The sequence below is a fragment of the Callionymus lyra genome, chromosome 11 (genome assembly GCF_982586985.1).
Source record: "Callionymus lyra chromosome 11, fCalLyr1.hap1.1, whole genome shotgun sequence".
Lineage (NCBI taxonomy): Eukaryota > Metazoa > Chordata > Actinopteri > Syngnathiformes > Callionymidae > Callionymus > Callionymus lyra.
Genome location: NC_141828.1, coordinates 23,891,168 through 24,035,346, shown reverse-complemented (window position 1 = coordinate 24,035,346; position 144,179 = coordinate 23,891,168). Strand labels below are relative to the sequence as shown.

The window sequence follows — 144,179 nt, the reverse complement described above, 5'->3', positions numbered from 1 at the left end:
ATGTTTTCAATGTAATAAATTTGTTAAGTATTTTGTAAAATATATTCCATAAATTTGCTTCAGAAATAATTTGTTTCAAGATTTTGTAAATTATTTTAAAGATTTTGTAACTTTGTTGTAAATTAGGTTCAAGATTTCGCAAGTTTGTTTTGAAAGATTTTCGGTTGTTTGTTGTTTTAAGGTTAGAAAATGTGTTTCAATTGTTTGTTGATTATTCATTCATTTGTATCTATTTAGTAGTTTTGTTATTTGGTTCCAATGGCTTACACATTTGTTTAAAGATGTTTTACATTTGTTTCAAAGTCTTCACATTTGTTTTATTAGTTTGAAATTGATTTATATTGTTGGTGAATGAGTTTCAACAATTTATAAAATTTGCTTCAGTTTTTACATTTATTCAAATAGTTTGTAAATAATTGTAAAGGTTCTTAAATTAGTTTCAATGTTTAAAAAAAAAATTGTTGTGATTATTATGTGTTTTGATAGTTTAATATTTTGTTCCTTTATTTTGTTTAAATATTTTAAACCATTTCTTTCAAGATTTTGCAAATTTGTTTTAAGACTTTGTTTGTAAACCATAAATTCAATAATTTTTCTTTAGTTTCCATAGCGTATAAATCCTTTCAAGACTTTTGTTTGTTTGTAAGCCTGGAGCTTGTGACACTGTGAATGTGAACAACCTTCAACAAACAGTTCCATGTCCCAACAGTGTTTTCATCTCTGAATATTGCTCTGACAAAACCGTCATTTAAGGAACGCCAGCGACATTTTCTTGTTAGAGCGCAACTGATTTTTCCGCGATATTTTCATCTCTTGCTTGTAATAAATCTCATTTGTTCGTGGACGCCAGAGGCTGTAGAGCTTCTGCTGCTGCATAAACATTCTTTCTTTTGCATTAGTGTTGACATTAGAAAGAGCGGCGGTGATTTAGAGCCTGTGATTAGCTGATGAATGGGAAGCACAGTCGCAGAACTAAAGCCCCTCCAGCCAATTGAGGAAAAGTCAAGATAATCACACGTGCTTAGCTATTTAATATCAATTCGCTGGATATGAGTTTCCTCATCCGGAAAAACAAACAGAAATGATGAATCGAGGGAAGAATAACCATTAAAGGCATTAGACGTGGGAATTTTCTGAATAATTCAAGTTTTTTTTTTCAATCGACACATTTTCCAGGTGTTTCTCTGTGGCTTCTATCACAGCGCCACATGTTAGCTCATCTGTAGTATTCCTGACGTGAGCATCTTCAATATCTCAACAGCGTGGAAACAGATGCAGCCTGAATAACCACTCTGGTGAGTAATGTCATGTCTAGCTACTTTAAAGGGACAGAAAGAAGATAATCGTATGCTTTAAGTGAGAAAAAAACTAAAACAAACCATCAACCTGCTGTAGAACCCGTAGTATGGAATTAAATGTGTGCCATTATCAGACTTTAAATATTATTTTTTATCACTGGATTTTCACAGCATCAGAAACATCACATTTGAAGCACTGTACCTTTCTGTCTATTTATTTCCCAATTCAATGTGTAAAAACAAATGTAAAACAAATATTCAGTGTTAACAATTACATTTTTTAATTCTATGTAAAAAAAACAAAACATCATCATGTGTATCCAGAAAGTTTTTACACTGAATTTCTTACACCTAATTTATTTACGTAGATTTATTTTCGCATTAATTTTTTTCATTTAATTATTTACAATGAATATTTGTATACGTTGAACCTTTTAAACAATAAATGTTAAACTCAATGTATTAATGCATTGGAATAATATAAGACAAAATATAAGAAATATATATATAGAAAGCAAACAAATAACTGTGCATTAAATATGGTGATTTTTCAAATCCAGTCTGATGTTGATGCTGTAAAAATTCAGTGGTCAAAATTCGATTGCACACACTTTTGTCGATATCAAGGTTTAAAACAATGCTCATTATAAAGTAAGAAAACCAAGAAAAAAGCCTATAAGTCTATATTCACACATAGATTTAACTCTGAAGCAATCGATGTGGACATGCTTTTTAAATAAACAAAACTTATAAAAGATAAATGTTAAAGAATTGTACATTGGTCTGTTGAATATTATAGCTTGGTGACCTCCTTAACTTAGTGTGATTGTTTTGTATCTCGGTTGTGGTTGAAATCAAAGGTTTGCTGGCTGTTGACAAAGGTTTTTGTCATCGTGTAAACCTGTCAAAGGTGTGACCATTCACCACTCGTTGTAGTGTTGGTAGTACTGGATTCATATAATGAGATAAACTATTTAAACTGCACAAAATAACTGTATAAGTAGGTAAGTAAGTAAGTGAATGACACACTTTTATGACTTCTATCCCTCCAATCAGAACAAACGAAATTTTAAAACAATCCAAAAACTTTAATCTCTTAAATATATCAAACAAAATGTCTCGTTCATTCAATATGTTTTAAGGGTATCTGAATAAATTTGCTGCATTCTATTGCTGATTTTCTGATGGTTAAACCTCAGTGTGTAGTTCAATTCCCAGTCAGGGTGATCGATAACTTCTCTGTTAATGAGGTCACTGACTGACCAGTGTGTTTATTTGCAGGGCAAGTCATCAGGCAAAGTTCAAACAGACTAAAGTCTCAATTCAATGAGTCTGTGTCCTTCTTGACTTTCTCTCAAGAGTGGCAGGCATGAGTAGAATTATCAGAGCATACTTGACAACGTACTCGACACATTCTGCTTCTGCCCTTCTATCACTGTCATCCTCAACGTCAAGGTTATATTTCCACACGACCTTCCTTTCGTACCAAATCTCTATCTCATCTTAAGTTTGTAGATAAGTTACACGATCTAAAAATGTATATTTTCAAACTATCCGTAACAGGAAGTATGCGCCTGCTTGTGATATTGTCTTTTCTTTCTTGGAGGGTTTAAAGGGTCAACTAATGTGTTGATTTAAGTGTGTCTTAAATAGAAAAAAAACTCTCTTTTCATTAGAAAATTAGCTTTATCCTCTCCCACTGAAAATACTTTGTTTACTATAACCACACCCACTCTGCTGTGATTGGTCAAACATTTAAATGTCACCCTGTGTCATCAATCCCAGGAGTCTTCACCTCCAAGGGAATCGTTGGATAAACAAAGCAGGTGTGATTACAGCTGGCTGGAGGAGGAGTGAAGCCATTATTACGTCATAATGGACTCCGCTCTCGTAACCTCTTGATCGCCCAGGTTTCAGACGGGGGAGAACTTTTTTTATTATAATAATTTCAACACATGGTCATGATGAGAGAATTACTGCATCTGAGAGGAAGACTTTAACATATGAAAAATGTGAGTGAGTCAGGAAAGTTCAAGTTTTTATTATCTCTGTTTGTCCTCCTTCATCAAACACTTCTATCAAATTCCTTTTTTCAACATCAGTTTTATTGTTATTGGATTTGTAATGCTTGAAATCAATAATCGTGTCTTATCTTAAACACATGAACAGCGTTTTGTCAATCCTGTTAATCCTCTATTATTTTGAGCCATCCATCTGAAAGGACACATAAAAAGACTTGGCAGTCCAGATTTGACTCTCAGTTCTTGAGTTTGACACGTATGTCATAAAAGCTGATAACCTCACAAGAACACAGAAAAATTACCTTCCAAGAACAAAAGTGTTTCAATTATCCTACAAGGACGACTTCAACGCAATGGTCTACTTAACCACAAGTCACTGCGGAATGTAAGATTACCTGACGATTGAAGGTGTCATATGTTTTAATTAGCACGCAACAGGAGAATAAGAATATATGTTTTAATTAGCATCGTCTCCAGAGGCCCTTAAGGCCTCAGGGTTTCAACGTCCACTGATAATCAAACCTGCAGAAACGAGACTAATTGTTTTCACATGGCATACCTCGAGTGGCGCGACTGCCACTTTTTATTTCTCAAGTTGCAGCGCAGCGGTAAGCACTTGTTGACCCACTTACTTGACCTCAGTTAAATCTGATGTCGATTAAAAAAATCAAGTTATTTGAACTCGATCCCCATGTCTGGTGTTTACAATTTCTAACAACAGTAGCACCAGGCCGTAGAGTAAAATATATTTAAATATGAAATAATTACATATCTGTTGTATCAATTATTATTGTCTTAACGTTTATTTTATCCTTGTGGTTCACCTTGACCCAAAGACAACACAAGAGATACCACAAACACATTTGTTCACAAGCCTTCGGGTCACCTTGACCCCCAGATAACACGATGTTTAAGACAATAATAATTGATAAAACCAAAAAAAGAGTCATATTAGCATGTGACACCTGACATGTTCAGTTAAGTTTACACAGGGCTCTTGAAGACTCTGCGTTATGGTGAAACTGGTATTCATGCACTAAAACGTTTTTGCAGTTTGGTCATTTTGATTGATGTTTTATTTTATAGGCAAGTCTGTGCAAACAATGCTAACATTAAACCAGTCCCTGGTGCAAAAAAGGTTGGGGTAATTTTTTTGCTGGGCAGATTGCGGGGGCTGTTGGGACCTGTTGTAGAACTCAGGATGCTAATATTAGCATTGATATAGCATAAATAACAATCATTTTGGCCGACGTCTGATGGGAGGTCAAGTCTCAAAACGAATGGCAGGTAAGGTAGGAACATTGACACAGTTTACTTAAAATATAAAATATACATTTTTATAGATTACTGGGAAAGTGAGCCACTTTTCTATGCCAGAAGAGTGTGTTGTCTGTCGTCCACAGTAACAACAAATCAATGAATAACCAACCCATGGAGATTGAAAATACAAAACAAATGGATAATGAAAGAGACAGAGGAGTAGAAGCGTGAAAAAAAGAAAACTAATAATGGAAAGATAGAAGAGAAAACATCGAGAAAGGACAAGACTCGGTTCTATTAGGAAAAGCAAATATTCCTCCTGATTGGATTCCTGTCTGCTCGGCTTGTCTGGGTTTGTCTATATTTGAGATTAGTGTTCACAAAAAAAGAAAAGGTTGGGTCACTTTCAGAAAAAAAAAAAAGATTTGTTTTTTCCTTCATTCCTGAGAAGTCATTACCTTGGAAAGGCATCTTATAGTACAATAAGCTATTTGAGGTTGCTCTGATGGATGTCATTTACAGAATGCAAAAGTAATTTAAATATTGTACTTTTTATCGAGTTCATTCAGTGTTTGATCCACAACGACTCACCTAGAATCCTGGCTCTCACGATTGATGTGGCCCACAGCTGTGCAGCGACTGATGCACCTGATCTTAACCCGTCATGTGGACAAGACACACCTGCTCTGGGAATCACTTTCTTTCAAGAACTGTCTGAAGATGTCAGGGACAAGAGCGTTGTTCTGCTAGAAACCAGAATGGGCAACAATACCATCAGCAAAAAGGACAATAAGCATTTGTTATCCTGTGGTTTGAAGGTCTGTGTGAGGTCTTGTGGAGTGACTTGTTTGTCTCAACTTGCTGTTTTCAGGGATTAAGAAAAGAAAAGTTAGAATGACCCTGAGAACCTCATTCCCGCAGTCTGGCATGGAGGTAAAATCATTGTGTTTTGAAGCCCTTTTTTTCTGAACCTTTAGAGCAAATGAACAGAAAATCAAATCTTGGATAAAAAACAGCCTTAAGTTGGCAGTAAAGTAATTACTAATGAAACTGAAAAAAAAAGTTTTTAGAACCAGTCCGAAACATAAGAACAACATAATGGAAATTAATTGGGGGTGGGGGGTGATGGCAGAATCCAGCGATACGTTGATACGAAATATCTAGAAAATTGTAGAAATACATATATAATTGTAGTATTGTTGAGTACTTGGATCTGTTGTTGCAGAATTTACAGACCACATGACTCTTGATAAAGTTGTAACTGCTTTTATTTGTTTTGAAACCAAAATATGTCAGAAAATCAGCTGCTGTCGTCTACTGTATCCTCTCGTCCTCAGTCATCGCCAGAATCTCGTAGGAGTTCATTGTTACTATAGCTATGGAGGACGTAATGAATGCTCCCATCTAGCTCCAGGAAGTTTAATTTCAACACAAAAATTAACAAACAAAGTGAATATTTGCATTTGTAATTGTAAATAATAATAATAATAATAATAATAGATAGATAATAACAAATATGATAAAAATTAAATCTGATTTGAAGGCAAACGATACAGTTCTGTAATTGTAATATATAAGTATATCGATTATTTCCCACACCCCTAAAAAAACAGGTAAAGCTCATACAATACTTAAGCAGGGGCAACAATATATTGTGATACTGCAGCAAGAAACAAGGATAGTTTAGTATTGTTGAGTACTTGACTCTGTAGTTGTAGTATTTACAGACCACATGACGTCCAAGCATCAGATTTCAAAGCCGCTAGTCGACTTTATCCTCTCGTCCTCAGTCGTCGCCGGAATCTTGCGGGATTGCCTAATGAATGCCTCCATCTAAAAGCTGCAAGTTTAATTACAACACAAAACACTCATTGTTGTAGAAAAATAGATCTATTTTACCCACTTTTCAAATATAAACCATAAAATAAGTATGCTAAATATAAAATATGATTTAAAAGAAGCTAATAAATTATAAACATAATAATAAATAAAGTACTGTTGAATATCAATACATTATCCTGGAAGAAAAAAAGTTGAGGTATCAATATGTATCAATATCTTGTTAAAGTCCTGGAAATAATAATAAAAGACTACAGATCCAGATATTTTATCCTTTGCTATTACGAGTTTAGATAAATCGGTTTACAAGCAAATGGCTAAAGCTAATGTAAACGAATGGTTTAATGTTCGACAGTATTTTGAGAATGATTTCCGCAGCAGCATCCTTCACGACCTCATATCAGGAGCCAATTTGCATCGTAAAATAAAAGGCCGCCACGAACACCGCCGTGGTTATCGTGTCTTTTAGAGCGTTTTGTGTAAAAGGTCGAGTGGGATGATTTATTGTGATTCTTTCCCTTCAGCTCGAGCGCGGCTCACATTAAGTATCGGAAAAACAATATTACAGGGAAATAACAGTTTAAATTTGTTGTGACAAGAGACTTCATTATCAATGTCACAAGCTCATAAAGGTGCTGTTACACCGTGAAGCAATTGAATCCCCCCAAAAAATGTAGGAGCCAATAAGCGTTTTTAAAAAGCCTGATATGAGTGTAATTCCCGGATTGTTTGGGTGAAAGATACTGACTAAATAATTCATGTTTGACCCTCACTCAGTGGAGAGGTTGTCTCTCCGTGGCCATATGTTTTATTCTAATTAGCTGGATGGAAATCGGGTTGAGATCAGTTCCCAGAGAAAGTTGGATGTTATATCAGAAGAGCGAAAGGAAGTAATCAGAGAGTGGAAGCTGTTGTTTTGCCTGGAAGGTTCTTAATCTTTTACCAGTGTTTTGTCATTTTCCTGAGTTGTACCAAATTCCTCTGCATTACTTCCATGGTTGTCCGTTTTAACTTAGTCTGTACGCTGGGTTTTTATACAATATTCATGCCCAGACAACGTCTCTCATGAATATAAAAACAGCCGCTTCATTGGATGTATTCAACTTTATCCAACTGTGTGCAGATTAGCATAGATTCATCACCAGGGAAAAAAAGTTTCTTGACTTATATTTGTATATCATTTCATTTTAAAAAATTGTGCAAAAACTTTCCACTTTACTGCAATGTCATCCAATGTACAATATCATCGGCCAGATTTCACTAATTGCAAAAAGCAGCGGACCTTTCAGAACATTTTTGGTCGAGAGATGAAGCTTGATGAAGCATTGTCATATTTTTTATATACAAATGATTTGAAGTTTTATTAGTGGTGTTGTTGAGGCTTCATGAAACAGTTGATGATGTGTTATGATACAGTGTCTTCATTTTGAAAGACCACTAGATGTCAGTCTTAGTTCTATAAACTTGGGCTCTGATTTACTAATTCAATTAAACCAGCATTTTCAAAATTCTTTAAAGAAAAAAGGAACTGTATCATGATGCCTCATCAGCTTTTTCATGAAGCATTGTGAACCCATCACTAGTCATAGAAAAAGTATATATTTAGGTCTCGACTTATATTAGGGAATTTATTTTGACTCCTAAAGAAGAAAGTACTTTCTAAAAATGGGTTGATAGGCCCTGATGAAACTGTTGAAGAGGTATCATGATACAGTGACTACAACTGTTTCATGAGGCCTCATCAACCCATCACTATTTTCTAATTAATATATTTTTTAATGTTATAGGTAAAAGAGAAGAGAGTGCCATCTAGTGGGCCCTGACAATAATAACGATGCTTCATGAAGCTTCATCATGATGTCACACAGAGTGGGTGTGATCTTAAAATATTAAAGTACCTCCAACAAGGATGTTATGTGACTATTGGCATTCGTGGTATTTCTAGAAAATATTGATCATGGGACAAATTGTTGTCATCATCATCGTTATTATAGTTGTTGTCATTATTGTTTATTATGTGTCATTTTACATGCAATGCAAAAATCAACATTCCTATTATTTAAATGTCTGTTAAATATGAAGAAAAAAAATAAAACCAAACAAAACAAGAAAATTTGATTTAAAAAAATGTATGTAAATATTTTACATATATCAATGAGCAGAAAACATACATTTCAATTTAAAGGGAGAGTACTTTGTATTTACAAAGCTGGGTATAGTTGTTTTACACAAAAACTAAATGATTGATGAAGAAAAACATACATAAAAAAGGAGGTTTTATATACAGTATATTGTAAGTGCATATGAATTATTGCAATTGTAATGAAAATCCAAATATGATAATACAACGTAATATGTTCTTCTTTCTCCTTATATCATAACAAAAAAAGGTTTATTGTTTTTTCAGTTCGTCAATGCAGTCGTTGTTGGCGTTTTCCTTTATTCCGTCTTGTTTAGTGACACACAATCGTAGCCAAATAACCTCATTTCAACGCTACGATGAATCCGTTGTTTTCAGAAGCTTGAGTTTGGGCTGATGAATGAAGTGGCCAGTCAGGTTATGCTAATTGATGTCTCCTTCTTTCTCTTCCTTCCTCTTTTCTCCAAAGTTCAATTACACTCATCCACTGCCATCCATCACCGGAATGAAGCGGCCGTGGGGCTAAATTAAACGTGCCAATTTCAATTAGCCCATCAGAGGCGGCTGGGGGACGGAGGTGACTGCGCTGGAAATTGGTTAGCAGAGTTCGAGGGTTTGCTGCAGAGGTGTTTTTGTTATTCCTCCAAGTTTCCTCCCACTCACTCGTCAGACCAACTATTTATGAATCTGTTGTTCGAATAAGCATATGCTGATATATTTATCTATATGATATATTTTAGGGTTTTGATATATATATTTTTTAATATTTATCTTAAATTGTGTTTTTGTTGTTGTAGGTATTTTGAAAATAACTATTTATGTACTCTTTGGCATTTTTAGCTGGGTAGATAGATAGATGATGGAGGGATGGATAAAAAGATAGATAGATTTTACATATGGTCTACATTCAAACTTTTGATTGAATATTTATCTGTTTTCTTTTGGCAAAGGTTTCGATGTGATCCATCGAGTTATCTGGACATTAAAGTTGTTTAAATTATAAATAAATAACAGTTTTCATCTTCAAATTCTTCATACAATCTGATGAAGTAAAACAGTATAAAAAAATAAATAAAAAAAATTGCCATCAACTATCAATGTACCAAATGGGTTAAACATGCTGTCCCCTGAATATTAATTTTTAATTTTAATTTTTGGCATGAGTGAACATGTTTGCAAAAACTAATAAACAAAAACAATATATATATATACTCTGGCCAGGGGTTCTGGATACACGTCAAATTGAACATTATACATTTTAATATCCAGATAACTGATCTCCAAAATGCGAATCTGTCATCTGAGATATTTCTTTCCCCCCCGCATTGTATTTGTCTTTAAAGCTTCAGATTCTATGTTTAGTCACTTCTCAAATAAAGAGGTAAACGACCCTCCTCCCCCCTTTCTTTCTCTCAACCAACCTGGTTAAAGAGTGTCCCGCTCCCTCCTGCAGCTGATACTTTACGCAGAAGTGATTTCAAACTTTTAAACGGTTTCTGTGTGACTTGTATATCCTCTAATTGTTATTCATAGCTCTGTCAGGAGAGGAGGAACAAGGGGGAGGAGGTGGGAGGAGGGGCGGGGGACATTTCGAGGATGGACGATGGGGGAGAGAGAATGGAAAAGAAGAGTGAAATGAAGGGCAGGTGGAGGAGGAAATGATATTTGGGTGGGGATGATGACTAGTTTCCTGCCGTTCGAAATGTGACAAAATAGTTTTTACAGATTAACTGCTTGGACTTCACTTTCTTTTTGAGTTTAGAATCATTATTTTCCTCCACAGATGAACAAATGCAACAAATTCTCTGACCAAAAATCTGTTCTCAAGATGCTGATGAATAATTAGAGAAACAGGGTATTATAACATTTATGGCAGGAAGGATTTTAAAAAAAAGATTTAAAACAATAATAAATAATAAAATCATTTTTATAAAACATGACCATATATATGTCAAAAAACATAGCTCATATGAAATTGTGTCCCTGAGCAAATAAATTAAACCTGATGATGAGTCTGTGCACTGCGTCACAGCCTACTCCTATCACTGTGTGTGAATGTGTAAATTGCTGTGAATCATTTTGTATGAAAATCGTTTTTTCAATTTATTTCAGGTAATCGGTAAAAATAGGCATGTTGGTCAGTATAAAATAAACTTTGATTAAATAAATTAAAAAATAACATGGATTCTGAAATTAAAAAAACAACAACTTCTAACGTCTAGATCACCTTCAAACCTCCAGGAACAAACCAATAAAGCTCAGAGTTTGAATGAAAATCTCATCAAACAAAGTAATCAGTGCATCTTATCGGCGAATAATCTTTCTTTTATGATAAACTGTTGATTCGGGACTTAAGATCTTTGCAGGAAAATAACTAAGCAGCGCAAATTAAAATCCTGCTTATCCTTTCCCACCTTCCTATTATCCTTAAACACTCTTTCTTATTTAACGCTGCATCTTGAGAGAGATTACTGATCGTTCTTCCAGAAGTTTGATCAATGTTAACTTCAAGATCAGAACTACTGAAGATTTTAGCCTTTATCATATTTCAAAAGAGGATAGTTTCTCAAAACCCGCACCGTCAGCTCTCAACTTCTTCCCCCTCAATGTGATTTGTCTCATTAGTTTGGTAGCATCCAAAGGCTGGTCCCATGTTCCTCTACTGATGAATAAATCCTTAATTTATTGAAGCGTTTTCTCCGACAAATCAATTAGCTGTGCGTTAAGTGACTGAACTCGGCGCCTGAAGCGTCAATTATAAACCTCAGTTTAACCTGTTGGAGTCTGAACACCCCCAGACAATTCCAGGAGATCCTAAGAGGGGACACAAGGGGAGGTTTGAATTGTGTCAATCAAGGGCCACAATTAGACTTTAAAAGCGAGTGGATGGTTCATTTTGACTCTCGATGTCTGTGTATAAAGGATTCCTGAAATTGTCAATTGTCATTTCAAAATCAATAAATAGCCAATTTCTGTATGTATTTCCATCGAGTTGCTCTTTATCTTAAAGTAAAAGTAGGTGTGGACTTATGGCAAGTTTTATTTTTCTTTTTTTCTTCTAGAACATCTTTTATCAGTCAAAGTCATGGGTGGAACAATATGTATATTTACCAGGAATTTTGAGTCTGATTTTGATATTGTCTTCTCATTCTTTGACGCTCAAATTATCTTAATTATCTAAGCTTTTTCACTAACACTATGGAAACAAACTTGTGTTTCAGGACTTATGTCCAAACATGCTGGATTCGACTGCATCCTCTCATCCTCAGTTTTTTCTGAGATATCATTGGATTTCATTGTTCAATGGCGGAGGACGTAATGAATGCTATCTGCCATCTAGTTTCATTGCAACACAAAATTAACAAACACCATGAATATATAAGAAAAACATCAATAATATTTAAAATAATTATTTTATTTTTTCATTTAGTGATTTAAAATTCCTGGAACTCAATAAAATATTTAAAACCTTCCTGGGCCCAGATGGTACTCGAAATAACCACTCACAGAAAAAAAAAGGTTTTTTTTGTGTCACTTTTTGCCCATAAAATACATTGAAATTGATTTAAAAGACAGACTGAGATACACATAATTAAGATAAGCTGAGGTTTAAAATGTATCAATGTCAACAATTAAACTGTTATTTCTTAAGATAACGAAACTGCTGTCAAAGGAAAAGAATTTGATGGAAGATGGATAGTTGTGCCATAGTTGAAAAGAAACTTAGGACACACAATTCCTTAAGACAATTACGACTATTTTCTATTTCATTCATTTAGGGTCAGCAACCAAAATCTCTTTCTTGAAAGAAAATTTCAGGCGAGTATCTCGACGTATCCTCACATAAATATGACACAATAGCATGACAAGTCGTAAGTATTCAGTGAACGATTTCCTCAGGAGAGATCACCGCTTCCGGTGAGCCTTTGATCGGCTGCTTGAAACGTGAGCTCCTGCAATAATTGCCAAAAACAGTCGTTTTAACGACTACTTGTCCGGATATTATGCTCATATCACTTAAGATATGTCTCAAGCATCTCGGATCTATGATCGTGATGCTCTTTTCAACATCAGAGAGTCGATGGAGGACTTCACTCGCGACCGTTACCAACGTCCGGTGAACGTGTTTCCGGCTCCGCTTCTCATCGACTCGGACTCTGTGGAATATCGTTTGATCTCTCGAGTACCGGGCGATTTCCACAAGGGATCGAGTCGGGCTGGAGTACAGGTCAGGATGAGACGTGCAGTTGCGATCGCTCGGAACAACTCTGACGTCATCGAACGTCATCGGTGTTTGATCGACATCCCTCTCACTGTGTGTGACGACACATCAGCGCTGCCGTCTGTCCAGACCTCAACGAAAGGTGGTAAGATTTTTTCATTTCCTCTCTTTAATTCGACTTTTACAACCGAGTTGAACGTCAGTGACAGCTGGTACCCACGTGACCGCTGTTCGCTTCAAAAGATCCCGCTCTGCGCGCCTGTCAGTGACGCGGCGTCGTCAGTGACGTCATCGGTGCTGAATGTGGGACTTCTTAATGTTCGCTCCATTACTAATAAATCCTTTATTCTTAATGATCTTTTCACAAGAGTTAATTTGGATTTATTATGTCTTTCTGAGACTTGGCAGAGAGAGGAAGAGTTTATTCATCTGAACGAACTCTGTCCAGTAGGGAGCGCTGTCCTGGGGAAGCCTCGCCTCTCTGGTCGTGGAGGAGGTCTTGCTACTGTTTTTAGGGAGAGTTGTTCTTGCAAAGTGATTCAGACACAGGAATTCACTTCTTTTGAGTCTCAGATGATCTTGGTTGGTTCTACAAGACCTTTCTATTGTGTGTCAATCTACCGTCTGCCTGGTCCTGCGGCGATGTTCTTGAAAGACTTTAGTGACTTCTTATCTTCCATTATTCAGATGGAATCTGTTCTTATTCTTGGAGACTTTAATCTTCATGTTGATGACGTCACATCTTGTTCTGCTAAAGAACTTTTAACTTTAACTGAAGCCTTTAATTTTGAGCAACATGTTTCTGAACCCACTCATCAAAAAGGCCACATTTTAGACTTAGTTTTTACTCTTGGCCTGAACATTTCTAATGTATCTGTACATGATGTCCATCTGAGTGATCATTCTCTTGTCTTGTTCAACCTGGACTTCATCCCTGAACCTAAGCCTTTGAAAGTTAGGTCTCAGAGGCGTGTCATCTCAGCCGATACTGCAGACAGTTTTTCTGCTATGTTTGACCGTCTTTCCTTTGATGACTGTCCAGATGTGGACAGTTTGATTCACTGTTTTACTGATCATTGTGTTGAAATACTGGATCAAGTGGCACCTGTTAAATCGAACTTGAAAATTCAGAAAAAACGGTGCCCTTGGACAAATGAAGATCTCCTGAGTCTGAGGAGACTTTGTCGAAAGACTGAGCGTCTCTGGAAGTCTACTAAACTTGAGGTGCACAGACTTCACCTCAGGGATCTGTTGACTTCTTACAATGAGATGGTAGAAACTGCTAGATCTGATTACATCAGAAAACTGGTAGCAGCAAATAGGAAAAACCCCAAAGTTTTGTTTGACACGATTAATTCTCTTGTGTCTCCTGCTCCTCAAATCACGCCGGTCTTCTGTGAAGCTGACAGCAATGCATTGTTGAGATTTTTCATTGACAAAATTAAATTGATCAAAGAGAAAATCTCTCCCCCTTTGTTTGGAACCCCTACTGTCTCTGAGCCCATCTCCTCCTCTTGGTCCTCCTTCACTGCTGTATCTTTGGGTGATATTTCAGCACTAGTGAACAAGATGAAACCATCCTCTTGCTCAGATGACGTCCTTCCTTGTAGGCTTTTTATCAAAGTATTTGATGTAATTGGCCCCTGGGTTACCAATATGGTGAACCTCTCCCTTTCCACAGGGGTTTTTCCCAATGCATTTAAACATGCCATTGTGGAGCCTCTGCTCAAAAAACCAGGCTTAGACCCAACTGACGTCAGTAATTTCAGGCCTATTTCTAAGCTCCCTTTCTTGTCCAAGATCTTGGAGAAGGTGGTGTCCGAGCAGCTGTCTTTGTTCTTGGATCAGAGCGACATCCATGAGAAGTTTCAGTCTGGCTTCCGTAAACATCACTCTACGGAGACAGCTTTACTGAAAGTGTCCAGTGACATCATGATGTCGGCTGACTCTGGTAAATTCACTGTTCTGGTTCTCTTGGATCTGTCGTCAGCCTTTGACACAGTTGATCACCAGATCCTGCTGAGAAGACTAAGGGATGAAGTGGGACTGTCTGGGTCTGTGTTAGAATGGTTCTCATCTTACCTTTCTGGGCGCAGTTTTAGTGTATCTGCCAATCAAATGAGGTCTGAATCGGCAGATCTGTTGTGTGGAGTCCCTCAAGGTTCTGTTCTGGGTCCTTTATTGTTTTTGCTGTACTTGATTCCCCTTGGTAAAATCATTCAGAGATTTCCAGATGTTTCTTATCACATTTTTGCTGATGACATCCAGCTCTACTGCTCTTTTGACCCAACTGAGCCCCAAAGGCTGAACAGCTTAGTCAATTGTTTGCTAGAAATCAAACAATGGCTGAGTGAAAACACTTTACAGCTTAATGTGGACAAAACTGAAACTCTGGTGATTGCTCCTGATGATACGATTCCAGGGTTGAGTCAGTACTTGGGTGACTTGGGTCAGTCTGTCAAACTGAGCCTGAGAAACCTGGGTGTTGTATTTGATAAAGACATGTCTCTTGTTCAACACTGTAGAAAACTGACCAGAAACTGTTTCCTTCAACTGAGAAAAATCTCTAAACTTAGGAAAATGCTGTCACAACATGATCTGGAGCTTGTAATCCATGCGTTTGTTTCTTCTCGTCTGGACTATTGTAACAGTTTGTTTTCATGTCTTAACAAGAAGGAGCTGTCTCGCCTGCAGTTGATTCAGAACTCTGCAGCGAGAATTCTGACCCGCTCTAGTAGAAGAACTCACATTTCTCCGGTCCTTAAAACTCTTCACTGGCTTCCAGTTTCTTTCAGGATCAACTTTAAAATTCTGGTTCTTACTTTCAGAGCTATTCATGGTCAGGCTCCTCCTTACATCACTGATCTGATCCAGCCTTACACCCCAGCTCGGGCTCTGAGGTCTGTGGATCAGAATCTACTTATGGTTCCACGCACACGGCTCAGGACCAGAGGAGAGAAATCTTTTCAGGCTGTTGCTCCTAAGCTTTGGAACAATCTTCCTCTCTCTTTGCGCTTGATGGAGTCTACTGACTCCTTTAAGAAACATCTTAAGACGTTTCTATTTGTGCAGGCTTTTCCTTGAATTTCTCGAACTCCTGTGTTGTTCTCGGTGTTGTCTTGATCTTTGAAGTATGTACTGTTTTGAGTATTGTTTTGATTGTTAAAGCGCTTTGTGACCCTGGTCTCGAAAAGCGCTATATAAATATATATTACTTACTTACTTACTTACAATTCCTTAAGACAATTACGACTATTTTCTATTTCATTCATTTAGGGTCAGCAACCAAAATCTCTTTCTTGAAAGAAAATTTCAGGCGAGTATCTCGACGTATCCTCACATAAATATGACACAATAGCATGACAAGTCGTAAGTATTCAGTGAACGATTTCCTCAGGAGAGATGACCAAGGATGGACACTTGAGTAACACCGTGTGCTTCTTTAATCATTCTGGAAAAAAAGTGTCAGGAACTTTAACCCCAATGTTCTCTAGTTTAATATTTCACCTTTATTTTATATTTGAGTAGAACTTCCTAATATGTGCCCAGGTGTGTGAAGGCCACACACTAAACTACACAATCAGATGGTTCAACACCCACAGATCTCCAGACTGTGTTCATTTAGCCCAAACATTGCGGCAGCTCAAAACAGAAGCCAAGTGTTGCGATAAATACAAACAAAAACCCATGAAATAAAACAAACAGATCCAGAATGAGAGCGCCATCCTGTGTAGATCAGCGCCAGTATTTCTTTGTTTCTGTGCGAGCGCATGGCTGGCTCGCCCGATTCTTTAATCTGTTTAGGGCCTAATTGTGAGTAATGGCGCTTTTGGCTGATTTGACTCACAGCACAGCCAGAAACCCCTCCGTGCCCACGCCGCATATCCAAGCCATCTGTGAGCCACACCGTGGCACACACACCACGACAACTGGCGCACACATGCGACCACACACACACACGTGTGTCAATGAATGAACAGCTACACACACATCAGCCGTCATCTTTTGATCGTTGGCTAACCAGCAAAGAGGATTCATAACACACCAAATTAGCTTTAGATTCGCAATGAAAGATCAGTTCATTAAAAATGCATTAAATATGAGTTGGTTCAGTGAACGCTAAATGAACGTGGGGGGGTCGGGGGGGCTTATATTAGGCTGTCTGTCCCAGTCACGTGTTCATCATTCTTTCCCATATAAAACTCTATTTAATACATAAAAAAGGCAGTTAACGAAGCACAAGAATACATTTTAACACTGTCTTTGTTGGTTATATTGTCACTTCCTGTCTGCTCTTATTTTCCTGCATCACTTCCTGTGGTTTGGTTTTTCTGGCAACTTCTGGCTTCAAAGGTGTTTCCAATTAAATGAAGACACACCTGCAGCAAATCTTCATGAAGCTGAAACTGAACTCTGGATAAGAAGCCAAATTGTATGGATTAAAAAACACGTTAATTAAGTCTTTTTTTTCTCTCTCTTTTTTATGTTCTGTCTTTGTTGAGGAGCTTTACTTTTTAAGTGCTTGTGCATTGAACCTAAAACTATCTTTTTTGCTTAACTCCACCTAATGTTTTTTTTTAGATAGATAGATAGATAGATAGATAGATAGATAGATAGATAGATAGATACAACTTTATCGATCCCTCCGAAGGTCTCCTTCAGGAAATTGGAAATTTCCAGCCAGCACACAGAATTGGAAAATCTTGTATCAGACTTTCTTTTCAACTCGTGATAGATTTTTGCAGCTAATAGGGTAAAAAAGTTGACAATTAAAGTGTATTTCCTTTATATTTTCCAAATGAAAGTAACATTGAAACCCTTCATTTCAGTAAATACCAGTTTCATACACAGCACATTTTGCTTTTAAGTTATGTTATCTCACTGTAGGGCAAGAAAGTAATTATTTTAACATTGGTTTTAAGATTGGTCGATACTCAAAACCCAGGTATAGGGACCATAAAAGTCATAACGGGGCATACCTATACATGCATAGATTAAATTACCTCCCTTTTCCCCAACAAAAATATTATTGAGAAAAAAGAAAAGGTAATTTCAATAGAATTTTTTTTTTTTTCAACAGAAGCTGTAGTCGCACACATGCCTATAGATGCACAACAAAGGAGACCTAAAACAAAGGGTGAATAATACAAAATAAAAAAAGGTAAAATGATAGAAATTTGAATATTTCCACCCAAGGATGACAAAGCTCAACCACTTTTGAACGGATCACCAACAACTTTATTTTATTAATAAATTGTCAATCAAGCAATGTTTGCAAGCTTCTAAAATAATAATTAAGGATAATATGGTTTGCAATTTATTTGAAAAACAGGTAGTTTTCGTACCTTGTAATGTATACTTTCTTTTGAATTTTATAAAAAATGTTACTTGTCCATTTATCTTTAAGGTATATTTATCGACTGTTATCCATCGTCCTTGTAAGCTTGTTTGCTATACTATAAAATGGATAAAAAAACTTATATTTTTGGATCCAAAAAAGTGCATGTAAATCACTTGCTTCCACAAACCTGCAGCTCATGTCATGTATATTCGTTTAAAGCGATGAACAGAATATGAACCACAGAACTGACAGAAAATGAATATCACTGGAACTGATGAAGTCGTGTTTGACCTCAATGTTTTTACATGCGAGCACCCAAAGATTAAACCTGCGGACATCGATCTATAAGACGTGATAGAACCTCTTAGCTTTCCATTTTTCACTCGATGACGGCAATCAACTACAAGCCCTGTATGTTTGATGGATGAAAGCAGAGCCAGACGCCCGAGCAGAAGGATAGATGGATGAAAGTGGATCTGCCTTAGAGCAGGGTGCTGGCAACCTTTCTACTTCAAGGCTAATCTGAGTTTGTAACACAAATGAGCCAAAAACTACATCATTCATTTGTACAAATCATTTTTTGATTGATTTTAAGCTGGTTTGTTACAAACAAAGAAAAACTTAACATAACTCAAAGTCATGACTGCCAAGATCACAGAGAGGCTTTCTTTAGGAAGTGATGAGCTGATGAAGTTTCACGAAGCGTCATATTTTATATCTCAGTTCATGGCAATCAAGTGATGTAAAGTTGCAATAGAATAGATGTTTAAAGTAGTGATTGGTTGATGAGGCCCCAGGAAACAGATGGTCAGGTCAGGTATCATGATAAAGTGTCTTCATTCTGGAACGCCTCTTGGAAGGCCATCTATTTCAAAATGAAGACAATGTATCATGATTTTGATGTTTTGAGAGGCAAATTGTAACGAATGCCTTTGGTTGATATGGATTAAAATAAACAAAGACGACGCAGACGTGTGTCAAAATATCACAGGGTCGCTATTTATTAAAGAAATAATCTCCATTAAAGGAGCACAACTCCCAAAAGAAAAGTCACTCGATTTGAGGGCTTGAACAAATAAAACATGTTAAGATGCTCATGACGGTGCCTCTAAACTAGTGAATCAGAGGTACATACCGACTAGTGGTCGTGCATGACATGTCATGACAATGAAAAAAAAAGACCCTTGCGATTGTTATAAAATGCTCGAGCACTAGCAAACATATCATAAACGTCTTCTTTTCTACACTCACAGTCTAACAGTCTCGACCAACTGGGGTTGTGTATTGACAATGATCTGGCAATATAAAGCGTATAATGATACAGGGGCAACTATACGATATATATTTTCATGATCAAGGATATATTATGAGTATTGTCGAGTACTTGACTCTGGTGTTGCAGAATTTACAGACCACATGACTCTTGACAAAGTCGTAACTGCTTTCATTTGTTTTGGAAACTAAAATAGTTCCAAACTTCAGCTTTTAAAAGCTGCTGGAGTCAACTGCATCCTCTTGTCCTCAGTCATTGCCGGGATGACTGGTGCGTTCTTGCGGCCGGGGATTTAATTGCAACACAAAAACGAAGGACGCCGTCAATGTTTGCATCTTAATTTTAATCAAAAATTAATTTTATTTTACACATACAAAAACTCCATACTGTGATAAATAAAGTTCAAATGGACACTGAATCCACCGTTATAAAAACAAGAAGGATCCAGTAGATCCAAGATTAATTTTTTTTAACGATGGAATTCATCCATACAGTATAAAGACACTTCAGTAGCAATTGTAGTTAAGAAAAACCCTCTCACGGCCAAACTAAATCAAGCCTACTAACTGAAGTCTGGCAAACTCCTCAAACACAATTTCCATTTGACTAATGAACTTAGTGATTAGTTCATTTTCCATGTGAGCAGTTGAGCGCCATTTGTTTGTGTTTTCGCGGTGCATTCAAGGACATCCAGCTGATACACAAACTTGCAGATCGTGGCAAACTGAAAGAGTAACCACGTTACGAACGGAATGCCTGGCTGGTTAATTAACTTAGTGTTGTCTGTTTATGGTGCACCCAAGGACATCCATCCGGCTTTTACACACACTCACACACACACACACTTCTGCTCTCGGGGGCGATGGAGAGAATATTTCCTTGTTTACTCAAGTGCCACTTTGTGATTAAAAACTAATCAGGCCTCCGCCACACTGGGATCCTCCACCACACACTGGTGAGGAGTCGGCCTGAAATAGAAAACGCGAGATCAAGCTCTTTGAAAAGTACACGCTTATCTAAAGAGTCGAACACAAATGACCCTTGTGATCCACCTTTCACGATGACACTTGGTTGTTTACCCTGTTTGTTATCAGATTCGATAAATCCAGTTTTATGAGTATTCTCCAGACACAGTTCCCTGGAGGAATGTTTTTAATTTTGGTCTCGCTTTAATTAATATGTACCACTTTAATTTCCTCATTTACAAATCATATATGCTTGGTATCATTTTTTAATAAGTCTAAGAAATTACTTTGGGCCCAAAATCTCTTAGCATCTCGCAATCTAATTTCTTTTCAGGGGCTTGTTTTGTAATTAAGAAATGGTTATTGATGTGTTAACTATACACCATGAAAGGTAAATGGCTTTTTTTTGGATGGTATAAAAACGGTTTGTGGTCGATCTGGGTGTTTTTATAGCCAAACATTTCAGCTATTAGCTTTCAGCATCTGCGCTAACTTGTCTTTGGGGTGCCACCTCGAGCCGAGGATTCTACACGTTTGTTTAGTGGTTGGAGGATTGATGAACTAGTTTATTTATTACTTAGTAGTGTTGTTTTTGGAAGCCTGTTTTAATATTTGTTTTTTTTTTACTGTTTAGCTTTTATTTCAAGTTTTAATCACATCCACACTTTTGTATTGTTCTTTCAGGTTCCAGTCAACGACATTTTAGATTAGTTTAGTCAAAGAAACTTTTTAACTTATTAGTTATATCGCATAACAGTACACAACAATTTCACATAAGCAACCATTTCACAAGCCATTATCTGTGAAGAGTTCCACCAATTTACAAATTTGCTTTGGTAGAGTTGTACAATCTTAAAAAAAAAAAAAAAAAATACAATTAAACTATTTACACAGTGCAGGTTAGGAATTGCAAGTGTACATTGTCATAGACTTGGTAATAACATGAATCCATTTCAAACCTTGTAGCAATATAATTTATATATAAACCTCAAGATCACTATTTGTCGTAAGCAAATGATATAAAAGAAACATTTATCCCTCATTTTGAAGAATGGATTTCCTTGTATTCATAGCCCACATTGTTTTTTTGTGTTGTTAATTTGTTAGTTGAGTTTAATTCAGTAAACATTTGCTTTTCTTCTAATTTGATTTCCATCCCACGCTTCCTACACTATTGAACCTGTCCCACTCGTCAGTTAATGAGATTCGGTGAAAGTTTGTTGTTTCAAATGTGTGACAAATTGTTTTTGACGTCGATATTAAGTTACTATTAAATACAAGTAGGGTTTATTGTGGTCTTTCCACTTACGAGCCAATTAAATAATATTGTTTTTAACTTATTTTATATTTGCATTTAAGCAAGAATAATACAAACATATTTTTTTCTGTGATGTCAATATTTTTTGATCACGACTTTCAGACAATGCTTTATAGGAATTCAACATAGCCTTTTAACCATCTCTTCAGCAGTCATAACGCCACTGCAGATTAGATCATATTTCATTGTAGTAACAGACTGGTGTGTGCGACAACAATAACAAAAACAGGTTAACAAAGTGGCTCGTCGAGAATGGATGCTAGAGACGACATCTATCATGAATCCCTGCAGAACAGCTTTCCCCCAGATTCTGTCAGCAATCTCTGTTTAAAAGAATACGTTGATGGGAAAATGTGGACAATTACCCACATCTGACTATTCCACTCCGGCTGTCGTCAAGATGTTAGAGATGAGTTAGAGATGGAGTCGTTTTTCATCATGTTAGAAAAGGAATTGATGAAGAAGCAGAGGCATAACTCCAGTTATAATTGGTGTCTAAATATACATTGGAATAAATACAACTATTTTTGATACTTTGGCTTGTTATGATTTCATTTTCCGGTACCGCATTCTGTCTTATACTGCTGTTTTGTACTTTAATCTTAGGCAACTTAAAGTGACAAATAACAGATTATGAAAACACAAGAAAGGTCTTGAGGATATACATTCAACAAACTACAAATGTATTTGTTTTGGTGGTCCGTACTTATTAGCATTAGCACGTGCCATTGCTTATTCAAATAAACCAACTAAAATCCAAATGTGCCAGAGAATACATTTATGGGTTTTAAAAACCTGGTTTGTGACTTGTTTTTGAAACGTAAAGTGGAATAATTTTCACAATAACACAGTTTTCAATTGGTTATTTTACTCTAAGGATATTCATCTTCCCACATCTTCACTGATATGAGCTTTGAAAATGTATACATTACACTGTGTTATGAAAAAAAAGGAGTTTGTTCTTTGAATCTACATACTTTGTAGCTCTTACTCTGATGTTTGGATTGTGTACAGTCTCATTTATCTCCGTCCCTGCTGCATCTTAAACCTCCTCACCTTGGCTCATCTCGCCGTCCCTGAAGCCCTCTTTAAACCTCCAGCTCCACACATCCAAGTCTTTGTGTCCTTCTCTGTTCCTCTGATTGATTTCTCCTGGATTTACCTCTGTCTTTGTTCCCAGGAGACCAAACAAAAGGTTCAAATTGATGCAAAAGTGGACTTTCACTCATCTACTTTTCACAAGTGAAGGTTAGCGCAGGTTTCTTTGTTTAGCTCTTGTTGTCCAACCTTAAACATTTCAATGTGACATTTTCATTTTTATTTCGAGTCTGTGTGACTGTTAACAATATCATAATACAAATATTTAAATTGCATTAACAAGTCATTCTGACACAGGAAGACAAGAAAATTACATTTTTGTGACGTTTCTTTATCGCGTTTTCTTGGCCATCAAAAGCCTGCCTCTACTGGTCAACCATGGAACTGAGACTTTGGATGACGTGATTTCATTTACACAAGGGGTCAAATCACTAGTTTTCAATTTCTGGAGTTACAATGGAAAATGGAAAATCCAACTAATGATGACACAACAGTACTATTTTAGTACTACTACTCCTGATTTAAGTGTGTCTTAAATAGATGTTGGATCTCTATTGTACTCATCAGTGTGTGTTTGTTTGTATATCTTTTTAAAATCTCTTTGTTTTTCTGGAGATTAAATCTTGTTTACTATAACCCGAAACACTCTGTTGTGATCAGTCAAACTTGGAGGTTTGTCACTGGACGTCATGAATCCCGGAAGTTTCCACCCCAAATGGAATCGTTGCATAAACAAAGCGGGGTGTGATTACAGCTGTCTGAGGGAGGAGTGAAGTCATTGCTATATAATAATGGATTCTGCTCTCGTAACCTCTCATTTGCCCAGATTTCAGACGGGCGGGAACTTTATAAAGTAATAAGTTTAAAACATGATCGTGATGAAGGACTTACTGCATCTTGGAGAGGAAGTCTTCAACATTTGAAACATGTGAGTCAAGAGAGTGTTAACATTAGTTATAAATAATAATAATCTCTATTTATATAGCGCCTTTCTAGACCAGGGTCACAAAGCGCTTTGACAGCCATTCACACATACTGATGGGAGTAGGCTGCACCACATGGCGCCGAATCTGCCATCAGGAGCAATCAGGGTAAAGTGTCTTGCTCAGGGACAATGACACAAGCTTGTCTGGAGCTGGGATTGAACCTGCAACCTTTTGGACTGCAGGCAACCACTCTACCATCTGAGCTATGACACCCTTTAAGTTGCCTTTTAAGACTTTATAAAACATCCATCCATAAATCAATAAAACAAATCTCATGTGGTTGTGGTGCCAAAATGTGTTATTATCCATGATCCTAATGTTTTTTTCTTCTTTCTATTTCTCTTTATTTGTATTTACCTTTTTGCTTTAGCTTCCAGTGGAAGTTTGTTAGATGTTTGTTTGCGTCTCACTTTCTTCAAGACTTTTCTCACAATAATGAACACACTCGTACCTGAGGTGTTGTGTGTACATTTTTTCCTCTCTTTTACTTTCCGACTGTGCTGGAAATTGAGCTGCAGGAGATCAAGTCGTCTCAAAGTTCAGTGGAGTTATTCATCCTCTGCACACGTGCTTAATAACTCTGTCTTGTCTTTTTCTTAGGTATCGACACACTGGCATAAATTCCTTTATTCCCTTCCTCTCATAATTAGTCTGTTTTATGTCATTAGTCTTTGTCTCAGAGCAGAGCCTGACCTTTCCAAGTGTGGCCACCTGAGGAGAGGGGAAATTACTTCTGTGTTTGTATATCCCTATATGACATTTCTGCTTTATTGGGGTGATTATATGCTGTGATGGTGTCATTTCAGAAGCTGATAAAAGTCTGCTTGCTTGGTAGCCTGAAGTTAAAATGATTGATCAGTAGAAGTTGTTTTTTGTGCTTGTCCTGCATCTTTAATGCAATCCAACACAACATTTCCATTTGTGTATCCTACAACTCTGGCTTTTATAGGTTGTGCTCAGGACAAAATAAAAATGTTTCTTTAGCCTAACCTTTGGTATTTTCGGGTTTTCCTTCTCCTGATAGATGAAGGATCAAACCAGCCTGAGGCCAAAAACTCAGGTTATGATCAAGATTGTGTCTATATATTGCGGCATTCATCTTTCTCTCCAAATCCAAAGCCATCTTCTATTTCTTTCTTCTCGTCAAGATACTGCGGCCATAGTCTAGTGAAGTGGGTTGCCTTGTTTCCCCTTAACATTAGTGAGATATACGCAAGAGTTCAATACCTTAAAACAGAAGTATAATTAGATAGACTGTATCAATCCCTCTGGAGCTCTCCTTTGGGAAATTTGATATTTCTAGTTTAGTCGGTCTGGGAATGGTCCAGATTATGGATGGGTCCCAATACTCAATACTGGCACTGGTTTTAACATTAGCAGACCGAAAAGCAGGATCACTTTCCCTGTTTTTTTCTCAAATAAAAACATATACAATGTATTATTACAGTTTTCTAACAACGTAGCAAGCCAGAAATAAGTTCAATCTTGTTTAGTGTTGCTTAAGATGGAACTGATGAAAACCCAACTCTCCTGACTCACTCACATGCTTGAAATGTTGAATCTTCCTCTCCAAGATGCAGTAAGTCCTTCATCATGATCATGTTCTGAACTTATTACTTTATAAAGTTCTCCAACATCTGAAATCTGGACTAACAAGAGGTTATGAGAGCGGGTTCACTACTGCTCCAGGCAGCTGTAATCATGCCAGCTTTGTCCCTTGGAGGTGGAGACTTCCTGGATTGGTGACGCAGTGACAAACCTTAATGTTTGACCAATCACAGCAGAGTGGGTTTGGTTATGGTAAACACGATTTAATCTCCAGAACAACAAAGCATTTTCAGAGGGCGAGGCTAAATATCATTATCTAATTTAAATATTTCAATGAAAAGAGAGTTTTGTACAAATAGACACATACTGATGAGTATAATAGAGGTCCAAGATACATTTAAGACACACTTAAATGAACACGTTAGTTGCCCTTAAAGCATCTCAGTCACAGAATGTGAGAGTCTTTTACTTTTGAAGGAATGTTGCCCAAAATTATACTGACAGAACTCAACCTATAATTTAAAACGGAAAGTTTAAGATGCAATGAATCAATACTTTTTCAATTTAGACTTCATCCCAGGAAATAAAGATTTGAATGAGAGAAATCTATAGTTGAAACATCATATTTTAGCTATGAAGCGTATAAGTCATTGTCAACGTAGGCACCAAACTGTTTAATAGCAGTTGGTCATGGCGGCAGCTGCACTTATAACCATCATGGCTGAGGTACTTTTAAAGCTCACAGTTAGGGAAAATAGACAAAACAATAGCTTTTCTCTCATTTTCTAAGCAAAAGTGCCTCTGAATCACAGCAGCGGTTCACAATGCAATTACACTGTTCTAACATCGGGGGGAGCCATGAACTAATATGTTCAATCTTGGGTAGTGTTGATTAAAATCAATGTATCAAGCCCCCATCGAGTGATTCATCACGGGTAACACAGACATGACAATCACACTTAAAGCAATAGTATTTTATAAAAAGAGCATTTATTTAAAAGTTTGTATGTTTTTGTTTTTTTTTCGCTTCTGAGATTGAAGCACATAATAAAGCAACAGTACAATGTAAAGAAAATATAAGTGTGATGCTGAAACATTTTTTTAAATCTTTGTTACATGTTTTTTTTTTTCCTTTTTCTTCGTAACACTGGAATAACCTGTATGTATACTAAAATAAGAACTTTTAAAATTGTACAAATTGGTACCATAAATCTTGACAGAGAATAAAAACGAGGCGTTTAATTCACTGCGACAAACACATTTCTCTGGACCAGGGAGAGTACAATGAAACGCCAAATTATAATGTAGAAAAAAAGGAAGCAGATACAAAAGGAAAAATAACAAAACTGTGAATTAACTTTGGAGCTTTTTTTATGGTAATCTAGTAACGATACATTTCCAGACAACCATAAATCATCCACAAATAGTTAAAACCATTTAATTTCTGTGTAGCAGGAAACAAAAAGCTGGAATAATAATGATAATAGTGATTAAAAAACAACAACAATAATATTAATAATAATATAATAACAATAAAAAAAAAAGATTCAACAAAAAGCCATAGGCAAAAAAGGGACATTCTGTTGTATCAGAAAACACGACTTAATGTTACTTTCCAAAATGTATGAAACGCAACACATGTTGATACAACAGATGTGGCGACCAACATCGCTGGTGTTGGAAAATAACACAAGTCATCTTTTCTTTTTCTTAGTTTTCCGCGTTGGCCGGAACATTTATCCGATTTTGCGAGTGCGCAAAAAAGTTGAGTTATTTAACCATGGAGATGTTTTCTTCCCACAAGATACAAAAACAAAAGGAATAAAAGAGAATGCACTGCGTTGCAAGAGTGTCCGTAAGTTCGTAAGTTTAAGGCGAAAATTCGAGCTCAGGTCTTTTTTTTAATCCTTTTTTTTTTAAACTCATCGTGACTGATTAGTGGATTCCAAATCAGGAAGTGATCATTCATTGGTGGACCCGGTTTGGAAAGAGATCGTCCATGGAAGGAAGGGAAACATTGGCTTGTGAAGAATGTTTTTTTTTTTTTTAATCTTCTTGAGTCGAACACAGTCTCATCCACAGTTTCCAAGTCTTTGAGGGCCGATGCTTTTTTTCTCTTTTTTTTTACTGGAGTAGAAAAGGAGGAGAGTAGCGATTTCACAAATGTCCACAGCCCCCCTTTGGGTGCATTTGTTGGGGGAAGCTACTGAAGCTAGCGGTCTTCTGCCGTTACATTGTTCAATGTTGCCCCTGGAGTTGTTTGTTTATTATAAGGCCACCATACTGTGAAGAGGCTTCTTCAAAGTATCAACAACCCAGAGTCTCATCACGAAGACCGAACCTTGGTACCTGCTGGATCCTCCACACAGTACAATTCTGTTTTACTCAATGCTTGACCATCAGAACGTCTTTCTTTTCCGCTTTCTTTGTATCATTGAACACTGGATTTTAATCTTCTTCGGAAATTGGAGCAATTATAATAAATGAAATGATTTGAGGATGTGCAAGACTCATTCATCCTACTTTAGAAACTTTGGGAATCAGTGGTTACTCTTGAAGGTCCTTTGAAATACTTAATCTTTATTTTTTATCATGAAGGGAGAGTAGCTGTAATAGCTCTTTGCTGAAAATGTGTGAGTACTGCATGTTTTGGAAAATTTGCGTACAAAGAGTTTTTGTTCTTCTACTTGCAAGGAGATAATTAGTCATTTTTCCACACGTTTTAGTTTTTTGTATAAACAAGGAATTTGTGATTTAAAGATTCGGTAAACTCATAAATCCTGTTAACGTTAGCTTATTTAAAGGTGAAGAAAAACAATGATTGGAAATTTTTATTGCTAAATTGACATGAATAAAGATTTGGAAAATAAAATGTAATTTTGTATTTAATTAAGTTATTTTTCAGTGTTTCGGGGTTTTTTTTTGTTTAAAGGAGTAGCCTAAAGAAAAACAAAGCCTAAGAAGAACGATAACATTCAACATTTGGGTCGGTCAAAACTCAGGAAGAAATGGGGGTTTTGTGGTCATCAAGGAAAGAGATCAAATACCACCAAATAAATAATTTTTTCACCAACTAAAAACTAAAATTCTGTATATTATTGGGAAGCTCCAAATCCGCAGCTAATTTGATTTGTTGTGGAATATTCAATGATACAGAAAAAGGACTCTTAATTCTTCCCCTTTTTCTTCCTACTATTGTTCAGGTAAACAAACCCCTCTCGCTCCTCTATATCTTAAGAAAGTATGTGAATCCAGTCCACAAAAGTATATAGAATCTAATAAACTAAAGCGCTTGCGATAAGTCATTGATCGTACAGCAACATTTTTCTTCCACACAGATATCCCAGCCCTACAATATTCAAGTCTTCCCAAAAGAGACTGAAAGGAGAGATTTGGGCGTAATACTTGTCCTTTTTGACACATCTTCTCGGGGGGCGGGGGGGCAGAGGAGACGTCAAGGGGTGGAAAGCCGTTGGTTGATAGGTTGGGTTGGATCAGTCTGTTGTTGATAACACTGTGACTTGAGGAGGTTTGGTGAACAAATCCTCTGGGAATCATTATCAAAATAATCGTAATGGCGTCCTCTCATGGAGACCGCTGTTAAGAGTCTTCGCCGTCGTCAAGGTCGTGACCGGAGCAGTCTTTGGTCCCGTACAAATCCGCCAGCCTCTTGAACCTCGGCCCCCAACTCTGCAGATAGTCATAATCCAAGTCGGACTCCGTCGTCACCGACTCGAGGGAGCTCAACGATCCGGCCAAAGATCCTCTGCCTTCGTAGCCGTAGATCTGGATGGAGTCGTACGGCGGTGCTGTTGGGTCGCAGTCGGCCTCAGCGATCCGAGACTTGATGAAGTCGTCCACGTCTACGCTGTTGGCCGCTGGGCCGCTGCCTGGCCTGAGGGGGAACTGGAGCTCGGGTTTGATGTCCTTTCGGGGCAGAAAACCGTTGGCACCATCTGGATTCTGAACAAAATCAAGACTTTTAGAATTGTTTCCATTTTACTAAAACTTGTTTTTTATATATATATATATATAAATATATATATATATCAAGTGAAAAAAACCTTAAGAGACCACCCGTGTCATGTACTTCATGCCTGGAATGGTTCTTACATACGGCTAGTGGTTCAAACGCTGTGAACCAGTGAAGAGCTCAGTCAGCCAGGGCTCATTAAGGCTCAGACTCGACTCCATAAGGTCCAATTTAACAGTCGACTTGTTTCAGCCTGACCTGTCTTAAGGTTCTGAAGGGTCCTGATTGAAAGGTGTGGGCTCAGGTCACACCTTGGTTAACTTTTCCAAATCAAGCTCGTCCCTGTTCGCTCAACGGTACTCTACTTTATGGTAATCATTTTTTTTCCAAAGCAACTTGGAGCTAAAGCTGCACTTTAAAAGTTGTATATAACTAGAAATGATTGTATCCTGTTAGAAATCCAAGGGTTTGGGTTCGTACCTGCAGAGTTGCGATGTCGAAAGCCTCCGTGTCTTCCTCACCGCCTCCCTCATCATCATACGTGATGATATTCTCTCTGATGTCTTCTTCCTCAAACACTATCAATGGCTCTTTCTTCTGACGGCGGAGTGCAACAAACAGAACCACAATGGCTGTCGAGGACAAAGAGAGAGAGATATTGACGCTGATTCCGAGATTGCACGGCGTAACTCAAAGTCCCGGTGAAAAAGTAAAAAGCGAACAGGAGCTAATTAGCCGGCACTGTGGGGAAATACTGTAATTAGACCTGGACCGGTTTAATTAATGTCATTATTGTATCCATACAAACACAGCGTTTTAATTGCTGGTTGTATTCCAGGCAGACTTTGAAAATGGTCTCCGCTGCACACAATTACAAACCCAAACTGCAGAAGGGACCGTGTGTACGCTAATGGAAGTTGAAAGCAAACGCTAAGAACAGTGAATTATTTTTAGGAGTATCACAGCGTGTGGAATAAAAAGGTTTTCAACATCATCTTTTTTATCTGCTTATAAAAGCTTATACTCTGAATGGCTTCAATGATGTTTACAAGACACAAAAACGTTTTATGTGCAGTCAATTAAATAAATAAAAAATCGTATTAACTTCTCATAAAATATAAAACTGAAATATATGTTCTACCTCTTCTTCTACATGCATGTTTTATTTAACATATTATCTTTATATATTTAATATTAATGTTCATTGTCCATTATGGTACATTGTTTGATCAGTGGCCAGTATACTGAATATTTTACTCTTGCATCTTTCCTATCCACCAATAGCGGGCCGTATACGACATTTATTTAAAATAAATAAATACTTGATATGCATGTAGGCCGCATAAATCCATGGTTTTAATTAAATAATTTTGATTTTACAAATAAATAATTAAAAAGGGTCTTAAGAAAGAAAAGTGTGAATTGCTTAAGATAAACATGAAGCTGTATTTCTTAGGTTAGTTATTATACACTATATTCATATTATTCATGGTATTGATTAGTTTGGTATAAGTCATCATAGGAGTGGTATTTTCACGTTTTTTTGTTTTTATTTCTTCTTTTTTTGTGGTATTAAATTCTCGACGATACATTCATCACACATATTTTTGACTTTCATTCCATGATAAACTTTAAATATTATAAGTGGGAGATGTGTTTCAAACAGAACTATTGGTCTAGAATCCCTATTCAGTTAATAAATATCCATATAAATTAAAAAATAAAATACGTTAAGATCACCAATACCATCAGTGAACAATAGTCTTGTTTCTTTGGCACGGTATTTTTAACAATAGCAAAAATATTAACAATATAAACTATGACTTTACAAGTAATAAACACGGATTCTAGACGACACATTTTGGGACAAACCCATTTGTACTTCAGACAAATCTTCCTCCAAATGATTTCAAATCTTGTTAACCTGGCTTTTAGAAACCTGGCAATATCCTGTAATAAGCAACGAAGAGATTTTGGCAGATATTCAGCGAGATTGTTCCCGGCACATCGATTTCCCCGACCACGACCTCTAATCTCGCTGTCGGGTCAAATGATGCCAGATTTAATCCAGCAGGAACATCAATGGACACACAGCCGGACACCCGTGCGACACCTCGGCGTGAAGCAAATTTTTCATCATGTTTGGTATTAGCGGGTCGAGCCACTTGGCGGATGTAAACACGGCGTCAGATAATCCCTAACATTCAACATAATGAAATCCCTGAACCCGGCCGTAGATGAATCCATCTTGGTTCCGAACTAATCTCCCGTTCTGACGACTTTGTTCCTCACCGAGCAGGATGACGATGCAGGCCAAGATGGCGATCAGCGCTCCGGTGCTGAGGCCCGGCGGCAGGACGTAGGGCTCCACGTTGCAGGAGAGGATGGTGTTTTTGCTGTCGCAGGAGCAGACTCGGATGGTCAGGGTGCCGGTGCTGCTCATGGGGGGGACGCCGTTGTCGTTTATCTTGACGGGGAGGTAGTAAACGTCCTGCGTCACTCGGCTGAATCCTTTACGCAGAACGTAGACACTGGCGGTGCTGTCTGTGGATGAACACATGGTTGAATTCATGGTTTGAGGAATGGAATAGAACCCACAACCGCCATTGTCAACTATCATCCCCTTTTATTGAAATCTATTAATCGTTAGTCTTCGTCCATCATACACATTTGATCTAATCCATCCATCCATCCATCCATCCATCCATCCATCCATCCATCCATCCATCCATCCATCCATCCATCCATCCATCCATCCATCCATCCATCCATCCATCCATCCATCCATCCATCCATCCATCCATCCATCCATCCATCCATCCATCCATCCATCCATCCATCCATCCATATCATTTCCATACACCCATTTCATCGTTCTCTGTTTGTCTCCATCTATCTATAAGTCCATCCATCTTTGGACTGGCTGTTCTTTTTTCTATTCAACCAACCATCTACCCACATATTCATCCACCCCCCCATCGCCATTCATCAATTACAACCCATCCATCTATTATTTTATTCAACTATAACTCCCTTCTACATCCATTCATTACAACTTGGTTGTCTCCTTACAGCCACCTTGTATCCGATCTGCATCCATCAATTTAAACGTAGTTCCATCCAGCCATCCATCCATCCATCCATCCATCCATCCATCCATCCATCCATCCATCCATCCATCCATCCATCCATCCATCCATCCATCCATCCATCCATCCATCCATCCATCCATCCATCCATCCATCCATCCATCCATCCATCCATCCATCCATCCATCCATCCATCCATCCATCCATCCAGATTACAACTTTATTTAGTTATCTCCATTAATTCATCCACCCTTCTGATCTCCATCCATCAACTTTTTTTGACATCCACCAACTCCTCTATCCCACATCCATCCACTTCATCTAACTGTGTTTGTCTCAAGCCATCCATCCACACCATCCATCCAACAAGTCTGTTCATCAACCACTTGTTAATCTCACAAAACATGTGTTTTATGATATGAATTATTTATCCTCATTTTCTTTAATTAGTGTTTTTTTTCTAATTGACTTTGTGTCCTTATGTGATTATTCTTTTCTCCTTTTTTCATGGTAATGTTGAGGAAAGTGAAGGTACTAAAACATTTATTATTGTATCATTAAAATTACTTTTCAACACTTGAGTTCCCCCTCACAACAATCCTGGTATCTGAGGCGGTGCACTGGGAAAAAAAGAATTGTCCGGCCATGAATAATGAATCAGATGAATGAATAATGTCCCAACAGGCACGACTCTAGAAGGTGCAGACTTAACTCCTGCTACTTCTGCACGGGCACGTCTAAGTGTTTGCAGTTTTTTCTCATATCCACCAGCCATTTACTGCACAGGTTCTCCCCCAGATTTGAGGCAATTTTAATCCCACTTTCCTTGGATGACTCCTCTCCGGCTCACTCAGGTCTCACTGTCAATCTAAATCCCCTTTGACCGCCCTGACCTCCAATCAATCCCTCTCTCTCCTCCTGAGACTCCCCCGTCTCTGTAAACCATGTCCTACAGCGTCTTCTTCTCTCTATTTATTTCCTCTTCTTCTCTTGTTTTCTCTCTGGTATCCGCTCTCCGAACGCCTACAAAAGTTAATTCAATCAGTTAGCCCCCTGAAGATAAATGTACAGACGGATGGAGACCCCGCTGCAATTAATACGGCCCGCAAGACATGTGTGCGCTCGTGTGTGAAGTGGATTTCAGATTCCCGAGCACCTGCTGCTTTCTACAAGGTAGCGTAAGCCTCCATCTGTTGCCGCTTTGATCCATTCCAAGGGAAATATGGATTCGTGCAACGCCGCCGAAGGACTCTGCTGCACCAAAGGTGTGACGTCAAAGTTCCGTACCTCTGTTGTCCTTTATGGAGAAGTTGTTGTTGTGGGCGACTTCGGCGGTGAGGCTGAAGGTGAAGTGTTGTCTGTGAGCCATCTCGTCTTTGTCCACGGCACTCAGCGTTTCAATCACCTGGAGACACACGCGGAGATGCTTTGTCAAGGTAATGTTCCACAAAGACAAAGGAAGATGTTTCCATCCATCCGTCCCCCTCAGAGCAACTAACACAAACTCCAGCAATCTTGCCATGTGAGCAAGATACTTTATAGAGCTTCAATTATATAGTATGGACAGAACAGATTTATCAAATAAAATACATATAATATGAACAAAAATGGCCCAAATGTACAGTGATACCACACAACGATCCATACAACATTAACCAATAGACTATAAATATAAAATAGGGCTGTAGCGATAAACTTATTTCATGATACAATTTTAGGGGATACTGAATTTTATTGACATCTTGTGATTATTTCAGTCACTTTTAGGTGAATTAAAAGCCAAAATAGGGCCAAACATTAGCTTTAAAAGCAGCTGGAGTCGCCTGTATCCTCTCATTCTCAGTCAACGCCGGGATCTCGCAGGATTTCATCGTTCCTTTAGCTGCGGCGGACTCAATGATTGCTGCCATCTAGTGCCTTAAAGTGTAATTGCAACACACACATGAAAAACACACAGAGAATATTTTCATGGTAATTGTAAATAAAAATATATAATTGTTTTATTTTATACACACTTTATTGAAATATGAACCATAAAGTATTATATATATATTTTTAAATGATACACAAGCCAATAAAATTATACATTACAGGAAACACAAACGTGTTTTTTTTTAATAAAGTAAAACTTTTTTTTTTATGAATTTAAGACCTGATGACACACCATCACCCATTTTTTATTTGTTTACCCCTTTTCTATCTTTACACTCACCTGACCTCTTTCCATCGCTCCACTCTCTTTATCTTTATCCATCACCACATCAATATCTTTTTCATTCCAGTCTCTCGACTTCATCCATCTCAATCCCTCGTTCAACCCAACCATTTGAATCATCTTCTATCCCCCCCTCTTCCACTCCTCTTTTATGATTCATCCATTCCAAATTGCTCGATACTACATTTCTATATCACACTTTTTCCTGGACCCACCTTTGTCTTAACACATCAACACAACAACCACAGACACACAAAAGAAAACCAGCATTTATCGCATTCGTTCAAACCAGTAAAAAACTTAATGCATTGTGGGAATTGTTCCCCCAAAACAACCATAGTGGGTGATGAAGCTTCATGAAGCACATTTTGCAGTTTAAAAATGAAAAGATTCTGTAGAAAAGCTGTTCAAACTGATAGATAACAGAGCAGAGAGTGACATCTAGTGGGCTCTGAAAATAAGTAAATGCTTCATGACGCTACACAAGTGGTCTCATTATTTAACTGTCTTGATATTACATAAACACTCTGGTTTAAAAGGGGTTTCACTGGCTGTAAAAATGAGTCGTACCTTTCCCGGAACAACATTTTCACACATGAGGACTTCGTTGTTTGTGGCGAAATCTGGAGGGTTGTCGTTCACATCCTTGACCTTGATGTTGACGCGCACTTTAGTGGTGTCCTGATGATGGCCGCCTACACACACACACAAATGACATTAGCGACGGCGCTTCACGCACAAGTTCAAAGACATTAAAATCCGAATGTCACTGGCGTCGTAAAGTGTTTGATTGCTCCCTAATCCGTGTTTGGCTGAATACAAATGTAGCCGTGAATATTTTGAAGCGTGAACGCAAGTCCTCCTTCAGAGTTTTCTTATTTTATCATCAGACAAGAGTCTGTGAGGCATCAGAAGTCCTCGTCAGCCGGTTCCCCTCCTACGCATCTTACCCCAGCAATATTAGGGACGGATGTCAGTGGTTGTCTGACGGAAGGAAAAGAAAGAAAAGGAGCAGCAGGATGCAGAGCAGACACATAACAACAAACAATAAAACATTAAATTAGAGTTTCTATTCTTTTCATGAAAGGAGGAAGAAAATATTTACAAATGATTCATGTTCGCAGTCCAGCTCAACATGAAACTACAGCTATTTTTTCTTCTACATATTCTACTTCAAGACAAAAACTGCAGTAATAGTAATCATGTTATAGCGTTTTTAATGTAAATACTGATACAGTCGTAACATCACTGCAGACAAATGTTTGTGCAGTGCAGTGACACTCGGTTACTTCCACGACTGAACTTGTCTTGTCAACATTTGCCTGCAGTCAGAGAAAAAGCAAAGGTACGCTGTAGGAAACTGACGGTTGTCAAAAGAGATTAAGTTTAACACAAGAGAGGAGAAAAAACATCTTTCTTCTGTTTTGGCCTGAGCCACTGCTACTGCTCTGAGCACTTATACTATTACTGCTACTATTTACACTACCACTGCTACTGCTCTGAGCACTTATACTATTACTGCTACTATTTACACTACCACTGCTACTGCTATGAGCACTTATACTATTACTGCTACTTTTTATACTACCACTGCTCCTGCTATGAGCAGAAATACTAATACTACTACTGTTGATACTATTACTGCTACAATTTAAACTACCACTGCTCCCGCTATGAGTACAAATACTAATACTACTGCTGTTAATACTATTACTGCTACTATTTATACTACCACTGCTCCTGCTATGAGTACAAATACTAATACTACTACTGTTAATACTATAACTGCTACTATTTATACTACCACTGCTCGTGCTATGAGTACAAATACTAATACTACTACTATTATTTCTACAACTGCTACTTTTAATACTACCACTGCTACTGCTATGAGTACTAATACTACTACTGTTAATGCTACTACTGCTACAGGTAATACTACTACTGCTACTATTTATACTACCACTGCCACTGCTATGAGTTCTAATACTGCTACTGTTAATGCTACTACTGCTACTGTTAATACTACTACTGCTACTGTTAATACTACTACTGTTACTATTTATACTAGCACTGCTACTGCTATGAGTTCTAATAATGCTACTGTTATTACTACTACTGCTACTGTTAATACTACTACTGCTACTATGTATACTACTACTGCTACTGCTATGAGTACTAAGTTCATGTTTACGTTAATACTACCACTGCTACTGCTGTGAGTACTAATACTGCTACTGCTACTTTTGGACAGTTCAAGTCTGACTGTCCATCCATCTCTTTCTCTGTCCGTCTGTCTAATAGTCTCTCTGCGTTTCCTTTTTTCTGTTTGACAATCCATCCATGCATCAACTGTCCATCCAATTATTTATCTTTCTGTCTCTGTCCATTTGTCCGTCCATCTAATCATCAGTCTGTCTTTAAGATTGGTGACTCTATCCAAGACAAGGGTCACAGTAATTAGCACTTCGAAAGCAACTACTTCTACCGAAGTAACTTTGTTAAACAATAAAAGTTCTTTCCACAGAACGACTCAAACCAATGTCGTTCGACCCTCCACACGAAGGTAACTCCAAGTATAAACAAATTAGCTTCTACGTGATGCAGAAATTGATTGTTCCAGAAACAGTCTTGTCGAAATAACTTAACTTGAAGGACATCTTAGAAAAAAACAAGTGCGTAGGTGTTATTGAATCATTCTATTTTCGATGGAAAAGGGAGAGAACAGCAACTTCCCAAATGCACTGTCTTGCAATTTTTTTGCGATTGTGCTCAGTGTTAGTTTTTCCAGCAGCCTGTCATTATAAGACATTTATTTAGCTTTCCAGGGCCTGTTCGCGGTGAGCCTAGCCTGCAACGGCCCTGACTCTGTGGCTTTCCATCTGCCCGTCTGGCGTCAAGCAGACCACAGGGAAAAAACCATGCGGCACTTTGCTCGCTTGAAACCCGGCCACAGAATACCAGGGTGGGGCCTCTGTGACTCTCTAACTGTGGGGGTTTGTGGGGCCAAGACAAGGGGAAAGAAACCTCATGAGGGTCATCCAGAATTCCCCATTTTCTCTCCTCACTTTTACTCACTTTTAAATTAGAAATGAAGGTTTCATACCGCTTTGGCCTTTTTTAAATGAACTTATACACGTATAAATATTTGCCAAATGGCTTCAGATTTGACAGAAAATTAAGTTTCATAAGGTTGTCTAACGGTTTTGAATTAAACAAGCTTCAAATATTTTGTTTGCCCTATTTTTCCACTGGTAAATTATTTAAAGTGTTTGAATGTTTCAAACTAAGTTCAAAGCACAGCTTGAATTGTATTTATTGATCATTCAACTGTTTTACTAGACTATATTTTCTATTTATTCATCCTATTATTAATAGAAACCAAAATAATTGAGAAAATAAATCAGGAAAAACAACTAAAACTGCACTTAAGAACTTCTATTTAAACCATTTTGTAGTTTTGGACCGAGAGCCCACGTTCAACACTATCCTGGGGTGTATCAGGTAACGGATAAAATACGACACAGCTTTTTATTAAGTCACAGTCAGCATGAATCCTGCCTCTCGCCCGGATCCAAACATGTAATTAATTTAAGATTTAGACAGCTCTTGCACTGACATTTCACAGCGAAAATATGCAAACGCATTCCCACCTAGAAGGGGAAAATATCGAAGGCAACAGCTTGAATCCACTTAAAAAGTCTTCATATGATGTCATGGAGTGAATCCCGCAGAAGCAAATGAAAGTTTTCTCTTCGGGTAAATGAGTAGGATAAAGCCTGACTGGCATTTTCCCATCTGCTCATTCAGCTTTGCCTCGTACGCGACCATATATGTCATTTTCGGATGTTGCTGACGGTAGAAAATGTCATTAAAAATGTGGGCGACGGTTCTAAGCGAGCGTTGTTGTCGTCGGGAGTGCAACGTACCAATTTCAGTCGCAGCCACGGAGATGTTGTGCCAGGCTTGAGATTCTCTGTCCAGTGGCCTCATCGTCGTGATCATTCCGTCCTCCGGGTTGATGGTGAAAAACTGCTCGATGTCAGTGTAGCGTGGAATCATGTACCTGTACGGAGATTAAGCATACAATTTAAAGACTTTAAGAGTTTTTTAACGTCTGAAATTGCCTTTTTTTTGTTAGAAACACAGCATTTGCAAAGAATACAGCTACCAATTCTAGCATAATTTGCTGTAAAACTACTGGAACAAGAGTGCGTGAAGAACACAGTATTTGATGGACTGTGGATTGTGGTGGCGTCAGCAGTTATTCAGACGATGCACTGATCTGTGTTTGTAAAAAAAAAGAGTTAAGCCAAACGGCAAAGCTCTCTGTATATTAGTTTATCTACCCTCACCTACGTTCAGGACTGGTGCAAAGTGACTCAAAGAAGATCATGGCTGGACTCTCATCTTAGAGATAGGGTGAGAAGCACAGCCGTCCGGGAAAGGCTTATAGTAGAACCTCTGCTGAGGAGTATTAGGATGTCTACAGGATGATTCACGGGTCAGTTTTTCTGGGCATGTCCCGCTGGTAGGGGACTTCAAGGGAGACCAAGGAGTACTGTATTTAAGTAATGTATTAGAGTAAATCTTCTTGAAATATTGACAGTATGCCTTGTAATCCGGTACTTACTGACCCTTTACCAATTTTATGGGGTACACATCGATGAGCATTCTGCCAATATGTTGGTAAACGACATCATAGTAATACTCTGCAAGACTGCTAGTATTAATTCACTATCCTCATTCGTTTCTTTCTCTCTGCACATCAAAACCCTTGCAATTCTTCTAAAACTATTTGCTCGCCAATAAAAACACTTTTACTGTGGTTTATAATCCCATGCGCCTTGTTGTCCGAGAAATATGGTTTATCTCTCTGCTAGCATGGGAACGCCTTGGGGTCCCCTAGGAAGAGCTGGATGATGTAGCTTGGGAGAAAATAGTCCGGGGCCTCTCTGCTGAAGCTGCTGCCCCCCCGACCTCAGGTAAGCAGACGAGCATCACAATACCTGACTGGATTGTTGGTTATGTCCGTGTCCTTGGCGTGGACCCGACCCACCACGGCGCCTTCAGGGGCGTTCTCCTCCACCTCAAAGGTATAGCTAGGAGCGATGAACACCGGTGGCTCATCTGCGTCCTCCACCGTGATCTATCCACAGAAACAGACACGTTGTTTTATTTTGTTTTTTTAAATTTGATTTGACTTCTTCTTACCTTGATCGTGGCTTCGTCCTTGTAGGGACCCCAGGCCAGGTAATGGGGATCAATGTGGGGATTGGATCCCTCCACCTTCAGAGTATAGGACCTCTTGGTTTCAAAATCCACTTTCTGAAAAGAACACAAAGACAATGAGTTGTGGGAAAACCTCTGCACCTTTTGGCCTGCTGCGACTGAGTGACCACTGTGGTGCGCCTGTCCTCTGCTAGGGGGAGCTGTTGCCTCGTCAAAAACTCTTGACAGCAGCAGTTCAACATACAGAAGAGTGACCTACATATCTGGTTAGTATCTCGTATATGACACCATGAAATAGCGTTACAGCTATTGTTGGTAAATAATAAATAATAAAGAACAATCGAAAAAACGATTTTAATTCAAAGACTTGTTGAATTTAGTTAAGTGTGTATATTAAACAAAAGTAATAATATACACATGTATATATGCATATTTATATATATATATATATATATATATATATATATATATATATATATATATTATACTGTCAGAACATGGATACAGGAACAATTGATGTACTAAAAATATGTTAATAAATATAAATTAAAATATATGAATATTCTAAATATAATAAAATATATCATACTTATTGAATAATTCTAAAGATAAAAAATGGTTAAAATGTGTTAAAAAAAAAATTAAATGGAGGATAAAATAAGGAACAACAAATATAAGAAGCAGTTTATGGTCGTATAAAACTGAGAATAAAAAAATTGGCCTTTTTTCAGCTAAAAATGATCATTTCAAAAAAATGTATTATGATTTAAAAGTTATTTGATGTGATGTAAGTTGATATTCATAAACACAAAGAGGATCCTTTTTCCAAAATACACTCACACACACACACGAAGTGGTCTTTAATCAACTATTCTCTTTCAACTCTGCGCTGACGAAAGCGGTCCGCAGAATATTAAGGAGGTGTGTGTGTGTGTGTGTGACGGTGAGAGAAGTGAGATTAGTGAAAGACACTCCTGATGATGAGAGCCATGATTTATTGTGTGAATGTTTGGTCATTGCTTTGCAACAATCAGAGGGCACAGTGGAAGCTCCGGGATGATAATCTCAGGAAACTCTGACGCCGGAACACATTAATCAGGCTGAGAGCAGCAAAATGAGTCGTATAGGTGTCCACTTACATGCTAATTCATCCGTGGTTCGTTGAGAGCTGCTTCATGTCCGAAATAACGTCGTCGTCAGATTTAATCTCACTGATTTTTTAGGAACAAAAAGTTCAAACTAAGATTGTTAAGTAAAGCAGTTTTGGTTTGCTGCTTCTTTGTGGCGCACCGACAAAAATGTGGAACTGGAACTTGATGCGTAGAAGTGAAGCTATTGTTATTTCGACTTGTAATCTTGCATGGTTGGTCAGAAACTGCTGATCCACTGAGATTTTCACCGACAACCCTCTATTTAGTAAATCCAAAAACAGTTTTGGAGCTTTAAAAAAAAAAATCTACTTTTGTTGTTGCTGCATGTAAGATCTATGTGACTTTATGACACATATGAAGTTTATTTTTCAGTATTTTAAAACAGCCCTCATTGTTTATTTTTAATATACGTATTTATGTCTTTAGATTTTTTGCAAATAACAAATTTGTAATGCTTCTTTATATTAATTTATATTTGTTTTCCTTTTATGTTTTATACTCATGTTCACATACATTTTTAAAACAATGTATATATTTGTATTAAAGTCGAACCACGGAATATTGATTTTTATATATGTCTCCATCTACTGTTAGAACAGAGTATTTGCATTGTTTTGAAAACGGAAGTTACTTAAGCCATGTTATCACAATCCTATTTTTTTAAGGGGAGAAAGGCTCTTGTTTTGAAGGTTTGTTGAGCAAATTTTTGCACTGACAATAATATTTAAAATAGCTCTTGCCTGAAATGAAAAATACATTTAATGGTCTTGGAAATAACAAAAAATAAAACAATATTTATATGTAAAATATATGTAATCCTGCTTCAAACTGAAGATAGAAAATACCATATTTTTCACAAGGTTTTTGTCAGTTATTTTGACAGTCAATGAGAAACAAATTTCATGTTTAAAATAAGATTCTATTATCTTTATAAAACAAATACAGCTGAGCTAAGAGCTCAATAGGTGACCACGCCAAATACATTTTTCTTCTTTTCCTTGTTTTGTTTTGTGATGAATGTTTTATCTAGATTACATTTTTTGTAATCTACATTTTTTGTGATGAATGTTTTATCTAGATTACATTTTTTGTAATCTAGCCATAAATAATCCAATTTTATCTATATTGCTAAATGGGAGGAAACCATAGGTTCCCTTACGAGTAGAAAATAACATATACACTTTATTTTAACCACTAGCCTAACATGCTAACCTAAAGATTTCAGATTGTATTTATGGATTTTAACATCAGTGGTTAATGGCGACACACTAAAGCCTGACAAATCTGCTGTGCCTGGCTTGTTAGGGAATAAACTGTGATGCGGACAAACACGAAAAACATCCTGTGACTATCGTTAGTCGCTTTAGCTCCCATGACTGCAGCAGTTTAAAGTGAAAAGCCTTCTGTTCACCAACACAGCCTGATGGACTCCATGTGAGTCCTGTTTATTTAAAACCTCTAATCTAATATTTGTATTTTTAGTTCTAAGGAAGAAGCTGAGTGTTGCTGAACCCGAGGTTCCCGAAAAGAAAAATAATTGTTGTTGCAGAAGACAACAGTTGCGTTGATACCAGCGGGGAGAGAATCTTTTCGAACCCGCATGGCCTCCTTGCCAAAGGTCCGACTTCGGACCACTGCGATCGTGAGAAAGATCCGCTTAGAGACGCACATTCATGGCTCCAGTCGGTCTTATTTATTTCCCACCAAACAGCCGAGTCACTCAGTGAGGAAGTGTTGCCTCCATCTTACATACTCCACTTCCAAGTCTTCCCCTGAAAACCCTTTTCATTCTGGAAATTGGAGCAAAAAAAAGTTAAAATGCTCTCTTTAAGTTTAAAGTGTAGCCATCCAGGGGGATTAAACAGAACCCTGGGTTGGTTATTAGAACCAAATTCCCTCGACACATTATTAAACTGCTATAAAAGCCATTATTTCTTTTATCCCAGAGACCCTGAGGTTGAAGGGAAAAAATAAAAAAAATAAATTCAAGCAGCCTCGGCCGGGTGGAAGATTTAGCTGCTAATCCTGACCTGGAGCGGCGCACACAACAAAGTGAGTGTGTGTGGGAAGGAAAAGGTGATTTTTGTGTATTTGACATGAGGGTTTTGAGGAGATGTGAGAGGGAGTTATGTTAGGAAAAAGACTGTTGCTGTTTTTGTGAGGTTGGGATGCAAATATTAGCTTCGATCTTACATGTGTCTGATGGTTTGACTGCAACAATTTAAAAATAACTGTATATTTTATAGACAATATTTTGTCAATAACCTCAATGTCATGGCAATGGAAAATAGCATAAAGTCCAAATATCTTCCACTTGAATTTATAAATATCTTAATGATATCACATTTGGTAGCTACACAGTAACAAGTCGTTTTTAGATCAGAGAGCGCCCCCTCTTGGTCTTTGAAGATGAAGATAATGCTTTACGATGCTTCATCAGTTGATCCTAGAAACTAGAGATCGGCTGGCGAATTAAAAATTAGGACGTTACTTAAGTCATTATTATGTGTTAAAAAAACTTTTGTAATGTTACACAATACTTGCTTGTGTGTATATCACCCTATACATCAGCGGTAGTATGTGTTAAAGTACTATGTTCATTTACTCAAGATCATTATGTGTACAATATTTTTGGAACTTTAGAGGCTTGATGATGCTTTGAGTTTCCCAAGTTTACAACTTATTCTTCGGTGTGATTTTAACTACATTTCCTGCTTCTTCTCTATATACGTCTGTATTTATGGTGCTATTTCTGCCCGGCTGGGCACAGCGGTGAGTCTATTTTTGGATTACTGAAGATAAGTGGTGTTAGATAAATCTTTTATTGTCTGGTTATGAGTTAAACTGTGTTGATGTGCTCACACCACCCAATGCTTTACAGGCACTATTACGTCTGACAGATTCAATACCTGGGTGTCGTTTAAAGATTACGGTTTCTATCCAATACTTCCACGGCGGCATTTTCTGGACAGGCCAGTTGTAAAACTGCTGTTGCGGCACTTTAGACTCAAATATCAAGTATATGTAATGTTGTGCATTGCAGAAATATCCCTTTATACGGTTAAATGCTCACACTTGAAAATAAAGGATTTTGCAGTTTCAAATTTAACTTTTATAGGAGAGAGTTACCCGGTTTCCTTATACTTACAATGGACAAGGAATTATTCTTAGAGTATTCATTTGTCTTATTTACTGCTGACTACTGATCATCCAAATGTTCTCTTTGTGGTCGAAAATAGTTCTTAAAGCCAAGAAATTGTATTCATTAGATATTTGTAAATTTTCTGTTAAGATGACGCTATAAAAATAAAGTAGTTAAAGTCAAAAGATGCAATATTAATTAATGGTTCTATTCTCAGCGCACTTGTTATATATATAATTATAATATTGTGCAGCTTCGTAGTAATACTACTGAGCCAGGGGTTGTGTCATCGTAGCTTACTAAAGTTGTACTGAAACTATTTTAAAACATAAAATCAGTTCAAGGCCAGTAAGTACAACCAGAATTAATAGATAGTACAGATTTAAAAATCGCACTGTTGCTTTTTGAAGAACTTCAAGTGCGCCTTATAAGTAATGTTTGGATTGTGTTACGTCAATTAGACCAACCGCCCTCAGCCTTCCAGTCTCTTTGATACAACCATTAGAAAAAGTAAGTGTATCAACAATAAGCCACTTGTTGGCATGGTTTTGTACAACATGCTGAGTCAGGGAAATGTATATCCTCCACTGTGAAACAATAAAACAATGCTTAATGTATGTTGTTGTTGGTTTGATCTTAATGTTCTCCTAAGAAGGCAGTTAAGAATGTGCCCGGTCGAACCCTTCTTGAGAGCCTTCTTAGGTCCTTACAGTATCTGGGAAATTCAGCCATTAGTAGTCGGTTCTTGAAGCTTTATTCTTATTTCTGTCTGTTAAGAGGTTTTTGTTAAATGGGTTGATAAAATTAGGATTATATTTGAAAATTCTTAAAATCATGACTCTGATATAATTACATGATATGAGCGCGAACCCCCAACATTCTCTTCTTTCAGAAGTTTTTAAACCTGAGGATGAACCTTAATTAGAAATGTATATTTTAACTGGATTTTGACTCTGTCAATAGAACACATCATTTCAGTCCTTCAGTAAACTAGTGTGTCCACATGAAAGCCCAGAAATGTTATCTTCTTCTCAAGCGCTTTCAGCAGACACTGGAAGTTTGTTTTCTTGTACCGTCCTGGTAAACTTAATAAACTTCCTCTTTGAGCGAATCAAGCCTCCACAGTGTCTCTTACCTTCTTGAGTTTAATAACAGCTTCTCTGGTCTCCGAGTCGGTCGACATCTCGAACGATCCCAGTCCGTCTCCATCCACCAAGCGGTAGCTCACCAGGCCGTTGTCGCCCATATCCGGGTCTTTGGCCTTCAGGCGGCCCACCTCCTCCCCCATTTCTTTATCCTCCGACACCGACATGGAGTACACACCTGCGACATGAGTCCAAATTAATTATCTTTTCACTTTCAACTTTCAATTTTAAAAATCAACATCTGTCAGAGATCCCTGCAACCCCTCACCCCATGTGTTTGCCATCAGAGGGATGGGGGTCACTTTTGGAGGGCGGTGAGGGATTAACACGAGCCATACCATCTGTCTCACATGAGCCTAAAGGATATTAATATCTCTTATAGTGTCAGGTGAAAGTGAGGAGGAGGGCGAGACACCTGGGAGTTGCACCATATGTTTCTCTCTCTGCTTAACTAAACCTCCAGACTCGTGCCACTATATGCAGACGACCTCTTGATAACCCGCGTCTATTCGTCTCTACAGGTCGGTCGACGGACAGTAATGAGTAGATTTATATCTTCGTGGAAGTGACAGAAGATGTTTATCTGACACATAATTTATTACCCACAATTCATCAGTTTTAGACTGATTGGTTTATGATCGTTAAATCACTCATTCAGTATCTTTCGGGTAGTCCCAGCTACTCAGGGAGCGGGAGAGGACGGTTGATGGTTGAATACCTTGAGGAAGGTAACGAACATAGGAAGTACATTAAGTAAGAAATATTTTTTGTGTATATCAGACATGTTTGAATATAAATAATTATGGATGATAAATACTTTTTTAACCTCTTTTTTTATTTCAATTTAATTTCATTATTTTTAAAGGCAAGATAAGATGTTATTCCTATAAAATTGGTGAAATTTGAAAAAAAAGAAAAAAGTATGAGTTTAACAAAATACAGACGTAAGAAAAATCATAATTGTTTTAAAGCTAGTTTAGTTTTTTTCAGTTTGGTACATTTCTGATCAATAGTTTTTCTTTTTTTCTCTTCTTACATTCATTAGTCTTCTTTTCATGAAGTCATTATGCGAAATTTTATACATAAATTAAAATGTCTTTAATATTTACAGCAAGTCTCAATTCTTGTTCTAGTTCTTTCATTATTCATAAGTTATTTTCAATTTTAAATGCTAGATTTTATTATTACTTCATAATGTAATTTGTTTGTTCAGTACCTTTTGCAAATCTATACAAACATTTTCTTTATTAGTTTATAGAGTTCTCATGAATTTCTTTCATGAATTATTCATTTGTTTTAGTTCCATTTTTTTGTCTTTAAAAATTAAAATGCATCACAGTCCCTTCTAATTCTTTTTTGCATGTAAGACCTTTTTCTGCTAATAGTATTAATTTCCCTTTAGTCATTTTTTGGTTTAATTTTTTTTTTTTTTGTCCTCATAATAATATTCAAGTAGTTTTTTAGTTTGTCGTAACAATTTTTACTATCTGATCTTTTACATTGTATTTTTAATCTAAAGGTTTTACTTGATTTTCTTCTATTATATAGTACTTTTGTCGTAACTTTCTCTTTTTGATTGACATTTCTGTGACGTTATGTACACAATGTTTTGTCAGTCGTCCTCATACGCATTTGTTATGCTGGCATTAGAACCTTCACAGGCTTCATAGACGGATGTTCTTTTTTTAGCTGTCTGTACAGATCTGTGTTCTCGTTCACTGCACAGCCTCTTTGTCATCGTCTGACTACTTCCTGTCGTGTCCCGCCGTCCGTCCTTCAGCCCACATAACGTCCTCCTGCAGCCCCGGAGCTGGTCACTTAATTGAACGCGCAGGACTAGCATGTCCATCCGGCTCGTCCAGGTTCCTGCAGTTCCTTCAGTCGTGAAATGCGTTAGGTCATGTGGAGGCTGAGCTAGTGCCGGCGGAGGAGCGATTCCCCCGGACTTGATCCATCCCAAATCCCTCCTGTCACCCCCTCCAGCCTTCTACTTTACCTCCCCATCAGTCGCCGGCGGAGACTCCACTCCACCTCTTGTCCTTCTTGTCCATCACTCCTGTTTTAAACTTGCATTTTAAACGTTTCTTATTCTGCATGTTGCCCTCCTGCTCCGTCCTCACCTCTCCTCTCATCCATCCTCTCCCCCTCTCCTCCTCAAAGCTAACTTCATCCCCTCCTTCTCTCCTCCTGTCATTCTATTATTGCGTTCACTAAGTGGCTTAACTTCAGCCTGGCAGCTGAGTTTAACAGGCGGAGACACAGTGACACCTGACTGTAGACCTCATGTGTGTTTGGCTTCACAGGAATTGTTGTTTTCTGAATCAACTTCATTTTCTTCTTCATTTACTCTAGTATCAATATCAATATATTTAGTTTTGGTTTATTTTTTCATATTAAAAAAACAGATATTTTAAAATGTATAAATTATTTGTTTTTGCTTCGTACATTTTACAAATTTATACTTACACGACTTTTTGACAGGCATTTCACTTTTTTTAAAGTCATTTTTAGTGTTAAAATGAAGGTGATTAAGTTTTTTTTCTTGTTAGTGGAAATCAAATAGTTCGTTTTTTAATGTCTGGGAAAAATACATTTTAAACTAGTGTAAATATTCATGTATTTTTACATCTTTTGTTTACCTTATACATAGCATTAAGTACATTCCCTTTTCATCAGCCATGTCGCTTGTTTATTTTAATTCATAGAGTTCTGGTGATATTGACATTTTTTTTGTGTTCTTTTAACCCTTGTGTTATCTCAGGGTCAAGGTGACCTGAAGGCCAGAAATACAAATACAGTGGTGAGAGGTAGTTCTCCAGGCAACACAAGGGATACCTCAAACACAAATGTTTTCACATTTGGGAGTTCGGGTCACATTGACCCTGAGATAACACAAGGATTAACAAAAGTATTTTTTGAATTTAATTTATTTTCTGCCAATTATTAAAAAAAAGAATAAATCCACATTTATCCACGTTTATGTATTTTTCATGTAGGGGAAATATACATCTAAAAGTAGTTTGAAGTATTATTTTACATATATTTAAAAAAAATATATATATATATAATTGAATATTTTTCTATTTATTTTATTTTATCCTAAATCCCTGTGTATTTTCATGATTATGTTTATGATTTGTTTTGTATAGGCTTTTTTTTTGTTGCTTTTTAAAGCAGTGGTTTCAAAGTTACAATAAAAGTTTGAGCGAAAGTGACTAAAAATAATGAATTAAATAAATTAACTGACGTTTTTCTTTAGTAAATTAGAGGACGTCGACGCGAACACAAAGATAAATCTGTTTGAAAGGTCTTCGCGCAGGCGGACGCTTCGGTATTTTCACGAACACAATCTGATCCGACTTCTTTGTGAGGCGAACAGAAATCGCTGTCATCCGACATGTCATCCGGCTAATTGATGTTCTCGTTGTAAACCGACGGGAACCCAGATTACTCTTCTCATCTTTAAATGTCCCGTCTTTGTTTAAAAAAGATGACAGCTGACACAAATTAATGGTGCTTGGAGAAAAAAAAAGAAGAGCCTCATCGTGTCAGACTTGAAGACTTATTTCTGTTATTCGTCTGCCTGTCTGATGAACGGCGCCGGGGTTTGACGAGGCAGAAGCTGCAGGATGACGGAGAGAAACCAGGACGAGCGAAGGTGTTGACGTAAGAGTGACGTCACGAGCCGGCGTCCTGCTGTGTGTTTATATCTCTTATTGACTTGTTTTTCTTTCTCTCCTTTGAATCACTCTGGTTGTCATCCCGATTTCTGCCCTGGTTTCTTTCATTCTTCCCTCCTTCGTTCGTCTATCCTGACTCCATCTCTCTCCACCTGTTCTATCTCTCTGCCAAACTGCTGAATAAGTAATCACTGTCCTCATTCACACCATCTGGGAGCCTTTTTTTCCTGCAAATGGTTCCTCTTTTTCTCCACCTTTTGCCTTAAAACAAGTTTCTTTCATGGAGAACATTTAGCTTTTACTGTCACATCATCACAGACATTTATATATATTATAAATTATTAACATTTCTGTGTATTTCTAAAATAAAAAAGTTAAAATGATAACCAACAATGGTTATACAGATATATTCATGAATCTAATGAATAACTTAAAATAGATTATGAACATAGATGAATGAAGGAGCTCCTTATTTTCATCCGTTAGGACCACAGTAGTTTGTTGGTTGAGAATCGACTGTTTTTCCTAAAGTTGGCCTAATTGTTCTAATATACATAAAGAACATTTTTTAACCTCTAAAGTAATAAGCCAACATGATAGGATGCCGTCTAAAAATCCAATTAGGAATTATCACATGCAGTTAGTTACCAAGGTTTTGTGGTTTTTACTACTTTTTAAAAAAAATAAAAATATTTTGTTAAGCTTAAAATATAGGTCAGACATGATTGCATTTAGTGATTTGGCCTCATAGAGCAAGTAAAAAAAACAAAACAAAAAAAAGTAACTTAACATTTGTCCAATCAGCAACAAGTTAGAATATCAGGCTTCCACCAATCAGGTTTAAGCTTAGTTAATCCCAGCTAAGCCATCTTTGTTTCCGCGATCAATGTAAAAGCGAGCAATGTATCTAAAATCTTTATTTACATTTAAAAAATTGGTTTTGCATTTAGGGCCGCAATGGTTTCATTTAAGAATAAGGCTATCCAGCAGATGATTGATGCAAACCAGACACACGAAAGCATCACAATATTTCTTTTTCACGCTTGTATTGATATTCAAAATCACTGAATGGTGATGTTTCTTTCATTTAATTAATTAATGGTTTTTGCTTTCAGATCATATTTTATTTCATCATAGCTCTTTCATGGTTTATATTTCAATAAATTGTGTATAAAATAAAATAAGAAGACTTCTTTTTACTTACAATTAAAATTCAAATTTTCACAATGTTTGTTCATTTTTGTGTTGTGCACGTCCTCTAAAGCTAAAGGAAAATAGAAATCCTGCGATATCCTGCCGATGACTAAGGACGAGAGGATACAGTCAACTGATGTTGATGGTTGGACACATTTTGGTTTCAAAACAAATTAAAGCAGTTACGACTTCATAAAGAGTCATGTGGTCTGTAAATTCTGCAACACCAGAGTCAAGTACTCGACAATTTTATTTTATTTTTTAACTTAGTATAATATTATATATCGTATCATGATCGTATATTTGAAAAAGAAAGTTGGAATATTCAAGACAAAATGGTGATTTATAGTTAACAAAGAAAACGAGGTATGAGATGCATTTTTGTTTCAAGGTCGACCATTTCCATCAGAAAACCTCAGAATTCTCCTGTCATACATCAACACTGACGGGTGAAGTGTAGTTGGACTCGACTGACACTGTTGTCAGTCACTTCCCGGTTCCCTGAGTCTGCTCCGTCTCCCTCCCTTCCTTGTCTCTGCCATCCCTCGCCTATTCAGCGTCTCCACAGGCTAAATCCTGAGCTAAGGTTCCAACCTCCCCTCCTTTCTTTCTCCTCTCCTTTTCCCATCTCCTGCAGCCACTTGACTGAATCCGTGCCAGGACTCTGTTCTTCGCTACCTCCGAGGAAGGAGGAAACAAAAGAGACTAGTCAAGTGCAGGAAAGAAAGTCTGGGTACTTGTCGAACAAAAGTTTGAAGAGGAAATAAAGGAAGTTCAAATCAGAGTTTGTAGTCAAATCTGTGCTCAAATGGTTCTTTTTCCAGACACTATTGTTGGATAAGAAAATGTATTGGAGTGTAAGGTTAGTCGTAATGTTGACTTTTGTCTGTTGCGATAAATGGGAATTCTTTTCTACAGGGAATGTTGTGAAAAAAGCCATTTTACTCAACACTTTTGTTAGTTATTATTGTTAAAGACTCTGATAGAAGCATTTTTAAATATGTTATTTATGGTTATATTTATGCTGCCTTGATTATAACATTTATATCAGAGACATTTTCCATTAAAAGAAAGTACAATACAAACGCCTCCTATAATTATTGCTATAGTTATATATTAATAAAGACACATTTCTTTTTGTGCAAAATTTAAATATTTTGCAACAAATAGAAAACAAAAATAGTAAATTAATGATCCCAACAGAAAGTTGTTAATAAAGTAGTTATGGCTCTGGTAATATTTAACCCTCAACATAATTTGGATAAATATTATATTTAGACACATTTAGAAAAAGAAGCATTTTATATATACATTTTTTTTTTTGCTCTTCTATTTTGGCTTGACGGCCCCTTACAACAGTCAACGTATTTAATGTGGTCCCTGATGACATTTATTTGTCCACTGCTGAACAAGTTTCAGAAAAAAAACAACATTTCATTTGTTCTTTTCTACCAAAAAGAAACATGTCTTGAGTCCAAGTGAAACATTTGTGTTATTGCTGAGCACATCAGTAATTCAAAAAATGTCCCAGGGAGACTTTTTAGCACTAACTGTGCAGCAGATACACACTTATACACACACACACACACTCGCCTGAGGACATTGCAGGGGGCCGGTAAGAAGCTTTAATAATTGATTTCTTAACTTATCTTTTGTGCCTCCCACAGTGACTTCCTCAGCTATAAGCACTGACATGTTTGTCGGGTTCCACTCTGACTCACACATGCTCAGAACCCAGACTCCAGCTGTAGAACTGGAGTCGAAGACGGGCAGAGAGACCCGCGGGCCAGAAGGAACTTCCCTCAGAACCTCCAATGTGACATTAGTGGGTGAGTTTCACGCGGTGAGAGGGAGTACTTACTCTGTGGGAACTTGGGAGGATTGTCGTTGACGTCCGTGAGCGTGATCTTCACCTCCGTCGTCCCCGACAGACCGCCCATGTGACCGCCCATGTCTTTGGCTTGGATGACCACGTCGTAGTCCTGCCGCGCCTCGCGGTCCATGTTGGGCAGAGCGGTCCGGATTATACCTGCAGGGATCGATCGGACGTCAGATTCCCAACCCGCTCGACAAAATTGCTCGAAAGTTACTTGCGGTTTTAAGACCGACTGAAACTTGATCAGGTCAAGAGAAATTCAAACACTTCCACTTTTAATTATAATTAAACCATTTGTAAAAAAAAAATACTAATTAAAGGAGATTAAGTAAGATTTCGTCTTATTTCGGTAATTGTTTTGAACAAAACTTTTAAAAATTCAAAAGGTAAATTTGCAATTAATTTTGAACCTTAATTAATACATCCAATTTCTATAATTTTTAGTCTTTTTTCTGCAATTTTAATGTTTCAAATCTAAAACTACAAAAACTAAAAATTTGCAAAAAATGTAATTTACAAGAAGTAAATTACTGACCCTGACAGAAAACTTTTGAGCTTCATGCCATAATTAATAAAATGCTGACCCAAAAATAAAATTGTTGATTAAATTTTTATGGTTATGATTATATTGGTTAATAAAATGTTTACTAACCTTTGTCGTCTATATTATTGTCATTTTTATTTTCATTCTTAGCCTAAATACCTGACTAGAAACGCCGGGTATTTCACCTAATTTTCCGAAGCTGTTTAGTAAGGAACACATTAAATATATTTTAACAGGGGGAGACTTCAAATGATCTAACGTATTGAATTAAATAATCTATTTTAAGCCACAACCATGACTTTACCCTACATATTCCTTGAAATTATAGTTTCTTATTATCTAAAACTATTTTCAAAAGTGGTTTTTGCATGTTTTTTAGATGTCTGTGATATTTTGGTCAACCATCTAGACACTGAAAATAACTACTTTATGAGCTTGTTGACAGGAACTTTGGTCAAAAACAAGAATAAATAAATCATATGCTCTGTTTTAACACACTGTGATTAAACATGCAGGAGACAGTTGGCTAGAATACTATAATACTTGTTGTTTTAAACTTAATTATAAGTACTTATTATGCATAGAACCAACAAGTGATTTGAAAGTTATCCGTTGGCTTGACCGATCTTGAGGCTAAAACTTCAGTATTGACGCACAAACTGGGGATCTTGAAAAAAATGAAGTGAAGGAAAAGAACCACAAGATCCTTCAGACCTTCGGATACCGTCGAGTGATTCATTCTGAAACTAGTGTTGGTTCAAATCCTGCCTTTAAACGATTACAGAAAATAACTACTCCTTCAGTTTTGGGTACAAAACGAAATGCATTTTTCAAGTCAAAACATGGACACAAAACTAAACAAGCTGTTGATCTGGAAGCAGAAAATTGACGTCAGTAGAGAAGCTCAGGTTTTTTATCCGTAAAACAACCGTCTGTGCCATTTAAGTCTTTAGTAGAAAGTCTGTGTGGAAAATCTCAATAATCTTCCATATATTTATCTCCTGCTGTGTTCAACCATCTTTTTTAACCCTTCCTTCTGCTGCAGGACTCTCTCTCGTCAGCCATATTCCGGCTGAAGATCTATATGCAAGTGTGTGTGTCGCCGCATGAAAAGCCGCTAATCTCCAAACCAATTAGAAATGTGAGCTCTGGATTTGAGCCAGTCAAATACCCAACACTGGTTTGATTAGCCAGATTTACTCTGCCCAAATCTCTCGGCTTCTCCGAGCCTGAACTCACTCTCTTCCCATAAACTCCCCCTCTCCTCTCCTCTCCTCTCCTCTCCTCTCCTCTCCTCTCCTCTCCTCTCCTCTCTCCTCCCTCCTTCTCTAACCGCCTCTCTTTGAACCTATATAACTCCATATCTGGCCTGAACTCTCTCCCCACATCCAATTTCGTCTCCTAATTCAAACCCAAAATATTAGGGCCTGACTCAGCGGGTACCAAGTCCAACAGGAAGTTATTTTCCTTCTCTCTTCCTGCTTCTCTGTGGTTTTAAGTGAAGGACAAACTGTTGTTACGTGATCCTTCAACCATCAGGCTTTGCACGGCCTATGAGTGTATTAACAGGAAGAATGAGTCTGATTACGATGTTGTCTTTTCATTCTCGGAGGCTCAGTCTATCTTTATTGTTAGTTTTCACATCCATAACGTCTCACTCTCATCTTGTCCTAAACACTGGCATCTCAACGTGGAGTTTGAAAAAATACAGATGCACTGAAATATCGCAATATATTTGCTTGTTACAGTACCAGATATTAAACAGAATTGTATTATTATTAAAATAAATATATATACATATATATATATATATATATATATATGCGTTTATATTTTTATTTTATTTATCATCTTTATTTTATGCTTTATATTTCTATAAAGCGTATACACATTTAAATACTTTTTACTTACAATTAACTTGAATATATTCAGGGTGTTTTTGTTACTTTTGTGTTGAAATTAAACTTCTGGCCGCTAAATTGCATAAGTCATTTCGTCCTCTGCAGCTAAAAGAACAAGGGAATCCGTCACTGAATGAGGACGGAAGGATACAGTGACTCCAGCAGCTTTTAAGGCCTATGTTTGGACATATTTTGGTTTCAAAACAAATTAAAGCAGTTATGACTTAATGGGGAGTCATGTGGTCTGTACATTCTTCACGACCAGAGTCAAGTACTCGACAATACTAAGCATATATTGTTGTTTCTACGGTATCACAATATATAGTAATACATCATATCTTTGCTGCTGTATCGTGACATATATCGCCAGATTCTTGCCAATACTAAGAACTAATATCAACATGAACATTAATCTATCTTTATTTTGACCAAACAAACTTGCAGGCCACATTAAAGGAGAAATGTGGTCTAGGTGTGGTTGACATGTATGTCAATGTAGCAACCATGTTTTAATTCGTATACTTAAACAAGAGTTGTCTTTTCAACCCCTTTTTTGATGAAATTGCTGTTAAATTGAGGAAGTATCGGGAGTGATATGACGGTGGAATAATCTGTCTTCTCACCTGTCTGTGGCTCCACTGAGAAGTAGGGCTGTCCTTGCAGGATACTGTACACCAGCCTGGCGCTGTTGCCGTAGGTGGGGTCGTCGGCATCTGTAGCCGTCACCTGCATCACCGACGTACCTGCGAGACGGACAGACAAGTCAGCGGACGACTCCACCTCTGGGATTCACCTGATACGAAGAACAAGCTTGTGGTTTGTGGATCCACCTGTTTGCACCAGATGGACAAGAAAATGTAATTTAAAACAGTTTTTTTTAACTCTTTAAGATTATATAAACGATGATGGCGACCTTGTATTTCTAGGCTTGTATTTGGGTTAGTTTCACATTCTCCTTCGTCACTAGTGATGGACTGATAAAGCTTCATGAAACTGAGACATATTTTTTAAGGTCAGTAGGTGGCGCCCTTGGTTTAAAAATGATTTGAGGTTTTAATAGAATAGCTATTTGAAATAATTGATAATAGGGCAGAGAGTGACATCTAGTGGTCTCTGAAATTAAGGACAATGCTTCATGAAGCTTCATCACTACTAGTTACTTCTTCATCAAGATGTTCAAAAACACATTCCAAAAACATACAGAGGTTGATTGGGGACTTGGGGAAAATGTCCGTAGGTATGAGTGTGTGTGGGAATGGTTGTCTGTCTTTGTTTGCCCTGCAACACTGGCATCCTGTCCAGGGTGTCCCCCCCTCTAGCCTGATGAAACTGGGAAAAGCCCCCCATAACGAATTTAGTGGCATGGACAATGATTGGATAAAGTACAATAAGTAACAAAGAATCTTTCAAATGGAAAATTCCAAAACATGAATTAGAGTGAATAAGTAACTTTAAATGTGCTTTTAGGGACATTTAAAAAACAAGCTTATGTTACGAATGTCCGGTTGGAAGGAGTTCCTGAAGTGTTGATGTTTTATACAGTTTCTGCTTATATTCACTAGTTTACATGTTTGTTTTTTGGGCTAACTTGATCAAATTGAGTATTTGTGTCACACCCTTATGTTACTTTTGAGAAAAGATGTATACCCCCAAAATAAAACCAATTTTTTATAATATAATAATATAATCAATATAACATAAGTTACATACATTACATTACATTTTTCTGTAAGTCTTGGAATTTGGCCCCGGCATGATGCTCAGGGACCACATTAAACCTTCTTTTTTCATTGACCTGATTTCTAGCATTTCTTATCCATTCTTTTTCCAACGTGTCCTTCATCTCCACTTGTCCAGTTCTGGTCCTCAAACCTTTCAACAAGAGCTGTCTGCTATAATCAAGTCAGTTCAATTCTTGACCTTTCGCTGCCTCCTGGTATTTTTCTCAGAAACCATCTCACGTAACCCTTCAACACTTTTCTGCAAACCTCCCCAACCCATTTCACTTTTGCCTCCATCGTTCCTCTCACTTCATTCTTTACATGGCATGCCGTGGTATTAAATATTTTGCCGTCACTGTCATCATCTGCGGGAGAAGATGCATCATCTCAGACACTTTATCTACCGCAGCGAGACTCAAACTGTAATACTTTTATCTGACAACATTAATTTGCTCTGAACAAATCTCCTCGACTGAGAGACACGGTTAAACTCGGCAACTGAATTAAATCTGCAGAGCTGTGAAACACAATCTACTCAACTTTTAAACATTTCTATTCCATATCTCTGTTTCAAATGTGACATAACTCATTAAAAGAGCTCACCCAGAAACTGAAAAACACTTTTAATCTCCCATGAAAAATCTCCCAGTCAAAGTCTCTCATTACATTCAACATGAGACGGAATCAGCAACATCACAGACGGTATTTGTGGGTGGATTAAGCAAGTACTGAAGTAAACATAGTGGAAAAAAGAGTAGAAAAAAAAGCAATTTAACAAGTTTGTTTGATCTTCTAGTGTGGATTAAACCAGGATTATGGTAAACAAATAAAGACAGGTCAGGTGGTGTTTTAGATACTGTATGTAGAACCACTCTCGAGAGTGTGTTGATGTTTTCAGTCATTTAGTTGTGTTGCTGTTCTATGATGTAATAGATATTTTCTTTATAATACGATGCTATCTTTGATCATTTGTTTTAAGTAACTTTAGTAAAAAATGGGAGGGTTTTATATTTTTTGTTTATAGTAACATGCATGAAATCTACAGATACTTGGCTCTGAAAATGAGAACGATGCCTCCTGAAGCTTGAAGGTCAAAATCCCAACAAAACCTTCTTGAAGCTATAGCGGTCAAAATCACAAAAAACCTTCATGAAGCTTCATCGGTCAAAATGAAAACAAAGAGTTCTTGATGTGTTTAACCAAGATTGTGCTTACTGATTTGTAATTTGTTCCTGATGTTGCATTCATTTGGTTTAGGAATGTTTTATTTTATAAAATAATTTGTTTTTATACTTACCAATTAGTAGCTCTGTTGAGCCATGTATTTGTTCACTAATATGTTACAAAGTTAAGTAAATGTTCGTGCCACAGGGATTGTTTAAAAAAAACTTGTCTATTTTATAATGAGCTTAACTGCATAATTAGGAAAATAAGTCTGTTTCTAATCTTAGATCTCTGACTAAACACAGCTTTTCCTCTGCAAACGATTAATTCTTACGATGTTGGAAACATCCCTGGTTTTCCTTCTGTGCACTCAACCACCCCAAATGTTTGGGTTTGCATCAACTACTTTCTTTCAGTCTGTGTTGATACAGATCCATTACCATAATCCCCAGAAGGTTTGATCTGAAACTGTATGAAAAGTATAAATAAGTAGCAGGTGGTGCAAGCATGCTAGCAGGAAATCCCACTGGAGCATTTTTCTCCACTCAGCTGAAAAAGCGCTAAAAAAAAACCTGGGTCTTGAAGTGGAATATGTTGGTCTGCTTCCATGTAGGTGGCTCGAGGTCCAGTGGAAATCCAGCTTCTCTGTTTTCACAGCTGGATTACATTGGCAGAGACACCGGGGTTTGGTGCTATGAATGAATTATGCAACCACCTTTGTTTTCCTGCATCAATTTCTTGACACGATGTCACCAAAACCTTTAAGCACCCGTGTGGCAGCCGGTGGATGAATCACAGAGAATGCCAATTTGCAGGAAACTAGTGTGTTCTAAATTCAGCTCCAGCAAGAGAATCTGGACCTAGTTAGTCAAATTACTGCTTTTTATTTCTGTTCCACTTCTGTGGTTGAGACTGATGGCAGCCACTCCCTACTGAACCGCTGCTCTCAGGTTTCAACTCGAGACGAAAATCATCTTAATTTATTTTCTTTTTAAATCTGTGTAGCCGGACTAACTTCAGGACTCCGGTTAGATCAGGTCACACCTCAGAAAAAAGGTCTATATTGAGCTAGTATTTTCCCCAAATCAAGTCTCTGAAAGCGACTTTGAAGTAAATGGAAAAGGACTTGAGTGATGACTTAGCAAACTTGTCCGTTGCACTTCCTCCGTTTAGATTTCAGTCAACATTAATTATGAATGAAAACAGCAAACTCCGCCGGTGGCTTCTTTAACAAACGTCGCTCAAAAGTAAGAAGAGAAACTTGTGTTCTGCATCATGTCAGCTTGTTAAAGACCAACGTAGATGTGTGCAGAGATGATTGTATACACAACGCAGGGATGATTGTGTAGTAGTTGTAGCAGACCATTGTAATCATGTTTTGTTATAATCAGGTTGTATTTGTGTACAATCGTTAGTCTGCAACACTGACTCTTTGAACCTGGGTCTCCTGTCTAACCTACTAAAATAAGGTATCAGTCGATGAACACAAAACCTCAACTATCTTGGATAGTTTTGTATTTTTCCTAGGTATGACGGAAAGGTCTGCATTTTCTGATAAATCAGATTTGTAGTACATATTTCAGCATATTTCTTCTCTTTTCGGAAATGGGGTGCGGATCAACATTTCTGCTAGTTAAATGACTGAAAACATCTTTCTGATGAAGAAAAACTATTTCAAAGTTCTTTTCACTAGTTCACTGGGAGGCAATTGAAATTCCTCAGGGGCCAAATTATAAACAATTACTGTGGGGAGGATACCATCATGCCAAAAATAGAGGAATGAAAAGCCTCAATATAATGGGAAAACTATAAACCTAAAATGTATAGTTACTAACTCCTAAATAAATAAAGCCTATAGTCATATTTGTAATGCAAAGTGAAGTAAACACAAAATAGAATGTATATTTTTTTCATGATATTGAACTAATGGGGGGCCATAAATACAGTCAAAGCTCCACATGTGGCCCCACAGGCCTCACTTTCCCAGGTAGCCCCAGAGCAAAGGAAAGAGTTTTGTGGGTATTTTCAATCAGGTATCTGAGTAAGCTAAACTTTGTTTTATTCTTTTACCTTCTTTTTTCTTTTTTTGGTTTCAAAACTGTAGCATCTTAGTAAATACTAGTGATGGGGTGGCGATACCTCATGAAACAGCTGATAAGGTATCATGATACAGTCTCTTTTTTACTGAAGAACACTCGATGGAACTCTGCTTTAAAATATCAGCTCTGATCTACGAATTCAATGAAGCTTGACATTGTTTTCAATTGTACAATCTAGTGGCCTTTCAAAATGAAGACACTGTATCATGATGCCACATCAGCTGTTTAATATAGCCTCATCAACACGTCATACCCCATTGTAATTGATTACGCTTTTGCACCCATTTAACTGAAATTCTACTCACCAACATTGGACATCTCAGGCACTCGGGCGTAGTACGGTCCGTGTAGGAACTCTGGTGGATTATCGTTGATGTCTTGAACTTTCACGATAAACTCCGATGGCGGTTCCAGAGGTTTGTTTGTGTCCCTCGCAACAGCCTGAGCCGTGAGTGTGTACTGCGCCTGCTCCTCGCGGTCCAGGGTTTTTGTTGCATGGATGTTGCCTGTGTTGTCGTCGATGACGAAGATGGTTCCTGCTCCTTCGCCAGACAGGATGTACTTGATGTTACCGTTACCAGAGTCCACATCTGAGTGAAGCTGGAGTTGAAATAAAAGGAATTGGTCAGAGAGGAAAAATCAACCTTGACATATTACAATCAAAGAGTAGCAGCTGAATTCTTTATTCTCTGGATCTGTGATTTTAGATCATAAGTTTCTACTGATTTATTACTAAAGCAACTCAATTGGTCTTCATCGCCTTGTTCTACACACTGTATGAGTAGTTCTAGTGTAGCACTTTTACTTCTTTGTTGTTTTATATGATGTATTATCTATGCCAGATCACTAGATTAAAAATGTATTTCTTCCCAGGATAGTGTTAAATGAATGGAGAAAGCAGATGAAAAAAAGATGAGTGAAATGTCTCCTAAAAACAAATTCATGAATTTCTTTAGTAGTATAACCAAAATAAATCATGGTCAAAACAAAAATAAGGAATTGGTCAAAGAGGAAATTGCAAACTTTTAACATAACAATCAAAGAGTTGCAGCACGATTCTTTATTCTCTGGATCTCCTCATTTTACATTAATCCTGGCTCTGAATTTCCTTGTTCTACTAACTCTATGAATAACTCGACCCTTGCTTATGAAATTCGTTTGATATTGTTTCGTTTTTCACTATTGTTGCTTTATTTACTATATTTTATGTACTCTTAGGATTTCTAGACTATTTTAAATGCTCAATGTATTCCTGAACAACATTCAAATAATGAGGAAAGCTGAGAAACAAATTGAAAAAAATAATAAAAACCTACGTCTACTAAAACCATATTCAGGAATGAAAGAATGTATTTAGTAGGACAATCTAAAGATTTCACAAAAAATGTGAGATTCCTTGTAAGACTCGACTCAACACAATATCCCTCGCATCACTAGGGGGCGTTGCGATGCTGACTGGCAAGCATACTGATGTTTGTTGGCCGACATAAATCAGTCCAAAGACTCATTGAAATAAAACAATTACATTAGCGACTCTTTTGCAACCTCTGCCTGCTGTAAACAGCTCTCGCTGTGAGAGCCGCTGAGTGATGTTCCTGCAGTGAAGCAGCGTCACCAATCATCCTCACCCTTGAACGTAACACCCACCTCCCCCTCGCTCACCCTGGCTGTCTTGCTCGCTTTGATGAATGGGAACGAACACATTTAAATCCTATTGGAACTCGTTATTTTCCGTCACCTTGAACGCCTCTGCCATCGCGGCCGCCATCGGGCGCGGCGGCTATTAATTAAGTCTGATTTGGGAGAGTTATTTAGCCACCGGGTTGTTCCTTGACGGCAAGTAAAAGGCTTCATGTTTGGTACTCACCCGCCCCACCAGGACAGGATCGGGCCCGGTGTACTCCTCGATGACGAAGAACTGATTCCAGACCCAGCCACGTTTGGATCTGTGAAGCACTTGACCTTCTTTTCCCACCCGCTGTCTGTGTCTGTGCAGGGACCCGTGACCTTGAGCAAAAAGAAAACAATAAAATGTATCTCAGTTTATTCACATTATTTGAGTGTAGGGCAATTTAACTATTCCTGAAGACCAGCTTTTCAGATGGATGTCTATCCCTCTACTACAATTTCCTGTTGAATGTTTGGCAAAAATTAAAAAAAATGTATTGTATTGACATAGCAACAGCTAATGGCTACGCCGTACTGCTTGTTGACAGGGCAGGCGTTATAATACAAAAGGCTCAAGGGAAATTACCTTCAACATTTGTTTTGTGTAAATGTTTTTCAGTCCATTCTTTCTTGAATCTCCTGTTTCTGTGTCAACATTACATCACTCTGAGAGAACATTTGTTTCATCTAAACTGGAGCTCGCCGTAAGAAGCAACATATGCTGGAAAGTGAAACAGTGAAACTAGAGTTTTCACAGCTACTGGCTAACAAATTCATTATTAATGGGTGAATGGTCCAGTCCAAAATAGCTCAATAGCTGTTGTGAAATATGTTGTGAAAATAAAGGTTTGGCTAGTGGTAAATAATAGCCCTTTAGATGTATCCAACTGTTAGTCAACCACAGTCCTTATTAAACTTATTCATAGAATAATTGTAAACTAATATTAAAAAAATCAACCCCTGTACAAATAGAAAAAAGTATTCGTAACTAAACCGTTTCAGAACCGGGCTTTTAATAGGTTTTGTAATCCAGTTCTGCAAGCCTCAACTGGACACTTGATAAACTGTCCCAATGATTAGCCCTGAATTGTTTAGTACAACACTAAGTTTTCAGTATTTTTGACTCTGACAACCCTTAATGTAAGAAAATATAGATGCAATTAAAACCTTTCTTTTTTATTATATTGTATCGATATTCAACAGCACTGTATCTATTTATATATACAATTAACACTCAAACATTTGAGGTGTTTTTCCATTTCTGTGTTGCGATTAAACTTCCGATCGCTAGATGGAAGCAGTCAATACGTCCTTTCCAGCTAAAGAAACAAATAAATATTGAAAGATCATGGTGAGGACTGAGGACAAGAGGATACAGTCGAGCTTTTAAAGCAGTTACGACTTTGTCAAGAGTCAAGAGACAGTGGTCTGTGAATTCTGATGATGAGTCAAGTACTCGACAATACTACTAATATATCGTTGTTACTACAGTATCACAATATATTGTATAGTTGCCCCTGTATCATGATACTTATGAAATTGTCAAATTCTCACCAATACACAGACCTACTAACAATAAACACAGATGAAACCTAGTCGTCTTGCATGAGCATTAGTATGACAGATAACTCAAAATCCATTGAAGCGTCGTTCACCTGGATGTCTGTGTCTGTGAGCCCGGTGATCCACGGAAGTGTTTTCTCTGCGTGTTCCGAGTGCAACGCTGCAAAGAGCAGAGACGCCCACCAGCACAAGGACGGCTCTGAGCAGTCCAAGGCTCTGTCGTTTGGTTATCAGCGTCGTCATCTTGGCCCCGAGCCCGAGCAACCGTGCACTTGGCCTCGCCTCCTCCCCCTTTACTCTCCGGGTTCCTCTCAGTGGAGCGCCGCCACCACTGAGGTGATTTTTCTTTTTACCGCTCACAGAATGTTGATGAACCTTCTAGTTCACAAGGTGAGGTTTCAGCAGCCGCTGTTCGTGCTCGTCCCCGATTATTTTTGGGCAGTCGGGGGTTTCTCCGGTAGAATCGCTCCTTATTCACAAGCCTAGGGAGAAGGAAACAAGACAAAATAAATTGTCAGCTAATATGGAAACAACACATTATTATATTATATATTAACGTTATTAATAGTGAGTTTTTTTTAGTTTTCTCAGTCAAAGCTGCTGAGTAGGTTGAGATCGGACTTTCCGAGATCGGAAGGTTGTTTATTAGGTAGTCATTTGTCCGACAATGCTGTAAACTCATTAGCTTCAATTCAATTTGACAAAGATGGATGAAGTTGTGAGGGTGTAGCTCGTGCTCAACATCACATCGCTTTATTTCACAGCTTTCATCAGAAGTTCGGAAACAAGCCCATCGTCATAACGGCCGACTCTTAAATCCGCTTCTAAGTGGGTTTTGGAGTGATCCGCTCCATCGATCGACGGCTGATGATTCAGGCGACTTTTATATTGAACCTATCAGCAGGTTTGGGAAAAATGTGATCGGCACAAAAGTCAAACGTGTCCATCAGCAGCTCTGACTTGCTGAAGTGCTAAATCATTAGCAGCAAGTGGAGGTGAATATGAATGAGTGCAGAGCGAAGGATGGAACCATTAGAAGAGTCGTGGCACTTCGGTGCAAGAACTGCTCATCAAAAGAAGAAAAAGTGATTTGAGCTGCTGAGAAGATGTTGTTATTTTATATGGCACTGCTTCATGAAGCTTCATCTCCATCCCTATAGATACATATAGATGGGTTGTGAAAACCATGGCTGTGATAGAACAGATGCGTTTCATCCGGCATCAGTCGCACTTTTATCGGGGAAGCAAACAAACACAATCCTTGAGAACATCAAACAAAATCATCCTCGCGGCTGAAGCGGTCTGGAAAAGCTCTAACAGCATCGCTTCTATCCCTCTTCACCTCACTCGGCTTTTCTCTCATCCTCCGAGGCTTCGCCTGTCTTGTTATTGCAAAACGTTTTATGCATATACGTTAAATCACCCTTTTTTCCAAGTCACTCAAACACCTCCGGGTGTCTTCGGCTCAGGTTTGACTGACTGTAACCCTAGAGACTCTGGAATGGACTCAGTGACACTAATATTCTATTAACAGGTGGAAATAAGTGATGGGCTGACCCAACGGTCAGTCCGAAAAAGTTGTTTCGTCGTTCACGGACAAGGTCCAGGAATTTTTTGCATCTTGAGTGTAGTTTAGTAGGGCTGAAATTGTGTCGTGGAAAAGTTTGGTTATGAGTTGAAATAGGCTCCAATAATCCTGATAAGATTAAAAAATACATATATTTTATATTTATTTTGTTGAGAATAAAGTGCGATAGTGATCGGGTAAAAGCTCCTTCTGATTAACAAAAAGTGAAGTTTGTTTTTGTGTCTCAAGGGTAAATGGCCTCTAATCAAATAAAAAGGGCCCGAAAAGGAAACGTAATCCATCTTGAAAAGCTTAATTTGTCTTTTATTAAGCCTTTAAAACTATTAAAAAAAGGAAATTGTAATGTGTGTTGGCTTACAATTCCTCAGAGGTTCGGACCAAATAAAACAACCCTTGGAACAAAGGGATACGGAACTATTCATCGAACGCATTTACGGGAAATTATCCACACAGTCATGCCAAATAACTACCAGATGACATGTGATTCATCGCGTGTGCAGTTTATTTTACACATATGATGGTTTGCCAGCATGAACGTAAATCTGCATGTAAGAGTAATGGTGACTCACAGCAATATAAATGACTTCACACATGTACTCAGTTAGGGGGCCCGTCGTCGGAACCTTGCCGAGGTTCCTGTTATAGTGTGTGGAAGTTCTTGAGTGTGTGTGTGTGTGTGCGTGTTTAGCTTGCTCTCTAAAGTTAGCCGATGAATCACAGTCATCCCCTCCAACACTTGACTCATGGCTTCACAGTATCGCCGCGGCCCACTGGGACCGTGCAACACTGCACACACACACATACACAAACCAAGAATATTCTAATGTGCCTCTCGAGCCATGCAGTCAGACAGAGGAAGTGGTCTGGCCAAAATGCATGTTTCCTCCAGGGAGTCATTAACACACACTATTTCTCTGTTGTGTATTTCTGTTCGCAGCGAGAGCCACAGAGAGGACAATGGTATTGGAATTACGTGATAAATGTCAGAATTCCATAACAGATACTTTATGTCATTGAGCCCAGTGGGTCCCAAACCACCTGTCCATGTTCATGAGGCGTTTTATACCAGGACACAAGGAAAGAAAATAAGAGATAATTTTATTGTTGATAACTGTCTGAAATTGTCTTATTTTTTTATATTTTTTGTGACTCTTGACATGTCAAGTTTATTAAAAAACAAACATGTACTAGTGAGAACGAGTGAAACCCAAACTCTGTATGGTTTATTTTTAGTGTTTTTAGCAGAAGGTTTTTTCGTCATTAAACCAGTCCACACTTCAAAAAATGGTTGAGGACCCTTGATATAGATGGAAGAGTGGTCCCCAAACACCTGGCTTGGAACCAGTACTGATACCAGGCTGCACAGAAAGAGAAACAATTGGGACAATTTACCTTTATTGATTGTTACTGTTTAAAATGTGTTTTGTATTTAAAAAAAATATGTTTTTGTCTGTGAAGTAACATTATTCAGTTACTCTTGACAGGCTAAGACCATTGTTTCAGTCAAGTTTATCCAAATGTAAACAAAATGAAAAACAAAATGTATCTGATTTATTTTTAGTGTTTTAAAATAAACATTGGGTTGTGAATACAATGCGACATAAATTATTTAAATTCTCTTATATTGATTCTAGCTTTCTGAAAGCACACCACTGAAAAGGACACCCCGAAAATAACAATGAAAAAAATGAATCATGATATTTTTTTGCTTGTTAAAAGTAAAAAATCGTTTTTTCAGTGTGACATGTCTGCGTGGGTGTATATGTTTCGTGAAAGGGAAGTTTGGGATGCGAGATAAGCCTGATGCAATTATGCAAACATTTTCCTTCTTTATTCAGAACGCGTGGTCACAGCGGTCAGCGAGAACGCACGTCCAGTGTCCTACTTTGTTCGGCTATTAAGATTAACACTCCAGTATCCTCATTTCCCCCCTTTTGTCGCTTCTCTGCTTTGTCTCGACTCTATTAAAGTGAGGAGCTGGGGATGATTTGCCGTCGTCCTAATCATGTTGAACACAGAATCTGGGTCTTGCAGAGAAAGAGTTTTTGAGAAATGAAAAGACGCGTTGGATACAAGCTACATTTCTTCTTGTCACGACCTCCTTCCTCTCTCTCTGAGCATGTGTCTCCCGCTGTGAACCCCTCGGTTTCAGTAGCAATCAACCTGATTATCTCCAGAGATCGACAAAGACGAGAAATATTTTCTTAACTTTCTCTGACTTTTTTTCTCTCTTTACATTTGCCTGGGATGCTGGAGCTTTTCATTAAAGCTACCCATCATTTAAGACTTAAGGATCAAAGCCTGGTGGTTTTGGGTTCCGATGGTGAAGTGGAGCTCTGAGATGTTCCACATGTGTTTGATTCTCCAGATGTTGGCAAGGCAGTGCATTTTCAACAGTAAACGTCCTCTTATTGGTTCTTCTTTAACAGCCACATCAATAGGTATCGAGGATGTTTTTGAAAAAGCGTGCCCATGTTATTAAAAAAGGATGTGACCTTAATGTATTATTACCTCTGCCAAGGAGATTTTTCTGGATGTAAGCAACTTGAAAGAAGTTCTGAATCGCTACGGACGACAATTCAAAATACTGTTGATAATAGGGAAACTGATTACGAGTATTCCAGATTATCTACCCAGGGACGTCTTCATTCAGGAACAAAATAATACAAATAAGCAATAAATACAGTACAATAAAATGTTAAAATAACTTATGGGTACCTGTGGTGCCAAAAGTCCTTTACATTTTTTAGAAACTCATTTTTATTTCATGTGTTCCAGTTTAAAATGAATAAACTGACCACAAATAGAAGTTATTTTATGTTGAAATCATTTTTTCACTGAATTATAGTCTAAGTGAAGACATTATCTGCATAGAAAAGAACATGCTTGTTTCACGATTGTCCTCGTGGGGGAAAAACTAAAGCTGGACGTTATCTGGCACATTTTTATTTTTTTTCATAAAGAGAAAAGGTTAAAAGAAGAAAAGCAACCATTTTACCCATCAATAGGTGGATAATCCCCGAAGCCATTCCAGCCAGACGGACCGAAATTTCAACAAAGAGTTTTGTGTTTTCCGGCTTCTGATTCGAACCGCTCCCGAACAATCATGCTCTCAGTCCATCAGTCTCTCAGCACCTCCACTGTCTGGCTCTATTTTCTCTGAGCTCAACCCTGCTCTAAGAATAACATTGAAATAAAGAAGAAAAAAAAAATCCCCATATGAAAGTCTCTCTTTTTCCTCCAGTCTACTGCTTCTTTATCTCCATGTTCATGTTGTTACTCAGCTGTGATTTACTCATGTACACATGGTATATTTATCTCCATCTCCCCTTTGACCCACTGGTGTGTGTTTGGGTAGATGAATCCAGTGTGTTTGTTTTTCACACATCAGCTACACAACACATTGTAGACACACTAATGCTGAGAAAGGCCAACACATCGACAGTAGTTTAAGTTTTTTTAGTTTACCTTCTAGAAGGCTTTTCGATATAGATCGCAGAAATGATGCATTACTGTTCATTCTACAAAACCAACCCTCCAGCGTTTATATTGAATTTGTTGTCAGGTACGTTTTGGGAAATATTTTGTGCATCGCCGTGCAGTTTTGCTATAAGATGGATTTCCTCTAGCATCTAGGGGGATATAATAGATGGTGACCTTTTTGGAATAATTGAGGAGTGGAGTTTGGACTGAAACGTTATTAATCTACTCAATTCCTGATGATATTTGTTGGTCAGTCCATCCATCCACTGAAACTCTTTCCAGAAGACATTTAGCTTTCCTGGTGTAATACACATACATTCACTCATTAGATTATGAGATGTAATCTCTACAGCATGTCCTTGGGCTGATCCAGAGTATCCCCCCAGATAAACATGCTCAACAGGTGGGGATTCTTTCCGAAGGCAAATCCCTGTCACTCTATATATCGACTGTAACCTAAAGATCCTCTTCACATATATTTTTTTTCATTTGTAGCCTTTTAAATTCAATTAAAAAATATATAAAAGTGCTTACATGTGTATGTTGAATTTGAAACTGTTTTCTAAATGAGTACATTATTTACACATATTGTTTGATATTCTAGTTCTAATGATTAAAAAACAAATTATCAAAATTCAACATTTATTTTGATTTTAAGCCTTTAAAATTCAATATAATAATGTCCATAAAATAGTGCTACCAGACAATTTTGAATTCAAGCGACTGTAGCTCAGTCAAAACATTTAAATACCTCCCTGTCTGTACAGGAAGTACTCTGAGAAAACATTGCGAGTGCTTCCAGTGTGGACAGTAGACTGTATACGCTCTGGAAGTAAAGAGTCCTTCCTGTCGGTATCGCATGTTATTCTTTAAACTTCTGCTACAAACTTAAAATATAGACTTATTTAAGTTTTTCTGGAACAATTATTTTCATTGAGGATTCAATACATGATAGACGTTTCAGACGATATGAGTAAAAAATGAGTGAAGTTTGAATTTGAGGTGAACTATCACTTTAAACAATTTGGTCAAACTGGTCATATGACTTACTTCAATAGGATCTTGTTTATTTGGTCATCTAAATACAACCTCTCTACTTCAAGCATTGAGAAAAACAGCCTAAGCTATGATTATACAGTCATCAAATCGACTCTTCTCAATGATAGAGATGACTAAAACCGACGAAAATCCCAGTAGATGCTTTCTTTGGCAACATATCTTTGCACTTCAAGAACTGGACGAGCTTACATACGCTTGGCTACTTCTCCAGAACCATTTGCGCACATCTTTCATCCGACCACTGGACATCTCCTCAAGCCCAAACCTATTCCAACCAGATGTGATGTATATTTTTTTCCATATTAGCACTGGAAGATGGAGGAAAGAAAGAGGTCATGTGAGGTTTATAATGAGTTTTTCTTTTGGTTTGTGAAGAGATCCACTCCTACTCTCCAAAAACAAATCCCCCAGCAACTCGGCACTAGATGCAAAGCCTCTTTTATTCGCATTGGGTTCCTTTAAGTGACATGTTCCGCCAGGAGAGAATTGACAGGGAGAAAGATGGATGAACCGCAACAAGAAAGTGGTACTATGAGAAAAAAAAAGAAAGAAAGGGAAAACATAACATTGTTTGCTGAGCAACTCTGTAGTGAATTTAACAAAACACATTTTAGCTGTTTTTAGATTTAAAGTAATTTACTCTTTATCCAGCAATTGTTTTCAGGCTCCTGCTCAGACTTTGATTTTTTCTCTCTCTCTCAATTAGGCCACAGCTGCTTCTGTTTCAATCTTTCCTAACAGAGAAAAGCAATTCTCAATACTTGTTAACAATATCAAAGAAGCGACGGAGAGCACTACCCCTTGATTTTATATCTAAGAGTAGGTTTGCTTGTTATTGAGGGCCACGTACCAAAGACTTTCATATCCTCATCTTACCATGAAATTTATTACCAAGAAATTAACAAGATGCTGGTCAATCCATACTGACTATCAATCAATATAACATGACATTGACACCAAAACAACTCAATAATAGCACTTCAGTAGCAACTATCCCACATACGACGCCATTTGTCACCTTGACCCGGCCCAGGTCCATGTGATCTTCGGGAAAAATGTCCCAAGTTTTAAGTTTCCTAAATACTTTTAGACTATGAATCAAGATTCTAAAGTCCTACCAAAGCAACTTCTTCCATAATCTGATCTTCCCCGAGGACCCTTCTTTTAATTCCCTTCACTTAAGAGCATCGTTTTACCAGATAATAACAGATCGAGTGGTCCAATAAAAAGCCAGTAATCACACCTCGCCACAAAGTCCTTGACATTGGTTATCAAATTCAACATTTTCCAAGAAATCCGAGAGAAGAGCATCAACTGCAAGAGATTAAAGACATGGAAGTGTAACTAAAAAAAACCTACTAAGTGACAGAAAAGTGTAGAGATGGACAAGAGGCATCGAAGAAGAGTTCATTTTTCGGTGTCCCCTTACGTTGGCCGGCACTTTGTGGTCTGTTAAAAGCTTTGAAAACAGTGTGATGCTGAAAACAGACACCGGGCATTTAGCTCACACCACAAAACCTGAGGCCTAATTGCCTTTCAATTAAAGGAACTAATAGGCAAAGAAAGTGTATGTGCGTATTTTGCCGATAACAAAAAAAGAGACTACAAAGCTTTCTCAGCATTCACTTAAATAGCGGTTAATGAGAGACACACATTGGCTACTGCACAGCCAATTCCCAGCTTGTTACAAAGTGGTTATTATTTTTAGGATTTTCAGAGGCTGTTGTTGCCAATTTTGCACTTTCCCCCATAATTTGGGATGATAATGTCAATTATATTTTATTATTCATCTGATTGGGTCAGAGACAGTGTTTCTATTTTTCTGAAACCCAAACTCAAAAAGAGAAATATTTTGAAAATGAATGAATGTGCTGTATTTGGCGTTGCAGTTACACTTTTATGACACACAAGGTCGCCAAAAACAAGATATTCAAACATACATATTGGCTCTTTAACACAGGGGGCACCAACCTTTTGCACCACAGAACAGTTTAATTTAAGAGTTGATTTGAAAATAAGATAAACATGTAAAAAAGCATAACCTTTAAAAAAAAACAAGAACGTTAAGTGCATTAAAAATACAGCTCACTAGTTTGCTGAACCAGTGGGAGCCCTGGGCTGGTCCTTTATAGAGTTTGTGTTTTACTAGTTTTATCCTTTGCTAGGTTATTATATGAGTATGAGTATTTGAACATGTACTCCTGATGTTTTAGAGATTTTTTTTCTGTGTGATGCATTCAAAAACATACAGAAGTATGGTGCATTCAAAAGTTTGTCTTTGCGAAAGATAAATTACTTTAGGAATTCACTGTTGATCTGCCAAAACCACAAAGAAAAAAATAAGAAAATATGTGAAAAACAAAATGAAATAAATACAAAAAAAAAAAATATTATTGTTATTATTTATATTTTCTTGTGATTTCAATTTGAATAAAAACAATCATCGGTATGATTTTTATTCATCTTTACACAATTTCATAGCACGAAGAAAAGCCGTTGATGCCCTTAGAAGGCAACATAATGCAGGTCATTATTTTGCATGCTTTCTACCAAAAATCCATCAACACTGGCTATATTTATTCCTTTTATTTCAAAGCGACAGACCGCATCTGTTGTCGGCCATGTTGATGACACCGCAACCCTTCCTCAATTATACAGAGCAACGACAAAAGGCACCAACAGGTAGGCGGTCGTTGTGTTGAACCATTGTAATATTATTTATTACATGATTTGATGTTCACCGCGACTGAGCGTTACGCACAAATAACAATATGTCGCATGATTTTCAAATCAATAGGACATTGGAGCCTTTCTCAGAAGCAGCGATCGTTCATCTCTCTCGGTCAGAAGTCGGATGATTTTGAGACAAATTCATATCTAATAGATCTGCTGCAGAGTCTCATTACTCACAACAAAAATCACCCGTTATTCGTCTCAGTAAAAGAAAAAAAATCGCTCCTGTGTCACCGAGGTTTGATAGGATTTTGATGGAGGGAACAGTCCGTTACCTCTCTTGTAGCAGATGTCTTTCCTTTTGGGAGACACAAAAGCAGCCTGGGGGAAAACTGATGTGCTCGTACCAGAGCGAAGAGTCATCACGGCCACATATGGAGACACGGAGTTGGTAAGAAAGAGAGTAAAGAGGGAAAAGGGATCTTCAGCAAGACACCTACTGATCCCAGTTTGTCTATTAAGCAAGTTCATATATAGTATCAGAGCTCCAACCTCAGGTTTCTGAAACTAGCATGAAGAGGAAAATGGAACCTTCAACGATTCTCTATTATTCAACCAGCAGGATATCCACAGTCCACTGGCAGCTTTAGTCGGGAAATTATAGTCTTTAGAAGTGTGTTCAATGTGGCTACAACTGTGAGAAACTGTGTAACACAAATTGTTTATGTATGGGAAATGAATAAAAATGTGTGTATAAAACGTATATATATATGTATATATGTATAAAAAAAGAAAGAAAACCTACAAAAAAACAAATATATTTTATTTATTATAAAAATAACAATAATAACGAATATAAGAACAACCATAAGGTTTGATAACAAATTATGAAAAAAGTAATAATAATAAAAAAATGCATAATTGTTAACTCATCGTTAAAAAAAACACATTAATAAATCAACAGTCCAAAGGCTAATGGTAACGTATTGTGAAAAATTAACAGAAAATTCATTTATAACAAATTAGCAAATTACTTATCATGGACAAGAAAAAAGGGAGAAAAATAGGATTTATGAGAAAAACACGACAATAACAACCAAAGGTTATTATTCGTAAATTGGTTTATAAAAAACATAAAATTTAAGTAATCATTAAGTAATCATAAATATTTGAGTAAATACGTTTCAAATAAAAACAACCAGAAATATAATAATTGTTAAAGTATTATGAAAAGATGAACTAATAATTTATTAGCTAAAAATGGTTAAGTAACCATCAAAAATGAAAAACAATTATAATAATTGAAAAAAGGAATCAGAAAAAAAACAACTCTAAAACCTAATAATTGTTATAATTTGAAAAATATAAAAAAAAACTATACCAAAAACATTTACATTTTCAAATAACAACAACCAAAAAATAATAATTTTACCGTGATTAAAAAAAACACTTAAACACCTCACAACATTGAGAAAGTTTACTTGAGAGGAAGTACGAGGGATCTGGGCTCCGATCGACGAGGCGTCAAACATGCATAAGAAAAAAGCTACTATGCCTTACATTTCCCGGGGTTTACTTTTCCAACATGTTTTTTGGTAAGCATTTTTAACAGTAAATTAGGGGATGACTGAAGGGAAAACTCCAAACATGGCTTCCCACTGAGGCGCTTAGTCTTAATTTGCAATCAGTGAAAATGATAAAGACATCAAACTCTACACTTGATAAAACAAACAAACAATTAGCTTGAATTCTGCAGCTCGCGGCTAATTAAATGTGTTGTTGTCGTTGAGTCTACTTACAGTAAAAAAGTGAATCTGCAGCAGATGTTTCACTTCCTTCACCCTCGAAAGAGTCCCTTTCTTTTTAGCTCGTTTGCAGCGTGTGGTAAATGATGTGCAATCTTAGAGACTCTTTGATTCATATTTATTCCTTGTTTTCTTCTCTCGCTCCATTAATCCTCGGCTGGACTTGAGTCAATAAGCACCGCTTGATGTGTCAGGATCTGTCTTCTGGGTGAATTATTGATCATTCAAATTTAATTGATGCTCCTGTTTGACATTTATTTATTCACCCTCACAAGAAAACAACAAAAAACATCACAATATGGACATTTTGGGAAATTATTTTTAAATGTTATAAATATATATATTAATATTCATGCATGACAAAAAATTAACAGAAAAAATGCTTTAAAATGTGATGGTTTTCCAAATGAAAATGCTGATTTTCATGCGGTTAAAAATCAGTATTAGAAATAAATATTCAAAGTTTGAAGGCACACATTTACTTCCATTTGGGTTTACTCCGGGTACTCTTGTTTCCTCCAACAGTCTTAAAAGCATATGAAGGTTTATGGAGAACCTTTTTAGGGATGAGTGTTTATGTGAATGGTCATCTGTCTTTGTGCTGGCGACCTGTGTATGATGTTGCCCACCTCTAGCCCTAGGTAGCTGGGATAGGTTCAACCCTAATAAGTATTTCTGGGGTAGATGAAATGAAAGGATAAAATGTCTTCTATTGCTGCAATTCTACGTTATTGGGTTCCTTTTATTTCTATTTATTCTAGTTTCTAACACTCACTAGTGTTGTCCCAAAATATCAAGTCATCATTGAGGTTATCTTTCTTTGGCAACCAATTTGGATTTTCAATTTCCCCGGAAATCTTTTTTGCACTTGTTGATAATCAAACCAATCGGCTCCACAATGTGGCTCAGAATGAGTCGCTGTACGATATTCAGACAAAGTAATGAGACGCTGTTGAGCTTATTTGTCGAAACAATACCACTAATTATTATTTGCCTTTTTCCTCGCCGATGCTGAGACTTTTCTTTTCTGACTTCCTAGACCTTTGCCTTCACACAATTGGAAGTTACAAACTGCGTTAATGACGCTGTCTGTTAATTATGACCGGCCATTCCCTTTATATGTGGCACAATTAGAGGAGCCGTAATTGAAAAATAAAGGCAACTTTGTCTTTCACTGGACAACAATGTCAGAATCAGTTTGACGATTAATTGACTCTCTATCTTTTTTTTTTTTCTCTGTCGACATTCAGGATTCAACTTATTTCTCTCTCAAACCTTTTTGTATTTTGAATCTTGTCATATAGAGATGTGTATTGTCAAGAATCTAGGGGTTACCACATGTATCAGAATGCAGTGGGAAAATACAATATATTGTGATAGATTGTTAAACTGTAGAAACAAGGATATATTTGTAGTTTTGTCGAGTACTTGACTCTGGTGTTGCAGAATTTACAGACGACATGACTCTTTGTCGCAGGTTGTAACTGCTTTCATTTGTTTTGAAACTAAATATGTCCAAACATCAGCTTTAAAAGCTGCTGGAGTCCACTGTATCCTCTTGTCCTCAGTCATCTTGCGGATTTTTATTGTTCCTTTAGCTGCGGACGACTGAAAGACTGCTGCCATCTAGTGGCCCGAAGTTTAATTGCAGAACAAAAATGAACAAATGCTTTGAATATGTGCATTTTAATTGTAAATATTTTAAAAAAAAAATGATTTGAAAGCAAATATTATGAAAAAATATTTATTGATACGGTGCTGTTGAACATGGCCGCAGTATCAAGTGAAGCAAATGTAGCTATCATAAAGTGTATCAATATTTTGTTACACCTATATTAAAAAACTCACATCTTGTTTTTCCTCAGTAATTAATGTATAATACATTAAGTAAGTACAAAAAGGCAGTTATTCAGGTTAACTTTTCTTTAACCACCTGTTGCACACGGACAACTTTTTTTTGTTTGAGGCTCAAGAGGTTCGTTTCTAAGTCTGTGGGAATAATCAGTCGCGCCCTCGTGAAACTGGAACTAAATCTCTCTTCCAATTCTTTAAACCCACAGATTAGCACTCGTGGTCGTACATCAGCCGCTGACAATGCGTCCATGACTCTAAGACACTGGTGGACATTTTCCGCCGCATTTGTATTCATCAACAGCCGCACAGCTCATTATTCTTGCGTGAACTTTTCTTTTTTGAATGCGAGCGATTGATTGAGGACATCTGCGAAGGTCAGAGTTGACCGGCGAGTTCACGGTCCCGTCCGTCCAACCATCTAGAGTGAGACGTACGAATCCAGATGTGTCTCACAGCAGATGTGCCAAAGAAAATATGAGGGGAAAAAAATGGCGTCTGGACCGAATCCTCGCAGAAAACTTGGAAGAATTTATGATATGGAAAAACAAGCCAAACTGGCGTTTAGCGAGCCCCGTCCTCCTCAATCCATTCCTGTGTGTGCGGTTTTGATCTACAGCCCCAGAGGGAGGGAGCGAGGGAGCGGGTTTGAAGGGGCTGGAGGAGTGGGCAGGAAACGGTGGCGTCTGGAATTGATTTGAGGCTGCAGGAAAAATAAAATGCTCCAGATTCTTAAAGGCTCGGGGTGAAGTGGAAGATAACCACAAAAGAAAAGAAGGGAGATAGATGAGGGGAGGAGGGGGGGATGCGAACACGAGGCCTTCTGTCTCCATCTGTGGGGTCACTCCCTCAATGATCTTAGAGTTTGCACAAAGTTAAACACAGTTGACAGGAGCGGTAGGCGTGCGGAAGCCGGGGTCGATGTCCGTTGATTTCAAATTTCCAACTTCTCTTTCTCAAACTCTAAGGATGTTTAATAGAAATTATCCTCATCTTTTCCATGTGTCGACTAATAACCCGCATTCTCTGACCTTAGGTTCTCACAGTCAGCTATGGAAATACAAGCAATGCCAGTCTGGAGCGAACCACAAGATTAAATCGTTCCACTTAGTCTGCTTTTAAATCTATTTTTACTCTGATCTGCCGCTTTACCCATGAGTCACATATTTACTGACTTGGATACAATTCTACAATTGCAGAACTAACTGGCAACCTTTAACATATGGATGGAACACAATTTCAATATAATATTTTTTGGGGGAAATTATATAAATATATAAAACTTCAACATAAAAGCTAATAATAGTTAACTTATCACAAAAAACGAAAACAAAAGAAAAAAAACATGAATAATAATATTATAATTTTTAAAAAAGTACAAAAAAAGCAAATAATAGCAAACTAATCATGGAAAACAAATAAAAAGAATACATTACCAGAAAGCTAATAATTTTAGTCATAAGTTATCATTTAAATATAAGAAATAAGAAAAAAAAAGTGAGTAAAAAAACTGGTTTACTTTTCATGAAAAATATAAACAATAATAAAAAAATTATATATATATATATATATATATATATATATATATATATATATATATATATATAACAACCAAAAAGGTAATAATTGTGAACTAATAATTAAACAACCAAACAATGAATAATTGTATATTAATCGTGACAAAAAATGAAAGTAATACATGTATACAGGACTTGGTCTTGCATATTCTTTTTTTTTTTTTAAACAAAAAAACATGATTATTAAATTATTATAGATCTTTTCATTCATGGAGGTTGAATTTTCTTATTATTCAGGTGTTCTTCTTCTGTAATCTCTGTCTTAAACAATGGACTCTTTGTAAGTCAAGATCTTAACAAGGACACTCATCTACTTTGATTATGAAACAACCTCTCATTGAGTCACACAAAATGTAATTGTTAATTTGTCCCGGTTGTCAAGGTGACCCGATGGCCAAGAAACAACACAAGGGATACCCAAAATACTTTTTTTTTTGTTTCCGGGTCACCTTGACCCTGAGATAACGCAATGTAAGAGTAGTCTCAAAAAAACCCACCAGGGTTTCCAGGGTTTCCTGTCTAAAACTGCTGCTGTGTAAACAAACTCCTCCTCCGCCCCTTCGTGGACGTCTGTGAACGACAGGTTTCTCCTCCGTCTTGTTAGCGGATCTCGTTAAAGATTCCCGGCGATCCTCGTGTTGGCTCGCAGCAGCCGTCAAACAGCTGCGAGCCCGAGGACAAGAAACTGAAAGACACGCTCAGTCCAGCCGACAAACAAGTGGAATTATGATCAAAAAGAAAAGACATGGATGGGAAATTGATGAATAGAGGGAGCAGAGGGATATTAGGACGGGAAGCGGAGAGACATATCAGAGGCAGGATGGAGCGTGGAAATCCTCTTTTTCTATTCTTCCCAAAAGAGAAATGAGAGAGTTAATCCTCGAGGGCTTACATTTGGTTTTTCTCTCCGGGTAGCTCTGAATTTCCCTCTCTTTACCTCTTGACATTCCTCCTCCTCCCTGCTGATCCTTGCTATTCCCGACGCTCCATCTCTGCCAGTCGTCTTCACCAACATCTGAATCTCCATCGTCTTGACGACGTGGTAATCCGACCGTAAACACCTCAATCCACCTGTGCTTTACGTTCCTCCACTCTTGAAGTGTGGAATGAAAGTATGATCAGATGATTGGTTCAATCTTTTTTCTCCTTTAAAAACTAAATTTGAGGTCATAAAGATGTTCAATATCCAGCGCAGGTGGCTGCTCGTCATCAGCCTGATAATCTCATATTTGGCCGGTGGCTGCACATCTTACATCCTTTGAGCCCTCGGAAAGCAATTTCACTTCAATTCTGGACTGACGTAGTTGTTTGGAATACAGATATCTCTTTTTTAAATGAAACATCGTTACTGGCTTTTTGTTCCTGAAGCGCTGCAGATTTGATGCTGAGCTGCCAAAGTATAAAAAACTGAACCTGAGAGATGGATTTAATGCAAGAGAGGGTAAAACAGAGTCAAATAATTGTATTTTTTTCATGTTTTATGTCATCATTTTTAATGAAGTTGTAGTTTTAAACCGTCTTTATCCAATCAATATTGTGAAGGTTCTACTTCCTTTTACGGCTGCTTTACAGAGATAGGGCTCTCATTTAGTAGCTATTGTAAAACTTTCCGTTTAGATTTATTTTTTTCTGTCCTTTTTGTTGCCAATGTTGCGTCCCAGACCCCTTCTACCCTGCCCCTGTGTCCTCCTTTTGTATTTGGATCTTTTTGGACTTTTATTTTATGTTAAATTTTAAATATGTTTTTAGGATTTTGATTATTGAACATGAAACATGTAATTATGAATGTCATTTTTTAAATATTTATCATTTATGAGTTCCTTATATCACAGAAAATGTGCATTATTTCGCTAATAAGCTTGTTAAAGTAGTACTTGGTAAGACGAACATATTTGTTTCTGGCTCCCTCAACTGTTAGAATAGTGTAGTGTGGTCTTAATGTGCTTTTAAAAAAAAATGAAAACACCAGGAAAGGGTTTTGTTATGTTAATTTTCTTTAAGCTTTGTAAAATCCACTGGAGGTACTCGAGGTCAGGAAAAGTTGTATATTGAAGAGAATTGTTAAAATAAAGCTAGAGTTCTACTGCTTGAGTTCATGTTAATAAAATGAACAAAAAAATCATAATAATCATAACAGTGTTGCTCTGAGATATGCAAATACAATTGGATATTCAAACCAACAATAATTGTTATAATATTTACAAAAGATAATAATAATTTGTCACTCTAAATATTTTCTACTCTTCCCTTTCATTGAAATATTAGGACTGATTAAAGCGTAAAGTTTGTTCATTTTCATCGTTGTTGAGCAGTGACTCGTCTCCAGAAACAGAAATGATTTCAAACCAGTTCAATCCTCTCTCGCTCCACCCGTACAGACTAACATCGTTCTGCTCCAAACGTGATCTAAAGCTGCACGGGTTGATCTTTTCAGAAGTTGATGCTCTTAGCATGATGGAGGGATGAGTGTACCAGAAGCTTAAAAGGCTGCAAGCAAAACCATGACAAAGGCGTTCTTGCAGTTATTGGCCTTGAAGCCTTTTTAATGTAGAATCGTTCATTGTTTTATCCCATCCGGTCTGAAATGAAACATCTTTTTTTTTTTTGGGCCACTTCTGAGCACCATCAGTGTCCAACTGTGGCCACGTAATTGGGGTGAATTTCATTCAGAGGGAGAGAGAACAGAGCTGACCGAAGTCGCAGGATGATTATTGCTCCCAGCGGTGGCGAGAACAGAGAGTTAAATGTTTGATTCTCAACGTCACTCGCGCCTCATAAACACTTCAGCGTCGGGAAAACTCACCACATGAAGGAGTTCTGATCGTGCTGATCATTTCCAGACTGGGGTGTCAACGTCTACACAAGAAGGCAGTTACACAGATAACAAATCATAACTGTTTAAAAAATCAATAACCAGTTAGATGTTCATTTTTCACTAACATATAGAAAAGCCTCCAAGTGCCTGCAAGGAGCTACTGTTGACCAATGAGGCGTGTGTCAGATACGACTCACAAGCTTTTAAGAACGATTTTTAAAAGATACAAACAATACAATAATTGTGATCATACATATGTGTTTATTGTACTTATACTGGGTTTAAAATGTGACTAAATTAACAATTAAATTTAGTGTGACTTCGTACTTTTTCTCTGTGAGGTATGGAGCATCACAATGTAATACTTTGGAGCCTTGGGAGTAAAACTATGGAGCCTCGTGTAGTAATACTATTGAGCCTCACGGAGTAATACTGTAACACTATTGAGCTTGCCTGAAGTAATACTATGGAAACTCAAGGAGTAATAGTATGAAGCTTTGAAGAGTAATACTATGAAGCCGTAAGGAGTAATACTATAGAGTCTTGGGGATTAATACTATGAAACCTCGCAAAGTAATACTAAGGAGCCTCGCAGAGTAATACTATGTATCCTCGTGGAGTAATTCTACAGTGAATCGCGGAGTAATACTGTGGAGCTAAATTAAGTTTAGCTCCACATCTCTTATGTAGGTTAGAATTCAGTAGTCCTAGAAGAATGCATATGTTTTGTCTGATATCTACTGTAAGGGATTTGATTTAATGGGATCAGGAGGTGTTTGAATGGAGACAGAAGCCTCTAGTGGTTATATAGTGCAACCACGCGTAATCGGTTATACGACAATTATAAGCCTCAACTACATGGGTAGCAAAAATTATAAACGTTGACACCCCAGAGTAATGTTGTGCTCTGATAGTCCAAATCTTAATGACCATGCACGCGTCAACCATTATTCCGACAGCAGACATAAACCTCGAATATCCTCAGGAACCTGCAGCACTTTACTATAAGCTCAAGGCATGAGCGGATTTGAGCTGCAACCGAAGTTGTGAGTTACATCACCAGCGCAGGCAACCTGACATGAATCATAATGTGTTAATTCTCACTTGGTCAAATTTACATCACCTTCCTTTGAATCGGCGGAACAATGGTCTTTGCAATAATATTGCAGGATCCCCATGGTGACAGAGTTTTCTCTCCGTTCCTTTCAAACAATTAGGCTAATAAAAGCCAGCGCTGAAGCAGATCAGGGGGTTTAATAAAAGCAGCGCTGATTCAGGAGAACGCTGTACGGCGGTGAGCCCACACAGACCTGTCTGACGTTAACATATGAACTTTGTTGGCTATATTTGTGAGGGAGTTCAAGTGTCTCTCAGGAAACACCCACTCAGGTAAAAATCCTGCAGTTGTACTCAGTCCAGAATGAAGCCAAAATTAAACAATGTTTCCCCAAATACATGGGAATTATATGTCACCAGGATCCAACCTCTGGCTTTTTCACGACATATTTGTCAGAAAATATTATCAAAGATGATAGAAATATAGCGGGAAGGGGGCAGTGCTGTTACTGCATGTCTAGAAAAGACATTTATTTCAAAGCTATTTTCCACAATATAAGATTGGCAAAACAAAAATTAACAGTCCAAATTCCAAAAAACAAATCTAATAAAGCCAATTTCATGTGTAAGTAATATACAATAAACAAAAACAGCCAATGTTAGATGCCAAGAATGGAATTTTTATTAAATTTTTTTAAATGTTAAAATGGCCAATGTGACAAGTCACAGACGAGTCAGATTTTTTTTTTTTTTTCAGATGTTAACAATATTAAAAACCAAAAAAGTTAAAGTCACAAGCCGATGGAAAAACTTATTTTGTTCTGCAAGAAAAAATCTGAAAGAAATGAAAATACTGGAGGACAATTACCAGAAACAAAACAATTTCAAGAACCTATATTTACAGTTGACCAATGAATACATAATAAGAGGAAATACAAAACAAAAAGTTAGTTAGTTTACATCAGAGGTGTCAAAATCAACTTAATAATTTCTGAGACTGCAGGATCTTGCAACTGATCTAAGTATGATTTCATCAATGATAGCTTGTATAGAAATTGATCGGTATGGGCCACATAAATACATGCAAACAGACCCCAGGCCAGGTCTACTGGACGATATTCAACAATAACAAACAATGACATTTGCCTGCCTTTAATGAAATTCAATTAAAAGTTGTTTGAGGCAGGAGTGGGCGCGACTTGAAGGCTTTCCCCAGGTATTTCTCTTATTGATGTGGGCTTTTCTGTATCAAGCGCTCAATCAGTCAGTCGGCAGAGTGATCAATAATGCTAGAGGGCATTAAAACTTTGTGTTGGTGTAAATCCTCCTGTGGGAGCAGGGTGTAGTCTCCTTCCTTAATACCGTCTTATCTGGTCTGCCAGACACCCATCACTGTCACATTATTACAAAGATGGATGCGTACGATAGTTAAATAGCATTTTCCCAACTCTTTCAAGATTGAGCTCTCGGGCTCTGATTTATAAGAAGCTCCTTCCTGTTTGTTTACTCCCGAACAAAAGTGGCAGCGGCGGAGCGTCTCATGTGAAATTAACTTCCATCCGCGAGAAATGTCAATTAATTCTTGACATTTTACCATAACCGCTGTCGCCGACAAGTGTCTGGTCTGCTAAACCAGGAGCGTGTGTGTGTTGACGATTGAGGGGGTTTGTAAGGCCCTTCTGCCAAAAAAAAAGATAATCGGCCTCGAGCTCATTGTTGAGTTGGGGAATGCCTCAGGAGGGATGACTGTGTATGAAGTAGAATTATCTGAGAAACACATGAGTGGGTGCGGTTCTTCAACAGATCATCAACATCAATAGAGGACACATAATTACCGTCTCTCCTTAAGAAAACGTCTCATTTAGCTGACTCAGCGTTTTTACGAGTGAAGGGATGATGAAGCTTCATGAAGCATTGTCAATATTTATTAGCCACTAGTTGGCATTCTCCACTCTATTAGCTATTCTTTTAACCCCTATTGAAGTCCTAACATTTTTTTTAAACTGAGGGCGCCACCTACTGACCTCGGAAAATAGCCCATCACTTATTGTGAATCTTATGTACTGCTTATTCCCCTTATGAGGGTTGCAGGGGGGCTTGAGCCTATCCCAGTTTCTTTGGGCGAGGGGTGGGGGACACCCTGGACAGGACGCCAGTCTGGTGCAGGGCACACAAATACACACAACCATTCACAAACTCATACCTATGGACAATTTCCCAAGGTTTCCAATCAACCTCTGTATGTTTTTGGACTGTGGGAGGAAACTGGAGTGCCCGGGGTAAACCCATGGGGAGAACATACAAACTCTACACAGAGATGTAACAAGTTGGCTCCCTTTCAACCTGGAACCGGCAACCTTCTTGCTAACACAGTGCACCCTGGACCCCCTAGTGTCCCCTTATAATCAACTAAAGGATCTGCAATTTAGGAAACCCAGCTTAATTAGTATATAATACATAATATTTGAATTTCATTACTATAGGACTTGTTTAAATCTTTATAGGGGTCTTCTGCCCCCCTTGCGGCCCCCTTCAATTGGCGATAAATCCTGATATTCCGGAAAATCGTCCTTATTTAGTATGTAAAACACATTTGATTTCATTAAACTGGGGTCTTCAGTTCCCAGTGTCTCCTTAGACTATAAAAAAAACATAAAGGCAGACACACCAAATATTTTATATATTCATATAAATCATGATCCCTTAAATTATAATAAAGCAACATAACTAAACTCGTAACTTCATTTTGCTACTGAATAGTAGACGGTAAATAAAAATAGCTTTAGCTAAAAAGACAAAAGTTATTGAACCATGGATCAAAAATAACGATTTTGCCACATTCTCAATCGCTGCTATGGAGAATCTTTAAGTGACAGTCTCCGTAGAGAAGTTCTTACACATGGATTAGGAGAGATGATCTATATCTTTACAGCTCTATCCTTCTCTTTCCCTCCACACAGACACACTCCAATTTCCTGGTCGGTCCGACGTCGCACCATTCGCAGAGGTCACCCGGATAAATGCCTCTCGTTTCAGGCCGGTCCGCTCAGATCTCTGTTTTGAAGGTCATTTGGGGTTAAACATCCAATCAGCACCAGCCCAGCCGAAGCCTTCTTGAAGCCGGAATTGTAATAGGTTAGCAGGCGGATCAATAGACGTCAGCGACGGCACATTCATATGGAGGCACAAAGACTAATCCAGATGGAGCTTAACTCCTCTTTCATGTCGGGCTGATATAAGTTGAAGGACGGCGTTTCAGATTTCAATAATGGAGACTAATCAGAATTCTCTCAGCGTGACGTGACTCAAGTGCAGCAGATATCAGGGGACACTGATCCACAAGGCTTCGGGCCACGACTGACCACCGACCCATGCGAACACAATGTCGGTATTAACTCCTAATCCAACTATTTGTTTCTATCCATTTTTAAATATTTTCAAAATGATGAGTTCTTTCTTATGTCAATCACTTTTTCTGTCTTCAAAATATTTTGTGTATTTCAAAAATAAAAATAAATCATGTAATTTTTTTTATCAATATGCTTTGCTCGACATGACGATAAATTTTGAGTTGTTTTTTTTTCAATAAAGGTTTGGTTTTATTTTTATTTTTTTATTATTTTTTAACCTTTTGGATACCACAGTCTAAATGTATCAATCGCATAATTTCTAATTCTTCATATTTCATAAGATTTTCATTTAAAAATATATATATTTTAACATCCTATATATTGCCTCCAAAACCACTTAAAAAAAAAAGGATTATTTTCCTCTTATTTCGTGGTCAAATGTCGTTTGGAAAAACTAGAAAAGTTTAGTTTTTGAATATATCATTCTGCAAATAACTACATTTATTTTACTAAATTGATTTGCTACGGTTCTCTAAGCAGTACCTCTGTGTTTGTTTAGCATTAGCGTTAGCAGGTAACGCTTAAGCTTTACACTTGTGAGACATTTTTCCAGCATTTTAACATGCCTTTTATGTTTACCGGTTAGTAAAGAATAAACTTTTAATATCTCAACAAAAGCAAGGTTCAAATAGGTTTAAAACGTTGGCTGTGTTAGCATTTTAGCTCAAACTTAGTTTGCAATAAATGGAAAGCACGTAAATGCTTATTTTTTATTTTTTGCTAACTAGCTAGCTGAAACATGTAATCAGATTTTAAGAGAAAAAACGCTAGTTAAGTGAGTATTTGTTTCTAAATACCATACCACAATTACCAATATTTGAATCTTTAAGCACTTTCATAATTGGCATTTTTACAATGTTTACATGCTAGCTTTATCTAGCATTTGCATGTTATCGTCAAAACAGCTTAAATTGACGGTATACAGTCGCAAGTTACAATCTGCTGGTTTTACGGAAACTATTTGGAGTTTGTCTAAATGTATCTCACCAAGTGTCGACGCCTTCCCTTCCTGCCATTTGTCTCTCTCAGTTTCCAACCTGCAGATGAAGGATTATAACTCACTGTTCTGGGATCTGCTCTTCAGCCTGCCAGCCAGTGATAAGCCTTCCCGGGATCGATTAGATACACCTCTATAATCTATTCAACTGTTCACCGGCGAGCGGGAAAATGAAATGCTTAGCACGGGAGATGTGAGGGGCGTGATACGGTGACTTTGGGAACATGTGGCCTGAGGGCAAACCCAATGTAAGCAGCACGGGATCATGTTAAAACTGCTTTTTTTAAACAGGCGTTCCAGGTAATTCCTATTAACCATGAACGACGGAAGGAAAAAGTAAGAAAGACATGATTGCAGGAACAAAAAAAAAAAAACGCTTTTCCAAACACAGGGCGTCAATAGAAAATGACTCAGGCGGTCACACACAAAAAAGCCCGTCTCCCCATCACTCACGTCGTCACACAGGAAGTGGGTACGGCGGAATGCTAAACAGCTTCAGTGTCGGCGGCAATTTAAGAGCGTTTGATCCCACAGACAAACACTTGAGGGGGAGAAGAAGAAATAAAGGCGGCACGCACCTTTAGCTCATTACGGGTGTCACATGTGAAGCCGTCAGCGCCTGAGGAAGATAAAGAGAGAGACATTTAGATAAAGACACATGTGTTACTGCAGCGCAGGTCGAAGGGATACGTGGAGTCTTCCTAAAATAGCGTCTTATGTAAATCAAAGATTTTTCAAAAATAACCTTGTGTAACCTTTAAATGCATACAAAGCTGTCAGCTCCCTCTTCTAATCTTCTTCAACATTCTGCTGAATAACATTGATACAACCAGCAGCGGGCTGACAGGGCGCATGTGGAGATTGGGTTAGAGAAACTGGGTTTCCAGATTGTATTAACAGTGGTGGCAAAACTGAAATATATTCGCAGAATACAGAGAAATTAGATACAGAAGAAATAATTCGGTCAAAATGTAACCTTTTGGACATTTATTATACATGTATTATATGTTATAACAGTAATATGCAATATTTAATTCAATATATTGCATTTTTTATTCTTCTTCAAGATCAAACCCACACACATTTTTTTTTAAAAACAACACTAACACAAAAAACACGTCACTTCTATGTCCTTTCTTGTCAAATTCTCAGTGTAACTTGTTCTGATTGTTGCAAACAAAAAGCAAGTTTTTCATGCATGGAAACAAGACATAAACAACCATTGTATTTACCAGTATTGAGACACGAACACGTGCAAAGACACATTTTACTACATTGTTACATTAAAGATGTGTGTCGAGAATTTATAAAAGACTATTGTGTTCTGCGGCTGGTTTGTCCTTGTGAAAACGGTTAACGGTTCATCCTTGAGCGCAAAGAACACATTGTACCACACATTAATTGTCAAAAACGTTTACACTTCTATCTAAGTTATTTCACCACACAAGGTAAAAATATATATTCATCATGTTGAATTTGATTATTTGACAATTAATTTGCAATACTTATGTGAAAGATAAAATTTGCAAATGATTGGGTAAAGCAATTATTTGCTTTATCAATTAGAAAAAGTTTTTTCTGTTCAATTTCAGGTTAACCCAGGAAGTGAAATCATTAGTACTATATATATTTTTTAAGTATGTGGCAGCAAATAATCCATGGCTACATTAATAAGTGATATTTCGGTGGATAATTGTCACCCTTTCCTTATTACGCCCATCACATTAATTCTCTTTGAAGATGATGGCAGATGAAGTAAGAAATGGCGAGGGAGATTAATCACCAAGGAGTCTCTTTAGTGGTGAGATTTCTCACTGAACATGTATAAGCTAAGAAGCATGTGTTACAGGCAATAAAGTCCATTTGCGTTATGCTACTTTGATACTATGTTTTTGAGATCTCTCTTTCTCCAACACGTTTACCTCAACTTATGATTTGGGTAATTGTGGATCTCTATGACAGTTAGGGATGAACTGATGACCTCTACTGACCTCTTAAAAGGGGTGAAACATCATAAAGCTTCATCATGTTCATACAAGGTTAATATTTGGTGCAAAAGAAATGTATATGCATATGATGGTCGGGAACTGCTCTCATTTTCTTCGTCCTCCCAAGCTAAATATCGAACAAGCTCCCAGTGTAAACAGTACCAGAGTAGTACTGTTTCCTGTTTGTGTAGTATGTTAGCCTTTTGGCTTCTTAATCTTTAAATATAGACTTGTTTAGGTTTTGGACGTTACAGATGAGCATTATGGAGGTATTTGGATGGGTTTTTTTTGGGATGAAGATGAAGACGAAGACAACTGAGCTCCAGTCGCTACATTGATATGAAGAAACATTTTTGTCTATAACTCTATAAAAGGTACAGAACATAATCCCAACCCTTAGTCGTCATAAGGGTGTGTAGAAAATGAGTGAATTTTGGGTGAACTATCACTCAAAGTATTGCTACTAAAAGCTGTCATATTATTTAAACACACCTGAGAAAAGAGCATCAACAAATGTTGAGTTTTCTAAAGTTCAGACTTCTCATTTCCATCTTGAACATTAATTCATCACCAGGGTAACATCGTCACCCGCGATTTCTATTCCGTGTCCGTAAACCCCCCGGAGTCCAGCGCTAATCATCTTCAGAGAACGGAGCTGCTTTGTATTCGCCGTTCACCTCCTTCCAGGAGCCAAGATTCCGACATCGCTCGCTGACAGGACACACGCTGCGTGAAACAAACCTCATTGTGGTCTTTTACAACACAGATGACGCAATATCAGAAGCTACTTATCACCGTTCCAGAACCGGAATTATACAAATCTCCACCGACTTCTTATCGTCCTGCGGCTAAATCTACTGCTCAGTATGCTGAGACGATTGAGCTCACTCCAAGCAGAAAATGACAGCTGCTTATGTGGAGGAAAATTGATTTCAACAATCTTTCAGCATTGCGAGGTGATGTTCGAATTTTTCCACGATAGAACGTGTGAATAAAGGGCTATTGATTGGCGTGACGCTGCCGATGATGGCACTTTCGCCACCACTACAAATGCTTCTATTGATTAATCTTGATAAAGTACGGCCACTAGAAAAGCTGTTTCACACCAGCAGTTTATGTTCTGACGCTTTTGTATGAAGCATTTTGTGTAGAATTGTCAATTCTGACTATTCTAAAAGGTTAGACTGGTAAGTGGCTGGTGACTATTGAAGTGGACACATTAAGCCGCCACTGGGAATATAAATCACCCGGTGAGAATCCCATTACCATTTGTTGAACTTGTTTTTGTGTCAGATTCCAGTTACGCCAACACTTCCCAACCTTTATCTTGAACCCTGGAAGAGAAATCACCCGGTGAAACAAATGTTTTAGGAATGCTATGCTTTGCCAACAAACAGTTTTTCCTTAGAACTGCCCGAAAGGTAAACCACTACAATCTGTAACTCCTAATGTCAATTTTAATGGCTAATGATTGACCTAAAACCAGGAACAAAAGTTAAATATTCAGCAGTGAGGATAAATTATTCTGTGTTCTCTGATGTTGATAAAAATTATACTGCTTTATTGCATTTCTTCGATCCCATAGTCCATTTGTGTCTGCAAATACCCACAAGTAAGTAAGTAAGTAAGTAATTTATATTTGTAAAGCGCTTTTCCAGACCAGGGTCACAAAGCGCTTAAACAATCAAAACAATACCCAATAAAAGATATACTTGAAAGACAAACACAGGAGTCTCAGAGAATCAAGGAAAAGCCTGCACAAATAAAAATGTCTTAAGATGTTTCTTGAAGGAGTCAGTAGAGAAAATGTTATATAATATATATATAATGTTATAAAATATAGTAATGGGGTGATTGGATTTCTTTATATTTTATGATTTTCATTTTATTATTATTCAATTATAATAACCATTTAAATATTGTATTGATTTTTTTTTATTATTTTTTTTATGATGATTTTTGTATTATTGTTTTTGTTATTTTTAATATTTGGACTGTATGAATCGATTTAATTGATTTTTTGTCAAATGCTCTGCAGTTGAATTTCCCCAACATGTCAAGTTTAATAAATCTTCATCAAGAACCACCTTCAGTTGAAAGGGTTTCAACATAACAGGTTATAGAGCAAAGACAGCGCCATCTATTGCACCCTGATGCTTCATGATGCTTAATCAAACCGTTAATTTACTATAATATGCATCAAACTTGCTAAACAATCAGACCCAGAGATGTATAAAATCGCTGCTGCTCTTCTTTTTTATTTACAATTTATCAAAGCACTATAAGCAGCCTGAGGCGAAACACCAGCCTTTGTTACCCAGATTTCATTTCACAATACAAGAAATCCAATAGTCACTGCTGCTGCCCTGAGACGTGTCTTTGAATGATTAAAAATGGAGTTTCAAATGACTCCACATGAGAGATCAGCGAAGGTGTGAAGTGATTGGTGCCAGGGCGGCGTGCAGAATGTCGTGTTAGGCCCTAAGGTCAGAGCGGCAACGTTTTATCAACTGAGTGACCCATTATTGCCCAGAACCACCAGGATCCGCCTGCAAAGTGTTCACTTACACAAACACACACTGATAAACGCACACTCAAGCTAAAAAGGCTGGAGCTTGAATCCCGGCCATCAGTGTTGTGTGTGTCATTAACTAAAAGGCCCCGGAGCTGGAGTGGCACCAAAATAATTATTCTGATTATACTTCTCTCACTGAGCTCCGTCCAAACACATTATGCTCTCGAGATGAAACACCAGATTTTAATCTCAGCATCTAAATCCACATTTTTGATCGCAGCCAAATCTGCATTACGGCCAAACTTCTCCAAAGGCGACCGAAGAAGTGATATTTATAGCGTGAACAAAATGAAACGTTAGCTTGTTAATCAATTTTTTTTTGTTGTTGAGATTATCGAGATCTCTTTTGGCTTTATTTTATCTGACACTGAGACATCATAGCGGATTCTTTAAATCCCTCAATTCCAACTATTTGCGACCTGGACTTTTTCTCAGTTGTCCAGGATCCCCCACTGTAGGGCTGAACGATCAATCACATTTGCTATATAAAAAAATGCGATTAATATATCGCAAAGACTACGATTTTATTGAAATTTATGTACATTTCATTTACTATCTGCTATTTAGTCACGTGACGAGAGCAGCCGAGCAGAACAAGCGAGAGACGTAAACACTCTGAATGAAAGAAACGGAATCAATTGTTTTCAACACGTAAACATTCTGAAAACGGTTCATAAATTTTAATTTAGACGAGAGCAGCGCACGCCATCTGTGTGTGTGTGTGTGTGTGTGTGTGTGTGTGTGTGTGTGTGTGTGTGTGTGTGTGTGTGTGTGTGTGTGTGTGTGTGTGTTTGTGTGTGTGTGTGCGTGCACTGCTGTCGTCTCTGTATGTCCGCCCCACTGGCGTGTTTGTGTGTTTGCTAATTCAATTGTTACCTTATACAATCACACAATTCAAACTGTAAATTATAATATATGAATGGGTATCCCATACAAATATAAGAAAAACGGTGCAAAAAATGCATTAAGAAAAGTCAGAAGTTTGCACTGAAGTTTGTGTGATTTATAATTGGCTCTTTTGCAGGAGTTTTTAAAGTATTTGCAGGGAATATATTATGTAATTAAAGTAACTAAATGAACCTTCTCCCTTATTTCAATGTATGGTAAATTTGTTTTAATCTTAAAAATGCTTAATAAACTTATGTTAACAATTACAAAGAAATACATATTACTGTGCAGTGAATTATTTATTGTATTTGAGATAAAAATGAATAAAAAAGAGGACATTGAAAAAGAATCGCATATTTAATCACAATATTTGGGAAAATTTTAGCAATTACATTTTTTTCAATAATCGTTCAGCACTACCCTCCAGACAGATGAATTGCTTTGCAATAAAGAACTTTATCTATATAGTCAAGAATGTAATATCTCTTCTTTAAGCATCAATTTTATGAAAGATGAAGAGGAAACTAATCTTCAAGACTGTGTTTATTTACTCTAAACATCAGGGCGTTTTGTCTCTAAATAACTCGTTGAACCGTGACACAATGAAAAGGGAGCTTCCAAGAAGAACCACCATTTCCACCAAAAGGGAAACAAAACTCTTTAGTGATGATGCTCAACACAAACTCTACTGCAAAAAGAAGAATTTTCAACTCTGATAAAAACCTAGAACGCCTTGACGCTCATTTTAATTTTAACCACAAGATTGTAAAGACTCAATTATTTATTGAACCTCCTCATATTTCATTAAATCGATGCTTTGAGACTCCATGAGACAGTGCATCATCGGTAATATGAACAAAGATGTGTTTTCGAATGTAGCACACCCTTAGGACCGACGTCTAGCAAGCAGTATTTAATTCCCACAACGAATAAAGTCATAATTTGACTGTTTTTGTAATTCATCTCAATGGTATATTGAGATTTTATGAAAAAAGTGCCAAACTTTGAACTGGAAGCTTTGAACGAGAAGCTGTCATCATCACTGACCCATTGGTCTCTGGAGTTAGCAAAGCTAGTGACCACAGAGAAGCATGAATTCTGATTCATCCATGAGCCCTTTTTTAAGCTCAAGGAAAAATAAGCCATCCTTCATCTTTCATAGAAGATGCTGGGTTGGTCTCAAACATAGACCCCAAATGCTTTTGAAGTTCCCAGCCACCCTTTGGGGTCCAGATCCACCTGGCTAGGAGCCTAGAGCTCCTTTTCTAGCGACAACAAATATAATTTAATCATACTTAGTCCTCTTAACCATGAATAAAAAAAAAAGACTACCAATTTCCCAAATTCCATAACTGGGATTTGGCTATGTGAAACATTACTGACTGGCCAACACAGCAGGATCCTGGGGGTTGATTCACAAACCCGATTTACTAAAATAAAAAACAAAACTACAGCCAGAGAAAACAGAAATATAGAAATTTTAGATTAGTACATGATAACTTAAACATCCTCACATGGTGGCGCCATTCCTCATATGGAACTTGAGACGAATAGAATTGAATTCATAAAAGTATTTCTAATTCAATTCAAATCAATTCTCTTGTCGTCCTGTGTTTACCTGAGTTTGTTAGTTGTTGCCTTCACACTTCTGGAATTAGCGTTACCTAAAAAAAAAAAGCCTGTGAAGCCGGCGGGGCGCCACCAACTGTTGTGCTGAGAAGTGATTAAACGCATGAGAGTCGGGAGGAAACGTGGACCTGTGACAGTGAGCGCGTGTTAATGACTTTGATACTCGCAGTAGGACCGCGGTGGAAGCATGCGAGCAGAATGCGATAGCGGCTTTGAGGATCACAGCGCTCGGCGTGGCAGGTGGCCACGCACACACTACACACACTTGTTGGGGAACACTGCTAGATCCAACTGTGTCTGCGTGTGTGTGTGTGTGTGTGTGTGTGTGTGTGTGTGTGTGTGTGTGTGTGTGTACCACTGTGCATTCACACCAACTCAGACACCTGCTGTGTGATGGACCTAATTTCAACTTTTGACTTCAACTCAGAACAAAAACATTGACACTGCTGTATTATGATCGTTCCTGCCTCCATTAAAAACTCTGTAGTACTAATGAAACAATGTTGTCTCCATGTATCATACACAACAAGTGACCAAATAATAGTAGTTGGTGGTGGACTAATGAAGCTTCATGACTGGAACTCAGGAAAAAAAAGAAACATGTAAGATTTCAAAAGAATAGCTGTAGCTTGTTCGGTCAATATTATAGATTAAGTTGTTGGCTTCTGTTCAATTAACAAATGTACTGTTTTATAATATATGGGTTGCTTCAGTGTACATAGAGGTTTTGATGGTTTCAAATATCTTCATTTCTTGTTTTTTAAGCTTATTTTGTGCTCAAAAATGATCGTCATTATGTTTATTTTCTTTAATTATTACTGGATTATTTGATTTGATTTATATCACAGTTTAGTTAAACATTCTTTTATATTATCATTAAGTCTATTCAACTGGTGTTGAATACATTCACACAAGGGGCCACAATAAATCACTGAACAAAATGAATATTAACTAAACTGTCTGTAAAAGTAAATGTTAGACTTATTACCATATACTTTTTTATTCTTGGCTTTATCTTAATCATCTCTCTCTAAAATACCTGACCATCCATAAACCGTTTCTTAGCTTATATTTATCCCATTTTTGGTCATGATATGAACATGAACATGAATCTAATGCCGTTAAGGACAACCATGCAGTGGACCACAAAAAATGACTTAAGTTTGACACATTTGCTTTGTTGTACTTGATGGACACCTCGCTCTCATGATCATGTCTAGAAGTTACAAAAGATTTAAAAAACACATTGAGTGTCTAAACATCCTCTATGTGTGATGTAACTGTCTGCAATCATTCCTTTCCATCTTCCATGGTCTTTCTTTCTATGGTTTCCATGTTTATCTATGAAACCATCAGCTCTCTTTCAACTTATTTTTGGTTCCTTTCATATTGTCTCCCTTCAGGTATGAATCCACCTCCTCCACCTACTCCACCTCCACCTCCTCCTCGTCTGTGTGACTCAGTCACAGACTAAAATAAAAAGCCATACAGGAGAAGCAGGTGCAAGCGGCGGCCACGTACTTTTTATTTTTTTTAAGAGGATTGGCTTTTTCAAACTGTTATTTAAAATCCTGCAGCTCAGACATCCAGTTGTAACTCCTACAACACTTGCTCTAGACAGCGATGGATCCTTGCAACCGCCTCTGTGGGAAGAAAAAAAAAGCAACCAAATCCTACCTCTCTGTCAGGTGAAGATATCTTCATGCAGTTGGATAATCCTGCTGGATAGAGGGCAGGATATTTATATTTCAACTCTACAACTATAAAACTGTCGATATTTGAGTAGAATAAAGCAGGACAATGCAGAACTTCAAATGCAATCCACTGCTGTTCCGAATAAAAGCGGGACTGAAAGTCACTGAGAGGCCATCTGCAAGAATTTCTATACATTGTCCAGACCACACAAAGGCATCCAAAAGGTCGGCAAAAAACGAGGGCTCCATTATAAGTGCTGTTTTCTAGCTATAAAGAGAAATACCTCTTTTCCGGGCCTGAAACTAATATTAGACGCTGACATTTACCACTTTAACTGGCACTTAATTTCACGTTAATGACCTTAACTTGGACTTCTTGAGGCTGACATGACCTATGAAAGCAAAACTTTACCTGGCTTAAATTTATTTTTATACCTATATCCTTTATCCATTTACAGATTATTTATTCTTTTTAAGGGACTCTGACAAGTTGGAATTGTCCAGCAGTGACCAAAAAATAAATTAAAAATACTAGTTTAGTAAGCAAAAAAAGAAATTGATATATTCTTAAATTCCTCAATGTTTCATCAGCCCTTCACTAAATGACCAGTATATGTTTACTTTCTTAAGAAAAAAGGATTTCCTTTGACATCAGTTTAAAATGTTACTACAATATCCATAATATTGACTTGGTTTCTTATCTCATCATAAACAATTATAAGTCACGACAGTAACATTAACTTTGTAAACCATCTGATGGACCACAGGACTTGAGTTTCAAACCTGTGATGAAGGGTTTTAAACAAGTCAAAGTGAGTCACGAGTTGATGAGAACTGGAAGAGCGAGGGATAATTCAGCAGGGAGGAGAGGATAAATAGTGAGGCGGCAGATAAGAAGAAGAGAGCGATCTTGATTGAAAAATAAAGATTCTTATTTTACATATTCAGTTCCGCTACACTGGCGATCTCGCATCGGAGCAGTTGAGTCGCCTCGCTCGTGGATGATTTTCATTTAGATAGATAGTTATTGTACAACACGCTCTCTTACTCATCAGTTCACACGCAAACACGCCAACGCAGACGCACACGGGTGTGAATATACAATGAGCCCTCGCCTGTAGACTCGGCGGTGCTATCAAGTGTGCTAACAGACTGAAACCTCTGGGATGAAGGTTGCCAACATCACTTTAGATGATGTCACAACGATGCCCCAGAGTTTTGTTCCGGTAATGCGACTTTTAGTTTTTGCTACTCAATGTTGAAGCTGCAGGATCAAGTCTTTTATATTTATCGAGCTACTTTAATAGTTTGAGATAACGTTTAGTTTTTAAATGGCGAAAGGTTTATAGGGTTTCATGAAACAGCTGATGAGGTTTTATGACACAGTGTCGTCTTTGTCTAAAGCCTGTTGTTGCCACACTAAATTGAAAAATGATATAAAATTTAAAATTAGTAGTTCAGATCCTTACTGACTGAGAATGAGAGGATACAGTCGACTCCAGGAGCATTTAAAGCTGATGTTTGGACATGTTTTTGTAAATAAATTAAAGAAGTTACAACGATTAAAGTGTGAAAATATATTCATATTGTTGTTGCCTCTGCCTCGTGATGCGTAACGTATCGGCATATTCTTGCCAATACACACCTCGACTAATTTACTGTAGAAAAAAACATGTGTAACTTTGGCAAAGCTTGATAAATGATTTAGTTTAAGTCACACTAAGCTCATATAACGTGTTTTTTTTTTGCTTGCCTAAGTGCGTATCTATTAAATGCTATTATAGCCATGCTAATTGGAGGCTAGTTGCTACCAATGTTGATGTTTTTTATAAAAAATGTATGCAGAGTATGTATACAGAATACAGAGGGGCTAAAATGCCTAAATGTATACCACAGCTCAGGTGCTAGAGTTGATAATAAAGCATAATTTCATGGTAAGAAAACAACCCTTTTTTCAATGATGATGTCCTACTATTTCATCTTGTTATAGCTTAAATGTCAGCTGTCCACCTATAATAATAACCACTGTCATACCTTCCCTGCTATGCTCATATTTTCTCACTCGTGTGTGTCTCGTCGAGACTTGTTTTAGCAGACTGTGCTGATCTTGCACTCGCACATCTCCGACGAAGAAAAATGAGAAGTTCCTTTTCTTGTGATCAATAACATATTCAATTACTGCTCCAGCACTTCATCTTCTATTCTTAGTTTTTGAGGACAAAAGTGATGAGCGGAGCAATTCGCAATTTGAATATTCAACTTTAAAGTTCCTGTAAGTGATTATTGATCTCGGGCTGTTTGTGCTCTCGCTGATTAGAGATCTCGCTCGGCTGCTTTGTTTACCGCAGTGGCACGTAAACAGAGACTATCATTGTCCTGCCCGCTAATTAATGAGTCCGGAGAAGATGCACGACGACTGGACGCTCGGAGAGAAACCGCCAGCGGCGGCGATGAATCACTGCGTCCTCGTGGTAAAGGAGCAGAAATGATGGAAAAGGGAAAGGAAAGGAGAAATCTATGAGCCTGGATGAGAGATGATAAATGTATTAGTACCGGATGACATTTCCATCACAAGCTCATCGATCAGCCCGTGATTTAATGGTGGACACGTGTGTCTGTCTGTGTGTGACATCGGAAGAAGCATCTAGATTTCAATGGCTACCCGCCAAACACAGAATAACATAGATGAAAGCCATACATTCAATATTTAATGTTATGGTTAAACTTATTTAGGTCTAATACCGCAACAACTACTACTGCTACACGTGCTACTAGAATTTATAAAGAGGATTTCTATGGAAGCTGCTAGCTCCTCTGGGAAAATACTAAGATGTGCCTGAGACATGACACCGCCAGCATGTATTGGGTTCCATGTCTCGTTCCACTTGGATATACCCAAAGGCAGGGGTTGGCAATTAAATTTCCAGAGGGGCCACCTTTTATAGTCGCACAATTGCGAAGGTCGTGAAGCCTGACTAACAAAATGATGAAGAAAAAAAGGATATGAAGGAAGGATACAAAATAATAAATTTATCCAAAATGGATATGGTATGAATTGGATAAAAGGGCACTTTCAAATTATTCTCTCAATCAAGTATTAACCCTTGTGTATCTCAGGGTCAAGGTGACTCGAAGGCCTGAAAACACTGCATATCTACTTATGGAAGCCATGAAGGTTGTTCATTTTGCCCAGTGACTATAAAGTATATATATAAAAAAATCAAAGATCTGTATTATTTTCTTTATTTTACATGTTATTTTGAAGTTATTTATTTTTAATTAATCTTTAATATTAAACTGGCAAAGATAAATGATAAAACATTCTGAATGATCAATTTTTTAGATTTTCTTTGGACCCATTGGGATGGACTTCGTCTGATATAGATGGAAGTGTTTTACAATGAATTAGCTTTCTGTGTATCAATTTGAGACCAACAGATTCACCCAGATCTATAGGTTGTTAATTGATAGATTGTTGAAAGATGGGAAGTGGTGTCAGAAAAACTTCCTGTTTCTCTGTGATTATGAAAATTTGTTGGTGTGTTTTTGGCACACCAATCTTCAGCCATCTGTTTTTTTTCATACTTTTGAACGGCAATATAAGTTATCGGAAATATAATGTACTGTTTCCGGAATATATGTAAGTTTAGCTAGCTAGCTGTTAACCTCAATATAAGTGTGAGTGTAAAGGTACAATAAACTTCGTTTTAAGACACTTTTCAAAAGGATTTTTGTTAAAATAAGAAAATACATATATAACTACTGGATTGATAAATGTTATTCGTTCTTTCTAATTGAGTAATGACTTAATTCTGCTCATCTATGATATACATGTGGTGGAATCATTTCCCTAGACTCTGGGAAAAGGTTAAAGTTAATGATGCGATGAGAAGTTCCACACGACTGAAAAAACTTTGGTTCACGACCAGGCCGAGTCCACAACGAAGTCTGCGCGACCTCCGGCCCGGCCTCGGTCTGCAGGACTTCCTCTCTCCCTCCGTTCTTCCGCCTCTTGGTATTCCATGACCGCTCTCTTGCAGCTCAGAGTCTGTTATCTAAATCTCCATTCAGTCGGAGACAGAGGCGAGCGGAGGGAGAGTCAGAGATAGATAATACAGGTCACTCTCCAATGACAACTCTAAAAGCCATCAAGGGAGCGAGCCAGAGCCTCAGTGAGGTCCGGACCATGAAGCGATGTGGACTTAATAAGCAGCTTGATATGAAAATTACAGCACAGCCCGCTGATGTTTCGTGGCTCGCTGCGTCCTGGCCATTTATTTTTGGAGCAGTTCAAAGCTGGTGGCTGTGATAAATCAGCAGAAAACGTCTCCGGCGTTGCTCCTGACTAATGAAAACCATCGAGCTACAGTATTAGCTCTTATCAATTGATGACAAAATGTCTACCTTTTGTGCTCTTAGTCATTCTGCTGCCAGAAAAGTTGTCCCAGTACATTTCTCTCTCACTGTCACCTCACAGGGAATATGAATGTGTTATTATGTCAACATCAGCACGTGCTATCCATCAATTTGAAGATACCAATAGAGCTTGTGTAGCTTGAAAACTTATTCAAGTAAATTATAGAGCAGACATAGCATACTCAGCATACATAGTTGGAGGACTAACATGGCTCGAAAAATGTTGTCTAAATACTGCAATCTACTAGTTGGGCGATATAGCTCAAACCATAAATTAGTTGCCGTGTGGTTTAAAAAGTTGCGGGTTCAATCGTTATGTTCCTGAGCAAGGAATTTAAGTGATAGTTCACCCAAAAATCAAATTTCACTAGTTTCTACTCACTTCTATGTCAACTAAGGGTTGGTATTATTTTCCGAGCAATCTGCTCCTTGTTGGAAATATAGGCAACAACATAAGTCCGTTTGAATTCAGTAACGTGTAAAAATCGCTGTCCAAAAAGACAAACTTAAAACCATCTAAAAACCTTCATGCTGCTTGTCTGTAATGCTCCTTTAGTTGTGACACCTTGACAGGAGAAACTTAAAAGTGTTTTTTCAAGCCAACTTGTAGTATAAATTTAAACAATTACGCTTGTTAGACACTTGAAAGAACAGTGTCTGCAAAATATGGAAATGCAAATGACTATTCGCAAAGTATAACAGGACAAAGGGCTTGCATTAATTTCCAAGTACGGAGAGTATATTTTGAAGTTTCCATAGAGAGAGGAAAAACGAAACAGACTAAACAATAGGCTTTCTCTCATTAAGTTACATTAAGTTAATACAAATGAACACCATTGGAGTTTTTTATGTCAGTACCAGAATCATTTTATTAGTCCCATGAGGGGAAAGAATAACGTTGTTGGGATATTGTCGGAGATGCTCATGGTTTCACAGTGCTGATTAAATCAAGGAGGACGCTAACGTATAATACAGAGTACAGTTCTCAGTGAGAGTAGTTTGACAACTGAAGGGCAAACCTAGGTTGATAATGAATGTACCTTTCATTTAGAGGCTCACAGGCATCTATACTAATGAACACAAAAGGCTAACAATTCCGAGGGACAAATGAAGTGGAGACACTTTGCACAGCTCAAGGACTAAGTAAGCGTTGTTGTAACTGATTGTTCGACAGGAGCTTGTACAGCTGAAGGCTAACTTAGCTAAATGATAAAGCTATGTAGCTGAGGGGCCAATTGTTGCTGAATTTTTAAAACAGACTATTTGAGTTTGAAGGAAAAAGTGAGCACTTGTGAACAGTAATGATGGAGGTAACGATAGACTTGCTGGATCAATGACGCGGCTGCAGGTGGAAAATAGGGGGCGCCGTGATCAATTGGACTCTTTACGCTTGCTGGAATTGCAAAACAACAACTATTGGAGCATTTTCAGTCGATTACACTCTTCGACTTGTTGACCCGGCAGTTTTTTTTTGTCCCAACAGATTGTTGTCAGCTCTGCCACTTATTTACAAATTGTTTCCAGATTTTTTTTTGCAGCAAAAGACTTCAGCGGAATATCAACTTCAACTAATGCTAACAGCAATCAGTTCTTTAAATAAAACAAGCGTTCAATGATAATTAATGACTTCTTTATTCATTTTTACTCTGCAGGTCTTGGTCATCAGTAATAAATGCAACTATTTACCGTGTATAGCATTCAAACGTGGATTTAATTTATCCTGATTTGACTGCTTATGCAGCTCGAGGCGACATTTAAAATGTTTATTGAATTAGCATCCATCATCTGCGCTGTAAGATGACTTGTGTTGAACCAGAGGTCGCACACTTCCTTTTCAACACCACCATGAATGAGACTATAAATGGGGGTTTCAATAAAAATGTCTCACAATTACCCCGAACACACAAGCTGACTCAGCGTCGTCCCGGTGTTGAATGGATATTTGCTTGTTTGGCTTCTTCAGGTAATTGTGCACATTTGGGATCAGAGAGGTTTTCGCATCATCCCCTTAGGATAATTTGTTTTCTGCAGACACCGGGGATGTTTACTACAAACATATTTTACTGATATTATTTGTGAGAACACGGGTTGATGAAGCTCCATATTCAATTCCTCCAAGTTGTTTTCAACCGATACATTGTATTTCGAAAATATGACAGTAGATGGGCTAAGTTTCACGAAGCAAAAAAAATGTTTAAGATTGTTAACATAAGCTTAGTAAATAACCTGCAAGTCCACGCTAATGGGAATTGCAGCAAATGATTCCCTCCGCTTTAAAAACCCAAAAGACTTTGATTGAGGATAAACAAAAAATGCTTATTGTTAAGGTGAAACAGCATTTATTTTTCAAAGACCCTACTGACAGGGACTGTGAGTACTACCTGAGACAAAATACAGTTATTTTACTGATTTGCTGAGAAATTCATTGTCAAACTTGGACAGCGTTGTGTCACATCATAACAAGAAAGTGTGATACGTTTGATTTTATGTTTCCACACTGGTGAAGTCATAAACAATCATTTTAATGAACCAGTCAGGGAACAATTGCAGCTTTAAATATTGGTGGGAAACATAGTTAGGGTGGTCATATAAACAGTGAATTCTTTAACAGCAGAGCCACATATGCTGATTTTGAGAGGGTCACATTGTACAACTACATGGTCATTGAAAATATCTTTTTAAATTTTAAAGCATGCAAATGTCTGAAGAGACCCATGCCTTCAAGGTTTCCAGACAGTTCAGATGGCTCTTAAATGTAAAAAGGATGTTTTTTTTTCAAAGCAAGACATCTTCCTCTCGAGCGGAATTACATATCTTTCAAGATGCAACTAAACAACCAATTGAAATGTTGCCCTTGGTTTTATACTGTCTATATTTGTTGTCTGGAATTATAAGATGTAGCAAAAGAAAAAGTAGATCATTCTGATGTTAGGTCTGACTGAGTTCCTGTGTTGGAACTTCCGTATTCCTCTACAACAAGACTCTTAAAAACATCCAAATACCGCCATACTGCTCGTCTGTAACGTCCATCTTGTATTGGAACCTTCACAGGAATTGTTCTGGAAAAATTCTAATGTTGAGGCTTCAATACAAGATGGAAATTACAGACGAGCAGTATGGAGGTATTTGGATGTTTTTAAGTGTCTTTTTGGACGAAGATGAAGATGAAGACAACTGAGCTCCAGTCACTGCATTAAAGTAAACCTGAACATTTTTGTCTATAACTCTGAAAAGGAACAGATTACTCTTTTTAAAAATAACCCAACTTTTCGTCGACATGAGGGTGAGTAGAAAATTAGTTAGGTTTGAAATACGGGTGAACTATCGCTTTAAATGTCTTCTCTCTTCCTCTTCTTGTTATTGCTTGTGCAGCACTAACACAACTCTGAGTCAATGGTTGCTCTCTAAATGGTCTATTCCACGCACACAAACATACACACGCCCTCAAGCATCAGCCATGGATTTTGAAAACCACTTTAGAAAAATAATGGAGCTGTGGCACCCCCGGAGCATGTATGTACGTGTGCGCCTAAATGCATGTGTGTGCTGGTTGTCTTTAAGGCAAACCGATATTTGTACATCCCAAGATGTGACCTATTTGCATTTGTTGGATAACAACAAACGGCATTGTTTGTGTGTTTCCAAAGTGAGATCGACGAAAGAGCAGTGATTTGCGTTTGCACCCCGACAAACTGTGAACTCTCAAATGTGCCTGTAATTAGTCTGAATGTCTTCCCATATGGATTTCACATTTGGAGCCATTCATTTACACTTTTACATGCCAGAGAAACGTCTTTGGATTATACGGCGCGCGTTGAAACGATCTATAATTCACTGGCCATTAACATTCATAAACAAAGCGGTGGAGAGAAGTGGCCCGAGCGCCGGAACACACTCCACTAGTCAAGGTCAACTGAGGAGGAGGAAGTCAAAAAGAATATAAAGCGCCGCGGAGTGAAGTAAAGAGGATTTTCTTTTTATCTTTCATTATTCAGATGCATTATTTAGATAGCGAGATAAATGGGCGGAGAGGGAGAGCTGCTGCTTTGCTCACGGAGACGAGGCTGCTGATGAATAACCCCATCTGCCTGTCATTACTACTAGAACTACTTGTGCTACATGAACACACACTGCAGAATCCGCCACAGATCCCTGCTAAACCGCCCCTGGGGATCCGGGCCGGGTGTGAGAGCGAGTAGGGGAGGAAGGGGTGATGGAGCAGGGATGCTGGGTGTGTCTGGATTGTTTTCATCGGGCACTGGATTGGTGCGCAAGGAGCAGGAGCTAATGTTAACTTTACATTTAATCATTGATCCATTTGGTAATGGCGGTCTTGTTTAGCCCAGGTAGCAAGGGTCAAAGGGTGAACACCTTTGGTAACATTACCTTACACAAGAGGATTAAAGCAGGATTATAGAACAGCCTCAGAAAAACGCTGTGGCAAATTTTCATGAGACAAACTGTCTTTTGAAAGGCAGAAAATGACCCATAACTAGACTGTTGTTGGGGAGAAAGAAAGGACAAGGATGACACAGAAATAGTCGTATAGTAATGTGATAAAATAATAATATAAAAAAAGTTTTTCAAAATGGGACTAGATCTTTTAAATAAGTAGAGAAAATTTAAATTAAAAAGCCAAAAAGATCGGATCTGTCAAGTTATGACAGATGCATACATCTGCCAAGGAGCTAATTTCACGTGGTTTCATAAAAACAAGTCATACAATTACATCAATAGAAATTCTTCATCCATGAATTGTGGCTCAAGGCAAGAATTGGTCACTTGACCGGTGACTGAACTCGTGTGGAGGCACATTGACCTGGTCACAAGAACACTGGAGGCTAATGATGGTGGCGTTCTATTCTAAAGATGGAACCTTCTGACTGTAAAATAATTTGCTAAAAGAAGAATAACGAAATTTTTTTTTATTCGATGTATGCTGTGTTTTAAAAAGTCAAGCTTTTTGTTTTATTGCTAGCTGTTACTAATGATGGGCAGATGACGCTTCACCAACACCACTTAAATGAAATTGTATATTCTTTGTCCCATTTAATTTTTTTAAAGTCCTTGTTTAAATTTATTTTTTAATAATAATTTCAACACATTGATACCATATGAGACACCATAACATGTTTTTTTTTTATCTTATGCTTTTCTTCATTTATTTTTACTTTACTTTTTTATTTGTAATTATTTTTATCCTCAAAATAATTAAATTTAATTAAATTAAAGGGGTAAATTGAAGTAATTTTTTGAAAAAAAAAATGTTATTACCTGCATCATTAATTATCAATCGATCTTCAGATCAGATCAGATCTTCTGGATTTGGATACCCCCCATTTATGATCTTATTTTATATTTTATTTTATATATCTGTTTATTGTATAATGGAATCTTTGTATTCATCTTTTCTGTTGCCCGTAAGTAAATGTAATTGCGCGCCCCAACAGCAGATGAAGCTTAAATTTGCACCAACAAACCTTGAACATACTCACATGTATGTCATGTCATTTAAATCTGAAACCTTATTGGATCAGAATAATTCACACTGAAGCATTTCAAACAACACGTGAGAGCGATGCTATTTAAAACGGACAGAAGGAGCGACAGCAGCTTTTTCTTTCTTTCATTCGTTTCCAGGCATCTGTGTCACTGGAGCGGATCTCAAAGGCTCTTTAGTGTCTTGGTCTCCCTGCCGTGACGTTGGCTGGCAACATTTGTAAAGACAAAGGCCTCAGAGAGACTCTTTAACTGAGTTAGCAATAGCCTGATGAGATCCCTGACGGCCAGTGAGGATCTACTGCCATGTTTACTAACATGTTCTGCTCCAGCAGATCGATGGCGTTCCAGTGCCGGCTGCTGATTGGACACGCTGACCAGAGGTCGAAGCAATTTAGGCGAAGTTGAAAGCACATTCTCAGGATCACAGCATTTTCTGGAGGTGTCTGCTCACCGGCTAGATTGGTTCCCAATGGACTCAGTGATTGAAATTAGTTACAAGGAAGAGGCCAACGATTTTGTCATGCTCTTTAAAAAGGATACATTTTCTATATTAATTAAATGCACTTTTCTCATAAAAGATTAAGATTATGTTTGTGGATGATCATATAACTTCTTCTTCTAAATGTCTTTCTCATTTGAAGTATGAAAGTATAATAAATATAATCTTGATCATCTCTCTAAATAAAATTAAACCGCTCTGAGTGAGGTTTATGAGACATTAGTTTAGATGAGGAACGAATATTGCATCTCTACCTAATTGTGAAAATATTTTGTATGTGTTTCAAAGTTTTTTTTTCAAAGATTACTCCTTGATTATATTTTATTCATATATTTCTAAATCATTCTTTTAATTTATGTAAGAGCAAATATGGTCAATATTCGTATTGATTGGAATTGTACGTTCAAATGATTTATTCAATTCACAATAGCAATGTTTGAAAATATAAATAAAAAAATATTTTGTGAGTCCTTTTCCTCAATGTATGATTTCAAATATATTAAAGAAAAGAATAATAACAATGTGATCTTCAATTTCCAGCATCATTATCTCAGCCGGGAAACTTAATAGATTCTTTCAAGTAATTGAAATGTATTTAAACTGTGGTCGTACAGTGGTGTAAGTGTCATTAAAGTATTCTTCGAATGCAGATTTTTACTTTTCCTCTTTACAAATCCTATTAAAGGTGTATTTTCAAACACAAATCAACTTTTAATGTAATCAAACAAATGGGGGGGCGTACATGTCCAAGATAAAAAAAACGATTATGAGAAAAACATTACTCTATAGAATAATAAATAATGGTTTAAAATGGATTATATAATACGCCAGTTATAGTTGAAATTATTAAATTAAAGTTAATGTAAAATATAATGCTAAGATAGGTCACCTGTTACATAAATCACAAAGTATATTCAGTTTATCAGTGATAACTGAGTGAATATTGTGTCATCTATAAAGAAAGGTAGCCCTGTATGTGAAAGAGAAGCTTTTAATATGCAGCAAAGTCTGCATTTAAAGAGATTGAGTCCCGTCAAACAAGGTGAGCTCTTGTTTACTGCGCCCCATGAGGATAAATAAGGAGACTTGATGGTTTACCTTGGATTTATCTGCAGCGTCAGTTATGACACGATTGGGAAAGAAAGAGCTCTACGTACAAAAGAAGAGCTGCAGAGCAACGACGACGTAATGACAGACTTTTTGCAACACTCCAAACTATCTGTGGCAGACGAACTCCCACAAACAGACTCCGGCAGACCCCCTTTTTCTCTCCCATCCCTTTGTGGAGGCGCGTTTGAAATGTCGTCGACGTGTAGAACAAGGCTACTTTGTCTGCCTCTCTCATACTTTTCTGACGAACGCTGACACCCAGACGAAGATGAAGGGAGGAGAATCATTACCTGAGAGCGTGAATGATGACATCCATATGCAAGACCAAGACTTTTGTTTAATCTCTTGTACATCTCGCTGCTCGTTCCCGTCGAGACTGGCACATCAAAACTATTTCCGTACTGACGCGGTATATTTGGAAATAGTGAGGGAAAGTCTGAAAGTTGTTGAGTGAAAAGTCAAATAAATAGTGAGCTTCAAGTTGAATGTTCATTTTTACAGCAGACATAGAGCGAGATGAAGTGTTTTTTTAAATTCAAAGCTGTGATATAAAATTTAAAAAACAGCTCCACAAGCCTAGCAAACATAGTTAAGGGCCACTTGTCTTTCTCCAGAGGTATGAACTCAACCAATGAATTTTCCTGCTTGGATAAATTGTACAAAAGACTCTTTAAAATGCTAACAAAACACAATAGAAAAACAGGAGCTTACAGAACAATTGATGAATCTTGTTTCTAAACAAACGTTTGATGGATTCCATTCTAGTAATTTTGTGTTAATGAGAATTTTGTATCCTTTTTTATTTCATTTTAATCAAGATACGTTTTGTCTCTTTGTCTGCATTTTATATCACAGGGGATTTGACACTTATTTAACTGAAATCACAGAATCCATCTGTTTATTTTAAATAACGTTAGCATTTTTATTCTGATGCTCTTTAATCGCTGCAAAAAGAACGATTCTCATCCCCAGCTGAAATGCTGCTTGGCTGCCTCCTCACTCCTTCCTCAGTTCAATGACTAAAGATCATGCGATGTGTTGTGAGTTTATATCTAACTTTGTTGGCCCATCATATCCTAAGTCTCTCCTCTTCATGTGCTGGACTCACTTGGATTTATGGCATTTACCAATACTCGCTTAATGTCTTATATTGTGTTGTATATATAATATATATATATTTGTTCCATTTTAATAAAATAAGTATTGGGGGGCAAAACATCTTTATGTGAGGAGAGTGTTGGCAGTGTAACTCTAAATGTAATATATAATAACTTATGATACAGATACAGACATAGACACGTATATTAGATAGATACATGTTTTGCACTTTACTATCTTTGGAAATAAATGAAGCGAAACCTCATGTAAGTTAAAATATTCAATCCTGTTCTGAGTCCTGAAACTCTGTCTGGGTTTGGAAAAGAAAGTCGCCACAGAAACAAACAGGCGACGTTAAAAAGACCATTTACATGACACTTCCCTCGTTTGTTAGCCGTTCTCTGTCTGTGTTCACGACCCTCTTACTGTTGGTGGCTCTTTTTTTTTTTACTGTGGTTCCCTTAGTGTCATGTAAATGAGTGACATTTAAGGGCCTCTAACTTCCAAACCCCAGAAACTTCCAGTTGACCCCGACGTCAAGACAGTTTAACTCACTGTTGTTTGCCATTCAAGCCACTTTTAAGACCACCCAGACTTTACTAGGAATGTAACAACCAGTCCACGCACTGAGGAAGTCTACTGGATTATTTCCCATTTTTGGTGAATACACATTTTGGATTATAATTTAATTTAAATGAAATGAAACGGGTATGTACGATAAAGACAAAACCTATGAAAGTCTGAAGAGGCTGTTGTCGAACTACACACTCACACAAACACAAAAGACCACACTGAGGACTCAAAAAATTGGTACAACAAGAGAAGGAAGCTGCGGAAAGTGGCACGGCATCAGAGCAGGTAGATTTGAGTCTGTCTGATCGCTGTCATAGAAAATTTGTGTCACTCGACCTGTTTACAAACTAGCAACACTCTCCCTATAAAAGAAGCTCAGCAGAGAACCTCAAGTCCTTCTTCTGTCAATCCACCGTGAGATTTTTGGTGATTTAGACTTTTGTTTTTTTGTACTTTCAAACGGGTTCCAACAAATGCATGTATGTATTGTTAAGCAAATGGTCAAAATAGTAACAGATCCATATCCTCATATTTAGAAAATGAAACACACCATATTGAAAACGCTAATATCTCTTATACATCATCAGTAAAAATACCAAATACATTAGATTTAAAGTGATTTTTTTTTGATTCCATCAGTGTTTAAACAATGTTACCGTAGCGGCTTCTTGGTTTTCGCATGTGCATTGGTATATATAAAATAAATTATTAGCTTGGTTTTTCATTGTACCCCTCTTCAAAAGGCAACTGAGTACTTTCTGTTTCATTCAAATCTTGCTCGTAACAAATAATTAACTTTTTCGCTTTACTAATATTGCATTTCCTAAAATGTGTTGTTGAAACAGAAATGTGTCACCTTAATTAAGTACATAATTGGGGGCTACGTATGATGTTTAAAAAAAAAAAAAATTAAAAGAAAAAAGTAATAAATATTTGTCAATTTTATAAAATTTCCAAAATCATTAAAAAAAAAAGTTAATAAGCAAAAAAAAGTATACTTAGAACTTCTAATTATTTTGTGGCTGTAAAACTAATTTAATGGTTCAAAATGTTACATTAAATTCTTCTCTGAAAGCAATTCTCATCTAAAACAACTAATATATATATATATATATATATATATATATATATATATATATATATATATATATATATATATATATATATATAATCCTGAAATTTTTAATGGGATTTATTCTCCACAAATTGATCTGATTCTCATTTTTAGATTTCAATACTCGGGGGAAAAATGAATAATAGTAAAGTGAAAGACAAAATAATGTTTTTTTTTTTTCTTAATTTTCTGGGTTGTGTTGATTTTATTGTTTTTTTAAGTTTTATCTTAGTATGTGTTATTTAATTTTGAAACCTGATCCCAGATTTCTCCAGATTGTGTGTTGTTCCAATTTTTCCTTTTTTTTAGATGACTTCCAAGTCACTCTCTTGAAGCGTTTCCCTTCCAATCTTCACATTTTCCCGACTCTTTCATATCTAGAGAGGCTCTGATGCTCCTGGGGATGCAACAGTCGTGGAGTGTGTCTCTCAGAACTCTAATTGAGACATGAGATGTGCGATAACTGTTCCGTTTGCAAACAACTGCTACCTGTGATAGCACCAGAACCGTCTGATTGCAGATGTGTGTGTGTGTCGAGACCAGTGACCTGGATTATACAGCTCTGTTTGTCCGTTTGAGTCGGTCAGTCTGCTTATCTTCACGCTGTCTTCTGTGTCTCTCATCTGTCCGCTAGTGTCTGTGCCTTCAGGCGTCCATCTTGTATTGTTCTGGACAAATAAAGAGATCGGGTCACACAGAAGGAAAAAAAAAGAAAGAAGAGGCCTTCACAGACGGCACAAAGTCGCACACACGTACACACCAGGCTGTAATTCTTGGAATGAAAGGGTCATTGTTGCGGCGCGGATACAAATCCTGGATGCTCTCGACAGCTTAAACACACACCAGCAGCGATTCTCATCAGACAAAACCGCCTTTTGTCTTACGCTGACCCGTCACACACACACACACACACACCAGTCGCACCAAGGAAGGTGGATTAAGCTCATTTACAAATGGCTTGGTAGCTGCACCATTAGCAAAAAACCCTATGAATAATTCAACGCCACCAAAAGGGTTAAAACGGGCGGAAAAAGCGCTTGTTAGGATCGCAAATATCCACGGAAAAATCCCCAGAAGATGAAAAGCGTAAAAAAACAATGTTATTTTTCCCCCCAAAGTTTCATAACCCGAAAACAAGTCCGTCTATCAATCAAACTAAATTATTCAGTCCTGATGTGTGGTGGTTTACATGTTAAAAGCTTCAAAAACACAAAATATATCATTTAAAAAAATAGAAAACAATGTGTTGTCTGCAAAAAACAGGATGAATTATTCAAAATGTCCTGAAGTCTGGTTTTGGAATATTAAAAAATGGTGTGAAAATGGGGGTGGGGGGGCGTAAACAACCCACTCTCATAACATAGAATAAAAGACGAGTATGAATATTTTAAAATAAGTGAAATAGTTGTGGGTAGTTTTCCTCTGAAGTGGTCAAAAATAAAATAATAAAATGATAAATTATGGAATGAGATGGAAAAGTGCCGTCGATGACACGCTGATTTGGTTATAACTTTCATGCCACATCTGCCTCGCTGGATTCAGCTTTTATTGTTTTTTAACTGATGTTTTACTCAAAGAAAGAAAAACATGTTTAACATACTTCAGCGATTTATTTGTCTATTTTTCAAGTTGTGTAGAAAGTTTTGCGAAATGTCTTGTTTAAAACTGTTTTAGGGATCATGGTAGATAGTAGTGTAGGAACAAAATATCCCTACACTGCAATGTGATTTTTTACTATACTGTTGTTTTTTTTTTCAATATATATATTTATTCTAAATCTTATTACATCTTCCATCATACTTATTTTATGGTTTATATTTCAATAAAGTGTCTATAAAATAAAAACTCCCGAAGCCAAAGGATTTGTTGCTTTAAATACTTAAAGCTAGTGATGGTTTGATGAAGCATCACTTTAGAACTTATGGCGCCACCTACTGACCTCTAAACAACATGACACTGCTTCATGAAGCTTCATCACTACTTAAGCAGCATTACAAAAAAAGTATTGATAGAAAAGCATGAAATAATTTAACAAGAAAGTCTGCTTAACAATACTACAAATGTATCCTTGTTAATACAGTATCACAATACATAGTATTGTTGCTCCTATGTTGTGAAACATATCGTATTGCCAGATACTTAAAGTTTTAGATAATCTAAGGTCATTTTTTGACAATTTGAGTTTGTGTTTAATAGTTATGTGTCTCTGATTTTGTGTTCCAATGTTATGATGGATTTTTTTTAGATGTAGCCTGAATATTATGTAACATTTTAAGATGTCAATACATTATGAAACAAAGTGGTTCTTGTGATTCTTCCCACTCTCCATTTGCTGTGGTTTTCCAACCTTCGATCTGTGTTTCTGACTCCATCCGGGCGTGCATAAGTGAGTGTGGCAGCTCCGGTTGGTGAGTCTTTGTGCATCGATGCTTTAGATAAACACACCCCCCACCAAGTACCCGCCTTCTACATCCACCCATTTACCCATTCACAACTTTAAACACGCCAGATGTTCCCTTCACCACCGTTTCCTCCACCTTCTATACCTCCTTTCATTTGTATTTTCTCTTAATCATCTCCATCTTCCCTTTCTATATTTCTTTTATTGCATTATTCCTTTGATGCAGCTCGTTCCTCTCTATTTCTGTTTGCAAATCATCCTCTTTCACTTTTTCAAAAATGTTGTTCTCGCCATCCTACAGTTCATTCACTTTTCGCTAAAATAGACATTCAGGATATTTTCTTGGCAACTTCATTCATTCTCAATTATTCTCCAAACGACGGATGCACCAGCGATTTCCTGCTTCTTCCAGCATTCAGCCCTTTTACAAGTCTAACTTCCTCCTTATTTAGTATCGAAATAATTGACTGAAAGCTTCTTTATATTGCATCTGCATTCGAACCCGATTTAAATTCCGTCTTATTTCTCCTCTTGCATCATTTCCATTTCCAAATCCCTTCTTTTCCTTCCACTGCTGTCAATCTTCCTCTCAGATTTATTGATTGTCAATCTTGTTTCTCCCTTTTCCTCGGCTGTCAGGAGATGATGGGATCTTCTGATGTCCCCAACAACGATAAGCAAATTCTAAAAAATTCATTGCGCACTCACAGATATGTAAATGCAAGAAGCCGGAGGACAGCCGGAGATGATGAGGAACGCTCGGCGGGAGGAAATAAGCGGGAATCGTTTGCACACCTTTTCATTTTCGAACATCTCCTGGGATTGCTGGCTGCGCGACGCTCTTTAATATTCCACAGTTATTTATCTTCTGGCTTTCTCTTCTTTACCAATTTCTCTCTTTAAATATCATCTTGTGACAGTTATTGTCCTGGAAATGACCTTTAGCATTTTTTCTCAGGCTGAATAATTTCAGTAACTTTGTTCAAAATTACAGTCTTGGTTCACAAATGAACGTCTTGATTGTTCACCTGATATTTGAGTAAAACTGACTTATTTATTAATATTTCATAATGTCATTAATAGATCAACCTGGGATATAAATAGATGAAGGAATTTATTTTGTATTATTTAAAAAGTAAAGTGATTTGATAACATTTTGTATTAAATTTGAACTTGTTTTTATCGATGTGAATCAATTACTATTCAGCTACTTACATCCTTACTGACCACAACTTTCTTTTCCTGTTTCCAGTTATATTACATTTCTTTTGATTTTTTAATATATAAGGAATTATATGTTTTTAATTTTGTACTTTTTTGGTCCCTAAAAATTTAATTTAAAATAAAAAATATAAAATACAAAAATATTTAAGTCATTTATTTTCCATTTCAAGCTTCTTTTAAAAAGTGTTATGGCATAATTACACAACTGTTGTAATATGCTTGAATTTTAGTTTCTTATTTTGTCTATTTTTGTCTGTCAAGTCTTTCTTTTGGCATAGGCAAGGCCTCTCACAGTCACACTATACAATGTGTATTACTTAATATCACTAGATTAAGTTTCTTTTTACATAAGGACAGATGTCTTTTTACTTTTGTCATTTTTTATTCCTTAAAGTATCTTAGCATTAGCCATTATTGATAAACCTTAACTAATAGTGACTTTTATAGACTAAAAATAATATTAATACAATATTATATTGCTACATAAATTCTACGCACACTTGTGTGCAACATAGAACTTTTACTTTAGCTAGAACTTAATTAGTTTATCAATGCTAATGGTAAAAAGCATTAGCACTTAAGTTTAAACTGTAGTTTGGGGTCATTTATTCATGTATAAGCGACCTTAGCGACCAGAAATGTAATCATCCTTTCAACTATAATACCCACATAGCAACTAGAGCTAACAAAAATGATGTATTTGACTATTTTTCCAAAGAAAAAAACAGAATAATTTCAATCAAACACTGAATATTCATTCAAACTTGCTTGTTTGCCTCTGGGCCGATGCCTTCTCGCCCTCCTTCCAATCCTGGTATTGATCCAGCTGTCCATGATATGTCACATTGACTGGCAGTTACTAATTGGCTTAATACTACCCTCGAGATGTTTGTGGGGGTCGTCTTGTCACGCTCCAGCTGATCTGGATACAGCTGCCCTATTGTCCGGGCGGCGACACCATGACCCCGGAGAGCTTGTCGGGTCTGCCCAGACGGGGCCCGAGAGTGAAAGGTTGAATCTATAATCGAGACTTACCTCGTCTTTTTTTTGTCATATCCTGTTTCTGTTGGACACCTCGTGTGGATGGCTGTCGATTCCACTTCCAGGTGGCTCTTGAGCAAACACAAAAGGCCTCGGTGCCGAACCCTATCGTCTCCATCTCTGGCCGTCATTCAATATTCTACCCTTTTTTTGGCTTCGTCGTCGTTTTTTTTGCATTTAAGATTGGTCATCACATCTTTAAAATGAACATAAATTATATCTGCAGCTTTGAATTGAGTTGAATTTACTCTAGACGCTAAAAATAATCTGAAAACCCGTCACTCTTCCCAGATAATGTTGGATTCCAGACAGTCGCTGCTTCACTAGCAAAATGGAGACCTTAAAAAAACATAATCGTTGCTGACAGACTCAGCATTTTCTCCTACTATTTTTCGAGAATCCTCTTTGCATTTTTTACACTCGAGTGTTCCCCCACTGACGACTGTGCCCTCTCACCGACAGAGTGCCCTTGAGCATGACAGTGGCTTCCTTTTGGGCTCCTTGGCAAAGGGACCTAAAGAAGCAGCTCCAGATTAGCTTTGCTCTATTGAGGAGCCAAGGAGCAGAACATGGAGGTTTTAGCCAATTCTGCTAAGCCGTTAAAGCCCCCCCTCGCCGCCGCTCTCACCCCTCACCCCAGTAGCCTCAGAAGATGTGCCCCCTCCCCTCCCCGCCAACCATGGATCCATCCATCCTGTCACTGACACTGCGTTTATATTCGCATTAGCCTGCCGTGACCTCGCTGACCAAACACTCTCACTTAAGGCAAAGTCATGATCTGGTCGCCTCACAAGGGATTTAGCCAGTTCACCATTAGCATGATTCGATAGCGGCGAGCGAATGATTGCAGATTTAGAAAGAAAAACAAATCCATTAAATTGTACTAAAAAACATTTCAACAAATTACTAGTGAAAGAGAGACCATTGGAATGTTTATTTCAGTTGAAAGTCGTTTAAATATAGTTGAAAATAGTTCAATGTAGTTGAAAATTGTTTGTTTACAGTTGAAAATGTTTGGTTTATAGTTGAAAATTGTTTGATTACAGTTGAAAATTGTTTGATTATAGTTAAGTATTGTTTGATTATAGTTTAAAAATGTTTGATTATAGTTGAACATTGTTTGGTTACAGTTGAAAATAGTTTTCTTATAGTTAGAAGTTGTTAACTTACAGTCGAAAATGCTTTGATTGTCTGTAAATGATGTAGACAAAGCAAATATTTCTCACGATTCCAAATCCAAAATGATCTCTAAACCATAAAAATATCATTAAATCCATTTAAAGGAATAAGTAGAAATAAAAAAGTGATTCAATACAGTTTGTTTAGTTTCTTTAAACAATGAAATAATAAACTCAAGGATTTATTGATGAGGAAGATTCTTCTTCTTCTCCAAATACATTCAATAAAACAAGAACCTTTTAACCAAATAACACGGTTGAAGCTTTTAATAAGCTCACTAAAAACACAGATTCCACCTCTTCAATCAGATTAGTTATTGATTCGACCTTTGATCCTCATAAACAGAAAGCAATATCTCCTAAAATAAAAGCCTGAATGCTTTCTATCCGCTCGTAAATCCTCGACTGGGATTTCAATACTTGCGAACAGACATCTCGACTCTGATCTCGACAACTCTCCGATAATACAATCCGAATAAGTAGAATCTGTGTAATGAGTAACACGACGGTGTTTTGGGGTCGCAGGAAGTTGGGATTGACCAGCAATGCCGCGCATCATTACACGCCCTGTGCATGTGTAATGACCCTAATTACCTCCCCGAGTCGCCCACCCATCACCCACGACAAACACTCCACTCAGTGGGAGAGCGAAGGACACAAGAGTCATTGTGCTACGACGTCCTCCTCCCGCAAACCCATCCAGCCTGAGATCCCCCCCGTCTCCCCCGCTCCCTCCTTCCTCCCCTCCATCCTTACTACGAACCAATGCACCGGATCCTTGTTGATAACACCCCCGAGCCCACCCCCCCCTCGACCCCACAGGCTTGTTGAAGCCAACTCCCCCTCCCTCCCATCTCAAGGTTGACACAGAGAGACCCTTGTTGTTCCGAGTCGCAATGACATACCTCAGTGAGCGCTGCTGTTCCCGAACTCTCCCTGAAGTACTCGCCTGTAGTTGTTCTATGATGCTAACATTATGATTAAACACATAAATTAAGGTATTTTTTATTGATTTCATGTATTTTTGTTTATTGTAAACTGTTCAAACATATACATGTACATTATAAGATATTTTTAATTTACAGTAGAAAATAGTTTGATTAAAGCTGAGTATTGTTTCATTATAGTTAGAAGTTGTTTGATTATAGTTGAAAATTGTTTGAATATAGTTAAAAATGGTTTGATTTCAGTTGAAAATTGTTTAATTTTAGTTGAAAATTGTTTGATTAAAGTTGAAAATTGTTAGAATATAGTTGAAAATAGTTTGATTATAGTTGAAAATAGTTTGATTATAGTTGAAAATTATTTGAATATAGTTGAAAATAGTTTGATTATAGTTGAAAATTGTTTGAATATAGTTAAAAAATGGTTTGATTTCAGTTGAAAATTGTTTAATTTTAGTTGACAATTGTTTGATTAAAGTTGAAAATTGTTAGAATATAGTTGAAAATAGTTTGATTATAGTTGAAAATTATTTGAATATAGTTGAAAATAGTTTGATTATAGTTGAAAATTGTTTGAATATAGTTAAAAAATGGTTTGATTTCAGTTGAAAATTGTTTAATTTTAGTTGAAAATTGTTTGATTAAAGTTGAATATTGTTAGAATATAGTTGAAAATAGTTTGATTATAGTTGAAAATTATTTGAATATAGTTGAAAATAGTTTGATTATAGTTGAAAATTATTTGAATATAGTGGAAAATTGTTTGAATATAGTTGAAAATTGTTTGATATCGTTGAAAAAAGGTTTGATTGCAGTGGAAAAAACGTAAAACCCTAATTCAATAATAATATATATTAAGACAACGTCTTGTCCACAATAAGTAAGGGTGAGTAGAAAATGAGGGAAGTTTGAATTTTTAACTCTCGAGTCTCGAGTCAACAGTTTCTATTATGTTGTCATGATGATTAAATATTAAGTATTATTTCTCTTTCACAGCAGCTCAGGTAAAGAACCACTCAACCCTTTTCTCTCTTGGCCTCTCCTTCTAATGTTGGATGAATTCCATTTAAGCGTCTCTGTTTTTATCTTAATTCACCTCTGCAGGAACCTAATATCCAAAGTGCTAGTGTCTTTTGTTGAGCCATTTATACTGGTCTATCCTGCTGTTGATCTACTGCTCACACTATAGAAGGTGTGGGTAGGGTAAATATATCATTTACCTTCAACAGGAGTGTTTTGACCTTTTTTTTTCCCAACACGGGTCTCCATGTTTTATTCACACACGACCTTGCGATCTCAATGAGAGTGAGACGAGTTTATCGCAATGGAAGCGCCGCATCACCAGGATTTACTCTCCGCATGAAAAGAGATGAATCAAAGAAAAGATCTGGCTTTGAGGAAACGTGAAAGAAAATAAGATCCTCATTTGTGAGGACTTCGATTTGCTATTTATCCTCTCCTCAGATACAGTGCTCATCTCATGAATGTATTCAAACGTGTTGGTCCTCACCTGACAGCAGAAGAGCCCTTCTGAATTCAGACGTGTGTTCCTGAGAGATAAACTCCCTTTAGACTCCGTTTGAATTTAATTTTTCCTAAACACACTTCACAAAGAAGTGTGTGAGCTACTCTGCCGACAAACATTCGAGATGTGAAAAATGTTTGGAAATGCCACACTGCACATGATAGTTATTATGTGGGAGGTTAAAGTGCTTTGAAAACACATCTTCCAGCTATGAAGCTCAGTGGTCCTCAACCTTCGAGCCCGAGAACAAAACTGTCTGAAAGGTGTTTTGTCTGAAAGTTTACTGAAAAAATTAACTTGTAACTACTGAAAATTAGCAACACAAAAACCTCAAATAGATCTTGTTGAGATTTTTTTTATTCATGCTAAAAAAAAATTCTCTCAAGGTTTATTACATATAAAGGTTAAGTACCCTCAACAATAAGCGTGTAAGAAAATATAGATGCAATGAAATATCGCAATATTTATGATACTGTATCAGTGTTCAAAATCACTTTTTTTTTAATTTGATTTTTTATTTACAATTAAAATGCAATTATTCATATTGTTGTCTCATACTTATTGTTGCAATGAAATTCCGGCCGCTAGATGGCAGCAGTAAACGTCCTACAGAGCTCAAGGAACAATTAAATCCTAGGAGATCTCGATGATGACTGAGGACGAGAGGATGCAGTGGACTCCAGCTGCTTTAAAGCTGATGTTTGGACACACTTTGGTTTGAAAAAAAAGAAAAAGCAGTTACGACTTCGTCAAGAGTCATGTGGTCTGTAAATTCTACAACACCAGAGTCAAGTACTCGACAATACTACAAATATATACTTGTTCCTGCAGTATCACTCTATATCGTATCGTTCCCACTGTATCGTATCGCCAGATTCCCGTCAATACAAATCCCCTCTTTTACAAGGTACATTTTGTGTTTTATGAGTAAAGCCCTTTTTGCCCTTATTTCAAAACCATAATCAGGTTTTTTTGATTCCCCTCCTATCCTAGGTAGGGATTGGACTACCGACTTAAAGTCAACTGACGTTGCGTGTAGTATGAGTCTATTTTTTAATCTCCTAATGAGAAGTACTTACACATAATATCCAGCCAGGCTGTTACCTACCAAACGTGGAACAGACTGTATCCACTTCACAGGCAGCTGTTCCTCCACCAATCCCCTCACCAGCTCATCTCACCTGGAGCTAATGCTTTAGCAAACATCCCAGAGCCGGCGCTACACGTCGTCAAAGTCTGGCACACATCTGGTTGTCGTCGACACATCACGCGTGCCTTCACACACGCGACCCTGAGTGACCTTCCGAAGAAGAGCCGTGTGCGATCCTCGGCTCATGTTTGGGTTTCACAGGATGACACGTGCGAGGAAACTTGTCGTCGCGGAACTGTCTGTGTCACCATCACACATGAGTTTAAATGTAGCACTTCCTGATGACTAAACCCGGGCGCCGGTGTTCGACTCCCCCCCCCTCGAGCGAGAAGATTACTGGATTAACGTCAAACAACAGAATTAGATCCAACACGACACTAGTGTTGTCATCAAGGCTCCAACATTGTCACACACGTCGGAATATTCTCTTCACTTGGCTCGTCTTGTAAGAATTATTTCATCAATCACAAGTTCAAGCTTAAGCCTAATATTACCCCTGTTACCTGTTCCCTCATCCAAGACTCGCACCTTATATTTTTTATTCAATATTTTACTGGAACATGTATCTAATGTTTCTTGTCATTGACCTTTATTTATGTTGTGTAAAAAGATCACTTTACAAAGTCGTTTACAGACATCATTATTTAGGAATGGTTCTAAATGATTTTAGTTATAAGGGAATAGGTTTTGTTCTCGATAAAGAAGAGTATTTCACTTTAATGGCTTTTAACTGCTGCTGCTGACGCGAGTCCACAGATCAGTAAAAAACTAGTAAAATCAGAAAAACATTACTTTATAAAACAACATCCTGAGCTGGGCGAGAAGTCAAGATGATGGCCATAAGATTAGAAAATTAGAAATAAATAATACTTAATAAAGGTTGATAAGATAAGTAGATACATTTGTTTTGAAAAAACAAAATATGTCCAAACATCAGCTTTAAAACCTGCTGGAGTTGACTGTATCCTCTCGTCCTCAGTCATTGACGAAATCTCGTGACCAGGACTCAAAATGAGGTTTTCTTTATTATTTTATAATTCTTTCGTCCGGTTTTTAAATGAGAAAGTTTGCAATTGTTTTGTGTTTATTTCCTATTTGTTTGATTCCCAGTCAGGAAATTTAGTTTTTTGAAAATGTCATGTGAAATGTGGTGACTCAGCACTTTTTATGATAATACTAGTCGCTTTTCTCCTTCTCAAACAAAAGGCAAAACATACTTTAACCAGCAACTTTGTGAAAAATTATAATAACTACACATTGTAGGTATTATTCTGAAATACATGCGACAATAGATGAATATAATTTGACACTAATTGAATTGAACTGATTAAAGTAATCATTAGAAAAATAACTGTGTCGGTTTATTCTTGAATAAAATAAAATAAATAAACAGTTTTTCCTGTTATTGAACGAGCTTAACGTTAGCGTAATGGCTCTTGAACTGGAGTCACATACTTTTGCTTTTTCAAATTGACTTTTTAAAGGCACCATCAGACTTCAAATGGGATTTGCTCTAGGCCGCTCGGCCAAAAAAAAACAACCTCTCAGCACCAGTTCAATCTGAAAAAAGTATTTTCTCAAGGAAAACCTTCATGACGACGTGGAATCTGAATCAAACCATTAGAGTTGTAGATGAAGCATGAAAACTAGCGGAGTGAAAAAGCGACGTGAGGACAAACGAGTGTTGTGAATCGCTGATAAAGCAAAAGGGAAGAAGTAAAGAAAACACGGTGAAACAAACGGAGGGCTGGAGCGGGAGGTGAAGTGGAGAGAGGTTATTATGGTAAAGAGGTCGAGCATGCTCTGATGCTCTGTCTGCCAGAAAAGAAAACAGGCTTTTGTGAGTGAATTATGTCTGTCAGTCCCATGTGCACTGTTTGCTGCCATTATGTGTGTTTGAGTGAGCCGTCTGCTGCCACTGCTTCACTGAGCGCCTTTTTTTTTCTTAAACCACAGCATGCTATCATCCAGAGATTTCATCTTCCAGCGGTCGTTGAAATATCTGAAGCTTATATTTTATTTATTAACTAGTGTTTACACTTCAAGAGACAAAACATACTTTGTATCTCATGCTGCAGTTTTTCTACTAAATATTTTTCTTTAAAACTTTTTCTGGATCTTATTGACATTTTTTTTTTAACAAAAAATATTTCAAAGTAACATTGAAATATCGGAAGCTTTATTTAATTTACTTATGTTTGCTCTTGAAGAGACAAAAAATACTATTATAATTTTAAACCACATCATGCTATCGTCCAGAGATAAAGTAGCGTGAACTTTATAGCAATATCAGAAGATTATATTTTATTTATTAAACTTTGTTTACAATGGAAGAGACAACAATACGTTGTGTCTTATGCTACTAAATCATTTTCTTTAAAAAAGAGATTTTATCTTAATGACAGTTTTTTTTTATTTAAGATATTTTGGAACCATTTTACTTTGTATTGATGTATATTATACTATATTGTATCTATCTATCTATCTATCTATCTATCTATCTATCTATCTATCTATCTATCTATCTATCTATCTATCTATCTATCTATCTATCTATCTATCTATCTATCTATCTATCTATCTATCTATCTATCTATCTATCTATCTATCTATCTATCTATCTATCTTAATTTTCCTTTTTTTTAATGTTTTTTTTTATCTCAAAAGTATTTCAATTCATTTATTCTGATCTGGTTTTCTATCATTTCAAAAATCTTTTACCCTTTAAATGCCAGGTTAAGTTTTTACCCTTTGGCAGGTCTGGAGCCTGTCCCAGCAACTTAATGTGGGAGGAAATAGGAGTACCAGGAGTAAACCATGTTTCTTAGATACGGAATAAAACCTGCAGATATTGACGTTGATCGTATTGAAGGTCAGTTTAAGTTTAGCTACACTGAAGAAAAATGTAGAAAAAGTTTATTTTTTAATGTAATTTTTGCAAATAATTAAATAATTTTATTTTTTTTGTTTTCTTTCTTCTGACTCTCTTTGTCTTGCTTCTATTTCTTCATCCTTCTATTTTCCTCTTCTTCTGTGTTTCTTTTCTTCTTTCTCCCTTTTCTCCTTCCATCATATTTTATGAGGTAAAAAGTATTACTTTAGTTATTCCATGTCTCATAAAGAATATTTATCCATAAACCACTAAGAACTCTTTCTGCTTCAACAATGTTAAAACTTTACAACTTTTTGTACCTTGATTATAAATTTTAAACAGGTATCAATTTCTTTTTGTGTATTGACAAACATCTTTTCATCCATTAAGCATGTTTATTCTGCGATGTTTCTTGTCTTTGAATATGGTTCATCCATATTCAGTGATGCAGAAAAGCTACGAGGTTAACAACTGACACATTTTTTATTATTTATCACAGACCACAAATGCGTTGTTACATATTATTCCTCTGTTCTACAAAGCAGGAGCGCCTTTTTCTCCTCCATAACATAACTTAAATCCTTCAATAATTCATCATCTCCAGCGGCTCCTGGGCAGGTCGGGGTCATTGGCTCATTCCCGGATGATCTGATGTGAGAGGCGGAAGACATGAGCTGCATTGGCATGCTACATACGAAGGTGCCGCGACCATCTTTAGCCAGTGTTGCAGTGGAGACAGAAGGAAAATAATGAGAAGGGAATGATGGAGGGAAGGCTAGAGGGGAGGAAGAGCAGGAACCAGAATGTGAAGACAGGAGAGGAGCTAAGTCCCGGAGTGATCAAAGCTCCACGCTGACATCATGAGCAGGTCGGTGCCGGAGGACTGCTAATGCCGAGAAACACACTCAGAGATGTAGGTTAAAGGCAGACGTGTTCAGACGGTTGCTGGGTTCAAACTTGAGGAATGTTTGTGTTAAAGGCAGGTAGACTGTGTGGGCAAAGAAAACCTCCCACTCCTGTCACAGAGCGAAGCCAATAAATGCTTTTTATTACGGTTTATGCGGAGATCACCAACACTTTTTTAAACCTCTCTGAGACCTTTTATCTTAATGTGTTGCTGACTCAACTTCTTGAGTTTTTCACCAGTTTCGTTTTATTTTTTCTCAATGTTTTCCTACCGTCTTGTGTTCAATAAAACAGTTGTTTTCCTGCAGTAAGATTAGGGGTGTGACGATACCGTTCGTATCACAATACAGGGGCAACAATATAATATATTGTGATACTGTAGGAACAAGGATATATTTGTAGTATTGTCGAGTACTTAACTCTGGTGTTGCAGAATTTACAGACCACATGACTCTTGACAAAGTCGTAACTGCTTTAATTTGCTTTGAAACCAAAATATGCCCAAACAGCTTTAAAAACTGCTAAAGTCGACTGTATCCTCTCGTCCTCAGTCATCAACGGGATCTTGCACAATTTTGTTAATCCTTTAGCTGCAGAGGACATAATGAATGCTGCCATCTAGTGTCCAGAAGTTTATTTACAACACAAAAAAACACTGAATATTCGCAAATATTTTTTTATTTTATTTTATACACACTTTATTAAACTATTAACCATAAAAGAATTGTGTTTATAAATAATCGATAAATAGCTGTTGATTATCGATACAGTATCATGAAGAATAAAGGGATTATTTCAGTATATAGATATTTCAGAAGGTAAAAAAAACATTAACACAAAAAGTTTCAGAGATATAAATGTTTCCTAAGCTAATATAGAGAGACACAAACTGGTGAAGTCACCCGGCAACAACACAGGACCAAGGACAGAACCGCAACAACTTTTTTTTTTTAATCGTGAAAACAAAAAATGAAGCCTTCAGCTGACTATTTCCTCCGACTGTCAAGGTTTTTTATTTGGAGGTGTGGTCACGCCGACAGACACCAGCCACTGTAACATCTCTCCCTGAAGGATCCTTGTCCTGACACTTGTCCTTGTCTGGTGTGGTCACTTGTCCACAAGTGACCCCCCTCCACACACACACCCTTATTTCTTCTCTGTCTCTAACAAGGAAGTGTGAAATTAAACGGAATTGCAGGGACGACAGAAATAGCTGCGTAATAACATGTAGCTGGAGGGGGGTAAGACCTAACGGAAGGAGAGCGCTCAGCTCAGAAATGTATTTTTTTACGTTCATCTCTTTGTAAAAATAAAAATGAATCGCTGTTTTTCCACGCAAGGATCACTTCATTTAAAACACAGATCACCTTCATAAATGTGTCGCATCAGCTGAACCGCGTATGAACAATTAGCATAACCTTGTAAATGATGGTAACAAGCAACACGCTGACGACAAAAACACACACTCTGCTTATCGCGTGAGTGGGTGAATCAGCAGAAACAAGCATTAGCCTGTAGACATTAATTTCACCAGTTTGACTGATTAATGACTTCTCCCATCAAAAGTTAAAAGCTCAGTCGGGCCCCGAGAGGACGGAGGAAATTGTGTAGGATTGACCGAGTCACGTGGAGAGCACAAACACACACACGCTGTTAATTATTATTCCTTATAACGAGAAGCCAGCGACTCATTAAATCTCTCCTTGACCCACGAGCTGAACTCCTCAGCTCCGCTTTGCTCCAAAACCAGATCGAGAAGCGTCTTTTTAAACGATTAATCAAACCTTGGCGCTGTCCCGGACGCCGCTTTTTCAATCGCCACTTAAATTTGCATTCATTAAAATTGTCAACTGTATACAACAATTAATATTTAAAATAAATACTATAAATCATAGGGGTGTAAGAATAAATCCAATCTATCGATATTCAAAAGCACTTTATTGGAAAAAGGACGTTTAAATCAAATTATCATAGTTATTTCACGGTTCATATTACAACAAAGTGCGAACAAAATGAAATAATACCCGTTTTTTTGCAATTATAAAGCAAATATTTACAGCGTTTGACCATTTTTGTGTTGAAATTAATCTTCATTACGTCCCCCGCAGCTAAAGAAACAATTAAATCCCACGAAAATCCTGGGTATGACTGAGGACAAGAGGATGCAGTAGACAACAGCAGGTTTTTAAAGCCGATGTTTGGACATATTTTGCCTTCAAAATAAATTAAAGTAGTAATGAATAAAAGAGTCAACTACTGTAAAAATGTATTGTTTTTCCTTGAGTACCACAATATATCGCAATAGATCGTATAGTTGCACCTATATGTATCGTGACACGTATTGTATTGCCAGATTCTTGCCAATACACACCCTTAATATGAGTATCAGAACAGTGCTTTACAGAATGATCTCTCCTAAACATGTTGTCCCTCAATTATTGACACACTATAGATCTTATATTTTATATCTTAAATGAAACACACTATATATATTCACATACGTAAAAGCTCTGAAAAAAAAACTGCCATCAGTTTCAATCCACCACCTGCACCCGGTGCTCCCGCAACACCTCCCTCTATCCGAAGCAATCAATTCTCATTTTCATCCGATCGATGTCGCTGTCAAAAGTCTATTCTAATCATCAATACAGGAATCGATAGAATCGGCCGTTAGAGCAGAATTAACATCGACCCGGGCGTCGGCAGTCATCACGATTACGCCCGGGCTTCGCCACTCGGCAATAAACTCCTAAAAAGGTCACAGAAGTAGATTCTACCTGACCAACTGAGAAATGTTTGTTGGTGCAGCGCTTCGTGTCGCAGTTAGCGGCGGCGAGTGTTCCAGGTGACGTTCAATTATCCGGCAAATATTTGTTTTCTTTCCAGCACCGACATCTCAAATCATCTCTTATAATGGAAAATTTGTAATTATATATTATGATTTGTTATATTGTTCCAAATCTCGACAAAAATACTTTTTCTGCCAAGCACTTTTTGGTGTCGAAACGTTTTTTTTGCTTTCTTTTTATAGTTTTAAATTCATCATTAGTGACAAAATTAATTTACCAACCAGATTTTTTTTAATTCATGGTGAATCCCTAGATATACTTTTCTGCCAAACACAGTTGTTTGCAGATGATCTGCTGCTGTCTATTGGACGAAGAAAAACACATTTAAAAAATGAAAAGTCAAGGACATTTCAACTTTTTAAAAACTATTTATTGTATTTATTTTAATCTACTGCTATTAGATACCTCTACTACATGACCCTTGGTGGATGGATGTTGTACAAAAGTTTTCTTTGCTTGCCTTCTCTGGTTTATTTGTTTATATTTTAGAGTTTTTAAATCATCATTAGTGTCAAAAATGACTTTACCAGCCATATTTCTTTATACACGGAGAATCCCTTAATATATCCAAATGTAAATACCAGACATGACCTGAGCCTGGGAACCTTCTGACATCAAGAATGCTGACAAGCACATGAATAAATGACTCAAGTTAATTCCAATCATCGAAAATCTCCCTGAAAGTTGAAAAACAGTAGCGCAGTCAAGTAAAACCACATGTGCAGATGCAACAACAACCCAGAAGTAAATCCCTGTGAAATGAAAAGCAGGTCATGAGCTGACAACAGTGGAGCACCTGTGTGCCGCTCGCCAATAATCGTTTCCTTGCTTCTGATCGCAGACAAATCGGTCACTGTCTAGCTTCTCCGAGGGGCAGCTAACGGGATTAGAGGTCAGAAAACACTAATTACAGGCTCTCTGGTATAATCTAGTTGAGGGCAGAGATTAAAGTTATAATCCCATCTACTGCTGCCACAGGAAATGATGACTTGATTGAACATCTACCTGCTTTTCTGTCCATGTCACGTTCATGTTCACTCTGGATGGTTGGAGATCCAACTACTGCATATCGTGACACAGTTTTGAAACTTAAACATGTTTATCGTTAAAAATGACTTGATTTTAATAATAATTTTGTAAGTGGTTTAGGTATTAATACATTTTGTAATACGGCAGTTTCCAAAAAGGAACAAGAGGGACTTTCAAACCAAAAGAAACAAAGGATGAAAAAAGCAGTTTTGATAAAAAATTAAGTGACAAAATGAGGGTAAAACAATTATATTAAAAATATCTCAATTTATATGCATTACTTAAAAAAAAAAATCAATAAAATAACCAGTCATGTAATGTTCTGAACTATGAATATACAAATTAACTCAATTTTTCTTTTTGCAGAACATTTTTTTAAATAAAGTTTAAATTAGAATAAAATGAGAAAATGTAAAGAAAATTTCTAAAGTAATAACTTAAAATGTCTTATTTTAGAGTCAAACTACTTATTTGATTCACTTCAAATTAATAACATGTTACACTTATTTACCAAACTAGACATAAGAACAAACAAATTAATGCTTAGAAAATTCAGCACAACATTTTTCTTCCTTCTTTTTTGAGTCTGTTACCCATACATTTATTCTCATTAAAATTAATACAATTATAAAAATTTCTGTGTTTGTTTCTTGTTTTCTTCCGATAAAGTTTAGTCGTTTTCGTTCCAAAGGTCCAAACTTTTTTTTGTTAAAATGAGAAAAACGTTAAGCAATTCATTCAGAAGTTGAATTTTATGATGTCACCCTGACCACGATTCAGTTTTAGGACTTGATGATTGAGTCTAGAAGAAGCGAGAAAGGAGAAAGAAACTCTCTCAGTACTTTCTTCCTCCCTCCCTCCTTCTGTGGGTGGTAATGTGAATCTGAAGGTAACAGAAGTCCCTCACAGTGGACATGCTTATCCAGACGGACTAAACTTCAGCCGGCGAGTGTGTGTTCGGAGTGTGTGAAGATTGAAACCTGCGTCCCCCGGGAGCCTAACTGCCTCTCGATCTCTCCGCCTGACCCTCTCCCGGGGAGATGGAGAAGCGTAGAAAAGAAGGAGGCGGGGGTTGGAAAAGAGACAGCTGCTGTGGCGTCGGTGAAGCCCAACAGCTCCCTCTATCGTCATCCACTTCCTCCCCCCTTCCTCCTCCTTTTCTCCGTCTCTTAAGTGCGTCTGATCCCTCAATTTCCCTCTTGCGCCTTTTCAAAGAAACTAGTTTACAATGCCACAACTTTTCAGAAGGAGCAGATGCTGTCTAATGAAATATAAATACAGCCATTACAGGGTAATAAATTAATCCTTCTATCTCGCCACCTCCCCAGTGGGCTACGTCAGCACTCTTTCTTTAAAGTCACTCCAGTAATCTTTCCCGAATTCTGCCCCCTTTATCCCCAAAAACTCCATCTGCCAAAAGAACATAAAGAACCTCGGAACAACCTCAGGATGAACAGCCAATAATCAAAACAGCACAAATACCCATCTTTAGTTTTTCCAAACAATTCAAAATTTTTTTAAACGGAAAACCTATTTGCTGATGATGACAACGCTAAAAATGCTTATTTTCTGCCATCTACTGAAAGACAAAAATTGTCTGAAGAGCTTTTAAGTTAGAATGTGTTTTTTTAAGACTAGTGATGGTTGGAGAAGTTTCATGAAACAGTGTCATTATTTTTCATTGACCACTAGAGGCAGTCTTTTCTCTATTTCCGATTTTGTGAGATTCCAAAAATCACCCAAAAAAGATTATTTTGCAATGAAGCTCATATATAACTACAAATTTTTTATCGTTCAACTGTCTCTACCTTTTAGAGAAATATATATTTTATGTCAAATCAAATTCAACAAAATGTTTCTTCACATCACAAATTTCTTCTTTTTTTTTTTTAAAGAATCTCTTTGCTGAGTGACTCAAGGATTTTGGGACTTTCCCGAAACAGAACACAAGAGCCAGGATAACACAATAGAGTGTATGTGTACACATTATAATGTTTGTTTTTGAAACAACACATAAAAAAGAGTCTGCCTGGAATAAAAGCTTGTAGAATATTGTATCTCTTTCCGTTTTTAAGCATCTTTTACATTAAATAAAATACTTCTGCTTCCGCTCGTCCTGCTTGTTCCAGAAATCATCTCTAGTCTTCATTCACCACTGAAAATTCACCTAAAACTTTGTGTAATCCAAAAAACTATTTAGTTTCCATACCCTTCTAGACCCCACTTCACATTTAGTTCGATTAAAGTCATTAACTTTCAACAGTTAGAAGGTCACGCAGTGTTGATCTGTCTGTCTTCCATCTACCAGTAGCAATCGTGAAGTAGATTTGTCCTTTGAATCCTTGTGTTTTACGGTCGTGTCTTTATCTGTCACATCAATTAATTTGTCTTGAGGGGGGCCCTGAGTCAGTTTCAAACAACCAATTAACATTACTTTAGGATTCATTCTCACCGCTCCAAGTAGAAATGATCTTGACAAGACCATTGATTTTCTTACAAAGTAGTTTTTTTTCAAGCTCCGCTGGTGACGAGTTGCTTTTCTCAGACCCCGTCCTTCTTCTCTAACCCCAATAATGTGCATCTGCTGTGTCTTCTTCATCCTCAGCTGACACTATATATGAATGAATGCCTCAAATCTACACTGGAGCGTCCGTATCCAGCTGTTTTACTCATCCCCCGAGCACTGTGCATATGTATCAGTAATTTGAGTGAAAAAAAGAGACTCCGTGGCCTAGTTGTGTCTTCTCAAAGGCGGCTAAATAAAACAACAACTCTTTCTTCTGCCTCCACTTAATGATGTCACTGCTGTGTCTTCAGCCTATAGACTCCTGCAAGCATTTCCAACACATTATGTGCTACTGTCCTCTTGATTTTCTTGGACAAAATGTACATTTCTTGATTACAATTTATACTTTTATTGAAAGTTTTTGTAGAGTTGTTGACGTCCATCTTTTCAATTCCTTATATTATCTTGAAAAAATTGCATCTCTAGATTGAGATCAACATTAACTTTGAGCCACATAAGATGACTTGACGGGTCAGATTTGGTCCCCGGACCCTGACTATCACGTGTTGATTGATTAGTTTTATGTTTTTATGAGTGATATTTGATGTTTTAAGTAGCTTCTCCTCGGTCAATTGAGCCTCTCACTAGGCTCTGATGGAAGTGGCAACACCTTCATCATCGCCCCCTCCCCCATATGACTGTCCTGATAGGAGTCGTGGCTCTTATCTCCTCCTGTCTCCTCCTTTTCTCCCTGCTCTCCACTTCAGCTCCCCAGAAGACTGCACCCTCCCTCTTCAATCCCTCTCCTCTTGATCCTCACTTTACTCTTCCACCCAAACGCTGATGTGATTCAAATACAGATGCAACAATAATCATTGGAGGGGAAAAAAACAAAGCGGGTAACATATTTTTCAACCTATAATCTACTTAAATTCTCTGAAAAAATAGCTTTTATATATATCTAGAAGTTATAAGTAGGCAAGTGTAGTTCGCGATTAATTCTGGTTATTTATTAAACTCACAATGAGTGACTTTCCATGTTAATATGATGTTTAATTCTAAATTAACTGTTTCGTTTGTAAAAATAAATAACGTTTTTGTAGGTGTGTTGGTCTTCTTGTGCTTGAGTAGCCGGGGTAAAGAGGTGAAATTAAAGGTGAGATTAAAAATTGTTTAATTTGATTAATTAATTGCAGATAATCCATCGATAGTTTTAGCTATGGGTTAATTTTCATCACAATTCAAAAGATGAAAATGAAGATGTTGAAATGAAGTCAACCCTATTCGGGATCTCAAAGCTTTTTTTGTTGTTGTTTTGACAGCGATTTATAACAAATAAAAAACATGATAGTACTTGTTTTTTCTTAAACATTACAAAACAAGAGAATAACCAAAATGAGTGATCCAAATTCAAATGAAAAAGAAATGACATCACTAAAGTTTCCAATGTTAACAACCACCAGAGATGCATGGATTGAACAACTTTTGACCATTGAAAAAAAAAAACGAGTATTACTTAAGAACTGGATGTTATTTAATATTTCTGTTGGTCCAAAGAATTCTGTATTGTTTTCATTGGATAAGGTGTGTTTTTTTCCCTACTTAAAACACCAAAGCGACATTTTCAAACAGTTTAATTCTTTATTAATAGTAAAAAATGGAAAATTGAAATATTATATCAAGAAACTTTAAGTTTGCACTATTTTGTCATTGACAGGGATAACAGATATATATTTTTCTAAAGATTGAGTGTAGATTTAAAGACAAGTCTTCTCCTGGTTTGACTAATTTGATATCTTTTGGTGTTCAAATTTGATGAGGGTGTAGCCATGGAAAAAAAAAACCAGATGCCAGTAAAAACCCTTCATATGCAGCAGTACCAACCAAAAACACACACTTTTTTATTTTTCCATCCACAAGTCTGCAAACCAACAGAGACTTAAAAACAGCAATAAAACACAAGTGCAGCAAATGATTTTGTCGATGGCTCCCACGGGACTGGAAAGTCGGGGGCGAGAAGAGGGAAAGCAGTAGGAGGGATGGATCAGGAGAAGGTAGAGAGGAAAGTGGGACAGGTGGGAAACGGATGCAGGCTTTCCCAAATGCAACAGTGTGGGAGAGGGAATGCAAGTGAGGGGGAGATTATTGCCTGTTTGAGAACAGCAATCTTGAGCTGTACCATGAATACCAAAGACCAGTGAACCCACCCTTCCTCCCCCCATCCTCGGCTTCTTCATCACCACCCTCTCTGCGGAATTGCAGCTGCCCAAATTATACCCTGAGATCTCACTTACTCGACTCACTTCTTCATCCACCCCGTCATTATTCTACAAGAGACTCGGCCAGTGAAAAGTCTGAGCTACAGTTTAAAAAAAAAAGAAAAGACAGCAGCCCTGCAGGGACGAGCGGCAGAGCAATATGTGGGTGCAGATTGAGCCCTGAACGCACCAGCGCACAGGAGACTTTGCAGAATGCATGATTTAAATTAATTAAATGCACATGGAGCGCGACAAAGACACTGTAATTACTCAATTAAAGGCCAACTGGACATTAGATTCTCAGGAAGTTGCCAAGAAATGTGTGGTGGGTTAATAAGAATGGGTGATTTATTCATTTCATTCAATAAAACTTCAAATTATCCCTCTGTGCAGATGTCAAAGTGAGAGGATTTACTCGTAAGTCTGACTCAGTGTGTTTTTAAAGGACCTTAGAGTTAACCATGAATGCACTGAATTCCTTATTGGTTTCAAATAAATGACAGAAGTCGTCTGCTCAGAGATAGAGAATGGCTATTAATGTTTACAATAGCAGTGCTAGGATACAAAAAAAGCTCAGATGTGGTTTATAAAAGATCCATGAATGCATTTAAAGTAATTTAAAAGATCCTTACTTTACCAGTATAAAGTTAAAAGTTGCCAGATCCTTCAAGGTTGGTGCCTTCAGGGTCCCCAAAGTGTTTCTGAATGTGCCACTAATGCACTCCTTTATACGATTAAACACGTCATAAGTTACTGAAGATATAAGCAGTTTTACGCTTGTATTCAGTTGAAAAGTTGCCTTTGCACCTAAGAGGTGCGTTTACGGTCCCCAGAATTCTAAAGGGGCTCAGATCGTATGCTCCACATGGACACGTTTACATTTTGCATCTCAATATTTCCATGGAATACCACCCTGACTTTATTTATTAAAGCGTAAAGTTTCATTTTGCGGGCGCAACAGCGCAAGTTTTGCGCCTGTTTGGTTCACCACAGGTACATGTTTCGACGACAATATCAGACAAATGGATTTAACCTGCTATGTTAAAGTGACACGGTAGGATGTTCCCGCATTTTGCGATTGTAAACGCACGTTGAGAACGTGAAGTAAATAAAGCCTGCGCGGCGTGAACGCAGCACGGATCTACCCGGTTATCCAGCGGTTACGCACCGGTTTAACGCACTCCAGTGAAATGTCTGGAAAACTACGCTTGATCTCACAGATGGATTCACAAGTATATCAATATTTACTGAGATAAAAAACAGTTATTATGTGCTGTTAAGAACCACAATCTCCTCCATCAGCATTATCTGCATATACCGAACCGAACGGAAAATGATATTAAAAATAAGGGGAAAAAAAAAAAAAGATGCGCTAGTCTTACCTTTCCTCTTTTTTTCTGTTATGGGAAGAGCGCAGTCCGTCTCAGAAAAAAAAGAAAAGCAAAATCCCGTCTCCAGAGCTTCAGTCCAACACATCCACAGATCAAATCCCCCCAGTTTCACAGTTTCAACTCAAGAGATATTGGAAAAGAAGAATCAGTGTCAGGATCCCAAGATTGTTCTTTCGCTCCTTCAACGTGTCTGAGCGCCCAGAGGTGCTGGAGAAAGTGGTGTTAAAAAAAAGAAAGAAAGAAAGAGAGAGGCAGAGGAGATCACCGGAGCATCCCTCTCTCTCCTCCGGGTATCACAATCCGCTCTGCGCGCCGATTATCCGTCCGTCCTCCCTGCGAGAGACTCGGGAGCGATGTGAGGAGAGAGAGGCAGGACGAGAGAGGAGGGGAGGAGAGGGGGATGGAGGGAGGAGAGGGAGGGAGGGAGAGAGAGAGAGGGGAGGAGAACGCTTGCTGCCGATGGAGGGCGTTGGAAACTACAGCAGCTCTCTCTCTGCTCCGCGCTGTTGGCTGCTGGGCTTTAAGTTTGACGCTGGAAACGTCCCTTGAATAAAATATTAATGTAAAAAAAAGGAAAATGAAGACGTGTTAAGGTTTTAATTATACACTGGGAGAGATGATAGAGACCCTGTTGGGGGTGTGGGGGGGTAGAGAGAGGGACGAGGGTTGGTGGGTGGAGGTGCGCGCAACAGTTGCTCTTCTCTGGTTGGCTGATAGGGTTTAGAATTTCACCGGTAGCCAATGAGAAGACATGTAAAGTTATAAGGACGGTGAAGAAACCCTCTCTCTGCGATGGAATTGGATAAAAACTATTTTTTTATTTTTTTAAATATGAGCTGGCGGAAGATGACAACGGTAGAAAAGACCCCCGTGGGAAAAAGATATGTATTCAAATATTTAGATGAGGAATGCATTGATGACTATTTTTCTGCACTGTAATGGCAGAAAAAACAACCCATATTTTAAGATTGGTGTGGCCACTGATGAAGTTAAACCTGGTTAATTATCTGAGCAACTCATATCAACTCTTAGTTACTATGGATTAAATAAAACAATAACGACATAAAACAAAACATAAATAAACAACAACCAAAAAAGATCCATCGAAAACAGTCATGAAATAAACTTGTTTTCTTTCATACATTAATCATCCTCACTTATAAACGGACACTTAATTTATAAAAAAAATAAATAAAATGTATTTGTCTGCTTTAAAAATGTATTATTTAACTAAATTGAAGAAGTAAAAAGGTAGGTTAGATGGGAACAAAGGTTGGTGGTTGGAGATGCGTGCAACAGTTGCTCTTCTCTTATTGGCTGATCAGGTTTAGAATTTCACCGGTAGCCAATGAGAAGACATGTAAAGTTATAAGGACGGAGAAGAAACTCTCTCTCTCTGCGATGGAATTGGATAAAAACTGTTTTTTTTTTGTTTTTTTTTTAAATATGAGCTGGCGGAAGATGACAAAGGTAGAAAAGACCCATGTGGAAAAAAGAGATATATTTTAATATTTAGATGAGGAATGCATTGATGACTTTATATTTTTTCTGTATTGTAATGGCAGAAAAAATCAACCTATATTTTAAGATTGGTTTCATTGTCATGTGGCCACTGATGAAGTTAAACCTGGTCAATTATCTGAGCAACTCTTCGTTACTATGGATTAAAAACAATAACAACATAAAACAAAACATAAATAAACAACAACAAAAAAAGATGCAGCGAAAACAGTCATAAAATAAACTTATTTTCTTTCATACATTAATCTTCCTCACTTATAAATGGACACTTAATTTATTATTTGTCTGCTTAAAAAATGTAACTAAATTGAAGAAGAAATAAAGGTATATTAGAGGGGAACAAGGGTTGCTGGTTGGAGGTACGTGCAACAGTTGCTCTTCTCTTATTGGCTGATCAGGTTTAGAATTCCACCGGTAGCCAATTAGATGACAGGTGAAGGTACAGGGAAGGAAGTAGCTTTCTCTTTGATGTTATTGTATTATTTTAAATATCAGCTGGTGGGTGATGATAAGGATCAAGTACCCCTGTGAGAAAATGTAAACAAAAATAAACCAAAATGTTATTTTTCTTTATATTGTTTATGTCAAATTCATTGAATAATTTAGTTATTTACTTGAAAATATTTGAAGGTAGAAAAACAACTTATATTTTAAGATGCTTTTATGAATAAATAATTACATCTGTCCAAAAAAAATCACCTTGTCAGGTTCAAAGAAAAACCTTTACCAGGAAAATGGATGTGACATCAGTGGACTGGTGTTCTTTCAAACCTTTATTAACAAAGAGCTGGCAGCGGTCAGAAAGATTTATTTTTCCTCTTTTTTTGTATTTGGGCTCTTAAGAGCGGATTTTGAATGCTCTTTCTATCAGGCTCATTTGCAAAGCGGACAGCAGGGGCTTCCATTCAGTGGGGAACATTAGACGATAATATACATTCTCATTATGACATTCAGCCAGCCTTTATTACTTTGGAGGAAAAATGACATAATTAGATTAAGATAAAGGGCAGCCTGTCAAATGTAATTACTGGCTATTTTTGTCCATAATTAATTAAAATGTAAACAACTGTGGCCATTTCTTTCCCTCGCAGACCTCTTTTTTTTCTGGGTTTGATAATACGTCAGTCGCTTTGAATTATATCCCACAGTTAGCTTAATTTTGATTGTTTTTAATTGTATAACATGCAGTTTAAAAAGGGGAACAAGCTCCATTTTTGAAGAGTTTGACCTGAAGAGGAGGGGAAATGGGAGTTGGTGCTGATGTGTTTAAAACGTTTTGAGATAGCTGGCTCCATGAATCCATGAATGTAATGAAGATTCAAACTCTTCTATCTTCTGCTGGATATATCCCTGAGAGGAGATCTTGTTCACATGTAAGTGACAGTGAAACTAATCATTTTAAAACACATTGACGTGAAGAGGAAACAACAACAAGAAAGGACTTGAATATAGTTGGACTTTCCATATGAGGCACATCAGCCCCGGTGGCAGAAGGCCAAGAATAGCAGTCTGTAGTTCTGATCCTTCGACCAGACAGGCTCAGAGTAAACCTAAAATAGCGCCCCCTTTCCTTGACTCTGATTTGATGTTTTCAGCAAGAAAACAGAAAAGAAAAATGGAAACTAACTTAAAAATATTGATAGAAAATATAGTTTGAAAGAGTAACTTATGTGAAACTCCAACTCTCCTGACTCACTCACATGTTTCAAATGTTGAAGTCTTCCTCTCCAAGTCCCTCATCATAACCATATTCTGAAGTTATTACTTTATAAATTCTCCTCGTTCTGAATAATAATAATATAATAATAGATTTTCTCCTCCTCCAGCCAGCTGTACTCACGTTCCTCTTTGTTTATACAACGAGTCCCTTGGAGGTGGAGACTTCTGACACGAAGTGAAGCGATGACCCACTGTGACACACCTCGATGTTGACCCCAGTGGGCGGGGCTTAAGATCATTTTCTAATGTAAATATTTCAATAAAAAGAGAGTTTTGTACAAACAGACTCATACTGATGAGTACAATAGAGGTACAACATCTATTTAAGACACACTTAAATCAACATCAACAACATTAGCTTCCCTTGAAAAAAAGCTGAATATAATGAAAAGAAAATATTCATAGCATTTATAATGGTTAAGGTTATAAGGTTATAGGTTATAAGCAGTTGATCAATGGGTTTTCAACTAAATATATGATTACTTGATGAAAAAAAAAATCTTACTAAACTGTTATGAGTAGTTTAGTTAAATGTAGGGATTTGAATTGTCCTTCATTTGTAAAGCAGCATATCAGGAAATATTATACATGAATTAACATAAATTATATATCAATTAAAAATAGTAGGTTAGCTTTTAAACAAGCAAATAAGTTTGTGGCTATACATTCACCCGCCATCAGGTGACTATAAGTACACCTGTTTAATAACTTTTAATTAAGTAATTCAAGATGTGGTCCAGACGACTCACTGATGTTCAAACTAAGCACCAGAATGAGGAAGAAAAGAGTCTGTGAATGTGTCACAGCTGTTGATTTCAGTCTGTTCCCAAGTAGTTCAAAACTGCTGATGTACTGGGATTTCCACACACTACCATCCCCAGTGTTTCCATCTCCAATCTAGAAAACAACAACAACAAAAAAAGCAGACAGACAATCGATGAGGGTAATTTAACAATCTATGTATTTACATGATAACTATGTAAAAATAAGCCAAAGTCAAATAAACACATTATGGAAAGAGATAAGACTCAAACAAAACCAAGGAGCAGAACATTAATGACACACAGTGGTCAACACACACAGACAGAACATAATTATACAATTCTATTAAACAAAACACATCTGGCGTAAACACACACATTCTTAGAAATAACTACACATTACACAAACATACATTTATTTTGTGGATCAACACTGACAATAAAAATAAATTCCCAAAACCACAATACTGATGGGGTTCATGCACACCTACTATAAAATACTATAAACTATACACAAATTCAACACAAAACTCTAGAAGACAAAAAAACCTTAGGGGGTCAACAGCACATACAAAGAAATAACAAAAAAAAAACAGAAACACAACTACACACATGGAGTTCAACACACATGTATTACAAATTCCCCCCAAAAAACACCTGTGATGGGAAAATAACAGGAAACAACTATCGATTCCAAATCGCAATCACAACAGATGGAGGTCAACATACGCTCAAAGAAATTAATAATAAAAAGGCAAAAACATCTAAAACATGAAGGGACAACACACAAATACTCAGAAATAACTCCAAATTCCCACACAAAACATTTGTGAGGGTCAAGACTAATTGGTAAATTAATAGGAAATCAAAAACTAAAAACTTAATAACACACATGGAGGTCAAACACGCTCACTGAAATTAATAATACAACATAAAAAAAACAAAAAACATTGAGGTTGTCAAAAAATATAAATCCCTAAACACTAACACAACCGCACACATTAAGGTGAACACGCACTCACAGAACATGAAAATAAAATGACATTTTTTTTTTTTTAATTGAGGGGGTTAACACACACACAATATCTACAAATACCCAAACAAAAAACACTAAGGCGGTCAACGCCAATCAGAAATTAACTATTAATTCCAAAACACAACAACCTAACTAGAGGTCAACAAATAACAACACAAATACAGAACAAAATAGCTCAACAAGAAAGTAAAGTGGTCTGTGAGTGTGTAAAAACATTTCATGGAATATATATGTATTATATGTTATCATCAATAATTCATCCTCATTTATCTCATGAATATGTGAAGAAGGAAAAATCCAGAAGTGAGTCGGTTCTAATCTACTTTGATTGTTACATCATCTTTAGTGGACTCGTGTTTGTTGCTGCCAGAGGAAACTGATGCACAAAAGCATAAGCAGCAAAGGGCTGAAGGGTCACGGCTGGAGCTGAAACACAAGCCTGACTTGTTAGAGCATCATTAGGATACAAAAAAAAGACATGTCTCGGTTCCCTCTGAGGCTCGCGGAGTGTAAATCTGCGGAGAGGCGAGCAGATGACCATGACAAGCGCGCCGCAATATAAGTCCACGGCGCGCCGCTGGAGGAGTGAAGAGAGCACATTTTTAATCACAACAGATAAAGAAGATGGATAATAAAGACGTGATGTAGAGGAGATGGTGCTTAGGTGATGATTTAGCTGCCTTGCATCTCAAACCACAAATCCAGCCTTTTAAAGCTCTCAACAGTAAAGCATGTGACCCTGTCGCCGCAAAAATTACATCCCCTCGCCTCTGAAGTGAGTTTTTATCTTTATATTACATTTGTCTGCCATTGCTCCTCAGTAGCTCCCCGAGCTACACAGGATATTTCCAAATCGAGTGGCAGTAAATGCCTGATATAATTCAGTGTATGAAACAACTCCCTGCAAGTTAACTTCAGAATATTTATGTATTTGAAGGATGGTTCATTTACATTTTTTCAAATAGTTTTCAGTCCCTAAACACTGAAAGAGAAAAAAAATGGATCTAGTCTTTCTTTCCAAAACTCTTTTTCTTCCAGTAGCGACTAAGGAAAGTCGCTGAAATTCCAAAATATATGAAAACTAGACCCAAAAATGAAGGAAGAGTGACCGAAGGACGAGGAAAATCCCTGTGCCATCAATGAAAAAGCGTATTCCTATGTTGAGTAAAAACGACACACAATTTCATTGGATCTGTCAGCTGTCGAGCTGATGTGTCATTTGTTGTGAGGAAGAGAAGATGTGTTGATGCAGACACCGGTTATTAAGTTATGTTATAAATTAGAAGCGATCCGACATCATTTCATCAAAAGGAACACTGCTTAAATTAACTTTGAATTGTCACAATTATCAATACAACATTGTCGTTTTTCAAGGTTAAATTAGTCACTTTGTTGTGGTGCAACTGCAATTAATAGTGTCTACCTCTCCTTTTTTTGTTCAGGCATTATTTATATTGTTTTTATCCATAATTAGAGACATTATTTTGAGGAATAACTACATTTTGAAAAATGAACTCTCGATTTTTTACCCATATTGTTTAGTCATTATTTATGTTCTTACATCAATGACACAAGAGAGAATTTAGTTGTGAAACGCTTTAGACAAATTAATATAATTTAAGTGACTGAGAATATGCATTAATGAATTAAGTGAAAAGGTGCATAAAAAACACAAACACAGTACTACGGACAACTCCATTTCAATTCTGCTATTATATTCATTTTTGGGCTTTTAATGCCACAGCCCTCATCTTATTTGTAATTTTATTTTTAAAGCATAAAACATGTGATATAAAAAGTGACAATTACATATACAATTATACAAAACTAAGAGTTTACCACTTCAAAATATTTTTGTATTTGTATGTTGATTAACTTTAACTTTAAAAAAAATGTTTTTCTCAGTACAAAAACAATGTATCCGCTTATCTTTCAAAAAACTTGTTTTCTCTTTCATTGGATTAAAAGAAAAAAAAAACTCAAATATATGAAAATTTGTTCCAAAAAAGTCAGGCTTAAATTAGAGTCGGTGCATCAAACTGTGTTTTTACAAACTGTGTATAACAGGTTGAGATTACAGCTGGCTAGAGGAAGAGTGAAGCCATTATTACGTCATATTGGACTCTGCTCTCGTAACCTCTGGTTCGCCCACATTTCAGACGGAGGAGAACTTTATACTTTAGAACTTTAGTAATAACAAAACAGGGTCATGATGAGGGACTTACTGCATCTTAGAGAGGAAGACTACAACAGTGTCAGGAGAGTGCACATGAGTTTCCCCTTAAATAGGTTAGCATATCTAAATAAATATTAATCTAACCCCTTGCTTTCCGTTTAACACGTGAAAAAAACTTAAAGAAAAATACAAAAAAAACAATGTCAGATGTCATTTATTTTCACATACCTTTGGACCTTCTAAATAAAGACACAATTCCCATAGTTCAATGGCCTGATTAGTCAGAGAGAGGGATCTAAATATAGAAATGTACGTTCCTCTGTGTCAAATCGCATATTCAGTGAGACAATTTTTCCCTGTAAAAGATGCAAACCTTTCTCTACTGTCTTGGTAAATTGGTTTGTACAATATCTTTTTTTTTAGAGAAAGAGAAATAGTTCGTTAAAGTGATGTAAAAATGCTGGTCACATTTCTTGTTGTCGTGAATCAGTGAATTATGGCGTCACACCACCTCTAGAGACCCTCCTTATATAATAGCCTTTTAGCACTGTGATATTCCGCTGTTTTTTTTTCTCTCTTTGACCCCGTTGGGGACACAACCCACACACCGTCTTGTAGTGATATCACAACATTACGCCCACTGGAGAGAAACCACGGTGGCAGGAATGTCAGCCAGACTTCTACAGCAGCGATCAAAGGGAAAAGTTGCAAATTTTCCAGGAGAAACTAGGTAATGTTTTTCAAATTAAGCCTTTTTTTGTCCATTTTGTTATCATGTGTTAATTCTCATGAAAATATTTTATATATATTTTTAGGGGCGACATAGCTCAGATGGTAGAGTGGTTGCCTGCAGTCCAAAAGGTTGCAGGTTCAATCCCAGCTCCAGACAAGCTTGTGTCGTTGTGTCCCTGAGCAAGACACTTCACCCTGATTGCTCCTGATAGTGAACTTGGCGCAAGTGTGCATGCCTACTCCCATCAGTATGTGTGAATGGTTGAATTTCCCCTCGCGGGACTAATAAGGGATTCTAAAAAAAAAAAAAAGAACTATACAGTGATTTGATATCATACTGACATTTGATTTATGGTTTACTTTTTAATTAAATTGATTTAATAAAATAGAATAATGTATGAAAAAATATGATTTTGTATAAAGAAACTTTATTTTTTTCATCATTTTAAGTTTTATATTTCTCTTTCGTTCCTTCTTTTGGGCCCTTTGGGAAATAGTTTTTTCCATGTTTCATAAACATTAGACATATAAGTAGATAATAATAAAAATATATTTAAGAATTAAGAAGTTATACTCGGTTATTTACTGTAACTGTCGTCAGGTAAATTATATTTCTATATGCCTTTTGCAAAAAAGAGACAAAGGATCCTAAAGACCTCAAACCTCACTAGTTTTTGTTTGTTTATCTGTTGTATTATGCTTTTTTTTTCTCTACCTAACCATCTTTCCTCAAGTGATTTATTTCCCTATTTATTAGACATCTGAATCTGCATCTGGCTTGCTTATCTACTTCACTACTTAAAACAACAACCTTCTTTTTACGTTCTAGCAATAAAACATTATTCTTATGTTGTTTCTGATCCAAAAAAAAGCCCATTTGGTTTGGGCGTTTCCTTTTGTGGCGACTTCCTGTGTTGTCTTTTCTATATCAACTAGCAATGCGTTGCAGCTTGAATTCTTGGCAACAATAAAGGTCATCTAGATTTGTATTAATCTGGGATCTAGAGGGAATCTAACTGTGGATCTTGGACGTAAGGTTTCCCATGTTGTTAACAGCTTAAGTCCAATTGGAATTCTTTTGATTCTGTGCAACCTCACGAAGTGTGTATTGAAGGACATTGTTTAAAGCTTTTCCAATGTAACCTTGTAGACGTCACTAAACCAGCATTGCAACAAAAAGACAAATCACCTCCATTGTTATAGATACGTAATGATTTTTCCTAAACGACCACAAACCTGGATGAAATATTAGAGCCGATCCTATGAATGGAAATCAATCATGGATCTCTGTTGGTCTTGTTCCACTCGCTGACCACTTTTCGTGCTGAGAAAACTGAGTCCAAAACCTCTGGTTAGCCAGAGTCAAAACATGCTTCTCCTGACCCCGGGAATAACGGGAATACATCACACATGGAATGCATCAACCCAAACACATATGAAACCGCATTAAAGGAGTCACAGACTCAACACTGAGAGGAAAGATCTGAAACACGCAGAATTAAATTAAGATTGCTTGCAAAACAAAAGACGGAGCAAAAGTCAATATTAACATTTTTCACTGCAGGCATTTCTGCTCTATTTTGGAACGCGATGTCTTTCAGATCAGCAGATAGACGGCTACACTGCTCCCGTTGCTGTACAAAATGAAAAAAACTCACTAGAGATTGAAGCTAATTGACTTTTTTTTTGTTGCACAAAATATGTTATTTCCAGGTAAACAAGAGTCTTCACAGTGAATCATCGCTCAACACTTGACTTCCGGGAGTATTTTCAATTCATTTGACTTAAATATAAATTCAAAGCTGACTTGTCACTACAGGAAAATGTATATTAATTAAAATATCTAAAACACTAGGACCAACAACTGGATGTTTAAGTTTGAGTTTAAAACTCAAGATTTAAAGAGACTTTGAGCTGTGTATATTATGTCTAATCATGCCCAAATTAAACTGCTCGCTAAAAAAATGCTTGTTTAACTTCATGGGTCACAAATATTGACTTAAATTAGTGTTGATATCCATTAATATGAATGTATTATCTTTATGTATTTTATGATTTGTAATAGTGAATAGATATCTGGAAGATTTTAAAACAATTTTTGTGTCAAATACTGTTTTATTTACTTTTATTTATCATAACCTTTTCAGAATAGAGGGTCTTTAACTTTGCTTTTGAGTTCTAACTTGGATTCAAACCTCTTCAACTCAGTCTCTTATTTAATCACATTTGCCATCATTTCTCTGAGGAAAAGAAATAAGCCACAGATTGTTTCATAACCTTAAAACATCCATAATAAAGAAGCGAAAGAGACACTTGAAACCTGGTTCATGTTGGTACTTGATTGTTTCACAACAGTGTCAGAACTAAAAAATAAGAAAAGTCTTCAGTATCTTCTTCTAGCCGCTCATATCATGTTTTTTCTGAGTGAAATGCTCATGACTCAGAGTGGAACGTGTAATTGCATCAGTGCAAAAATATTGGATGGTTGAATTCAACATTAAACAATTTCTATATCAAAAGTTTTAATTTGTTTATCATGATTAAAGAAAATAGATTATTCCAAATTATTTTAAAGAATTTTTCAGCACTGAGGGTTTTATATTCTGATTCCAATTATGAATACATATTATAAATTACTTTTTTTTAAATTAAGTTTACATTTCATTATTATTATTGTTATCATTTGTAGCCCTTTAAATTCTATATAAAGATTGGTGGTAAAATTCTGCCAGGAGACAAACAATGTGTAAAAATATATATAAATTAATAAAAATATCTATTAATTAAATTAAAAACAACAAAATAAAAACAACAATTTTATAAAATAAAATAAAATATAATTTCGTTATATCTTAGTATTACAGTAATTTAATTAAATAACTGGAGTAAAAATTGGAGTATTGGCGTAATTATTTAAAATACAAATTCGGGTAAGATAATTGGACTAAATAATAAATAAATAAATAATTGAAATCAAAAATACAATGTTTAAAAACAACAACATTAATAAGATTAAAAAAAAAAAAAAATTTGAAATGTTAAACCGAATCATTAAATATTTTAATGGCAATGATATACATTCATATATTTGAGATTTAGGCTCAATATATGTTGAAATACTTACTTTTATTCAAATATCTGTCCATCAAGCCCTTTTTATTTATATGAATCGCACATTTTACTTTTGGCTATTTAAAAAATATTTTGGCTCATGTTTTCTTGCTGGTTTGTCCTCCAGACGCCAAAGAACATCAGGTGAGAAAAATCTCCCCTGCAATAGCCGAGGTGCCATTTTCACAGTTTGCTTAACTGACGGTTCCCATCAGTGTTTTTCCATGTTTTCGGAGATGTAAGCCTCTCAAGGTTTCTTGTCGAGCAATATTGTTTCTACATGAGTTACGGTTGGAAAGTAAATAGAAACATTTCTTCGAAAAAAATCTCCTAGACGTCGGCCTTTGATTCTTAAGCAGCTAGTTTGTTTGAAAGCAAAACACTTGTGTGTGTGAATCTGTCTTCATTCTCATGTTTGGGTCGTGTGTGGTGAAGCTGTCTGGATGATTACACAGGGATTATGAACTGGGCTTTTAAGGGCAGGCTTGTTTGTTTTAGCCTGAGCCTGAAAGAGACCAGAAGCTTAGAGGATGAAAGAGCTCATGGTTTATGCTATATTTCCACCCTCCGATCTTTTATTCCCACTTATTTCACATTTTAGCAGACTTTTCGTTACATTAACCTTCCCTTCCTCTTCCTCTTCCTCCGTCTCCCCGCTGTGTTCACTTAATGGAGGGCAACAGCGGCCAATCAGCTGGCCCGGGATTATCACGCCGTCTGCTATAATTGAATTTGAGCCGTCGGCACGGTAACTGAGCAGGGGATATTGAGGGAGCCGGGACCGTCTTTTAGAGGGACGACCAGAGCGGTTTGAAGTTGAAGGGAAAGACGGGGAAAGGAAAATGAGGTCAAGCCATTTGTCCGTCAATATCGCTTTTTTTTCCGAAAATGACGACAAGAAGTTTGGGTGGAAGTTCGGGGGTTTCCCAAATGATGTCGAAGTAGGGTGAGAGGCAATAGTTACCCTCAACAGGTTCGATATGTATTTAGCGTGTAAAGAACCATTTAGAACAGATCCCTGCCAACTTAAAACTCCGAGAACATTTGTTTGACAGTCAAACTGAAGCCAACACAATTAAAAGTCCTATAAGATCTATTATACAAAAAACACTACATTGGAGAGAAAAAAAAACGGTTTACATTTATTATTAAGACAAATATTATAAATGTTGAACTGAAGCTTTAAAAAATGTTGCCTGTTGGGGAAGTTTAACTCTTTAATCTCCAGGAGAAAAAAAAAAGAAAAAAAAACAATAAATAGTTTTTGTTGTGTTAGCTGAACCAAGGTTATCACGTTACACGCCAAAGTAAAGACAGGTTGGAATATACTCCGTCTCGTGTTTTTTTCCAGGTAAACAATCACCAAAAAAAAAAATTCAATCTTCATAAATTAAATAGATAATATTTGTTCTTCTTCTTCTTATTTTTTCTCCAAACTGCAGAGGCCACATCAAAAGTGTGTATGGGCCGCGTATAGCTCTGGAACCATGGGTTGGTGACCCCGAACAGAGGTCTTTAAAAAAACATTTTCCCACAATTTTACATCTTTTTCCCTGGACCATGTTTCAAATGTTGAAGTCTTCCTCTCCAAGATGCAGTAAGTCCCTCATCATGACCATGTTTTGAAATTAATTCTTTATAAAGTTCTCCCCCGTCTGAAATCCCAGCGAACGAGAGGTTACGAGAGAGGAGTCCATTACGATGTAATAATGGCTTTACTCCTCCAGCCAACTGTAATAATGCCCCGCTTTATTTATACAATGAGTCCCATGGAGGTGGAGAC

At 37.1% G+C, this 144,179-nt stretch overlaps 1 protein-coding gene across 2 annotated transcripts; it reads right to left on the bottom strand.

Annotated features, from left to right (window-relative positions):
- Positions 1–26,441: 26,441 nt before the first annotated feature.
- cdh11 (cadherin 11, type 2, OB-cadherin (osteoblast)) lies at positions 26,442–131,676 on the bottom strand. Of its 2 annotated transcripts, XM_087802270.1 has the most exons (17): positions 131,332–131,676; positions 108,614–108,734; positions 85,559–85,599; positions 62,759–63,148; positions 61,303–61,442; positions 59,741–60,035; positions 55,075–55,194; positions 51,992–52,159; positions 45,247–45,434; positions 39,801–39,914; positions 39,596–39,735; positions 38,516–38,652; positions 35,157–35,281; positions 33,659–33,776; positions 31,575–31,826; positions 29,763–29,914; positions 26,442–29,272 (listed from the first exon to the last, which is right to left on the bottom strand). In XM_087802270.1, exons 4-17 carry the CDS (start codon positions 62,907–62,909, stop codon positions 28,910–28,912), a joined length of 2,463 nt encoding a protein of 820 aa, XP_087658396.1. In that variant the 5' UTR covers positions 62,910–63,148; positions 85,559–85,599; positions 108,614–108,734; positions 131,332–131,676; the 3' UTR covers positions 26,442–28,909. The 2 variants fall into 2 exon arrangements, with proteins under 2 accessions (XP_087658396.1, XP_087658395.1); XM_087802269.1 differs by lacking the exon at positions 108,614–108,734.
- Positions 131,677–144,179: the final 12,503 nt, after the last annotated feature.

Coding starts and splice junctions, on each gene's coding strand:
- cdh11 (XM_087802270.1), bottom strand. CDS start 62,909: ATGACGACGCTGATAACCAAACGACAGAGCCTTGGACTGCTCAGAGCC. Junction 33,777..35,156: donor AAAATGTTGTTCCGGGAAAG/GTACGACTCATT, acceptor GTGTGTCTCCAG/GTGATTGAAACGCTGAGTGC. Junction 29,273..29,762: donor TCGACATCGCAACTCTGCAG/GTACGAACCCAA, acceptor GATTTTGTTCAG/AATCCAGATGGTGCCAACGG.